Source organism: Chinchilla lanigera, unplaced genomic scaffold (assembly GCF_000276665.1).
Source record: "Chinchilla lanigera isolate Chin_1 unplaced genomic scaffold, ChiLan1.0 scaffold00042, whole genome shotgun sequence".
In the NCBI taxonomy this organism is placed as follows: Eukaryota; Metazoa; Chordata; class Mammalia; order Rodentia; family Chinchillidae; genus Chinchilla; species Chinchilla lanigera.
Genome location: NW_004955443.1, coordinates 1,556,909 through 1,666,841, shown reverse-complemented (window position 1 = coordinate 1,666,841; position 109,933 = coordinate 1,556,909). Strand labels below are relative to the sequence as shown.

General features: G+C 35.3%; 2 protein-coding genes across 4 annotated transcripts in view; both read right to left on the bottom strand.

Annotated features, from left to right (window-relative positions):
- The window catches only part of LOC102030009 (cytochrome c oxidase subunit 7B2, mitochondrial), a 118,232-nt gene extending 101,477 nt beyond the window's left edge, over positions 1-16,755 (bottom strand). The window contains exon 1 of one of the 2 annotated variants that reach the window (XM_013518038.1): positions 16,541-16,755. The gene's annotated coding sequence lies outside the window, so the exon portion shown is untranslated. The remainder of the gene's footprint in view (positions 1-16,540) is intronic. The other variant, XM_005391898.2, reaches the window with a different exon arrangement.
- Positions 16,756-34,866: 18,111 nt separating this feature from the next.
- On the bottom strand, positions 34,867-102,048 carry Gabra4 (gamma-aminobutyric acid (GABA) A receptor, alpha 4). Of its 2 annotated transcripts, XM_005391895.2 has the most exons (9): positions 101,810-102,046; positions 101,303-101,421; positions 86,266-86,333; positions 85,016-85,236; positions 84,660-84,742; positions 81,934-82,077; positions 78,954-79,106; positions 72,806-73,065; positions 34,867-37,306 (listed from the first exon to the last, which is right to left on the bottom strand). In XM_005391895.2, exons 1-9 carry the CDS (start codon positions 101,893-101,895, stop codon positions 36,773-36,775), a joined length of 1,668 nt encoding a protein of 555 aa, XP_005391952.1. In that variant the 5' UTR covers positions 101,896-102,046; the 3' UTR covers positions 34,867-36,772. The 2 variants fall into 2 exon arrangements, with proteins under 2 accessions (XP_005391952.1, XP_013373574.1); XM_013518120.1 differs by lacking the exon at positions 78,954-79,106 and having other exon boundaries at positions 101,810-102,048.
- Positions 102,049-109,933: the final 7,885 nt, after the last annotated feature.

Genomic DNA, 109,933 nt, shown 5'->3' with positions numbered 1-109,933 from the left:
TGCTTTATTGAAAAGAACAGTTAATGCTTAACTGTTTGATCAATCTTACATGCCTATATTTGTTTATCTGAGTAACCAATCTGAAGATAACAATAAGTAATACAACAATCATTGTTAATTTCCTGTCACCTTGTTTAAAATTCTACATTGCTTTTATTGCTTTTATGTTGTTATATTTATGTGTGGGTTTGTTAATATGTGTTGGTTCTTTTATCTTTAAAATAAAATAAAGTAAAATAACTGATACATGTAATTGAATGGTATACAGAGAAATTTTACTTAAAGTTTTAGTATTTCAGATGGATGTGTCTCGGGATAGTAAAATATTTCTTTGCCAACTATGAAGTTCTCTTCTTTCTAAACTCTGTATGTTATAAATATCACCTATATAAGAATTGAGATCTTAGCCAATGTCTTTATAAAAGAAAGAATGGATCCGCTACCTACTTGGGGTTTTTTTATTTACTATTACATTCATGCCACACTTCAAAGACAAAAGAGACTAGAAAATGACAAAGATTGATTTCTTTCTTGAACTATGCCTATTGGGGAGCTGTATGATACTATAAATTGTGCCAATAGATATATAAATCTGATAAATTACCCTGTAACATAAAAATTCTTAATGGGTCCAATTGAACCTGGGTTACACTTCAACATTTTGTGTTGGTAAACTTTATATTAATATCTCAAGCAGAGTCCTGACCAAGATAGAGAGCCTGAGTCTATTTCTAGTACTTTTACAGTACCGCTCGAAGAAGACATTTTTAAAGCTGAGTGTTTTTCCAAGGTAGTATGAAGATTTGGAAAGTCCCAAAGCTTATTAGGAAGATCCTCAAGGAATATAATAATTTTAATGCCATTTGAAACTGTGGCCTGTAGGGTAGGATAATAATGAAATAGTGGATTTTTGTCATTTTTCTTAAATCATATCATAGTAAACCCTTATTCTATCTTCACCATCATTAGTACAAATCTGCACTGCCCTCATTACCTCTGCAAAAATTTACAAATGGTAAAAAGACTTCATTCTTCATAATTAATGAGGATCTTTTAATGAGTTAAAGTCCATAATTTTGTATCAAATAAATTGATATCATTTATTTTTGACAGAGGGAGAAATACCTCTAACTTAAATGCTTGACCAAAAAAAAAAAAAAAAAGTAAACTTCATACCCAAGATTAAATCTCCTGTAAGGGTAGTACTAGTCCTGAGTATAATTAAATTGGCTTCATATCTGGCCAACTTAGCATATCATAAATGTATTAATTCTAAGAAGAAATGTTTAACTATGTCAAGAAAACGATCAACTGCCTCCAACTACTTTGACAATGCCTATCACTTATGCTTTCTGCAAATTACTTTGCAGGTTTGAAACTTTGGTATACATCTTCTTGGTCATCTGACCTATATTACATAAACAGCAACATCTCTAATACTGTCTTTTCAAAATTCTTCTCCTTATGTACTTATTTTTCTACTGAAATTTTTCTAAAATTAATTTTTATCTACCAACTGAAGAATATGAAGGATTTCATTACAATATCTGAATTTTAATACTTAATTACTGTCAGAGCCTCTAAATGGAAATAATCTGATATCAGAATGAAATTTCAGCACTATCTTTACTCATCTCTCTGTGTCATCCTGGAAACAGGATATTGGAACACACAGAATTCCTGTCCATGTTTGTAAGTACCTAAAGCACAGGCTGAAAATTGTGCTACACAGTAGAAATCAGAATATATGTGTTTCAGCCTTCAGTTTTCATAACACATTAAGAGATAAATTATACTATATTGTGCCTTCAAATGTTTCTAAGTACTACTACTTCCACTTCAGAAACAGAAAAAAAACCTCAATCTCTAAGAGGTTTAATAACTTGCCCAAGGTCAGACACCTAATAAAGGAGCCATAATTCAAAACTATGCCTTCCTGTCCTAAAAATTCTGTGTAGGTGATTTTGTACTTTTTAATTTTCTATTCCACTTAGCAGGAAGTTGCATTTCATATGATATCAATTTTGAAAGCAATAAAATACATTCTGTTCATCTAAACAATTAGCTCATATATGAACAGTAAACAGTGGAATACGATTAGCCTAACACAAAAATAAATGGATTGATCCATGATTTTTCTCTCAATTTTCTACTGCCAAGCCGCAGCAAATGAACACAGCAAGCCAGGGAGGAATACTGGAGAATACACACACTGTTCACTCATTCCTTTGTTTCCCCTTCAGTGCCCTTGCAGCTCTGCTTGGAAGGGGGCTGTGTCCTAGTCTCTGGTGAATTTTGTTCTTATCTCCTCAGTTGAATATCCATGATCTTTCTTCACATTTCCTTACATAAAGACATTTTCATCATTATTTTGTGATGAAATCCTAAATGCACTGAGGATTATATACAAACAATACACATAGCTCTTAGTGATACTATTTTTATTGGGCCCATTACATTTCCACTAATGCCCTAGTTTCCAATGATTTGCTCAAGCCTACTTTTCCCATAAACTCATTTTCTATTCTGTAGATAACATTTTAAGTCAGAAATTCTGATATGCTAAACTACAGAGATGAAGTATGACTTTATCTTAACTTTATAACTTAGAATATATTGCCACTATATATAGTCTGTATATAATTATTAATAATAACATTATTAATGTTATAATTAATAATAATAACATTAATAATATTTATAATATCATTAATAATATTAATGATATCATTAATAATATTATTAATAATTTTAATATTATAATATTATTAATAATTATTATAATATTATCAATTATTAATATAGTACAATTATTAGTATAATTATTAATATTATTAATAATCATTATAATATTGATATTATTGTTAATAATTATAATATCATTAATAATATCATTAATAATATTAATAATATCGGTTATAATATTATTTAATAATATTTAATAATATTTAATAATAATATCATTATTAAATCCAACTCTCATTTTAACTTGACACTATTTTCCATTCCTTTATTAAATTGTAATATATAAGGCACTGCAGCATATAAAGGTGCATTTAACAATAATTTTATTTCTTAAGAAATTATATACTGGCAAAACATGCACAAAGACAAATATCTAATATACTATGCATTTGTGTGTAAAGCTGTGTATTAGGTAAAAGAAATATTAAAATTTTTGAAATGCAACTCTTCTCAAGGGGAAATAACATAAAACTGTAATATTACAGGTAAATAAGTAAACAAATTGGCAAGTTCTGAATGATATATAACTGTCTATGGCTTAGTACATTTGTATTTCATAAAGAGATTTTTTTATATTTGTATCTGTGAGTTGCCTTGCTCTTTTGGGTTTGCTAAATAAATCAGCCAGCCCCATTCTAGTCAAAAAATATCTGCCTACAAGTGATATGAGCAGAACATTGTGCTTCTACGTTTGACATCAGATGCTACAAAAATATAAATAAGATAATAATCTTTCCCTTTCACAGGCATATAACCTAGAATACAAGTAGCAAAGTTAGGCTGAATTTTACAGGAAAATGGTTACTTTATTTTTGTCGATTTGTCTCAACATTTAATTCTTCCACTGGTGCTAGAACTAGCAGTGAGCTGTCAGGAAAGTTTGGTTTGGGGTCACATATTATCATCACTGGCCATCTCAAAGAGAAATAATGCACAAATATTACCTACATGAGGGCTTTCCTCAATTAGATTCCCAAGTCAAGAGACTTCTCCTTCAAGTTGGAATAAATATATTAAATCAACTGTTCAAAGTATCACTAAGCAAATAACATCTACAAATAAATGGTGAGTCAAATTTCCAAGCAACAGGAATAGACAGTAGTTCTATGTAGAAACATAGGACTGATAACCTATTTATAAAATTAATCTACACTTGTCCCAACGGCACAGAGAAAGAAATTGCCAAAGTCATCAGACTTCAAGGGCTGGGGATTTAGCTCAGTGGCACAGTGCCTGCCTGGCAAGTGCAAGGTCATGAGTTTGATTCCTGGTACCGGAAGAAAAACAAACAAACAAAAAAAATCAAAAAAACAAAGTCATCAGTCTTCAAACGAATCCAAGTTATAGGGATCATCTTAAAAGTGACACAAGTGCCAATTTCTTGGTAAGAAATGCATTTAAAAATGCTACTCTAGAGTAATGTGCTGAGAAAAGCTATGGAGAATGTGAAAAATTATTTTCATAACAACTGTAATTATTTATATCTTATATTGCTCTTAATATAAACACAAAAAACAGTTTATGTTGAAAGAATTTGCTACAAATTATAAAACTGGGTCCAAGAAAAACAACTAGTTATTACAAAAGAAACTTGATTGATAAATAAATGTGTCAAGATACATACTAAGACAAAAATAAAAGAAAAAAGTAAAGATGAAATTATTTCTCAAACAGGATTAGGCAGAATCACAGAATCTGTTTTCAGCTTTTAAGTAATAAATGGATGAAACCAGAAGTTCAATATGAGGAAAAGCCTCTCCACAAATTTAAGGAACACTTGATTAAAAGAACGATAAAACCCCTATGTGTACATAAGGGAGTCCATCTACTGGACAGAACTGTTAATTGGTGTGGGAAAGAAGTGCAGATATGTTTTGTACTCTAGGTAGAAAATCTTCTTAGTAATATGAAAATATAATTGGCTTAAAAAATTAGTATTACAATTCTAACAAGCAAGAATCATTATTTGGTTCACATGGAAAAGGGCTTAAGAAAAATAAAAGATGGAAAGAATAAAAGGAAGGAGAGAGGACAGGACTGAATATCATCTCATTAATAATCATGATTTGTCTTATTTTCTGAGAAGCATTTTAGAGGATGCATTCTCATGTATTTTTCCCACAGAAAGATGCTTGGTACTCCTATCCTACAGATATGCACAGAAAAATGAAGTGAATCATTTAAGAAGTAGAACTTTACTCCTAGTCAGTTTGATGTCTGTGAGAAAACAGAAAAAGATTGCCTTATATCCTTCACCCACACCCTTTCTACCACTCAGGGCTTAAGTTTATAAGCTTTATCTAAGATCGTTGTGTAGAACAGCTCTACAATGGCTGTGACAAAATACCTGATACAAACAGTTTAAAGGAGAAAAGGTTTATTCTGTCTCATGGTTTCAGAGATGTCAGTCTATACTATGCTGGTTCTATTGCTTTTCCTTACCTACAGCAAGGAAGAAACATCACGATAAAAGGCAGTGGAAGAAAACTGCTCATTTCATAGCAGGCAATGAGACAGGGGAGAGAGGCCCCAGGGCTCCCCAAAAGATACATCGCTACCCTAAATATCGAAGTTCATACCTTAAGCAGGAATCCCCCATGACTGCTGAGAGCTACTTATTTCAGCTATAGTTTCAGTCATTGATCCATCACAGATGACTCCCCTCTGTAGTACTATAGATGACTTTATCTCTCTGCAGCCTTTATCATGTTCATGACAGGCCCCTCTCCTACCCATAAAACCCTATATAATCAACTTGTGCATATTAGTCTGCATTCATCTGTGTACTGTTTTTCACCGCACTGTTGCAGTTATGCAGCTCTGTATCATGAACTTTGATAAAGCTTCTTCTGGGTGGCATATCTCTACCTAGTCATGATTTCTGTCTTAAGTAGCATAGGGTGTGCAGGTAACAACAATGGCAACTGGCATCAAGAGCAGCCAGCAGTTAGAGCTGGTAGCACTTAAGATAAGTGGCACCAGAGAGTGGGGAAATGGACAAAGAATTGCTAGTGGCTGGTATCTCCGGTGGCCATAATCTCCAAGGCCTGCTAAGTAACTGCTTGCTCCAAGTGCCAAGAAGGGTCATTAAGCAAACTTGTACCAATAATATTAATTTTTTTTAAAAAATAGAAAAGAAGGGCCATTAACACTAAACGAGCTAATAGCCCAGTCAAAGCCCACAGGTATTTTCGCTAAAAGAGTTATAATTTGCCAATTCATGATTTCTATATGAGTTCAGCAAGAATCCTCAGTAAAGGAGCAACACCCTGACTCCTAACTTCCTCATTTTAACAGAGTTACTGTCTACCATCTGCTTGAAAGGAGTTGGCCTAGTCCAAGGTTTCCTTTGCCATCTTCTGGAGATGTCTTACTTGTATTTGAAACCATTAATCCTGAAAGCAACAGTACACTGCTAACCCCTGCTAAAACAGCTGTCCTAAATGGAAGGCCTGCTTGCTGGCTCACTTCACCTTTAGTGACTTAAATGTCTAGAAAACAACATTGCACAGTGACAGTCAGAAATTCACTGATAAACACTACCTCACAAGTTGTGTTCTATTAAATACCAGTGATGGATAGGAGCAGATTACTACATTTTTCTCAAACGTTTTTTGTGGCATTGCGTCATTTTCCTGTCTCTTTTTATACTTCCGCCTTATCTCTTTCCCTAAACCCCCTTCATACATACTCCCAACACCACAGAATAAGTACTAACAGATATTCTTAAGTGTAGCATTTATTTATCTTCACATTCTAGTGTCTAATAATGATCATGCATTAATTAAACCAGTCCAGGGAGAAAGATCCATTTGGTAGAATTATTTAAACCATCTTTATAAATAGTTTTCATATTTCCTTCTTTCATTATGATTACTGTTTATATTCTCTCTGGCTAGGCCTTTTAACACCCACCTTGGTAGGTCAGAATCTGGATCTCAAAGTGTGGTCCTATTATGTATTTTTTATCTGTTCTCTGGATTTAGGTTCTGTCACAAGCCAGTGTTATTCAACTCTTCCCCATATCCACCAGGCCTGACACCATAGCACTACTCCACTCTTCCTCAATGTCTTCTTTACACATTTTAACTTTCCCTTTCGCAGGCTGCATTCTGATCTCAGTAAAAACAACTTATAAGCTGGAAAGAAAGACATACAAGGCTGCCATGGACATACTTTGCCAAATATTATGAAGACAGAGTTTTTTAAACTGTATGAAAAGAGGACAAGTGTACATTCAAATACTTGGTAATGACAGCATGGATAGAATGAAGCCTCTAATTATACGTAAAAGGAATGCCTTCTGAGAAGTAGCTTGTTTGAAGACAAAAAGTGAAATTTACTCAGCTTTTCCATTAAACTTATTTAAGGAAAGAACAAAGAAATGTAAATATAAATAGTGTTCATAAACTGCTGATTTATTCCAACTATGTAAATAGACATATACGCTCTAAAATGAAACTGGTAAGAAATATCAAAAATATTAATAATAGTTTTCAAGGAGTTGAAAAAAGTTACTACTTTTCCACTTTTTTCTACAACTGTTACTATAATCTTTCCCAATAAATTTAGCCTGTGTTACTTTTATTAGAAGGGAAAAATATCATCTATCCAAAGCAAGAGATGCTTGCATGACAAGTGGTAGACAATCCATGCAAGCATTAACAACCCTAAACCCATACAGCCAGCTCAGCCTATTTCCAGAAATAACAGATGTAGCCAAAGGGAGCAGACAGTGAACTTAAGCCCCCAGTAAGTGGGATCTGAAATGACTCCTGAAGATTTATGTTACTCTGGTGTATCTGAGCAGAAAAGTAAGTCTAGGCTTTACTTAGTGTATGCCATGTTCTCATAGTCACAAGCATTTGACTCTGTCCTAGTAGAGATTAGCTGCTAAAAGCTGAATCTGGCAACTGTGTGGAACTATAAAGGATCTGACTGTGGTCTTACACTTTTAGGCTACTCTAGGAGAAAATACATTGTGAGTCCAAAGCAAACAAAGTTCCTAGAACGTATATGACAGTTCATTCATTCATTCCCTAAATACCAGCTGGGTGTCTATCAATTCAGTGCCTATACCAGCACAGTTAGACTGTGAGTGTACCAAAGGGGACAATCAGACAATGTCTTCCACTGTAATTCTTACACCGTACTGAGATACAGAAGCAGCAATGAGAGATTCAAAGAAGGATACTACTTTCAACAGGATAGTCAGTGAAGTCTCTCAGACAAGCTGTTATGCAAACACAGACCAAACCATGTGGACATCTAAATAAGAATGTTCAAGATGGAGAGAACAGAGATGATGTAGTTAAAGGGTTGAGTAACAAAAGAGCTAGAGAACAGTAAGTGGATAAAGAAGTCTGGAGACACAGTGTAATGCCTTTGGAACACAGTAAAGATTTTGAATATTATTGAGTAAGATGGTCACTAGAGTATATTACACAGAGGCTAATGGCATAGTACCATTTTAGCAGCCACAGGTAAAGTATAGTTGAACGGAGGCAAGATGAGGGCAAGGAGTTCAAGAAAAACCTAAGAGTCCATTGTCTAGAGACAATGAGGGCTTGGGCGAAAGTGGTGATATGGAAATGAAGAGCGGTGGTCAGATTCCTAAAAAATTACAGAATTTGTGCAGCCAACAGTTTTGCTGTTATGAAATTTGGAACAATTAGAGGACAATTAATTTTTGATGTCAAAATATTTTACCTAAGCAACTAGATGTTACCAATTAAAGACAATGTTATAGGACAAATGGCAGTTCTTTATATATATATATATGTATCTCCAGATATCAAACACATTTGGTAAACAAAAACCAAACATTCAAATCTGGATGTGTTAGATTTAGGTAGAGAGCTGGATATGAGTCAAAAGTTCAAAGGAGAGACTCAAAGTAGGTTTATATGCGGTGGAATCTTCAGTGTATACATGAGAATTAAAAGAGCATATCATGAGTAAACATATGTAAAGAAGAGAAGTGATCTAAAGACAGAGCCCTAAGACTTCAACATTTGAAGGACAGAATGATGAGAATCTAGTAGAGAAGACTTAAAGGAAGTCGCAGTGAGACAGGTGACAGGTCAGGAGAAAGACTTCCCAAATTCGGAGAATACTGCATAAGAGAACACACTGTTAATAACACAAGTGTCTAAAATCCCTACATCTTTCTCTCATCTCAAAGTTCTAACAAAAAAAATAGTAACTTAGGTTCAATTTAAGCTTCCTACACCCTTCTGAAATCTATGTAGTGGACTGGGAATACCGTGCCATGTCATTATTGATTACTGTGTGTATCCCTTAGCCCCCTCTTGCTTCTTCCTCTTTTCTTCCACCCACTGTTATGAGAGAATGACAGCGGGTTCAGCAAAAGCTGAAGGGAGCACAATTCTTTAGGCATAAAACATCCTGAAAGTCAAATCCAAATTACACTGCGGCCACACGACTGTGATGCGGTGAAGAGAGGATGAGTCTCAGATGCAAATGGCTTCCTTTTGCTCCACCTCTGTGCAATGGACATCTTACATAATCGTCTATTTCCTAATCTTTCACTCTCTTCAGTCAAATATATTTTACTAATACTGAGCATCCTTCAGCAGAGGCAAACCCTAAAATCTGTAACTGAGCACAACCAACAGGTTCCAAAGAAAAATGTTACTATAACTGTCGAAAGAAAAGCAATCATGCTTTACCTTGGAGTCAAGGACTCCCTCTGACTTAACTATAGCAAAATGTTAATCTTCCCAACTCTTTTACTAACTGTAGGGACTATCAGTATCACTGTTATGGATTAGAGGACAGAATAAAAAGAGAACAGAAGTAACAGTACACCAAGTGCTCACTGGGCTGGGTATTTTCTTATGAAGTTAGAGCAAGTCCACCAGAAATGTCACAGGATTTGGTATATGTAGACATCTTTTAAAGTACTGTCATGTATCTTTATTTCTATTATTTATGAGGGAATTCACAACACATTTTCTAAATGATGGGACTGGGGCGGCCATCACACATTGAAGCACATACGGCTGTGGCATTTCTTTGCACAAGACACATTACAACATGTCATCAGCTTATATACAAGGACACTGAAAGATGATTTATTCAGTGCCTGACATTCTGATTCCAAATTTTGGCCCTCACCCTATATCAACCTCTGAAATTAGAAGAAACAGAGTAACTCCTTCCAAGGAGAGAAAATCAAAGTTGCCCCCATATCTTCAGAAAATAAAGACTGGAGTAGGTCACTGTATCCAAGACAGTGATCTACCTTGGTAATAGTATTTGCTGTTGAAACAACTTTTTTCATGAACAAATAAGGTTAAAAGAATGTACAGTTTGTTAGGAGGTCTTATTAAAGCCTTAACTATGATAAAAGTACACTGAGAATGTACTTTTGAGACATGTTAAGACACTCTGAGAAGAACATATCACAGTATACGTTTTACAAACTTACTTGGCTATAAAAATCCTTTTCTTTTGTAGCTCTCCCATGTGCTGTGGAAAATGTTTTGAAAATGATAACACAAGTGACTGCAAATATACCAACTACTTGGAATTCTCTCTACTGATTTCATAGCCTTTCTTTTCAGGTATTAGTACATGTCTGTAGTACATAATGTTTACATTTTTGTGGGAAGTTGGTACATGTATATAATACATCCCAGGTTCTTTTTTTTTTATCCTTTTTCTCTTCTCTCTCTCTCTCTCTCTCTCCCTCATCCTTCTATAAGCTTCAGACTACACAAAGCCATGATCTCCCTAAGGGAGAAATTATTAATTAAAAATCACTTAGCTAGAAAATAATTAAAATCAGATTTGAAGCCAGGGCTGATTGGTCTTAAAGCGTTCCTTTATTTGCATCATCATCACCTTTATCATTTAAGCCTCAGAATAAATGTCATCTCCTCTGAGGAACAAATAAATTTGCAGGAAAGAGAAATCAATGAGGCCTCTACAGAAGATATCATTAAGCACACAAAGAGGAAAGCAGAAGTACCTGAAGATAAACTATTGCTAAATCACAATTTTGCCTGGACTTGTGCCATTAGGCTCTTGTTATAAGGCTGGCTAAATAGAATTATTTACTGAGTACAAATGAATATGAAATTCTAGTTTCTCCTTACTCTTGCATTTCTGTAAACTTTACTATGGTTTCACAATCAACATGTCCATGAGACTGTCTGGTGGAGAAAAAGAAAAATCTACAGTACATTCTTTGTTTATGGAAATCTCTATTTCTGAGGTATGGATCTATTTTTATTTTTGGATGCTTTTTATTATTGTGGTGATTATGTTATTGGTAAATGTTTCCAGTGACCATTTCATGACTTACCAAATGAATAAATACATTAAATAATTAAAGCTGGAATTATAAAATTTAATAAGCATACTGGGTTGTTTCCTTAAAAAATATTAGTAATGTACAATGGTTACAACAGATAGGCAACCCAATCACACTTGAGATTTAATCGTTTTCTGAAGATTCACAGTTGCTCAGCTATTAGAAGTAGTGGAAAATCTTCCTCTGGGGAATATTTTCCTGGTTTACTTTGTACCATTCTAGCCCTCACCAGCGGGGAGGGGGAAATACAAGATTTTTTAACCAAGGACCAAAAACACAAGATTCTATATTAGGAAAAAACCTCAATGTGCCTAGTACTCAGCTTGGGGCAATCAAATGTATTTTTTGCCAATAACTAGCAACAGGCACCTTTTGCTTTTATTAATGCAGTTCAGCTGATATGAGCAGACAAAAATGAAAGAGAAAGAGAATGTGCTTTATCATCTGTAGCCGAATTTCAATTTTCTCTTTCAAGTACAGTTGAATGCATTTTCTTTGCAACCCAAAGACAGAAGATCTTGATTACTACTGCAAGAATAATCTCAGCTTTTGTGTGAAGGAGATAGGGAAAATAAATAGTCTCTGGATGATGTGTCAGCTTGTGAACTTACAAAACAAGATATATTCTTGGAGGTAGGGAAATTAAATTAAGGTGAAATGGTACGGCCATTAAAATGACAACTGAAGGTTTATTTTGCAGTCGGAGGCTGGCTTCCCAATTGTCCTCTATTTTAGCCTCACCCCAGGGGCACAGACAACTGAACCAGAAACAAATGGGGTCATGACAGGGGCAACTGTCTGGGAATACAGGTCACTCAGGCTGTGGACTCTGTCATGAACTGTTAGATTTTTTTCTAAAATTCAGGTTGTGATTCCCTTTTTGTCCAGCCACCTTCCTTGTTTCAGGCCTTAAGACAAAAGAAAAGAAAAAGGTGGGGGTTTGACATCTCCGCAAATTTCTTTTTTGCTTTGTTTTTATCCATGTAAATAAAATTAATCCAACACCAGCTCTGCTAGATTCTCTCTGTGTCAGGAGAATCCTAAGCACCTTTCTTCTTGAGTATCAGAAAAAGTTGTATTTCTCCAAGTTTCCTTTACTGATCCTCATTTAATAGACAATACTCAGGCTTCTGGTAAGAAACAGTTCACCCTACAGACTAGGATCAAACAACACTAAGTTAAGAACCAGCCCATTTACTGTCCCCGCTCAGACATTCTCTCATAGGAACCCCTGAGGGTTATCGCTAAGGCTGACAACTCATCCTCACCCACATCCTTACCCTTCTGGGACTCAAACTAAATAGCCCATTCTCAATTTATGTGACAAAGTAGTCTGCAAAAATGGGTGACAACTGTGTAAACTGTGTATTTAAAACTAAGAGTTCAGGTCTCTATTACACGCCTTCCCCCCGTCCTAGGTAACACCGTAAACCAGATTAGTGATGATTTCTCAGACGTTATTTTCTCCTACTTCATGTAAATATCTGATATTGCTAACCACATGAACCTTACATCATTCTTTTTCACGTTCCTTAGTTATACTCCTCTGTTCTCTAAATGCACCTGTCACTCTTCTTAATGCTCTAAGGGCTTCCTCTAAACTCTACACGGGCCTTGTAACTCCATTATGACTACTGCCTCTTTAAAGCACTGAACCCTCAACCTTCAACAACTGCCTGGCATTTCAGGACCACATATTCAATGTCCACAAGGATCTTCCTCTTAGATGCACTCATTGGCCAATATCCAAATATGCATAAAGATTAATTTCTCTCTTTCCTATGTAAACAGTATTGTTTTCTCTAAATCTTGAAGTTACTTACATTCATAAAGTACACAAGAAATTTTTACTTTTTGAGTTTTTTGTTCCAAAAACCAAAATTAAGTATGTGTCAATTCCATTGTATGGGCAACAGGTTTAAATTCTTTGATTTAACCTGATGTACTGATTGCTGCCAGAATATATTCTCCTATTCACTGACCATACATTTAGTCAATGAATCACACTGGACTGTAAGACTATACTCAAACTCATGAAGGAAGGAGTTGTTCTTCACATTACCTCATTATAATCACCGAATCATTCACTATTCAGGGAGAAAAGAGTTAACAAAACATGTCTTTAAGTAATGGTCTTAGTTCATGTTAAGAACTAAACTGCTACACTATGTTCTTTCTTTCCTTCTTATACAAAACAAGGTCCAACTCATATTCTTTCACTTCCACTAAGTATTGTCCAGTACTCTAACAAGCCTCTACTGATCCATCTCTTTTTCCAACTACTGCAGCTTTTAAATATCCTGTGTTATAATCTATGCTAATAATTTCATCTGTAGTAGTCAGCTTTCGCATTGGTGGGATACAATACCTTACACCCACAACTTAATGGACCAGAGTTTAATTTTGCTCAGTTTCAAGAGATTCTGTCCACAGTTGGCTAGCACCAAGGCAGGAACTTCAGGATGGAAGGGCATGACAGAGCACCAATGCTATCAATATGTTAATATTAACCCTGTGGATTTATCACATCTGCTAGGGAAATGAACTTAGTGCACTTGATGCCACTGTGAATGAATTTCCTGCCTTTCACGTAAGTGTAAAAGTTTGTAATCACCATTACCAGCTTTTACCAAACGGACATTTTCTTCCTCTAAAACACATTTTAAAAGTATCTTTATGTCCGTTCCCCTTCTACATCTGAGTTTACAGTATTCTCGTGCTACTGGGAATGAACTATATCTTACAAAAGTACAGCCTACTGTCTCCAGTAAGCGGATTTTTCGGTCCCACACTAAAATGGTTCTTTCTACTGCCTGTTGTTATAGACTTGCTAAACGGGTGAAACCTAGGAAGGCCTCTGTTTTATCTCATCTGTTTCAGCTGGAAAATCATTCTCCACAGATTCATGAACTTAAGCCACAATGGATGCTTCAGGAGCCTGACCCCCTAGGGGCCCAGTGAGAACTAATTCCTCTTCTATGTGCTCTTTCAGGCACTGCATTTTGTCCCTGAATTGTACAGACCAGCATTTTTTTTTGGCTACATTTTTCTATAGCAAGAAATATGCCTCTAGTTTTGATTTTCTTCCATCTTTCTCTGTACTATATGAATCATTTTAAATTTGTAACTATTTACACCATCTAAAAAGTTGAGTTTTTTACTGCTTAATCTGCTTATTAATTTGCCCTCTTCTCCAAAACGTATTATTAATGCTATTTGCTGTAAACAAATATTTCTTTCTTATTATTTTTCTCTACATCTTAGTTTTTGTTTTTAAACATACTGCTGTTTGTTAAATTCCTCAGTCATCTTTACCAACAATGAAATGGCTTAATTTAGAGTTTACTGAAAGCACCTACTGTTCAAACAAATCTTTTCCCTTCCACATCCTGAGATACAGAATTCCATCAAGAAACTTTTCTCCCATCAGACTGACATCTAGCTCATTCAACTTGAACTTATTTTCTTGCCTAGTGTCTTGAATTATAACTGATTTTGCTAATCTCAATCATGATTCTTAAATCTTGAGAACATTTCTTCAAACCATAAGCAGTATCTATATTCAAATATGACAATGGCTATATTACCTTAAAAATTACTTAGTGATACTTTGTGTAATCTACAGATCTTCCTAATCTTCAGTACTTAAGATGCAACTTTAAATGCCTTTAAACATCCTTTTCTGTGACCTCGCAATTATTTAATTACTGACTGTCTTTGAAAGAGTCATTTCATTGCAATCTTGTCTCTTTCTCTTCAATTAATTTAGGATCAGCCCCCTATTTCAATCCAGTAAGAAACACTTCTCCCTTTCCCAATACTCTGCTTTACAGCAGTTAGCTCCCCTTCAGTCTCTATTTTTTTCTTATAGATGTCTACTTCAACTTCAAATTTCATTGTTTGTTATTCCTGTTTTCTCCTAAAAGAACTCTTTTCTACAACTGTAATTTACTTTATTCTTTCCTTTCCCTCCCTCCATTGCTCTATATTAACACTGACATGTTTGACATTCTCTAATACCTAAAATTACTAAACAAAATTACTAGAACCAAAACATTTCAATCATGAATCTTTTCACTTCCTTAGTTTTTGCAATAATTTTGAGTTGTATCTTATCTTTAATTATGAAGAAGGCATATACTTTTAACAAGAAGGGTCTCCAGTTCTTTTTAAATTGATACCTATTTTCATAATATCATATTTACCTCCCATGGCTAGAGTCAGTTTGGATCTCAAGAATCAAAGTTATTGTCACAGTTTATGCAATTATCAAAATCAAAGCCAATTTATTAAGAAGTTGCAGTAACTTTTTGTTTTCGGTTTGCTTGTTGAGGCTTTATGTTTTTTGTACTGGAGATAGAACCCAGGGGCACTCTGCCACTGAGCTACATCCCAAATCCTTTTTATTTTTTAAAGTCAAGGTTTCCCTAAATTGTCCAGGCATGACTTGAACTTGTAATCCTTCTGCCTCACTCTACCTAAATATTGAGATTACAGATACCTGTCACTGTGTCAGGTTGGGGCAACTTTTAAACCTACATGCTATTTTCTAGAAATGACTCCATGATCTCTCTTTCTGCAGTTCCTTTTCTTGACTCAGAAGGCAAGTAAAACAATAAAAAAGAAAAATCAGTTTTGGCATTATAAGTATTTCCTGCAAATACTGCTAGAGATAGTAGAAACACTCTTGAGACCTAAAAAGCTGACATACGGAGTCTCTATGACCAAGACTTTGTCTCAAACAAGGCTACTTAAAAAAAAATTCTATGTTCAGATTTCAAGGCTAAACAGCAGTGGCCATTTGATTAAAACCCATTTAATGCATCCTTTAAAGCACTCTGTCAGATTCTAGTTGCTGGGCCTCTCAAAGGTTGCATGCCTTTGTTTACAGCCAAGGCACGGAAACCTGTCTCTAAGAAAAGAATATTTGCTTACATAAAAATAGTCATTCTACTGTGGAAAGAAAAAACCACCATGGCGACAACTCCCTGCAATTGAACACTGGTCAGCGCCCAGGCCAGTCTTGCCAAAGCCAAAGGTCTCCTACGTACCCATAGCCCACGCTCCGAACCCCACAAATCACCAAGACGTAAAACTCCGTAGTTCGTAATCTCAGTACCGCGAGAAAGTGAGCCAGGAATACTGACCGTAAACCTGTACCCAGCCTGAGACATTTAAGGAGAACAGTGGATAGCAGAGCCGGGACGCTGCGGGGCAACTCCTAATTCTGAATCGGAAACAAACAACACAGAACAAAACCAGGACTTCTTTCGTTTTCTATTTTCACTCTATGTCCTAGATGTTAGCGTGAGCGCAACAGACAAAACATAACGTCTCTCTTTCCCTTTTCCCTCTGGAAGAAATAAGAGGAGAATCGGCCAGAAAAATAATCCCTTGTAACTAGCCAGGAATCAGCAAGAGAACTAAAGTAACCCTTTGTAACTGCGGACTTACAGAAACTGAAGCCCTCCAACAGACTTGCCAACGTCGTCACAAGCAGCAGCGGAAAGAAAATGGCGCCGGGGAAAAGTTGGTATGTGTCAGTTTTACAGACCGGAAGACTGGCATACAGCGGGCACTTCCCGTGGGCGGAGGAAAAAGGGCGGGTCAATTTTCACCTTCCAAATGACCAATCAGATCACTGACTGCCACCTCCACTGGAAGAAGAGAAATTTCGCTCAAGTGACCCTCTGGAATTGAAGGAAGACAATTTAAGTATTCTTGGTTCCAAAATAATACGTAGTATATACACTTGATGGAATATGTTTTCACGGACTATAGATTTTGTATATCATGATATGTACACATCATAGAATACTAATCAACCCCCAGAAAGCGTGAAATCTTATCATTTGCAACAATATAGGTGGAACTAGAAACCATCGTTTTCAGTGAAACTAGCCAGACAGAGTAGAACTACATGATCTTGCTTACTTGTAGAATATAAAAAAGCTGGTCTCGTGGAATGGTGGGTAGAATTGAGGGTAGAATGGTGGGTACCAGAGGCTGGAGATTGTACGAAGAAGAGAAGGAGGGAGATAGGTTGACCAATGGGTAACGCATTAAGTTGGGAAGAAGTTTTAGTTCTTACCGTTAGGTGGGAGTAAGAAGTTCTTTCACAGTACTGAAGCCATGAATGACGATGATGACCATATCTTTTAAAAAGCCACAAGAAAGTATTCTGAACTTTTCATGTTGAAGGAAATAGATATCTTTGACCTGATTTAAACATTACATAATGAATACACATATTGAAACATAACATGGTAACCCTTAATATGTACAATATTTATGTTTTTATTTATCTGATAGACAGTCGAGAAAATCCAAAGCAGGCAGTATCACAGAAGGGAATAATTTGATTTCATAAACACTGTGTAGTTGAAGTCATCAAAAAATGACACTGAAAATCTATATTGTTTCTAGTTAGAATGATATTTCCTAATGATAAAGTGCATAGACTTAAAAAGAAAATGTAAAGTCAAGTACATAAAAATAAAATAAATATGTATTTCAAAAGAACAAATGAAAAATGACCATCAAACTGTAAAAAGTGTTTGAAACAAATATAACATGTGACTAAAATTACTGCTGTACGTACAAGTATTCAAAATAATTCAATTTGGAAGAACCATGCCAATAGAAAAATAGAACGAATGAACAGAAAATTCATAGAAAATTAAAGTTTATTAAAGTGCTTCTAATAATCAAACTAAAAAAATTCACAATAAAATGTTTTACTTCTGAAGAATGAATTTTCTAAAATTTTTATTTCATTGCATGCACTGAATAAAAAAATGAATAATATTGGAAATTACCAGATTTTCTGTTTGAAATATTTGATATCAATGAAATCAAACCAGCCATGTGTAACACATTCCAGAACATTATATGTACATGCACCTTCTTCCACTTCATTAATTTCTTAATTTTCCTGTACTTTTCATAAAATACCTAACTTGTGAAGTAGGTGCTGATAACTCTTTTGTAGATTTATGTCTCCTGGTTTTCACAGTATATTGTCCTTGGAGTAGTTGAAGAATATTGACATATTTTGTACAGTTTACATATTATTTATCAACATGATTAAAGATAAGTATTTAGTAGTAAAACCTTATTAAACATACATTTCCCTTGCTTTGAGCTCATTACTTCTGAAAATGTTAATTGCAAAATTAAAAGAAGTTTTGCTAAATTATGAAATATGTATTTATAATATACAGTAAGCCATAAGTCAGCTCCAACAAGGGTATTCAGACTACTTTGCATGAGCCTCAGAGCAGAGACAGCCTCAACTTCCCAGAAAAATGAGGTGTGTCCTTAATCTATGATGTTCCATTGATCCTACCCTTGGCCATCTTTGGCCGCAAGGGCCCTTGCATCTCAAAAGGCCTGGGTATAGACCAGACCACAATCAGAGGGTACCCCAAGCGGTTAACATGGAAGAGCATCAGACACTTTGCCCATTGCCACCTAAAACCAGAAAGCTAATATTTCCTAACTCTCTGGACTGTTAGAGTCCCAGACCACTTTATTTTATTTTTATTAGTAAGTGTGCTGCATGTTATACTTAGTAAAAAATGATTTCCTTATATTAGATCTAGGAGGATCAAGGAAACAGATAAAGTATTGTTGACTGTCTGACTTGATCATGTGTTAAAGTCAGTATTTTGATATTACACACATTTCATATATTTTTAGAGGAGAACATAGCAGAAACTAGAAGCAGAAGTATATGATAGAGAAATCAAGACCCAACAAATCCATCATGACTTATTTTAATTCAAATATAAATACTGCTTTTACAACAAGAATTTTAAAAATCAGAGATAAATACTATATTGGACAAGATGCCAGGAAATAATACACACATTCTTTTTTAAGGTGAGTTTCTGAGAACTCTCCAGATAAAGAATAGAACACAGTCTCCTCTGACACGATCTCTTCAAATCTAATTTGTCTGAAAATATAAATTTTGTTTTTATCCCTGTTTCATTTTAACTCTCAGAGTTTAATCTTAGAAATGGACAGAGCACCCTGTTTTTACTGCTGTTCTGTTTTACATAATTCTTTCCCCTCTATCTCTACAATAAAAATTGTTCCCTTTTTAAATCTCAGCTTGATTCTCACTCAGAAATATTATATAGAGAAGGGAGCGATTAGGAATTTCTAGAGCAGATTTTGTCAGTGATAAAGTTAGATCTTTTCTTTGTAATGAAATATGAGGAGAAATTAAGCTAGAAAACTAAGAGGAAATTAGGACAGGTAAAAAGATACCAGGTGAATGATCAGAAGCTACATGTATGGACACTTATGGAGGCAGAGATATAGAGGTAATTATGGAATATAAGGAAAGGAATGAGTGATAAGCAGATTTTAAGAAGTATTCATTTGTGTTGTGTGCATAAACTTCATGGGTTTTAAGAAATTTAAATAAATAAAACAACTTACTTAGAAATTAATGTTTGGATTACTGGGTTGTGATTCTTTGGCCAGATTATAACTTTGTGATTCTAATAGGATAAAAAGTGAAAAGAAAATACATCTTAGAAGGAATTTTCATAAAATAATGTCTTGGCCATTAATACGTTTAAAATAATTGGCAATACTAGCATTCATAAAATGTACTGAATTTGTGGTACGAGACTATACTGCCCTGGAGCCTTAACATTTTATATATTTTACATATTTATATAAGAGGTTCTACTTCATGCTTCCTGGCAATCTTTCGTTTTCTCAGTCAAAAGTTTACAAGGTATTAGACAGAACCGACATCTTCAATTATTTAGATCAAGTGAACTGCTTATTTATATAGTTTCTAAATTTCTGAAATTGAACCACAAATATTAATTCAAAAGTTCTTATTTCAAATTATCATTTAATTGGCTTAATTGTCAGCCCACACAGAAGACTGGAGTCAACTGCCTTGAAAGGACAATTATAAGGCAATATATAATATCAGTGGCAAAGATGTATCTTACTATCACAGTTCCAAAGCTCAGAGTCCTTTTGATTTAAAATGTACTGTTATGTTTAGCTGAGGTTCAGAAAGAAACCCTTGTGCTCTGCTAATTCTTTTTACTGGAACCTGAATGACCTCTAGTTTAGCATCTTGCTTAGAGAAACATCTGTGACCCAGTTCCCTCACAGTCTTGCTTCATGTGTTATAAATGTAGACGTATCTGCTATGGGTTTTACTACAGGATAAGTAATTCTCTGCTCATTTGGAATTGGCCCTGAACTATTAAGTGGTTTCAGTGAACAACAACACCTCAAGTAATGCAGGTCAAAGGGAAATAATAGCCTGGGCTATTTTTCATAAGCTACAATTCTGTAGTGATTATAAGATCAATTATAAAAAGATCACATTTTTAAATACCTTAATAGAAAGACCTTAGGCTCAAGAAATTGAACTCCACAGTGGTGTTTTAACTGCCAAGAATATATAGAAAGATATAATTCACTAAATGGACTACCAAATGATGTCAGTATATGTGGTGTTTAAGGATGACCATGATCCTTTGACACTCCTCCCATTGAGGTGAGATTTATATCCCCTCTTCTTAAATCTGAGTGGACTTTACAAATGCTTTGACTAATAGAGTATGGCAGAAATAACACCATGCTGGGTTATGTACTAGGCATTAATAGACTTACTCTTTCTAAGTCTTTTCACTTGAAATGCTTACTCAGGAAAGCCAGTTGCTATGTTAAGAAGTCTGACATCTAACACTGCCATGTCATCAGAAAGCTCACGGTAACCACATGGACATAGAAAGATCCTCAAACAACGATTGCCTTTGGAAACTTCCCATCCTAGATATCATGCTGTGACTGAGGAAATCATTCCTATGATTTGATGTTTGGCTGCTATTTGACTTCAGCTGCATAAAGAACCCAAGTGAGAATTATCCAAGTTAGCCCACAGTATAATGAATAAAAATGAATGCATTGTTTTTTTAAGCCACTATATTTTAGGGAAGTTTTATATCCAGGAGTACATAATCAGAATAATACCCAATATTTACTGAGCATCAAAGTTTGTGCCAGATACTTTTCAAAAATATTTTCAGGAGCTAGAGTGTGGGACTGTTTATTTTCTTATTCCCTATAGTGTTTGAGCAATCTTTCATTTTTTTTTATTATTTTTTTTTTTTATTTATTTATTTTTTGGTGTTTTTGAGACAGGGTCTCCCTATGCACTTCAGACTGGCCTTGAGCTCACTTTGTAGCCCAGGCTGCTCTCGAACTCACAAAGATCCTCCTGCCTCAGTCTCCTAAGTGGTGGGATTACAGGCATGAGCCACCACGCCCTGAGCAATGTAATTGAGGATAGTGATATGTAATGTAACAACCACTGTTGATTCATATTATTTTGTCTTGAGACTCTGTATCATTTTGAATGTTCTTGCGTTGATTTGTTTATGTTTGTGATACTGGTATGTTGCTACCGTTCTATTTCTTGTTTCTCATTTACTACTCTTTAAAATAAAAAAAAAATATGTTCAGGGAATCAATTGATTTAAAACTGAAAAACACTGCTGAGATAAGTGATTCTCCTTATTTCACTTTTGAAAACCTTGAGTAGAAGTAAGATTAAGTAGTACACATAAAATCACAAGCAATTAAGTGATAGAGTCTACAGCAGTTATGGCAAACTTTGTAGAGCTCTCAATGATATAAACAGCCTGCAGCAGCACGTGTGCGATAGGCTCACCACCACTGATCTAGAGCCTCTGGATAACCAATCTACTAACCTGAATCTTGGCATTTAGACACTGGACTGTCATCTCACCTATTTCAGATTTCAGTATTTACAGCATTGTGTGCACTGACCTAATAATTTATGCTAAAATAGAATAAATACTATTAATATGTAAATATCACCTACTAATAAATCACATAACTATTGATTTAAAATCTTCAAAAATTATTAAATTCAATGCATAATATATAATATCTATATCATAGGAATATGATTCAGTTTTGTTTCTATAGTTCCAAAAGAGAAGAAAGCTGGGTCACTTGTATATGATCTCCCATCCACACAATATTATCAGCATAGATTATATAGTTTACAGCATAATGTTGAAAAATTAATAGTAAAATGAAATGTAAAATCACATCTAGTCTGTTCTTACAATGTTTATAGCTAAGAGTTGTTAAAATTCTTAAAATGGAGAGCATGTCAATGTAAAGCATTAATAAGTCACATTAAAAATTAAAAATGTTAATTTTGCTTTTATAAACCTTACATTCTGTTTTTGTCCACACTCTCTATTTCCACTTTCTACTCTTTAAATTATTTTACCTAATGACAAAGAAATCAGTTTATACTCTAACAAAGTTATTTCTTTTCAATTAAGCATCAGGTAGGAAAAAAAAGTTGGCTTAATTTTGTATTTTATCTATGAAACCAGTAACACAAAATAAAGGCAGCTAAATGAGCAAGAATGACACTGTGTCCCCAGATGAAGGCCTGCAAATGTCTGTGCTTCTGTGCAAATGACTCAGAAATAAGGACAAGAATAAGCATACGTACACATCCAAAGTTATGTAACTATGTTAACCATTGTCAAACTTTCTGGGTCCCAAATTTAACTTCTAAGTATGCAAGACTTGGAAACTGATCTAGAAATGATGAAATAGTTCTGTGATGTTTTGTGTAGTTTTTCTTTCATTCTGCTCCCACCAACTTTAAAAATCATTGTGAAACTCCATTCACAATGCTCCTCATTACTTCTTCACCCTCTTAGGTCCTTGATGCTCACTTTTTCTTCCCACTTTCATTGTCCAAGAGAGTTTGGCACAGGCTAACGTGGCACAATGTAATCTTACTAATTGCACTGTTATAAACTTACTAAAATAAGATTGTCATAGACTACAGTGTAATGTTAGTGTTGTACTTCTGAAATCCCTGGAACCAACTCCATTTTACAATTATTTATAGAAATACATATTTCAAAATGACATGCTTTATCTATTTATACTTAACTCAAAACATGACTATTGTTAAAGAATTATAAACATATTTGAGTACTTAAATGGCGAACAAAATTTTTTAGAATATTTTAAGAGAAGAAACAGGGTTTTTTCATGATACGGGTATGAAGCCAATTATTATGTTTTCCAGGTATATTCTCTCACCTAGTGAAAGATAAGGGGAAGGTAATAAAAATCAGTAAACTTATACCATTTCCCACTCCTTTAAGGTCTTGCAGGTGAGCTTGGTGGAGCACGCCTGTAACCCTAGTACTAGGGAGGCTGAGGCATGTGGATCGCCATGAGTTTGAGGCCAGCCTAGGTTATATAATGAGTTCAAGGCCAGATTAAACTACATAGCAAGACCCCATCTCAAAAACAAAGTAAGTCTTACAGTAGTTTTAAAATATATACATCTCAGTCTTTTTTCAATTGTTATCGAGTAGATGCCAGGATTATAATTATAGAGTTACTGTAACACTGTGTCTAGAGCATTAAAGTGGTTGTTTCAATCATAGTACACACCCTTAAATTACAACTAAAGAATAAATTCATTTGCCTACTTCTTTCAAATGATTAAATATTACATTATCAAAATGTATAAATAAAATCTAATGCTGGTCATTGTTACAACTCAGTTCTGCATTTGTCATATTTTTATCAAAATTTTATTGATAACATATGCTAGGTGACCCTGGTGAATATATTAATTTATACATAACTTTAAAATACAATGTGTTGCTAACAGAACCTAAGAAATGAATGATGAGTTTAGGATGTGACCTTGTTGAAGTCATTTATCCTTGTTGACAATCAGCTAAACTGACAATTCAAATGATTCATACTTTGCGAAGCTGTATGCTAGGATCCTCAGTTTGTCATCCAATGGATATTTTGATGTTAATTCTGTGAAAGTTACATGATAAAACTGTAGACTTGTGATCAAAGACTATCAAAGACTTGTGACCAAATGACTATCCATCCTTACCTGTATAGAGTCACTTTACAAATAAAAAAGATATTAAATAATCATAATTTCACAGAAAACTCCCTCAAAAGAGATGTGCAGAGCCTGAAGAATTACCATGAGTTAATTCTACTTAGGAGCATCAAAGACGTTCTCGGCCGATGGGTTATTAATACTGTCATTTACAGAGGGTTGCCAGAAATAGGAAAGCAGAAGAATGATTAGGCAAAGGATTTAATTTGACGAAGTAGCAAGATATGATATATATATATAATGCGTTCAGAAAATTTCATGTAGTTCTGAGCAGCTAGGCTATTACAGAGTAGGTGGGGAGAGACAATGAAGATAACCTATGTTGAACTGTACAGTGTCCTGAATGTCATGACAAGGATTTCGTATGTTATCCTCTTGGGTGATAGGGTGCCAAGAGAACTCTAAGGCAAGTGTGAGATTAACAGAACTGTGCTTTAGAAATACTCTTAAATCACTGTAAAACGGGTGGGTTTGGAGCGATGAGATCAAGAAACCTGTAATAAGGTCAACATTTGAGCAGAAATGCAAAAAATAATTCTGTAATGGAAAATAGATTATATATCATTTAACTTTTACAACAAATGCCAGCATTTCAGATTTGCTCTTTGAAGGAAGTATTTGAATAATTCAGTTAGCACAGTCTCTAAAGGGAATTTTCAATTCTATGTGTGGTTTATTCTTAGAGTGGCCAGAAGGTATAATTCTATTCACAATGTTGTCTTTTACAAAATAAAAAGCAATAGCTTTTTCCCTCACATTTGCTTCTTTTGGCTGAAAGAAGCATTAGACCTAGTCTTATTTATGAGTGAAAACTATATTGTTTTCATTTATGGAAGAGCGTTCTATGACGTTAAAAAGCACACATTCGAAAATGCACAAAAATAGAAAAATGTTTTTACCATTTTCATGTTGCATGCAGGAAAGAAGGGGATTTTCTCTTTCTTCTGGTGGCGTTGATAGCAACACCACAAATGAGGGAGGAATGAGCTTTGGTACCTCACAATATTTACATTAAGGGGAGAGTAGGAGACGGAAGAAACTGAAGTCAGGGAAGAAATGGAAATGCTACCTGAATGCTATGGCACATGCCAATTGACACATATTCCTCTGTTAAAAGTACACACACATCAGCCTGGGTTTCAATTGATAAATGCATATGGAGCTTCTTGACAATAATATGGTTACACAAACAGATATATTGGCCTTATTTTATAAATGATAGACCTGATTAACATTTATCTTAATGCTAGTGATACAGATTTATTAATTTGTTTGACTAAAATGCTGACTTGATGAATATTACCCTGAAGAGTTTTTAAATGTGAACATAATCCAAACCAATGTTAAATGATCTCATTTTACACTCTCCAGAATAAAATAAATAAAAAGAATAGCATTTACGAATTCAAATGATGGGTGTATATTTGAAATCAGTAAACTATGCTAGGAAATAATAGCAAGAATTTAGGCTAGTTTTTCTTGTGAGAGAGATTAATTTTCAGAATGCACAAGAGATAATGATACAGTTTAGGTAACACTGTACACAAGTTCAGAATTACTGAAACATCCCAGGGTTTATTTTTATAACCAAGAAATTCAGTAACAAGTTTTGTCTTCCAATTAGTCAGAAAGAATACTGACCTTTGACTATTACAATTTTCCTGATAATGAGTTGTAGAACTTATTCACAGAAGATGCAAACAAATTAACAAGTAGAATTTAAGCAATTGATTTAATCCAGTTTGAAAGTTCACATTGCCAACTCTTCCATTAACATATTTTTCGTACATCTCTGTTTATATTTGAGTTTGTGGAAAATTAGGTTTTTTAAAATTATGACTTCTAACTTCTATATTAGCTATACTTCTCTGTGATAATCATTGAAAATAAGAAGCAAGCATTTTCTGAATATTACTGAATCCAGTTGTAAACAGGATCTTGTAATGATTGATACTTTCAGAAATTTACCTAAAAACATGATACAATATATACATTTTCAATATATAAATTTTAATAGAAAATACTCTTACCAGAGTAAAGAATCATATTTAATGGGCTAAGTGCAGTAAATATGGAGAGGATGTACTCCAGTCATGTCACACAGTAAATAAACCAAAGACTATTGTGTATATTCTCTGTGTATCAGTCAGTGATTATTAAAGAAACAGATTTACAAGATATAGATTTGCAAGATGTATAAATTATTAGAATTTACAAGATTGACTTACAACGGCTACCCAAAGAGTCACATGTAGAAGCATACAAAAGTGCTATATGCAGGCTGGAGATCTAAACGTTCCAGTCAAAGGCCTGGAGCTCATTGTAGTGTCCTGTGTGAGTTCGTATCAGAAGACCACAGGGAGGGGATGGGGATTTAGCTCAGCGGCACAGGGCCTGTCTGGCAAGTGCAAGGTTGTGAGTTCGATTCCCGGTATCGGAGAAAAAACAAAAAAAAGAAGACCAAAGGGATCTTGAAGAAAGGCTGCTCTAGGAGGCTGAAGAGCATGCTGGAAGCCATGTGACAATATCCAAGGTAAAGACTGGAGTGCCTCCAAAGAAAAAAGAAGTGAGCCTTCTTTCTTTGTTTTCATTTAATACCATTTAGGCCGCAAGCCCATTGGTTGTCACTCATGCCTAGCAAATCTTCAGGGAATCCCCTCAGTCACACCCAGAAGTATGCTGAGCCAACTGAGTTGAGTGTTTCCTACTGAAGTTGACACAATCAGTTAACTATTACAATCTGTATATGTTCATATAGGAAAATGTAAGTGCATATATGTATACATTTATGTATACACATATACATTTATATATGTATATACATTTTTATATATACATATATATGCTACAGAACTGTCTAGAGTATATATAGAGTATATATATATATATATAGCGAGAGAATATACAAAGAACATAGATACTCTAGACAGTTCTACAGTTCCTCTCTCAGGGACATTCCCTTTTTTTAGGAAGTATAGTCAAAGGCCTGAATATATCTGCAAGAAATAGTTGTTTCAGAAAATTACAGAAAATCTTCAGAAAATAGTTGATGGCATATTATAAGAAGTAAAACACAAAACCAAAAACTTTCATTAAAGATTGTCATAACATTCAAAATGTTTCATCTCGTCAAAACAATAGCAACTAAACTTTCAACCTAAGTATTAAACCTCTTATGCAATAGTTTTATTATACATTAATCTCATTCAGTTTCTCATAAAAAAAATTTACCTTGGTTTTCCAAGTTAGAGTTGGGTCACAGATTGATTGCTATAATTTATTATTTTTGAAACTTTCCCTTACTTTGACCCATCAGAAATACACACACACACACACACACACACACACACTCATGTGGGTACACATTTCAAACTGACAAAATAAAAACTTTTTACAAAGTTGTATCAGTTATCATAGATACTACATAATTAGTAGTTATATCAGTTATCATAGATACTACATAATAGTATCTATGATACTATATAATATAACTACAAAGTTATATCAGTTATCATAGATACTACATAATACTACATAATTATATGTAGTTATCATAGATACTACATAATTTTTCTTCATCCAGTCATGTATCAAAAATATTCCCACTCATTCAAACCTGTAAAATTGCAGTCTAGATGGTACTGGAATACAGGCATTTGGAAGTCAATGAAAACAAAGCTATTCATGATAACAGTGGAGCTTATGCACACAAAGAAAGTACCTAGGCCAAAAGTATTCCAAAGATATTTATGTTTATTATTTTAAATTAAATAGAAAAAATCCATTAGTGGGATATAGTATTTTATCATTTAATGATTGCAGAGTTAGTTCCAATATACTTATCTTAAAAATAAGTTCCAGTAATTAAATTTTATTGAAATTTAAATCCTTACTATACTAAAGACTCACTTTCCAGTGAAAAACCAAGATCCAAATTATTTCATAGTACTATGCATGGCTATGTTTTGTTTTAAGAAGCAAATGAAGTTTATCAGCATGAATAATAAGTTTAATTTTGAAAATCAAGGGACATTTGCTTAATGTGAGAAAGATAGCATTAAAAAATCATTTCCTGGTGAATTATTTTAAAACACCAAGAGAGGCCTCAGGGATATAACTCAGCGGCACAAAGTACTCACCTGGTAAGCGCAAGGTCCCGAGTTCAATTTCCAGTACAAAACAACAACAACAAACAAATAAAACACCAAGAGAATATCTGACAATCTTTTCTTAAACAAATGTTGAAGAATAAAATTATAATGACTATATGCTCTATTCCTCAGTCTAATATGACACAGTAATACTTGTTCCAAGAATAAAATCATCAATTTTCAGGGAGTCACATATAATTGTTGGAAGTTCAGTCTTATGCTTTGCAAGAAAATAATATTCTACATGAAATCAGAATACTTCTTTCTTTTCCAAAATTTCAACTATTATAAAAGTCACACTTTCCCATTGCTGTTTTGTTTAAATAAGCATAATGAAGCTTACAGAATAGCAAATATAGTTTTTATGATATTATGATATGTACACTATTATTTTTTCTTTACCTGCATACTAAGGAATATCTTCAAATGTCCAGTTAAACAAGCATTTAAAGTTATTTAGGAAGATGGGGAGAGAATAGACTTTATGTTCTTCCATTTGTCCAACACTCCCATTAAAAACTCACACCAAAAATTTTATTTCTTTTTTGTGTTCTCAACATTTTCATCATAAAAGTAATCGTTAGTTTGTCCTTGATTAACTTATTTCATATTTTGACCATTCAATATCATATGAAATACAGAGGACCTTACATAAAAACTAGATTATTCATTATAGTGAAACCCACTTCAAATCATAAATTATGAGTCAACAATGTGTCTCTTAAGAAATGAAAGCTCTTATTTATTATATGTGCTCGCTAGGTGATAATATACTTAGTGAAAGGACAGGCGATATCTTTGTGTATATCAGTAGTATCAGTAAGGACGGAATACAGAGTACAGTTTATAGATATAAAAGACTAAAAAAGAGCATGTCAAAAGTTAATTGCAGGAATGTACATGCTCTCTTATGAGAGCCTCTTTTCCTACTGTCAAAGTGATTTTTTTTTTTTTTATCAAATCTAAGTAATAATTTGGATAGACACTCATGGAAATCCGCTTAGTATATTAACTTGCCTTTTAAAATAATATATATAACAGCACAGTTTGTAATAGCTAAATCTTGGAAACAATCCAAATGCCCATCAACTGGATAAAGATGTGGTTTTTTTAAACAATGGTGTACTATTCAGACATAAAAAAGAATATACTTGAGATAGTTCTGTGTAAATAGATGCACTTTGAGATCATACTTTTAAGTGAAATAAATCAGACACATGTAAATATCACATTGTCTTTCTGGTGTGAGAAGCTGAAAGTGTAAATAAGAACTAAAATGTATAATAAATATCATGAAATAGGAAGAAATTATTCAAAAAGGAAGGGAAACTAGGGAGAAGGAGGGAGAATTAAGGAAAAAGAAAAAAATGACAAAAGAAAGATAAAATGGAAACAAAGCTTTATAAGCAAAGAGGGGAAGAAGGGTAGAAGGAAGTAGAGCGGAATGAAAAAAAGAGGAATTAAGACATATCACATACAGGTAGAAATTCTGTATGATGAATGTGATCATTATGTGCATCTAAACTGTACTAATAAACTTAATTTTAAAAATAAAAATAAATTTAAAATTTTAAATGCATAGAAAGTAATAAATTACGTAATTGGGGAAATGTAAGGTCATATAATTAAGAACAACATAAATTTATGTCATATATTTGCCAGACTCCTTTAATTAATACTATAGTAAAAATTAAAATGAAACATGTTTCAGAAACTAAAAAGGAATTCAGCACAATATTGTCATTAGGGAAACAGTGTAGCTGTGTATTGAATGAATGCACTTCACATGATGATATTCACATGTAATGTCACATAAAAGATAATTTTTATCTATGTAAACATATATTATTGCTGTATTTTATAATAATCATTTGCTCACAGTATTTATTTCATCACATACACACATACACACACACTCAGGCACACACACACACACACACACTCAATGCTGCCTGGGGAGATATTTCCAAAACAGGTTGTATCTTAAAGTGACTAGATTCATATAGAATGAGTAAAGATGATGAAAATCTACATAAAGTTAGATGAAATGTATGTACTAGAAAAATGAAACAAGAATATTATCAGCATTAAATTTTAATGCTTATTATAGAATATATTTAATTTATTTTGTACTGCTTGCTGAACGTTGTCAAATCACCATAGCACGGAATCACTGGTGACATTTCAAGTATATTTGTGCAATTACTTTGCCTGGATATTTTTAATGAAATTAATGGATTCCTTAATAAAATATGACTCCAAATTTTATTTGCATAGTTCTATTTTTCCTTTTGAATTACAGCAACTAATTACTAGTTTAAAAGGGGGATATTATTTTATTTAACATTTACTATAAAGATAGATACTTCATTTATTTTCTAACAGAAGTAATTGGTGACAGAAGAAAGATGTACTATTGAAGGAAGAATAAACATCCTTAAAATTTCCACTAACCTCATCATTACTTTCCAAGATCTTAAAAGTTTTTCCTCCTGCTAGTTAAACAGGACACTGCAATAATGTATTGGTGAACTGAGGGACAGGAAAATATAATCAGTCTACCAAAATTAGCACTGAGATAGAAATACATGACTGAAAAGTGAAGGTTTGGGATAAAAGCAATGGGGGAGAAAAAAGAAAGGGAAGCATTCTTGAAGGAATAATCTCTGGCATTCTCCAAGGAAAAATAAAAAAGCTTGCAGAATACCACTCAGGAAGTCATAAGTTTCCTTTTACTTAGAGTTATTTCTTTCAGTTTCCTGGTCCTTCCTGGTATTCTGGACTACCATATAGTTAGTTTAGTCTAGATTTCATTATGGATTAGTGCAGAATTCCAATGTGACCAGACATATAGAAGGTTTTAAAAAACCATATCTCTGGTTTCCATATTAATAAAAGATACTCTGGTTAACCCTTAGTTTAATAAATACTCTTACATGAACATTAGTGATTACATTAAAGATGATGGAATAAAAGTATTTGCAATTCACTTCCTTCTATAAAAACCAACAAGAATAGCATAAACAATGAAAAACTAGAAAAAAACCGAATCCATGTCTTTCTTAACTAACAACAAATTGATGACAAAGTGTGACAAGGAACTTTCCAACGGGGAGACACTTGAATTAGCAGAGAAAGGACGTCACCTGGCACATGTCTTGAGCCGGTTATAGATTTCATAAGTGAGATGTCCTCCAGAGATCGTTTGTTTGAAGCTGTCATGGCAAGATGCAAAGAGCAAGCAAATAACTGAATTATATAATTTCAGCTATATGTTCTCAAATGGTAGAAGATATAGATAAAGGGAAGAATACTGATAGACTACATCTGATAGTCGTGAAATAGTCTGCTACAAAAGTGCAGAATACTAGATTGAAGTTGGGGAAAGGGAAAGAGATGGAGTAACAGTTACTGGGGGTAACGACAAAGGAAAACTAAAACTGCGAGACTTTTACACTGTTAACTATGTAGATCCCTGAATGTCAAAAATAGAAAAAAATATGGTCCTTGGGCCAAAGATAAAACAGATTTAAGGAGGTGAGCTTGAAATCTGAAGTTTAAATAGCTTCTGTGGGCTGATCTGACTCAGCGTCCCACCACTTCCCACATGGAGCTCAGTAAAGTGCCAGCTTCCTTCTTGGTGTATAGTAAGAAAGCAGACCCCTAACAGGCAAAGTGCTGAAAACACAAAAGAACAGCAGGTGCAGTTCAAACCAGAGGAGAAAGGGAACGCAGAAGAAATAGCCGTATAAATAGTTCTCAGTAGTCTTAACAACAACAAATCCCCAAACTACACACACGTTCTCATTAATAGAGAAAGGTGCTCAAACATGATGTAATGTTTCAATAAACAGAGAACAGCAGCAGAAAGAGATATAAATGAATGGGCAGAATATAAGAACACAGTAAAAAAAAAAAAAAGCCACAGTATGGGATTGAAAACTACATTAGAAATTAAAAAGATAGAATGAACACTAGGGAAAATTCACTTGGGTATGGTTGATAAAATTTGACAAAACATTATAGATACAAAATAATACAGAATGTTATAGAGATGAAAAGATCTAAAATAATTAGTATTTAAAAATTATTTAGACATATAAAAGAAGAAAAGTTTCCCAAAATAAAGATTGAAATCTGGGATGAAAATTAACAGTGTCCCGAAAATTTCTTGCTTTGAAGAAAACTATCTTAATGTCAACAATTTCTTCAGTTTTATGCCTCAACTTTATCTTCAAGAAAAAAGTGAAATTTGTGTTATATAACATCAACATATATGGCATAATGGTCTCTTATAATATTGTCTTTTAATCAAATTACTCTTCTATACAATAATATCTATACAGTTGTATCCAGCCTTATATTCAGGAAATGTTAATTTCTGTGTGGTGGGAATTTGAGGTTGTTTTTAAATTTCGGCAATTCCTAATTCTCCATTTAACAACCATGTTTCATTGCTACAACTGACAGTGAGTCACTGAGGTTTAAAATAAAAATGAAGTGAAAATCTAAGAATAATTGGTAAAGGAAAAACTGAGAGATTTTATTGGTTTACCTCTAGACTTACAGCCCTCCAATAAAATACTTTTCCCAATTCTCATAGATTTTGAGGTCTCCATATATACTTGTTCCTGAGGCAAGTATCATTTTAACTTTAGCCCTGCTCTATACTACTAAAGCCCTTGCTGGCCTCCACGATTCTTTGTCTAGGTATCTGTCATCACTGCCAGATGTGACTACCTCCAAGGAAAGGAGCTAATTTTATCTATTTTTGCATATCTGAAAATTAGCATGGTATTCAGCACTGAGAACAAGCCCAATGAGTTAGGATGAATAAAAAAACACAAAAGGGAAATAGTCTCTATTATTTAGTCTTTAAAGGGTAAAATCTTCCATCAGGAAAGAAACCCCCCATCTAAGTGGTGAAGTTTTCTTTGCTATCTCAATCTTCCCCTTTTTTTCTTTTCGATACAGAGACCTATCTTTGAGTTAAGTAATAGCATAAAGTTCTTAAGTAGAAATAATTTTTCCCATAATGATGTAATCATGGCTCAAAATACTAACTGTATTTATTGCAATGACGCAGTGTTGTGAGAATGACAACATACTGAGATTGAAAATAATATTATTTAATTCATCTCCTTCCTGGTTTTCATAAGAAATCAGTCTTAGGTCAAGTGGCTTTCTCAACCAGCAATACAGTCAAAATTAAAAATCAAGTAATCCACAGTCATGGTGGCACATCCCTATAATCCTAGCACTATGAAAGCCTGAAGTAGTATTGCAAATTCTCACCCGGCCTGAGCAGTTAACAGTTTAGCATGGCTGTCTCAAAATAAAATTTTAAAAGAAGAAAAAGAAAAGAAAAGCACGGCCTGGGCTCGATCTCTAGTACTGCAATAAGTAAATAAATAAATAAATAAAGTGACAGATTTTTTCCACTGCTTTTCCACTGGAGATTATTCACAAATCTCAAAGGGGTATGCTTGCAAACAGGGAACTGGAAAGTGGACTTTTTTATTTTACTTTTGTTTGTTTTTGTTTTCCTTTAGGCTAAGCAGAACTGACCACTTTATGGATGAAATAAACCACAAATGTTTTATGTATTGCTTGAAACAAGGCTACTTCCAGGGTGAAGTGACTGAAAAATGACCTTTCAAAAGTTTACCCAGCTTTCTGCTTTCATCTTTGTCATTAAATTCTGTGACTCATTTCATCTACAAAGAGGGTGACTACTTCTGCTTACTTTAATTCAAGATTTGTGAGGCTCAATTTAAATGCGTTTTATTCAAAGCACTATGTATATGCATAAGTACAGGTCATTTTTAACTGGATTAATCATGTGATCATATTTTTATGCCCAGTCATGCTTGGGTAAAATTGGAAGTTATTATGTTGCAGTCAGTGGCCAACTTTAGATTGAAAACTGAAATACAGACACTACACTAGAACTAAATAAAATAACTCTGAATTTCACATCTTTAAAATATAGTAACATTCTAAGGCACCTTTCACAGCCAGAAGTACTATTCCTTTGCACAAATTATCAGGAGTTGGTGATCACTTAATTATTCCATAAAATTTTCTAGCAGTGGAAATTGATTGGCTTTTTGTACAAGTATTTTACCTAAAATAGCTCTGAGTTGCTGGGAAAGAAATGATGATTAAAAAAAAAAATCATTCAATGAATTTGATGAAATTCAGTTATGCAAAACAAATCATACATTAACATTGTATGCAAGTGAAATAATTTCTTTTTATAGTAATGATTAGATTCCATAGCCAATTTATTCTTCAAATGAACAACTAAGACTCCTCAGTTACTTCTGTTATTTCTCTTTTTTGCCTACCTGATTTATTTTTTGATCTTCAAATGCAAAGGTAAGAAAAAAATATGAGTTCCTCTGGACCTCAGGTCTACACATTTTAAATCATTTCCTTTTATCTCTTTAAAACTTGTAAAATTTAAAGAATTTGTAAAAGAATGCTAATAAATTATTTAAGAATAGATAAGACTTAAGAGTTTCTTACCAAACAAATAAGGTAATTTTACGGACTAGCGAATGATCATAGGTTCAAACCACAATTCCAAACATTCTCCTCAAGGCCAGAAATTCATCCACATTCACAAAATAATTTATGATAACTTTTTTTTGTACAAGTACTCTTTATTAAATATATACATATACACAGAATTTATTGGGCTTCATTTTACTAAAATCAATTTGCAAATGAGGGGTTTGGGCTACATTATTTCTACAGCATTTTTCAGACTTAAAATGTGTTGAATCTATGCAAGACCTAGAGAGATAGATAGATATGACTTACAACTGATATTTGCCATTTTCACATTTTATATGTCTCATATACAACCATTAAAAGGCAATGCAATAAGTGAAAAGTTGATGCCAATTTATCAATGTAATTTCTAAGGAATAAGAAATCCTGTCTGCAAAGTGGCCATTTCTATCAGAACATTCCTCCCAACACCCAGAACACATTCACTCACACACACTCCTAGAGCATGAAGAAAGAAGTAGAAGAAAAAAATCTGGAGGCAGCACAACAAGAAATTGGACCTGGACTGAGGTGTACAAAATAGCTGCAAGAACGTCAGTTACACAGGTAAACCTACATAAAGAAAAACAAAAGTCACCATGTGAAGACCCTGGAAAATGGCACATAGAGGCACTGGCATCCCATTCTGTGACAATGATGTTTTTCTTTTACATATTCCCCTTAGTTATGAAACCTTACTTCAATTTTCAGAAAACAAACAAAAACCTACCAAAACTTATGAAACTACAGGCACAAAAATATTCTAAGATGGCTAGCATTTTACCAATTACTATTGACTTATGTTGGGCAAAGTTTCTAAAAGGTCTGTGTAGACTTATTATTTCTGGATGACTCTATGATTCTGATCAAATACTATTTTGTGATCCTTACCACATTAGAGACAAGTACGTATTAGGTCTTACAGTGTCCAGATTTTCTTTTCAGGTACACAGTGTTTTTCACTTACATAACACTCTGTACCACATTTTTATAATAATTTGAAAACCAGTTGCTGAGATTGTACTAACACTGACTAACCTCAATGTGGCTAAGTGAACAAATACACTTGTTATCCTCTATCAATATAGGAAAAACAAATATCTTGGACATGTTCTCAGACTCTAACTAAATTTCCTTCATTAAAGAATGCAATGTCCTCTGCTAAATTATGGTTCTTTAGCATGCATTGGCTGTTCTACTATTTAAGTAGTATTGTAGATAAATGTGAAAGAACTTCCATAAGAGACTGTCTACCACAGTGCCTGGAAAACAGTAGTCTTTAGGCTCTGAATAAATATGTGATAAATGAATACAGTACATAACTGAAGGAACTACTATGACAAAGAATTCGTACAGTGAGTTAAACTTTGGCTCGGAGCACAAAATTTCAAGTCAACTGTTAAATACTGTTTGGGCCAACACATGAAAGGAAATACTTTCCCTAGTCTATGTCTTTGTTTTGGATGTGGCATAGGTTCCACTGTATTAATCAGGGTTAGGTTTGTTCTATTTTCCTTTCACTGATGTTTTAACAGGAAAAATCCTGTTCTTGTGGTCTCTCAGACAATCACCAAAGGTCAGTGTATATGACATCCACTGAAAAATTCTGGTTATGGGGAATGCCACTGGGAAATTTATGGTTGCTGGCTGATATTCATAGGGAATTAAAAATACCGTAGTCTGTTTTCAAATTTTAATGCAAAAATATGCATCACATATCTCTGATAGCCCTATTTCTCTTGTTCCAGGATAGCCTGTATTCCATCTAATTTGAACACTGAATAGATCCTTTTTAAATCACCATTCTGAAAAGAAAGATGGTTCACATTCTTTTCACTGAGGAATTAATTAACTCTCCCAATAACCGGCTTGCATTTTTTAAATGGAAAAATTACGTAGAATTTTTATTTTAGTAAAGAATAATCATCTTTAAAAACATTTTAAAAGACAGTCCGCATTTTCACCAGCTTTTAGGATACTATTATAGCAACAAAATTACATTAGACTTTCTGATTTCTCCATAGTGTCCTTAGATAAATAAACAACCCAATAGACCATGTTAAATGCCCCAAATGTGACTGGAAAGAGAATACGGGCGTATTTGTCTATTTTACTTGTGCCAGACCCAGAAGGCGGCGGAGCAGGGGGAGGAGTCGCAGCTGATAACTTCCCAGAAGCCCCTGTGGTGTTAACTGTGGTCTTAATCCGCTCCAGTCTTGATCCAAATACATGGCGACTAGCAGCTGATCCAACTGCAACTTGTCGTGACACATACCCAGTTCGGCTGGGAGTAGAAGAAGGTGCAGACTGAAGTCCTCTTGCAGCAGATATTGTCTCAGCTGCGTTGGCCCGGCTGAAAGGGTTTGGACTGGAAGCTAAGTATGACTTCGATGTGGTCTCAGAAGATTCGTGATCACCAGTGGCAGATTTACTCAAATGGTTTCCCACTTCAGTTTTATTGCCAACATCAGATTCCGAGTGAACCAAAGCATTTGTTCTTTTTCTCATGTTCAAATTGGCACTTGTATTCTGAAAAAGCATATTAAAAATTTATATTGGTTATGTAATTTTAAGTAGATTTGTGCAAAACTTGAAGGGATGAGAATACACAAGGTTATTCATGTGTGCAAAATAAATTTGTATTAATCTCCCATAGCCAATCAACTTGGTGCCAAAGCTTAAAGGCATATAAAAATAAAAATGCATATACTTGAATCTATGAACCCAAAATCTTCTGAGTTATCTATTTTAATAAATATTACAAATCTATAAAGATGAGAGTATTAGTACTATAAAACAGTTTTATACTTGATATGAAGTATACTCAATAGCTCTATATGCTCTTTGTTCAAATTTTATTGAAAATAATTATTCTGTAATGTGTCACACACATTTCAAAGTTTTATAAGTACCTTTAATTTTATTAACATTTATAGCTCATATATGCACAAAATGGCAAAAACAATAATCTACATATGCATGAACTGCTTTGAAAAACTGAAAACAATTCCCAAATCTCTGGAATTCATTTTTATAAAAGAATCTTAGGTGATAATATACATTATTGAAAAATGTAAACATCCTGATGCATTTTACTTTTCAGAATTAAAAACAAAAATACAAGAGAATATTAATTTTACATTAAAGGTTATATTAGACATATAACACATATCACCAAATAGTTGCATAAGAGCTCAAATCATTAACCCATAAGGAGCAACTAAATTCAAGTGTAGTTCAATATTTTCCATCAAATTAATTGATTTGCAAAATAAAACTATATATGAATAAAGCTTTGTGGTGAGCCATAAAGTAATTCCTTTATTATTCTGATGTGTACATTAAATAACTAAATAATGCAGTATAGATTGTCCCTGCATTCTATGAAGTAAAGCAATTGCTTAGATAGTTCTCAAAATAGTTACATGTGACTTTTTAAAATACTATAATTATTTAACAGTAAATTACCCTCCCTAATTATGTTATTCTACATTATAATAAGATCATATGATACAGTCTCCCACTGCCATTGTTTGCAATATGGTATGGATGATGAAATGGAGAGTAGAGGGGAGAAAGGAGAAGAGTTGCTCATGACTGACTGAAGGGGCCAGACTTGGAGGACAGTTCACAGATAACACATAAAATGGCAACCCTGTATATAATTAATCAGGAGCTCACATTAGACAGAAAGGCTTATTCTGAAAATATCTTGCTCAGTACTACACTAATCCAGTGTTTTTAAATGTTCAATCCATACCTCATGTACCTGTGAATTATGACTTCAAGGTCAGTGACTAGAGAAAAAAACCAAAACCAAACCAAACCAAACAAGAGCCTCACAAAGCACAGAGTGCAGGCAGACTCTGAGAGACCTAGAACACATCCTTCATGTCAGCTTGGAGTACTCTTCTAAGCAGGTTGCAGCCGAACTAATGAGAAATTGTGCCCTAGCATATGGCACCTAATTTTGGTGAGGATAATTGAAAGCAAAATTGAAATCAACCTAAAAGCTAGAGATATCATTACTTATCCTGCACATTTCTTCTACAAAACAATATAAATGGCACCTAATTAATCCTGTTTATGAATATCATTTTTACAGAAAAGGATGATAATTATTGGTTATCCTTAATTCTAAAATGGCATACACATGGTAACGATAATAAAAAAGATGATACATTTAAAGAGTGTACATTAACAATACTGTATACACCCCTTACGTGACATAATCAAAAATGTAGCAATAAGAAACATATTCGAAGCTCAAATTGAGACAAAAATGCTAAGAAGAAAAAGGAAGAGGTCAAAAAGGGCAGAATTGAGCACACAGGAGAGAAGTGATTATAATCATTGGCAGTGAAGAAACACACTTGAGAATTTCCACCACGTGCAGGAATGAAAAACCCAAGGAGGCAAAAATGGCAGAATCCCTGGCTGAAGAGATGGGCCTGCGAATCTGAGGAGGTCAGTGTCGCTAGAGTGCACAGGACAAAGCACAGAGAGGAGAATGTTGAGAAAGACTGAACTGCACAAATCTGAAGAGAGTCCCTGTTGAGTATTTTGCTAGGCCAAGAATTGCTAGCCAAGGTGTCTGAGGCCAAAAAAAGAACCACAAAGAAAGATTAGTGGAAAGGCTACTTGACACTTTCACAAAACTGGGAAGAACACATGTTCCCACCAAAGGTGAAAATGGCTACGTTCATGTAGCATTTGACAGAGTACTCAAAAGATTCTTAATAGTATAGCAGAACTGGCGAAACTCTGCCCTGGTGCTACCTTGTGACACTGGATAGCAAAACTGGAAAGGATGAAACTGATACCAGTACTTTACCTGCACCTCAGAACAAATCATAAGAACAATGAAGCTCTTCTTCATTCCCTCTAGACACCTGAGCCCTTTTGGAACTCCCTGAAATCTTGTGAGCCACGTTCTTTATGACAGAGTGGTTACAAAAATGGCACCAATTGATCATGTCTTTTTTATTCATGCCTTTTGTGATACACTCACTCCTTCCCCACCGGGAGACAGAGTTGATTTCCCCACAAGCTACCATAAGACTTTCTTTGGCCCACAGTGTTTATTAGAAATGATGGCGTGTCTTTTATAAGTCTTAACCTCACAAGTTCTTGTTTGCTTCCGCTGTCTCCTGAAACACTGCTACCACCACCATAAAGAGTAAAGCAGGCTGAGCTGCTGGAGAAAGAGATCATTCTGAGCCCAACCAGCAGTTCCTGTGAGACCATCCTGGATCGCATAGCTAGCTGACAGGAACAGATGAGTCTGTCTTAGCTAAGAGAAGATGAATTGTCTAGGAAAGCTTAATTAAGAGCAACAGAACTTCTGATTTGATCGATAAGATGTGAGAGCAAAAGTGAATTATCTGTGCGTGCTGTGATGTATCACAGTGGTTTGTTATGCAGCATTATTGTAGTTGTAGATAACATATACTGTATAGATCAAGGGTCCAGACAGGGTGTTTCTAAACCTCTCTTATGAGGGATAATTAGTTCTTCAGGCTTGTTGGAATAAAGTTGACTTGCCCAGTACTCATGGAAGATATTTAGGGGGTGTTATTGCCTAACTCACGCACTAGTTAAATGACCAAATTATTTTCCATTTCTTAATTCCAGTGTTCTAGAATTACAATATTTTACACTAATAGGGATCTTAATAATCACTTTATTTCAGCTCCCCATTTTGCAGAAGAAATTAAGAGCAAAAAGTTATGGTTAATTGGAAGTCATATGATGAGTTACAGTATAATTATCTAATTAGCCACATTAAACAATCTACTCACCAATGGAAGAGGTTTAAAAGGCCATATCAAACTACACCTATTTGAGTCAGCCACATATTTGTAGTAGTCAGGAATATTGTTATAGGTAGGACCAACATTCTGGGAAGCTGAGGCAGGAGGATAACAAGTTCAAGTAGAGCCTGATTAATTTAGTGACTCAATGAGAACTTTTCTCAAAACAGTAAAAGAGTGTGGAACTGGGAATGCAGCCAAATGAAAAGGCCCCATACTCAATCTCTGGTATCATAAAAGATAAAGTATTTAAGACTTGGAAATCAGAAACAAATACAACATACCCTTTCAATAGCATAGTGGAACATTCAGAAGCCCACTCAAGCATTTTTAAGTCTTTGCTACAATTTATAAGGTTTACTTTTGCTGTTTAAAGTTTGATTAGAGCCCAAACACTCTGAACTTTGCATATTAACTTACAGCTTTATATTTGGTACAAAAGTTTACCAAATGTTATGGTTCTATTGTCCTGAATGATATTGAGTACTTGTACATCTAACCTAGCAATTTTGTTCCAATATTTCTTTTTAAAAGTGCTTATAATCTCCTATTTCTCGCCTGGCATGGTGGTGCATGCCTATAATCCCAGCACTCAGAAGGCTGAGGCAGAAGGATGATTGTGAGTTCAAGGCCAGCCTGGGCTACAAAGTGAGCTCAAGGCCAGCTTCAACTGCAGAGGAAGACCCTGTCTCAAAAAAATCTCCTATTTCTCAAAAATATTTTGAATCAGTTTTCAAAGTAGAACTAAGTAGTTCTCTTATTAATGACTCCACCAAATGTTTGACTAATGTTCACCCAATATTTGTATGAATCATGTGCTTTGATGGATTGAAAATTATATCCTGACAATATCTGCTGAACAATTTATAAATAATCAAAGAAATATAAGCATAGACGTGAAGAATAGTCTCGAACAGAGAGCACCCAAGCCAAAGATACAGGATTAGTCTAAGGTGATTAGAAAGAAAAATCAATAAAGCAAGAGACTACATGAGAATGGATAGGAATAGTATGCACAATAGAAGATTACTCACTGAAATCAAAGACCAAATCTTTATATTTCCAGTTTAAAAGCACCGCACTGTCTCACTAGTGTAAAACCTGAAAGAGTCAATATAAACTCGGAGGTATGATAGACATTGTGAAAAGATAGGAAAATGCTCAAGGGTAAAGGGCAACTAGGATGGGGTAAAAGAAGGGAAAGAAGGAAAAATGTTGTATGTATGTATATACAGCATAGTTAACATAGTTGATCTACTGTCTTCTGTTTCTTTGCTGAAAGACACTGTAAATGAGTCTTTGATGGATCAATATTGCATGTCTCTATGTGTTTTCCTGAGAAACCACTTTGAAGATATCAATATGTAACACAACAGTCATTGTTACTTTCCTATCACTTTGTTTGTAACTCTGTATTGCCTGTGCTGTTCTTTTGCTATTTTGTAAAAGGTTGTCTGTCTGTTAATGTTTTCCTCCTTTTATTTTTAAAATAAAAAAATAAAAGTGTTAATGAGCTTCTGAGTGTAAAGACTAATCACTGTAGCTTAAAGTGCATGAGAAGTACTAATTTCATACTTAATAACTGGAGTCAAAAGATATGATACAGAATCAAGATTCTTCTTCATATTTTTATCATCAAAAATTACTATATTGGTCTCTAGATTATTATGTCTTTCTCTATGGGGCAGATTTCAAGAATATTGTAGGTGGTACTTAAAACATGCATAGTATAATGACTCATGTCCAAATATGATTGAAAGTGACTTAAAAGTCTCAATATTCTACATATCTTCCCTTTATAAAGGAAAGTGGAATCCAGCTGATTTGAGGCTTAAATCTTTGCTCTCTGTCAAGTGGCTAAATGATACTCAAGTTATTTTGTACTTAGGCCATAAGGTCTCCTATAGAAAAGTAGTTGTCGGGGCTGGGGATTTAGCTCAGCGGCAAAGCGCCTGCCTGGCAAGCGCAAGGTCGTGAGTTCGGTTCCTGGTACCGGAGAAAAACCAAAGAAAAGTAGTTGTCATTTTCCATGATGAAAAATCACAAAATTGTTAAGAAATCTGTTGATCTACCTGGCATTGAACTCACACAACCTTCAAGTTTTGGAGCAACTAATATGTCAGTCAGAGTGCTGCTATGTTTCATTAGAGTGCAGAGACTTCAGTGGCTCCATTAGTATTCAGCAAACACACAGTGGTCCCAAACAGGAAAAAACACCTAAACTTCATTTGAATTTTTAAAAATGGTTTAGTTTGAAATCATTTTGTCATTAGTCACAATAGCCTGAAGCAAAGAAACTGGTGGGATAAGGATAGGAGGAAGCAGATTCAAACATTACCAATAAAGCAGCAACAGGCAAACAGTAGCAAATCCAAGCAATTTGTCAATCATGACTGTGATCTGACACAATTTCTAAAGAAGTATCATCAACTGCAAAAAAATTCATCTCAACTTATTACTCTAGCAGCAAGGAGATAAAGTGACTAAGATTAGCTTTGCAGAATGCAGGCAGCTGCACTCATATTGCTTGCTTGAGAAGCTAATCAAATTTAATAAAATGTAATTTAACCCTCTTAAATTAAAAACTAACAAGGCTAATAATGAACGGGTTTGTCTTCCAGAATATCGAGTCACATACAAAAAAAATGAAGAATCTAATATTTTAAAGATATTTATTCAAGGCCATTCAGAAGGGCTTCAAGGTTAGTTACACATTTTATTTAATAAGGAAATAAACAAGTATGGTACAGCACCTGAAACTAAACCCTAAGATAATGATTTACCTCTGATTGTCAAAAGCAGTTTTAAAAACGTTACCATGTGCTGGAAAAACTAGCTCTTACAAAGAATTGAAAAAAAGTCAGACTCCCCCCAAAGTCAAAGTCCCAATCCAAAAATGAGCATCTGAGATGAATACACACTTCTCAGATGAAGAAATACAAATGACAAATAAATATATGAAAAAATGTTCAAAATCATTGGTCATTCAAAAGATGCAAATTAAAACAATACTGAAATTCCACCTCACTCCAGAAAGAATGGATATCATTAAGAAATCAACCAACAATAAATCCTGGTGGAGCTGTGGGGAAAAGGCTCCCTTCTCCACTGCTGGTGGGAGTGTAGACTGATGTAACCACTGTGGAAATCAGTATGGAGATTCCTCAAAAATGTTGGATTAGGGCAAGGTCCCATACACCCAGCTATTCTCCTTCTGGATATCTTCCCAGAAGAATTAAAAACATTATACCACAGCAATCTATGCACACCCATGTTTATAGGAGCACAATTTGTAATAGCTAAATCTTGGAAGTAACCCAAATGCCTATCAACTGAGAATGGATAAAAAATAGGTGGTATTTTTATACAATGGAGTACTATTCATCCATAAAGAAGGATAAACTGGAGCCATTTACAGGTAAATGGATGAAACTTGAGACCATACTTATAAATAAAATAAATCAGACTCACAGGTATACACATTGTATTGTCTCCCTGGTGTGAGAAATAAGGTCCAAAATGTACAATAGATATTGTGAAATGGTAAGAAGTTGTTTAAAAGGAAAGATAAACTAGACTGGGGGAAAGGGGAAAGGAAGGAAGGGAAAGGAAAAAATACAAGTTAGTTATACTACTAATTTGTCTTAGTTCGTTGAAAAGAAAGAGTTATGCTAATATCATTTGGAGCACGTTTTATGCCCATATCTTGTACTCTGAGTAACTACTCTGAAGATAGCAGTATGCAATATATTAAGTATTGCTATTCTCCTATTATTTTGTTATGAAATTTTGTTTTATTTTTTCTATAAAAAGCCTACCATGGAGAAATGAAAAACATCACTTCCAAATAAACATGCTAAGTATTTCATAAATGACTACCAAGGGACTAGATCATATATTGAGCTCCAAAATACAGAAATGAAACTGAATTCCCTATTTATTGTATTTCATTTTCTCCTAATATTAGCATTTAATTCAATGTTTGGATTTCTGTAAACTATAAAAATATTACTTTCAATATCAGGCAACAGGATAAATTTATGTCTCCAATTTGGAATTACTGAAAAAAAATACTTTAAAAATTCATTTTGCCTTTGCATATTTAGAGTTGAGAGCTTAAAACATTGGGATTTCTTTGCGATATGTGGTTTTTGGAGATGTGGCTAGTTTTCCTTCATAATGACTCCTAGTGTTTCACTTTATTTATAAATGCTTAGTATGTTAAACGCAGGGCTCCAATATAAGAAAATGCCTTGTTAGAGACTTCACTAGAACAGAAGTTTTCAGCTTGGTCAAGTGAACTTCAGGGTTCTACCTGGAATCATGCTGTTTTCATCAATGCTACAAATGTAACCTTAGGGAAGAGGGCAAAGGATACTCAACACACTTTTTGTAAACTCAAACACTAAGCTGGGTGAAACTTTTCTCATTCAATAACCAAAAGCATTATTCTAAGCATTTGAAGTAATCTGGGAGGTGGTTAAACACTCTAAGTCTCAGGTCTTATTTGCAGGAAGTTCATTCATTAGTTGTATTATTGTCAGTGATCTTGGGATTAGAAATTGAAAATCCCTGGATAAATGGTTAGGACTTTGGCTCACAAATTAGACAGAACTTGACTCAAATGCTGTACTGAATTTGTTACTTCCTAGCTGTGAGATAACCAGAAAGTTATTTAATCTCTTGAAACTTCAAAGTACTTCTTGCTACAGGATTAATAATGTAGCTTCCTCCTCATGAATACAGTAAGTAAAACATGTAACAAAGCACTCAGCACAGTGTCAAGCTGCAGTAGGCATCAAATGAATACAGATAAAATCCAGCTGAGGTCAGGTAATATGATTCTGCCTCCAAAAGAAAATGAGACATTTTTCAGAAATGAATAATTACAAGAAACAAAAATTTAGAAGATATTTCATATATCAATAAAAAAAGTCACCAAGTCCAATAATCAGAAAAGTTAACACTGCAGGAAAGAACAGTCTAAGACAAAGAAGGAAGGAAAGGGTGTTGCTATCTGAAATAAGAAATAAATGGAAAATAAGAACACATATTGGTAGTAAAAATGAGAAATCAAACTGGAATGAATCCAAAAATTTATGGATAAAACAAATGTAAAAAGCACATTAGTATTAAATAGAAGTATCAGCAGCTGTAACAATGTCACCTGGCACTCACCTGACAGGTTTTCAACTGAACTAGGTATTATATCCATACGTGATATAGGAATAACTGGAACTACAAGCATTTCAATGTTTAAAATTGATGGGTTGTACTATTATATCACATCACTCTCTTTAAGGAATTTAATCAACTATCAACAAAATCTAAATGTCATCAGAGAAGCAATCACGACTGGAAAACCAGTAATTTCAACCTGAAAAATGATATTCACACTTCAGTATTCTCTGAAAAGCCATATCCAGAGTATTGGTTCACAGTTACAATTGACAATCCAGGCTGGTCAGCCTATTTTCTAAAATATATTGGAATACTAAAAAGAATTATATTTGTGAATATATTGGTCTGGCATTATATTATCATTCTGTTTTCCTTTATCACATTTCAATTACAATAGTCAAAAGAAGTTTCTCCCACATATAAATTGGATGTGGGAGATGAGGTGATTATGTCATCTAATGAGAAATAGTAGAAGGCAACAAATGTCATAGAAGCTCTCAAATGAAAAGAGCAGAATGGTTTAAGCATTGCTATATGAACTGAATTTTGTCCTCCTCAAATTCATATGTTGAAACTCCAACTTCCCATGTTATTGTAATAGAAGAACAATGAAGTCATACAGATGAAGCTCTAGTCTGATACACAGAACTGATACCAGTGGAAGAGAGGAAGAAACACCAGGAAAATCTGTCTCTTTCTACAGTGTGAAAACATGATGAGAGGCAGCCATGAGCAAGCTGTGAGGAACCTTCTTTGGAAAGTGAAATGGGCTGGGAGGTTGACCTTGAACTTTCCAGTCTCTAGAATTGGCGGAATAAACTTCTGTTGTTGAAGACCATTGTTTATAGTAGTTTATTATGTTAGCCTGAACAAACTGAATCATCAATGTCAATAAAATTAAAGACACAGATTTTCATGATTTTTAAATAGTCAATATTATACTAATATTTTCATAGGAAAAGCTAAAGCGTGAAAAAACCTTGCAACTCTCTATCCTTTCAAATATTTGTTTCTAGTTTATTTTATCCTCCCTTTTCACTAAGTGGATATATTCTTGCGGTAACTTCAAAATCCTAGGTAGAGCTAAGGTATAAGACATGCAGAGGGCCAGGTGTAGTGGCACATGCCTGTAATTCCAGCACTTGGGAGGCTGAGGCAGGAGGATTGTTGTGAGTTCGAGAGCAGCCTGGGCTACAAAGTGAGCTCTAGGCCAGCCTGAACTGCATATTGAGATCCTGTCTCAAAAAGACAAAATAAATAAATAAATAAACAAACAAACAAATAAATAAATATATAAGACATGCAGAGAAACTGAGATGCTTCTGACAAAAATAAATCATTGATTTCTTTTAAATATTTTTATGTATCCTTGATAAAAGAAAATACTTGCATAGCACTAGGGACATCTTGCACTTGTTTTTCTGAAACGGTCAAAATTTTAATTCTTCCTCATCTAAATCAAAGAATGATGGTTAAGTGGTGCTTTTATTTAACCTTCTAGTACAGACATAGCTCTAGTTCTTTTTCATTATCCAATGTTTTCCCCTAATTATTTTCACCTTTCTTCAGATTATATCTTTCATGTAACTAAGTTTTTTCACGTGTATTAGATTTTACAACATGTATTCTTGAAACACTTGAAAATTAATAGCAATTGACTATAACTTTCTTGCTGTACATTTTACATTAAGAATTTTTGATCCTTAAGTTAACATAAATAGATATCTGATAAAACATTGCAAAAGAAATCTTACTACTATATGTAGTAAGTTACTATAGATAATGGTTATTTCAAAAGCCTAAAAAAAGGGATTTCAAATGTTCTCACCATAAAGACATGATAAACATTAGTGGTAACAGATATATTTGCTGTTACTTGAACATTTCAAATAATGTGTGTAAGCATTACATGGCACCCCAAAGTTCACATATAATTTTTATGTTTAAAAATTCTAATTTTTTTAATAAAAAGGAAATCTCATTAGTTGTTCAAATGCAAATATGGGTGGCCAAATAATTTTATCTTTAAAAGCTGCATATTATCCTAGGAAAATTATTTGCTTCAGCTTTCAAATATTCAGAAAACTATATTAAAACTCACTATTTGAACATTGCTTCATTCTTAATGTAGACTTGACATGATTTAATCGTAATGAAATTGTGTTATAATAAATAGCTACCAGAAAGATTCTAGTCTATGCCAACTCTGTGGGAAGATGGCATAGCAATAGTCTGAGTCACAGTTTTATCTGCACCAGCAAACCAAGGGACATTGTCTGTAAAGCAGTCATTTATCAAGACCAGATCCTCAGTATACTCCTGCTGGAGGCAAACAAAATTCCACAACTCAAGCTTTAGTAACCACGTTTCTTTGGAAAAGCACATCTGTACCAGACAAGAAAGACTTGGATGAATTGAGAAGCTTGATGAATTCCTTTAGAATTGTCATTATTTTGCCTACTAAATCTAAAATCTTACAATAACCTTAATTATTGGGTTAATATTATTTCTTAATAATTGCAGAATTATCAGGCCCACAGTCTCCCAAATGAGTGGACAGTGAAAGCTTGAATAAAAGAATCAAGTAGTTTGAATTTTGTGCTCTGGGAGGTTCAAAACCCTCTCACAGAATTCGAGATTCTGGGGACTAAGACAAAGATCTTTTCTGGGCATCAGTATTTACTTTGTTATCAAAACGCAGCAGGGAATACTGAAGAAAGGTGGGACTCTGCCTTGAGTTCAAGGACCTTGGAAGTCCACTGAAGGGCTTCTTCAAGTAACACATTATGCTAATTTAGGAGAAATGATGTTATCTCCAGGAAGATCTCCACCCAGGAGAGGCCTGCAGCTATAGTCTTTATCTAGTTAATTGAAGTTGGAGCCAGGTGTCTTTAGCTGTTGTGGCCTTGTCTTGTTCTTTGAGGCTTCACGGCTTCACCCACTGTTGTAGGCCTCAGTAGGGACTAGTGACTCACAAATAAACATGGAAAGCCAATTGGTTCATTTAAATCCTGCTCAGAACTACTTTGTAGTGGCCTCCATCACTTAATAGATTTATTTTTAGGGGAAAAAAAACTCAAATGTCCAAGTCGAGTGGGTAACAAACATTCACACTTAAGGTAATAAGTAAAAAAGTCTTACTAAAAATATTGATTTAACTCATTCATTTGACAAATTTATATTGAGTAATTTTTCTTCAAGTTGTGTGTACAGAAGGAACAAATTTTACAGTCTTTACAAATTCTCTCAGGAATAATAAAAGTTGTAAGAATTAGTAAATAAGGAAAGCTAGAAGAACCATGGAGTTTATTACTCAGTCATGAGCTGGGAAAGCCTCTGTGAAAGTGACACTCAAGTTATTACAGATGAGTAGGACTGAGTCAAGTTCAAAAGTGTAAGGGAAAAGGGATGAGAGCACCTGGTGTTGGTGGGAACCAGGGTCAAAGTTTCTGCAATAGTATAAGAATCAGGAAGCTCAATCATTTTCCTTGTCAATAAACATTTGAGGAAGTTCTAAAATTTTCCCTTTCTCTTTTCACTCTTATTTTTCTTGAAATAAGTATAAGAATGCTTTAAATTTTTATTTCATTTAATTAATGTCTAATGACAGCATTTTCCAGGCAGAAATTCTCAATCAGCACTAACATCTCTACAATATATTGAGTACTTACAGTGGAGCAAGCACTATGTTAAATAGGTTTCATAAATAATTTCACATAGTTGCTACAGTAACCCAGAAGACAGTGTTAATGCTCTCATTTCTCCAGTGATTTCACTGAAACCTACAAAAGTTGGTAAGTCTCCCAATGTTGCCCAATTAAAACATATTATCGTTACAACCAAAATCTCAAGCTCACGCTCTTCAGTAGTTAAGTAGCTGGAAACTGCTCGTACCTAAGGTTGGAGTGGGAAAGGAAAGCACGCATGGTTTGAAATACGTACATAGTGATCCAAACAAAATGAATGAGATTTGTAAGCGAACGTTGTAGTTTTGAAGATGTGAATTTTATTTACATAAATGTAGTTTGCAGTGTAATTTTTACTATAATCTAAATACTGACACTAATTCTGTGTATCCCACAAAAGTTCCTTTTCTGATTAAACAATTTTTCCTGCTAGTTTGTGTGCAAATTGTTCTAGATTTCCTACTAATTGTTCTTATTCTAATTCATAATATTCTTTTATCCTTGCTCTTTTTCATGAAGCACTTACAGGTTATATATGAGAAAAACACCCTCCATTCAAGCTTAAATATTTTTAAGTAGGCTTACATTTACAGGATTTATTTTACAGAAAACTTCATCTTAACAACAAATATAATTTAAGTAGGCAGAGTTTTTTTTAATTAAGGAAACTTTCTCAAGTTGTTTTAAAAATGAATCATCACCACTCAAAATCTGCATCATCTATATGATAAAAATAGTATTATGATGTTCTGCTGCGAGGAAGCTGTTTGTCAACTTGCTTCAGTAACTTCTGCCTTATGCTTGAATGTAGTACTTCAAAAATCTGTTTAATATTTTATATTTGAAATATATGGTAAAACTAAGAGAAAATTTTTTTTTCTTTCTGGTTCATAGGATGGTGCATATTTCAACTTTATTTGTAACTTAGGGAAAGTAAAAGCACTAGCTCTAGTTTCCAACTTGAGAATGATTCTTAAAACATGTAATTTTCTACAAATAAAGATAATAAAGTACAGCATGGCCTGGTCCAAATTATGTATATGTACACGTATACATGTGCATATAATTAAAGATCCTACATTAAGCCATCTCTTATATAAATTGTTACATTTTAAAACTCTGTCTCTATCCCTGGTCTCTTTATATGGAAGTACAGTAAATTGGCCAGAAAGCATAAATTGAGTTAACCTGTTAATAAAATCCATTTCACATCAACTCCATCTACAGTAAAATAGCACATGAAGTCAGCAGAACAAATTCATATTCTGCCATGACATTTCATAACACTTACATCATTAACTACACAACCCTGTGAATAGCTAGTCACTTGGATATTTTCCAGGAAATAATTGTACTTGTTCTGAGGATTAGGCTCCATGGTATCAGCTACAATTTGGAAGGGGGTGTTATCAAAACCATTCGACACTTAACAAGCCTCTCATGCTGAAACAGCTGTTCATCCAGAGTGAAAACTTTTAAAACTTTCTCTGAGCCCAGCTAATCTTACTTGAGCTAGAAAATAAGGTATTAGACTATTTTGCATGTTCTGCCACTTTATGACAAGAAAGCCAATTTTGCACTTCAGTAAAGGCAGATTGCAAATTTAGCATGAATTGAACCAGTAGCTGAGCTGCAATTTATGGCAAATGGCTCATCAGCACATTAATGTGCACTGCCAAGACAACCACTGCAGCCAGGCAGGCCGGAAGCTAGAAGACCCAAATATCCTGAAGACAGCAAGGGAAACGTGCCCTCTATTAACATCTATAAAGCAAATCCTAAAACCAAAAGCTATCAAGCACCATGATCATTCTTATATGGCAGTATATTTGTTGTTAACAAAAGTCCAAATCATAGGTTCTAAAATCATGAAGATCAAGTATTACACTGTGATAAATACAAGCTGTATAACCTGAGGGAAGTTATTTATTTTACCTCTGTCTCAAATTTCTCCTGAGTGTAATAACAGTAACTGCTTCTTAGTTATTGGTGGAATAATATCAGTAACATTTTTAACACACTGCTTTAACACAGTGCTTTACAATATATGTTTAACACATTATTTAACACACTGCTTTATAACAACAATATTTAACAAGTAGCTACCATTTCATATTCTAAGGCAGATATGTAGATAGTCCCTGTGAGGTAAAACATCACTAGAGATGCTTCCATAATTTCTATAACCAGATATTCACTATATTTCTCAATACTACTGGAGGTTGAGTATTGTCAGTTTCTACTTTAGAAATGTTGAAAATATATGGGAACTTGTGTGGGGTGCCCTATTCAAAATTTATCTTATTTGCTATTCTCAGACTGAGATAATCACAACTATTCCTTGTAGCAATGTTAAGAGCTAAGGAAGGGATAATTAAGGGTTCCCATTTAAATGTTTCTATTGGGCTAATGGATGCTTCAAGAGAGGCAAAAAAAAAAAACCACTCCCATGTGTAGTCTAATCATATTATCAATAAGTAGTAATATTTATACTTGCTCACAATACAACATGCTTAAATTTCTTTAAGACTGTAAATAAGCAAAGAAAAATATTCTCTTCCATTTACTACTATATATCATGGCCAGTTTTGGGAAAAATTCTCTACAATGACTATTTCTACTTATTCATGTCTTATTTACTTCTCGATCCATTCTTACCTCATTCCTTTCCTAACTTCCCTGTGGAACTCTTTGTCTTAGTTCTATAGGCACCTCATACACTTTTTCAGTAGCATCCCAACTGAAGATCTTCCTTGTTTATTCAAAACTTCCTCATAATTCCAGACTCTAATAATGTTCTGCTTACTTCTTCTGTCACCAGTGAGGATGCTCTTTCTCTATCTAATCTCAAAATGTTACTTTTCCATGGCTGCCGCACTCAGTCATCTCAATTTTCCCAATCTTTGGTGAATCAGCCTGTGTAATAGCCTTAATTACAGTCTTTCTATCAATACCATAAAATTAATGTCTACTTCCCCAAATTTTCTCCATCTTCTAGACCAATGTGTACAGAAAGAGCTCACTCAGATGTCCCAGGAGCATACCATACTTCTCGCATTCATTTAATCATTCACTCATTAATACATTCAATTATGCAGCAAATATTTGCTGGTGCCTATTTATGTTCCAGGCAATGTTTTTGGCTCTGGTGATATAAAATAGAAAAGAGCTAACAATTTCTACTCCTATGGAATTCACAACCTTGTTTATGAACAATGTCTAATCTATATAAAATTCTATTTGTACCCAAAGAACAAAATATATTTGTTCAAACAAATATATCCTTCCTGCTGAATCCTGGATTCTAGAAATTAGCTTGTGTCCATGGAGCTTTCTAAGCCAGGAAACATCTGCTGTCCCCATCTCATTCCGCTTTCCTCTTTTCCATCTAGCTTCCTCAATATCTTTCCTATCTGTCTCTTCTCCCCAGCTTTTGGAAAGGCATTTAGTATTGCTCAGCTGGCTATTGCATGGGCTATTACCGTTCTCAGACCAAACACCCATATGCACTTTCCTTCCCTCTACTCTCCACTAAAATAATATGCACACATTATAAATCTGATCATTATCCTTTCTTGTTGAAACCTTTTCAGTGGCACTGGGTTGCTTGGAGGAGTTAGATGAATAATATTCTACATGATCTTCCTATGCACAACCTAAGTCTACTGCCTTATTTTCTAGCTCATCTACTTTTCCCTCAAACCCTCATCTCAGATTTTCTCGGCACCCTATTTTACCATAAGCTCTCCATGCCTGGTCCTTGTTCACTTGGTTTACCTAGCATGTTACTTCAGACAACCTGATGGCCTACTTCCGACCTGCCTGTGCAATGTTGTAACAGTAGGTGCCTGACTAAGGGTGATAGTTTGACTAGACATGAAAAATAATTAGAAAAATATTACATCGTGTATAGATTCTAAGGAAGTTGGAATTTGTAGGTGCAGAGAGTGGAACAGTGCTTGCCAGGGGTGAGTGAGGGGAGCACAGAGGAGAAAGTTTATGTTGCTCAAAGGGAACACACGTCTCTTACGTAGGATGAATGAATTCTAAAGGTCAAATGTACAGCATGAGGACTGTAGTTAATAATACTGTGTTGCATGTTTGATATTTGCTGAGTAGGTTTTTAACTGCTCTCAACATATTAAAAAGTAGTTAAATGTGAAAAGACAGATACATTAATTATAGCAATTAGTTCACTATGCAAATGTATATCAAAATACTATGTTGTACACCTTAAATACACAGTTCCAATAAAAACTGCACCTGAGTGAAGCTAATCAAGAGACAAGAGCAGGTAAGTAAGTAGCCTAAATTCTTCGCCAACCAGTGGAACAGTCCTGGAACTTTGCACCACACATTCCCTGTGAACCCCTAGTGGTGATACTGGCTTGCCTGTTCTTCCTTTTCTTCTTTCTTATGTGTTTTATGGCGCTTCTTGAGATCACCTCCAAATAAATTGCTTGCAATCAAATATTTGTAACAGAGTCAGCTTTTTGGGAAATGCCAAGGAAAATGTGGATTCTAACCAAGATATTTTAGTCAAGTTCTGCCAGTGTGAGCCATATTCTGTTTGTGGATGGTTGCACATTCTCTTCTCACTATCTTCTTTCTTCTACCTTTGTTGCTCCTCTTTACATCTTCTGAGATAGAATATAAATGCTGTTTCTTCTGAGGGGTTTAACCTGATGTTCCACTGCCCTCACCAGAATCTACCACAATAGAAACTCCAATCAGGACTATGACATCTTCATACAGCATCCTACTACTTAATTTTAGCCTAGCATTTAGCCTCGTATGTGACTGCCTTTACAGACTGTGAGTTTCTTTAGGGTGGTATAGTGTCTCACTGTTTTCCTTTTCTCATCAGCTCACAGTACCAAACACTCAGAAGTCATAAAAATTAGTTGAATAAGTAAATAATAAATAAATGATGAGTAAAGCCTACTAAGATAAGTCAACAAAATTATTCTATTTTATAACGCAAAACAGCAAAAATGAGTTTCACACAATGTGTCTCATGAGAAACATAGTTGGCAAAGCTATATAGCCCAAAGCAGCACATTTAAATCCACTTGAAAACCAAGTGACAGCCATTTATTCTATGTAGATTATACTTTCTGGACCACTAGAGTAGCTAATGAACTGTTTAATGAGTCAGTCCTGGAATATTAACTAATAACCAGAATGAAATGCTTTTCCTCTCCTGGTTCATACCTCTGCCTGTTGAAAAGTTTGTGGAAATTACTGCTACTGAGCATGAGAGAGTCACCTCCTACACCAACCTCCATCTTACTCCTGCTCTTTGGTGCCCCTCAGGAAAGGGATGAGACCCCTGGACATTCACCTTCCTCTCCAGGAGCAAAGCAGTGATAAGTGTGAACCTCTTTTTCAAACTACTTGGAACATGTATCCTGTGGCTGCGATCGCTTGTGTAACAAGATTGGTGTGTTTTTTCCCTCCTCTCAATCATAGTTCTAAAGCTATCGTTTATTGAAAAGCTGATTTTTCAAAGCACACAGTAGAACAGCTTTTCTGTACAGCTGCAATGCTATTTAAATCTTCCATGAATATCTCCACAAATCCAAGAAAATTCTAAGCTGAAATACTGCTTCTAGAGAGGACATAGTGAAATAAGACCCTCTGGGAGAAAAACTCAGGAAGTGAACTCTGGGTGTTAATTTTAATACGGAAATTATTAAACCAAGCACATGACTCCTACCTCTCTGATATGAAAGAACACCTAAAATCACCACTGTGTTTGGAAAAGTCACCTTTCAGGTACTTATGTGAGACTCTGGTGGACATTAGCAACTTGCTTCAGAGTCATTCCTTACTAGAACTTAGAAAGGTAGATAAATGCCTCCCTTTCTGCTATGATCAAGTTGAAAATGGATGAAAAACAAGCAATGCTTTGAAGAAACTAAGCTGACCAATGGGAGGCAACATCATTCTTGGGCACATTTGACTATACAGCCAAATGTTTTCTCTGTGGTAAGCCTCAGAGTCCTTATCCCCAGCACTATAGTGGTCCATTGGTGATCCTGATAACACTGATTTGATGCTTTAGTCCTACGTAACCAGCCATACCATTTTCCTGCTGTAATCAAGCAGGCTCATTGCAACCCTTTAGGTTGCCTTTATAGTATTTCATAGTATTAATACTGCTTTGAATATCACCAATGTGGAAACTTCTAGATTCTAGACAGCTACGCTATGTCTTACATTTCCTTTAAGATATTTAACTTCAGTCAAATAACCACCAAATAAAATTATATTGAGTGTGAGTCATTGTTATGAATATTTTGGAGCCATTTACACCTAGGTTCATGATGAAAACAAACAGACAGCACCTATGGAAAGGTCTCAGAAATAACTGACTGAAGAAAAGGCATTAGGAGAATTGTTTTGTGCCCAATCCAGTATTGTGTAGCCCTGTGGTTCATTTCCTCTAATTCTTAGCTCCAAAAGTAACAGGGTTTCCTAGCTAGGGTTAAGTGAATGCTTGCCAAATTATTGATTCATTTCAAGTAAACAAATGCCACACTATCCAATGGATATGACAGGATGATCTTAGAGCATACATAAGACCATAAGTCTACACAGATTCACTGCCTCATACAGAACCTGGTGCAAATTAAACAATCAACCAATATTTGCTAAATGCTGGGTAGATTAATATGAATCAGTCTGATACCCTAATGTCTTTTTTGCTAAATGCTTTTTTAATGTTTATTAATGCTTATTAATTTTATAAAATATTTGATTTCAATTCTCTTGATGCTTTTAAAAGCATTGCACATGTCACACAAATGTCTTCAGTCATCATGTGATCACAAAACATGAATAAAAAGTGCTGTAAGACCAAAAAGTGCATTTAATCTATCTTCTACAGCGTTGTGAAATTAATAAACGAAAATGTAGTGCCATTCTGAGATCTAGTTATACTGTGGAAGCATGTTGTTCTCTCAGTTTTTAAAATACATTTTTAGCATACTAAAATCACAGCTCTTTCTTTCATGTTGTTCTTTCCTTTGTTTCCGTAGGAAACAGTGACTTCCAGGCATCCAAGATGACACAACAGAGAATGCAAACTGCACGCCGCCCTGCAGTGGCCAAGGAGATAATGTATGTCATTCCTACAAATAACATGTTGCTTGTGCTTTCGTTTCCTTTATCTAGCTTTTGAAAATATTTTTCATCTGAACTGAATTCCGATAATGTTCACCATGAACTGATGGAAACATTTCTTTTTAAAAATTTTGTTTATCTCAGTCCCCCAAGGCACTTGATCACATCACACACTCCCTTTGTAAAGGCTCTGAGCATATTTTATGCTGATTTTGGAACCAGTGATTCAGCAGTTTTCACTGCAAAAAAATGCATCCTGAATTCTGTCTGCCTGTGTTCTAAGTAAAGGTCCAATTAAATCCACACCTGGCACTAACATATTCTAGTTTGAAATGGCCTACCACAAAAGCAGCTGCACTTGGTTGAATTTAAGTGGGAAGGAAAGCAAGGAGGAAGGATGCAGAGAAGGGCAAGAAGAATGGATGGAGGGCATAAAGAGAGGAAGGAAAAAGAAACTCACATTTATTAAGAACTTTCAATGTTCCAGATTAAACATCTGTAAAATGAAAATGGAAAATTAAAATCCTGGCTGACATCATATGACTAGCAAAAAGCAAGAGTCAGTATTTGAACTAGGGTATATCTAACTTGAAGGTAGGTGTTTCTCAGTTACCAAGTGCTGCATACAAAATTACCCTCAGAGCAGTGGGCTAAAGCAACAGCAACTGTTTTAATATCATCATCTATGAGTTTGGAGATTGACTAGAATCAGCCAGGGAGTTCTCACTCAGAGTCTCTCATGTGGTTTCAGTTTGAGGGGTTGGAGCTGAACTCAACCTAAAGTTACATTCATTCTTACACCTAGCAGTTGATTCTGGGGCCATCAGCTGGAAAACCCAACAGCATACTAAAAAAAACCCATGAAATGAGTGGGTGTTATATAACAGATCATTTCACAGAGCCCACTGGAGCTGAATTCTTATCTTATTCTATTACCTCCTGTCAAGATATAAAGAAAATTGTGACTAATGTCTCTTATTTTCTCAAATTGTTCTTAATAGTGAACATATATAGATAGCCCAAAACCATGAATCCCATCCACTGAAATAGGCATAACACCCTTTGATGGAATTTGCCAAAAGAAAAGAAGCCATTTAAGATCCAAATTGAACATTCAGTCTGTACTTGAACCATTAAAATGATCACATTTGTTTGTCCTTTGGAAATCTATCACACTATTATCAGAAATAAGGAGATCCTCAGCCAGAAAATAGGATATTAATGACATGTAGAGAGAACACAGTAGAGTAAACACAATAATCAGATTGTGCAGAGCATTCAAACAAGGGAAGAACATTATGGTGAGCTAGTGAAAAAGAAGCAACAAATTACATCTCGTTGCTCGCACTGCTGAGAATGTATGATTGTGCTCACTCTACTGTGCGGGCAGATTTGCCCTGAATAAACATATATAATGTCTTATTTCATGTAGCAATTTCTGAATATGAACAGCTCTATAATGAATTAGGCTGCAATACACAGTGCTAAATCAGGTCTATGAAGCAGAGTATCATAACCCAAACAGCAGAGCTCTATCAGAATGTAACATGTGGATTCTTACCGCGCCCTTCCCAGTGCAAATCCAACTTACATTCTCATTCAGACCAATAAATTTGATGAAACTTTGGTACATCTTTCATTACTGCTTTATAAGTTAGACCTAAATATGGAAGTGCTTAGATAATATGCAAGGCAAATCTCAGCACGAAAAAAAAGACATGTTATTTAGGGTTTCTCTTCTCATTTTCATATTTCTTCTTTCACTCCACTTGTTTCCATCTGAAATTGGCTTCTTTATGTATCTTTCTTCCCAAAGAAAGAAGACGGTCTAACAAAATCTCTGAAAATACAGCAGTAGTATTTATCTTTCTTATATTAAACAGCTACTGGCCTGCCCCATGAGCAAATATTGCAACACAATACTTAAAATCTTTCTTATTTCTCTCTATATCTGTCTCTTTCTTTTAAAATTTCATGTGCTTTGGTACTTAGAAACATCATACTGCTATTATTTCTAAAACTGTCAACAGCTCATTGTACTTAATGACTGCAAAATGACTGGACAGCAGTCAGGAATTTAACTGCTGACAATAATTATCTGAAACTGTCTCATGAGACCCTGAAATCTTCTATTGATTTTAATTTAAACTATTAACCCAATTATAACATGCATAGTCTAGTCATATACATCCAGATTACTATTTGGAGGTTAAATACATTAGCAGGTTTTCAGTGCTAGAAGATTACCTTTCACACTTTTTACTTTGTTAACGTTACAATCTAATCTGTTGGTCAAGCGAAGGCACTTTTGTCTAGAACAAAGGCTAACCTGGGGGGCCAGAAGGACAGTACTCATAAACATGGGCAGTTGCAGGAAAACAAGAACAGATGGATCTATTTGTTACACATGGACTAAAAAAATTACAATATGTAATTTGCTAGGAATCTGAGGATCATATAAAAATGTATTTGTCATCAAAAGGGTGATGTTTAAGACTGTCTATATTCTATCTCAGTTATAAATTGATAGAATTCTGTATAAGCATTTGTAGTAATGAAGTTCATTATATGAATTTCACTATACTACAGAGGATACTACTCATTGAAAAATATGCAACAATGAATGACTTATTGAGTTTTGAAAGATGAATATAATTCATAAAGAAATACTGTTGGGAAAGGATTACAAAAATATATTAACTGTTGAAAGATACTAAAAGAGGGGTTAATTTTTTAATTAACATAAAACAAGCATAATTCACTATATAAAAATCTCATTCTATTTTGTGACTTGCTGGGAGATTCTAAAATAACTTTCTGTCAGCAGATCAGGTCCCTATTGGCCATAATCTATTTCAGTCTCAAAATGTATTCTTATTCTGTGGATAACAGATAACCTCTTTGGTGCCATTTTTAGATTAGCCCATTGGCAAACGTTAGGCAGAAAGCATGTTAACATTATTCAAGATCAACTAAAGCATTAGCGAAGTGGGTTTCTTGCTTATTAGACAAGTGATAGAGAACTGAGCGTGGGGAAGACTGTGTGGAAGCTAAGAATGCATACAGATCTCAACTGCTTCAAGTCAAAATGAAATAAAATAACTGAACTCATAGAAAAATCCTATGGGGAGCACTAAAATACTCACAAAAGATTTGCTCTCATCAGCCTAAGGCATGCCTAGTAGAGTCCAAAGTTTTGATGTTCTCAATTCAAACTTACATCTTTGTTTTAAAAACAAGTAAACAAATGCATAAATCTTAGCATGTTCATCATTTTCAGCCACTTTTGATCATCAGTAAGACAATTTCTTATTACAAGCCTATTTTGTGGGCAAAATTAGGCATTTGAAAAAGGCAGTTGTAAGTCATAACCGGCCTCATCTTCACCTGAAAAGGTCATCATCCGCTTATTCTTTTTTAACCACTTTGTCAAGTGGAAGTGACATTTTCATGGGTCTAACCTAAGACCGTGGGTTTTCTCAAAGCAAATCACAGGCTCACTTCTTCAGTAAAGGTACAACCTCTGAAGACCCAGTATCTGACCTGTTTTGGGTGCTTATCACTGCCCTCCCGCATTTTCTTAGCTGAGAACCTGCTCAAAGAGAATAACTGTCAGGTTACTATATGGTTGGGAAAATTTTGTTCGCTGTCTGGGAAGCACCTTGCAAACTCCACCAAGGCCTTTTCTCACTTTCCAAGTAAGATGCGCTTAGCAGAGCTCCCAACCAAACCAGTTCTCAGAGCTGCTTCTGTGAGGTACTTCCTCCTTCACGCACAATCAGAGAACATGTGATTGTGTTCCAGGGATAGCAGAGTGGAGCATGATTCTTACCTTACATCTAGTGCCCACCTGTGCTGGGGCACACAGAGATAATTCACACAACAGAACTAAAGGTCAAAGGCACAGACAGTGGAAGGGCAGGGGCACTTGCTTCAGAATGAAGTGTTCCAAAAAGACCAATGGGTAAGATAGGAATTATACACATTTCCTTCAGGTAACCCAAAGCCCTGTGGGCAAAAGCAAAATAGCGTTGCGGACATGCTGTATGGGAGTTTGAGGGGTACGGTTAGTATCTAGGATCCTTCAGTTACTGCTATTATTTTTTTTCCCAAAGACTAGAGGCCACAGTGAATTTATTTAATCTGTCATTCATTGACTGATTAGATAAACATCGAGTGCCAGACCCTATGTTAGACATTGGAGAGTTTATACTGCAAGATGCTTTCTCTCAATGTCCAAATACATTAACTCCACCTCTTTACATGTGCTCAAAGTTTGTTAAGCTAGAGACAGTAGTATGTCAGTTTTGTGTGGGAAGAGTTGACTTTCTGCTCTTTGCATAGAGAAAGGCTTCAACAGCTTATGCCAAATCCTCTTCTGGAAATGTTAATATTCAAATGTCAAGGTCCAGACAGAAAGTGCAGGTGTCACAAAAGGTGAGGCTCTCACTTCCTCTGTAACTTTACCTTTCATCTAAATTCTTATTGTATACATACAGTGTTTTCAAAAGAGATCCCAAAGTCCACATCAAACTAACTAACCTTCAAAAAACTTTTTAGGAAGGTAAAAACAGAAACTGTTCATTCCCTGATCCCTTTCTATGAGGTTTCTAAAAATAATCCCTCCTTCTACTTAGAGCCCAAAACTGTTTCAATTAGCCAAGCAAAAAGTAATTGAGAGGAAGAACAAAGACAGATTTGTTGTTATTTTAGCTAATCCACTGAAGAAAAGAGAGAGAGACAGAGAGACAGAGAGAAAGAGAAGGAGGGAGGGAGAGAGAGGAAGAGGGAGAGAGAAAAGGAAGAAGAGGAAGAGGACAAAAAAATGAAGAAGAGGAAGAAGGAAGAGGAGGAGGGGAGGAAGAAAGCTCAGTGAACTATTTTGAGAGTTATTATACTACAAAGGCAAATAAAGAAATCCCTGCGCCAGTCACCTGCATGAAGATATCCAAGTTATAAAATTTGAAGTCAAAAATTCAACAGCTAAAAACCAAGATAAAAGTAATAGAATTTTATAGAATAACTAGATAAGAGAAAGGTGAAACTTAAGGATCACTAATAAGGGTAGCAAAAGAAGTTTAGAAAAGTAAATGATGTATTGTTTGAGCAAAGAATTTAGGCAGGTAAATAGCTATGGAATTTAATTAACTAGAAAATAGTAAGAAATGCAATCCATGCCATCCATCATCTAAGTGGAATGTATTATCTTCTTAAAATTGAAACACTGACCAAAATACATAAAAATGTTCTTTTACCAAAGACATTTGCATTACATGATACCTCTAATTCATTAAATAAAATAATTCATACCCAAAATGATATTTCTTGAAACTGCTAAATCATCTGAGGCTGAGAAAAAAGTTGGAAATTTAGTGATGTATATTATATTTTGGGAAAATCAACTCCTCAAAATAGCAAAGGGAAAATTGGCAGTTTAGTCAAATAAACCAGAAGGAATGAATAATTTTACTCAGTAGCTTAGGGACTAGAACTTCCTGGAAAATATAATGAAATGTTGAACAAAGTTCTTAAAACAGTTGTGTATTTTTGAAGTTGATATTTTTTGTTCATCCTAAAACGAAGTGTTGGTCCACTCATGCTGCTGACATAGATGGAAAAAGATCAAATAAATAAAAATTTGAAACACCTTTTAGAAAACCTTACCATTTCAATATAACAGCTTTAAAGATTACAGTATAATTTCACCACTGAAAATGTGTGCTCCTTTCATATATTTCTGTCCCTAGCTAAAGAGTCTATATCATTTTTACATTAGGAAATCAAATCAATCAGCAAGTATGTCTTGAGCACCTGATACATTTTTAAGAAATTTGAATTTTTGCCAGATATGCCAGAGAAGCAATAGAGTAAATAGAGAAATGAAAACATCAATAACACACAAGTAATTATAAATTATAAGGCAATTTTAAAATGACCTTTAGTTTAGTTCATTCATCACAAACCAACTAATAATTTTTATAGTAATGAACTGGCTTATTTCCTTGCTACTTCTCTTCATCAGTGATGGTCAACAAGATGCAACTCACAATAATCAGAGCATCTCCTATCAGCCCCTACCATCTACAGCTCAGTGCATTTCTCCAAAGTGTCCTTTGATCACTAAAAGGTATTGGATATTTAATCTTTATATCACTATATGGCAGTATGGGTTGGGGCAAAGACTACATCTTGAACTTCTTTACAACTTTTCCCACCACATGTAAAACAGAATTCTTCAGAACATATAAATAAATATTGTTCACTGGATGTAAAGTAGATTATTTCAAATAAAAATTAATAATACTTTTAAGTTTTTGAAATGTTGAAAATGTCAAAGTATCTGGAACACTTTTGGGTTTTTTAACCAAAATTTCTTGAAATGACTGGACTATGTTGATGATTTTTAGCAGTGACAAAAACCCACACATATCTCAATCAAAATGCTATTAGCATTCCTCACAGAGCTAGATAATACATTCCTAAAACTTGTTTGGAATAAGAAAAGACTAGAACAGCAAAAACCATTCTTGGCAACAAAGGCAAGGTAGAAGGCATCATAATCCCTGACTTGAAATTATACTACAAACTGCTGTGGTAAGGTCTGGCAAGAAAACAGACCCTTGCATCACTGGAATAGATTAGAAGATGCAGAAACAACTCCAAACATACTAAACCACCCTTTCTTCAAAAAAAGGGTTTAAACATCTTCACTGGAAGAGACATAGCCTCTTTAATAAATGGTGCTGGAAAAACTGGCTTTCCACATGCCAGAGACTAAAACTAGACTCATGTCTATTACCAGACATTAAACTAAAATCAAAATGGATCACAGATCTAAATATTAAAACAGAAACATGAAATTTGCTGGAAGACAACTTATATAGAAACCCTGAAGACACAATTATAGGCGGGGACTTTATGAACAAAACCCAGACTGCACAGAAAACATTATGAAGAATCAACAACTGAGATCTCATTTTATTAAAAAGCTCTGGCACCACCAAAAAAAAAAAAAAAATCACTAGCAGAGTGAAAGACAACCCACAGAGTAGGAAAAAGTTTTAGCCTGTTGTCCCTCATACAAAGGACTTATATCTAGTACTCATAAAGAATTGAAAAGAAATCAGACTCTCCTAAGTTAAAGACCCAATTCAAAACTGGGCGTCTGAGATGAACAAGAACTTTGCAGATGAAGAAGTACAAATGGCAAATAAATATATGCAAACATGTTCAACTTCATTGGTCATTTGAGAGCCTCAAATGAAAAGAATGCTAAGATTCCATCTTACCCCAGAAAGAATGGCTATCATCAAGAAATCAACCAACAACAAATGCTGGAGTGGCTGTTGGGGGGAAATAAACCCTTCTCCACTGTTGAAGGGAGTGTAGACTAGTGCAGCCACTGTGGAAATCAATATAGACATTTCTCCAAAACCTAGAATTAGAGGTTCCATACAACCCAGCTATTCCTTTTCTGGGTATCTTACCAGAAAAATTAGAAACATCATATCACAGTGATATATGTGCACCCATGTTTATAGCAGCACAATTTGTAATAGCTTCATCTTGGAAACAATACAAACACCCATGAACTAAGGAATGGATAATAAAAGATGTGGTATTTTTATAAAAAGGAATACTACTTGGCCATACAGAAGGATAAACTTGAGCCACTTATTGGCAAATGGCCACAACTTGAGACCATATTTTTAAGTGAAATAAATCAGACTAACATGTGTAAATATCATTTTGTTTCCTATGTGTGAGAAACTGAAAGAGTAAATAAAGACCAAAATGTACAATAGATATTGTGATATGTCAAGAAATTGTTCAAAAGGGAAGCGGAACTGTAGTGGAGGAAGGGGTAAAGGAATGAAGGGGAAAGGAAAAATTTACAAGTTAGCTATAGCACTAGTTTCCCTTAGTTCATTGAAAAGAAAGGTTTGTGCTGTTATCATTTTGAGAAATTTTTATGCCCACATCACATACACTTAGTAACTACTTTGAATATAACAATAGTCATTGTATTAGCTATTGTTATTTTCCTATTATTTTGTTATGAAATTTTGTTTTATTTTTTCCATAAAATAAAAAAGAGAATCAGGCAAGGTAGCACAAGCCTGTAATCTTAGCACTTGGGTGGCTGAGGCAGGAGGATCACTGGGATTTCGAGGCCAGCCTGGGCTACAAAGTGAGTTCAAGGTCAGCCCTAACTGCATAGTGAAACCCTGTCTCAAAAGACAAAAAGCGAAACAAAACAACAACAAAACAACAAAAAACATATTTTATAGCCGCCAGAGCCTTGGAGAGTATATTAATTTTCTGTGACTTTCCTAAACTACTAGCTAAGAGATATGGCTTGTATGAACAAGATTAAAGTTCAAAGTTTGGCTCACACTTCCACAATGTAAATATTCAGACAGCCTTCAGTTAAAATCTAGGCTGAGGCAGGGAGGCAGGCTACTCCACCAGGAGGCACAGCAGAGGTCGGCAGTAGAAGGGGTGGGTTATAACTGAGGGGAACAATTCCTGTGGTGTCTGAACATTCAGTTGGATGCAGACTATCAGAGTCTTCATCTTGACTCTGCTAGTTAGTAGCTGTGTGAATTTGGGAAAATCAGACCTTTTGGTGCTTTAATTTCTTCATCTACAAGAAGACCATATGAATATATAATATGTATTTACATACACCACCTACACACACAACTCACTGTATTACTCTACGATGACTAATTGCTTACTTCTTCCTTACATACTAATATCTCCAGCCTTCCAAATGCAGTACTAAGTTTATGGCATTTTCTTTTCTTTTCTTTTTTTGAAGAGCAGAGCGTATTTTTTGAGGGAAAGAAGGCTTCTGTCTGAGAGAGGGACAGAAGGGGGCCCGAGTGGGTTGCCCTGGGGAATTGTATGGCATTTTCTTCCTGGATGAAGGAAATAACCTATCTTCAGTTATGATGCCAATATTGGTATTTTCTTTCCCTTTGATATAATTACTAACGATTATCAAAATATGCATAATGTTGTTTGAATGAACTAGTAAATTGACTCCTTTTTGTCACTGTTTTCACTTGTCTTCATCAGTATGTATTTGCTGTACATAAAGAGCATGCCTGTAGTGGGGAGTGTGTGCGCCCAAAACACATCTTCATTCTTCCCTCGTCCGCTTCCCTGCCAGTCTCTCCCTGCTTCCTCCCACTTTCTTCCTTCACCTTCCCGTTTGCAAAAGCTCTTTTTCCATTTTTAAAATTTTTTTTATTTCCTTTCCCTTCCTCCCGACTCCCTCATCTCTTGCTCTCCTCCCCATTTGAAAAAAATCTCTGTACTTCCTATATCCCTTAATTTGTAGTTTTTGCATTTCAAAGATTAGTTTGATGTCTCAGTTTAACTCTCTGTGACGTGATTCCTTTTCATGTCTGCAACCTCTTCTTAACAATATTTTGCTCATTTGTTGTTATTAATTTTAAATTAATTGCTTAATTATATCCTTCTTAATACACTCCTAAGTATGAAGAAAGCCAGCACAGTCTTTCCAAAATACTCGGACTTAAAGATATTCCAAAAATATAACTGTCACAGGTTCCCAGTATGTAACTGAATACAGATATCAGTATTTCAGTAGATCTAAGGTAGCAGTAATATTTTGTACCAGGAATTGAACTCAGGACCTTGCAATTGCCAGGCAGGCACTGTGCTGCTGAGCTAAATCCCTGGCACAAGCTGTAAAAATTTCACTACCATCAGCATGTTTCCATTATTCTAAAATTAATACATCACACTTCTGCATACTAAATGTAGTCATTCACAAGATTAACAACCTGCCTCTCGCTAGACTAAGCTTGTAAATGTTTGCTTGCTTGAGTACTCAATGCCATGCTTGGTGACTAGTTCATAATAGTCACCTGGTAGATGCCTGTTGACTAACTATGTAGTTGAGATTCGCTCTCAGACATTAGCATGTCATGTCTCTCTACATGAAAAAAATAACAAAACTAACAAAAAAACACAGCTAAAGATGAAACGTAATTCAGGTATTCTTGACACTTAAATTATACCGTTTTATAATTGTGCAATTAAACAATCACTCATTTGCTAAAGAGCATTGCTAACTGCAGAACATTCTGCACTGAAAAGGTATGAGATTGGGAGGTACTTATTTATGTAAGATTTAAGAATGTCATTAAACTTCTTTCACAAACACACCTAAATGTCAGATGAACTAACAGTACTGCTTCGTGTCTTTTTTCAAACTACCAAGGAAAGAGATTTTAAAGTAAGCTATGAGTTGAAAGAAATAAGAATAAATGGAAAAATAAGAGTTTTTTTACATGTTAGTTTAAACTATTCAAAGGAAAGAATTTTTAAGAGGACTTTTCAAACTGACTAAAGTGATCATCTGAAACTGACCTGACTTGTACACACTTCAGGAATGAAAAGCAGTGTGCACGGTGTGACCAGTCACAGAGAGGCATTATTTTTAACATTTCGTAGTCTTTGATATCTGTAAACATGATATGATCAAAATTATCACACGATAATAAGCTTTTATAATCTTATAATCTCTTATAAGCTATGCAGCTGCATGTGTAGATTTGCCATGGATATTAGTTTTGCTGCTTTTTCAAAGTGTCCTTCTTGGTTCTCTTCTGCTGCCCCCTAGCCAACTCCAACCGCTGACAAAGGTGTCTCAGACGAGATCACCATACAGTGTATACATGACGTGAAATATCACGTTGTGCAGCATCATTATGGGCAACTGTGTAATTAAAAATTAAGGACAAAGGAATTCTGAGGATAAGTGTTTGCTATCTTGGAAGTTCCCAGTGGCTGGGCTGATCCTCACTACTTAACATCTGTCATGTGTTCAAATTCATTTTCAGCAAAAAACGGCCTTTGTCTAAAATGCTTTTGGAAGTTAGTGATAGATATATTGGTTTCAGAGTTACCAAACTTCCTATTGTCTGATTCCTACTTTAGGCTCTTAATCAATCAACTCTTGTAACTATCAAATACTGTGCTATGTACTACATAAGGAAGTGAAATTAAATGATGATTCATTTTATCAATGAGCTCACCATCTATCTAGATAAGTAGAGCAATCACATACTCATGAGGGAACTTAAATTATTAATTCAAGGTGCATCTTGGATTACCATATATTTTTAATGCCTTTTCTCTAAAAACCTTAAGCGGGGTATACACCTCTTTAATTTTACAAATAGCATTGTACCTGTGACCACTTTAAAAGTGAAATATCCATGCAGAACAGTGATGGTGGCATGGGAAGCCAAAGAAAAAGAAATTGTTTAAATAGAAAAGGAAATTTAAGCAGTAAAGATATATACTTGTAATCTGAAAAAAAAGTTATAGTTATTCCAGTAAAGGAAAAGTCCTGCTAAGAATATCTAAACTTGAGCTAATAAGTTCTTCCTCAGATGTGCTTCATTTCTCTTCCCCTAGTGAATGATGCCCCCCATCCTGTCCATCCTCCACACCCCTGACCCAGCGTACCTAATCAGCCATTTAGGTGTCAGGTTTACACGCACGGGGCTCACTGTCCCACCACTGCCACTAACTGATCAAGTGCCCTGATTCCTAACTAATTACCTCATTGGCAAGACATGAATAAAACAGGACATATTCTATAGATTACTATAACTAAGTTATGAATAATATAGCTCTAAAACTTCCTATTATTGTCACACAAAGCATGCAGATTACTACAATTTTGTTGAATTTTCATAGAAATATAAGCAAAAAGACTGTACTGAGCTTATTATTTATATGAATACACATATATATATGTAAATACCTGTACTATATATATATATATTCTTTATAGATATATCATATATAAATTCTTTTCAGTAAACAAGCTCCACAGCAGACATAGCTGAATTAATTTCAGTACTAGTTTTACCCTTTTCTAGCTGTGTTACCATGAGTGTATCACTTCTGAGCTGCAAGCCTCAGTGAAATAGTTATCATGAACTTGCAGTTAACACAAGTAAAATAATCACATAATACCTGAGAAAAGCAGGAATTCAAGTGTTAGCCATTCTTATCAAGCCATGGAACTTTCTCTTTAAGATATGGTGTGCATACATTAATGTCTACTTTGAGTGAAAAGGACTAAAGGATATATTTTAAGTGATTTTTGGAAAATACAATTTCATTAAGAAAGGTTTCCTTTAAAAAATTACAGAGCTGCTAATTTTTTCATACCGTTCTATTCATCCAAATCACCTCCATCAGTGAAGAATAGGTACTTTAAAAAGTAGTAGGAAGGATAGACTCACAAGATGCACAAGAATGAAGGTCAGTTCAAATATTAGGATGGAGTCAATGGAGGAATTAAGGTAGTGATGAGCAGAAACAGAGCAGGTGCTTTTCCTTCTGAGCTACCAAAGAAATATTCAAGCTGCTGATGGCTACTTACACTTTCTGCCAATTGGCCTTTCCGTTTTACTTCATGAGTATTTCATAAACCATAAGCTTTTCTATTCCCAAGGAACAGAAATGGCCACCATAGGCCTCTGGCAATCCATTAGCAGTCCACAGGTCACGTATGGTGACAATGAATGAACTGCAAGTGAGCTTCCCAAAGGAATAGTGAACTATAACTGACTTTAAACTTTAAGTCAGTTCTAAATGAGGGTATCAAACACATTTCAAGCAAATGCAGCATCATTCAAATAAGTAAATAGTAGTACACACTGAGGCACATGTTTGAATAAGCAAATTTCAGTTGTCTGATTAGAATCTCTACAGAAACTCCAAACCTTATCAAATTCTTAGACTATTTCTTGCCAGTCATATGCTATAAAATTTTGCTCCTAGCACAATCTTCCCATATTGATTTTCTTCTCCCTTGTTACGTATATTCTCCCTGTCTTTCCCTTAATTTTAATCTATTCTCAGCCTGTACAGTTGAATGTGATTCTGAAGCGATTTAATGAAACTGACTCTTCAAAGCCAGCTGCACTCTGGCAGAAAGTGGGACTTGGAAAGTTGGGTGGGACAACTCATTTATCACTGTCATTAGAATACAGACATTCTTTGAGTAAACTGATGTAAAGATCTGAGTTGTTACACATGCAAAGTCACAAGTTTCAGAAGAATGAAACACATACTATATATTTTTACTAATTTTATTTTAAAGTCCTTCTCAATACTTGAATGGAATAGCTTTATGCCCTTCTCATACACATCTCATCTTCTTGACTTTGGATAATGACATGTGCATGCAAGAGGTCCCCCACACTGTAAAGAGGAGTTACTAGACCTTAATGGTTGTAACCAATGGGGTAGATTCAAACAAGCATTTATTGGTGATGTCAATTGCTATAGTAAAGAAAGATGTTTAAGAGACCAAATAGAAAACTATGGATTCTTTTTCCATCTCTGGAAATCTGCAGGACAACTTTATTCTGATTAAGTTACACTTTCAAGCATTTATAATATTTCATCATTGTACTAGTGCAGTAAGTTTCATCAGTTTGTATAAATGAAAAGAACTATACCTACTCTCTATAAACACAGATATGTACGTATGTCCATATTTAAATACATTTCCAAATCTAGAGTCATAATATTAGAGTGAAGTTGATAAAGTTAAAATCTACATAGGATAAACAATATATTTTATAACTTCACCATTGGTGAAATATCATAAGTTGAAATAATATTGTTTTAAAGATAAACTTCGTCATTAGTGTTATAAAAACATGACAGATAACATCCAGAATACTTGAGAAAATAAAGAATAGACATTTTTAAATTATAAAAATATAATAACAAGATTAATATTTTTAAAACAAGATAAAAATACTAACATCTGAGCTGGGGGCATGGTTCAGCGGTAGTGTGCTTGCTTAGCAAACACAATGTTGTGCATTCAAATCCCCACATCACAAAAAAAGAAAAAAGAAAAATTGAAATCACGTCTAATGTAATTCAAGGGAAAAGACATTATGTCTAGAAAAATAAGAAGTTTACTTTATGGTTAAATGCATGAACTGGTATGGAAATAGAGCAACTGTGAATCTTTACAGTTTGAATGTCACAGCATCAAAATATATAAAACAAAATGGTTAAAATGCAAAAAATTCAATCTCATAATATTTGTAAGAGAACTGCTCACATATGAGTACTTAAAAGTTGTGAAGATTAGAGGTGAATTAAAATGGCGAAGTAATAAAGTTTTAAGTAAAATTGACTTAATAACTAAAATTTAACACCTTTCAAATTGCTATTAAACATTTATAAGCTTTTTGCATAACTCAAGGCACAATGCAAATATTCACAACATCCTGATCTGTATAGCAATATTTGAGAACAAACACAATACAACACAAATTGACAACAGAGTTACATAAATGAAAAAAAAATCCCAATTGGAAAATTTAATATTATTTCCAAATATTTTCAGCTCAAAACAAAAAGCAGCAATGCAGTTACAGAATATTTAGCAAATAATTATATCATATATCAATATCATGAATTATGACCAGAGCTGTAGTCAAAATTTCACTGATATGAAACTTTGTATTAAATGAAGAACAATGAAAATTAATAATAAGGGAACCCAAGAATTAGAAAAAGAGTAACAAAATTAACCTGCAGAAAAATGGAATTGAAACACAATAATAAATCAATTAGAAAAGAGACATAAAGTAAACCCAATCGTTGATTTTTTAAAGAAGCCATAAATAAAATTGTTCAATCAATCTTTGAACACAACAGAGCAAAACAAAATAAAATAAGAATAAAAAGAGAGAATGTAAGTTTATATATGAAAAATGAGAAAAAGAATAAAACTGCATACTTTGTTATTACTATTTTCACTAAAAATTGTATGCAAAATGCATTTTGATAATTTTGAAAATCTTGATAGAATGGATTCATTTAGAAAAGATATGAGTTACTTAAACTTACTTAATGTGAGAAATTCATTTTCCTACCTACTCACCCACCCTTGTTAGAGACCACTGCCCAGAGCACTGTAGGAGCAGTGCTGTAAACTGCAGTACTCTGGCCAGTGAATCCCCACCGGGGTGATTGCTTAGTCTCATTTCTTTGCCTTCTCTGAGAATGGAATCCCCACATTCTTACCCTGTTCTGGCACTGCCTGACCCTTTAGGTGATATAATATCACCACAGCACTCTGCCTACCTAACAAACCACCTGTTTTATTGTTTGTTTCCAAAGATTGTTTGTTTCCTCTGCCTTGTCCACACAAATAAATATAAACTCCATGTTGCAGATTTTTTTAACCCATTTATTCTTAGACTCTAAGTAGAGTCTGTGCTATAGTTCACATTAAATATATATTTACTGGATGAGTGAGTGAATGAATGAAGAAAGTACTGATACGTCACTTGTAGAAAATTGGTGATTTCTAAGCCCTGGGGTTTGGCAACTAGACTACCATTTGTGGCAACTACAGTAAGCTGTGTGCAGTGACCATAGACAAGGAAGTAGAAAAGGAGAGATTAAGAGAAGAATATTGGAGGAGGAAGGAGAAAAAGAGGAGGAAAAAAGGAGAGAGAGATGCTGCTGGTTTGATGTCCTGCTTACATGAAGGTCTTGTAGTTTTTATAGAATTACGATCAATGTGAGAAAAGATACGTGGTCTTTTATTTTAATAGCAGAATCTCTGAAGACCCAAATGTATGTTATATTAGTTCTTATTGAAAGCCATCTACATTCTACTAGCTATGTTGCTTTATAGCAAGAATTTTCAGATTTAGAGGTACATCAACTCAGCTTGTTTTGTTTTCTCCTTTAGTACAGGGGAGCAGATCTCACCCAGTCTGATGGACTGGTTCTCCTAAGGGCCTACATTAAAAAACCACTGTTTTACTTTATTCAGTGAACTCCACTAAAATGCCTTCCCAACCCTCTCACAGACATCCACAAGTTCCTCTGCATAGTAGGCATCAGCATTTCCCTTTTCTGTGTAAGACGTTCAATTCTAAAAGAAACTTAAAAAAAGAACAAAACTAGTTTTACCTACATCTAGCTCACTCAGAGCTGGCTAATGCTTAAACTAATAATCACTGTTTTAAAGTTTGAATTCATAAATACCTTCTTATATTTGCTTGTACTTTTAAATTACTTAGAACCTGGCATTTATATTTCCAAATTAGCGTTTCCCCTGGCCACACAATTTCCCCCAAGAAGCCAAAATCTTAAATGAAGGAGATTAAGTCAAATACCTGCAGTGGGGCTTCAGGCTGCTTCTCACTGGGCACAGGAGCAGCTGGAATTTCCGGAAAAGATTTTGATGTCTTCTTTTTGGCTTTTTGCATTTGAATATTGGTGAAATAGTTTACAGCAGCAAACTCAATAAGTGCGGAAAATACAAAAGCAAAGCAGACAGCTATGAACCAATCCATGGCAGTAGCATAGGACACTTTGGGCAAAGAATGCCTTGCGCTGATGCTTAGTGTGGTCATCGTGAGCACTGTGGTTATTCCTTTAAGGCAAAAGAGCAGAGACAAATGGGTTACTGTCATTGTAATGTAAAGCAAGCAAGCAAACCCTGAAATGTTAAGTGGGATGAGGTTAACAAAATGAACAATGACTTAGACAAAACCGTCTGGTGGAGGATGTGAGTCCTAGCAGATCGGTGAAATCAGCACAGGCTTTGGAGTAAATGACATATAGTTCACTTTATGACTTTTAATCACTAACTGGTTGTGATTTGGATTATTTGGAAAACAAATTAGAGCTTCATCGATACCTATTGAATTTACCATAAAAATTAAAAGTAGCATGTGGTGAATCAATACTGGAATCTGGGCCAATATACCTAAGGAATCAATACACACCTAGCAGGAAGAGTGATTCAGTGAAGCAATGATTCTCATCCGGAAGTGAAAAGTTGTGAACAGTGACCTCCTAAATTGAAGCATCAGAATTTCCTGGGTAAGCATGGCCCACTGCCATGGAGAATTACTGCCAGAAAAAGTACAAGTTATATATACAACTTTCTTTTTTCCTTTTTGGTACTGGAGATGGAACCCAGGGCCTTTCCAGTGAACTACATTGCCAGACCTCTTTTTGTTTTTTTTAATTTATTTTGGGATAGAGGCTGGCTACATCCCTAAATTTTTAGGCTAGACTGCCTCAGCTTCCCAGAGTGCTGGGATTACAAGCATACACCACCATATCCAGGTAAATCTCTATCTGAATATTATCTATTGAGTTAAAATAACAAATTTACTAGTGCAGGAGACCAGGCTTCTAAAGTGCCACTTTCAGGAAAGTCCCCGCTATAGCCTATAGAAAAGGTTAGTAACCATTCTCAGTACAAAATTCCACTTAGCATTGGAATTGTAAAATACTGTATTATGTAATGATGTTAATATTTGTATAATAGTCTCTTTTTCCATTTATGCCTGTTTGTCTAACACCTATTTCCTACTTCGGCCTAGAAATTCCTGAGAATTTGCTATATAAGTCATTCTGCATAATGCCTAGGAAAGGTCCTCAAGTTGACACACAAGGAGTCTGAGGAGGAGGAGGACAGTGCTGGTGATGATGATGATGATGATGATGAAGATAATGACAGCAAGGAAGCAGTTAAACAGTATGTTCTAATCCATGTCATTCACCAGCTGAAAGGTAAGTAATGCCTGTTCAATGGAAGAGATAATGAGCTCATGCAACAATGAAGAAAAATATCATACTTTAATTTAGGGTAAACAATATCGTCTCCTCAACTTAGACCTTAGATATATTCTGACTTATATTATTCTCTTATTGTTCCACATATGTAGACCTCATATCCAACTTGATTTTTTTTTTGAGACAGGGTCTTACTCTGTAATGCAGGCTGTCCTTGAACTCACCAACTTAAGTAGAGTCTCACTGTGGGCAGACATGTTGAATAAAGATTCAAGGATCACTGTAATATTTCATATAGTGCAGGACACATGATAAATGCACAGTAAATAAAAATTCATTTTTCCAGTCCTTCTCTAATCCATTTTTTCTGAAACCATTTCCTTGCAGATTCTTTCTGACACTTCTGTGCTTAGAGTATGAAAACTGCCATTTGTATAGCACATGAGCTTTTTAAAAACATTCTATAAACTGTAGAAAGAAATTTGAGTATTTGATTGTATTTTTATAATTTTTCCAAATTGCTTAGTCTTTTATTAACCTAAAATAATGTATATAGTCAAATTGATACATATCTAAGAAAATTAAATATTATGCATTTATTGGACTTTGTTTCAGAAAGAGCTTGAAAAATTAGGCAAGGTACAGTCCTCATGCTGGCTGTGAGATATATGAATAACTCCTAAAATAACTTGGAAAAACTATAGCTACAAAGTTTAATGATAAATGAAAATGTGTGTTCTTGCAACAATTTAAAAATAATGGGCTATGAAGAATTCCAATATGGTGTACAACTTTTTAAGATATGTAATAGTATGCATTTCAGTTTTGGTAATAGAATGATTTCTCCCTTCACTTAGAAGTAGTGCTCTTCCCTTCTCCTACTGTTATCTGAAAAAATTCTCTTATTAATCTGGAGTAATCAGAATACTAATGCAATTATTGTGTAATGAAACAAAATCACATTCTCACTCTGTGTGGGACAGAGCAACAAGTTCATCACCTGAATGGTGCTGTGGACACTAATTAAAAAATACTGGAGATGTGGCTATATTTCCTTTCTCTTTCTTTGTTTTGGATCAGCTTGATTTTAAAGTTTATGGAATCACTCTCTGGATATTATAATTCCAATTTTATATCTGCAAAGTTGAGAAAGTAGCTGGCATAAAAAATCGATTAAAGGCTTAGAAGTAGTCATCTCTTAGGACATTAAAATAGTCTCTCTTCCCACTGTTCAAATTTTTAAAAAGCATTCACAAGATAGGAGTGTACTTATTATAACTGGTTTTAGGTAGACTTTTTGGTTGAATAAATAGAAATGTGATGAAGCAAACGGAAACCGAACCTTCAGATAAGAATTCATGTTTTCTCTGCATCTAAAAAGATGGCCCATTTGCTTTAAATAGCTTAGCTGACTCTACCTTGAAAACATTTCAAAGCCATAGTTTTTTGACACATTCAAATACTGATGCCAGTGTTTGCATTTAGAATGCTGAAGATGAACCATACTGGCTGACCCAGGAGCTGGGAGGAGATATGAGAGAGGAGGCTGAGACTGCACACAGAGTGAATTTTTGGCTGGCCATTCCTAGAAAAGCCAATAGTAATGATTTAGATGTGCCAGCTGGCATTTGCTTATGTCTGATGTTTTACCATAGAGGGATAATTAGAAAACTTAGCATCATACAAGTTTGCAGATAGAAGGGCTTTGCAAAGAATTTAGCACACTCTGCTTCTCAGATTTACACTGGTTTTTTGTTTTTTGGGGTTTTTTTTGGCATAGTCTATACTGACATGTCTGACCCAGCCAATTCCCTCCTTACGAGGGAGAGGGAAATCACAATTTGGAAAGAGAAAAACTAGCCCAGAATTAATATCATCTAAACATCATATGAAGTAGATTGGCAATGCCCTCAAACACTTCAAATCTTACTTATCTGGGAAATATAAGTCTAAGTCATCAATGATCAGTTTAAGGAACACCATTCATATACTTATTAGGTGTTCAAATTCTTAATTATTGACATACTATTCTGAATCAACAAAACCAATATTTCAGCACATGAGCGTGAATGGATGAATTTCAAGTTCCAAAATGAAAACTACTCACAAAGGAGCTGTATCACACATCCATGTGCTCTCACTCAGCACCTGTGGAATGCCCCACAAGCCCTCACATCCCCTGACCCGCTGAGAAGCAAAGTGACTGAGTTCTCAGTGTTGGAGATATATTGTCAGCTATGTGACTTGAAATGTTTTTTAGTATCTTTGAGCCATTTGCTTTACCTATACAAAATCAACAATGCCTGCTTTGCTGAATTATTATGAAAGTAAGTGAGATGACTCCAATGCTATATGAAAAATCTTTTATCATTAGGACCAGTAATATAATATCCTTAATACATGCTATTTAACTTCCTTATACTATCTTCTTTGGATAGGAACTGTTAGGTAGGTACAGCTATAGCCAATACTATCCTTTACTATACCACGGGAAATTTCTGTTATTTGAGAACAACTAAGACTGAACATGAGCTTCCAGTGTGTAATCAGTTGAGAAAGCATTCAAAGCTTGTCAACTAATTACAGTATTACTAAAGTATTACAGTTATTCACATTATAGTATCGTAGTGATTCTCAGATGAGGTAGAGGACAGCACAGAATAGCACACTAATAAACAGCACTTAAATGTTACATGTTATGTGCTAGGCATTATTTCAAGTGCTTTAGTCCAATTAACTCATTTAGTCCTCAACAACCCTATGAGTTAGTGGCAACCATCCATCCTCTTTTAACACAAGAAGAAGCAGTTAAAAGTAACACACTGAAAGTTCATAGCTAGTACACAGTAGAGTCTAGGATTAGAACCAAATTCTGCACTTGTGAAACGGTTATCTCTTTATCATAGACATCTGTAGTGGGTCAATGTTTTCTGTTCTAGCTCTTTAGGAACAGAGAAATGATACTGTACATAAACATGATTTTCTTATTATAAATACTAATGAAAACATAAAGTTTCAATCATTTTAATGATGATAGCTCTTGAAATAATGTTTTTGGTACCATGATAAGTTAAGGGAGTTCAAGCTGGTTCTCAGACTCTGTAGACATTTCTTGTCCAGTCAAGCTACCTTTGAACATGGTGTGTAAGGACTCAAGATTAGTGCAAGCATCAAGAACTTCACAATGTCTGGTAGTACATGATAGATAGACAGACAGACAGATGGTTAGATAGGTAGGTAGTCAGATGATAGATATTTTCTTTAAAAACCAGTGAAAACATGTTGGAACAAAATAAATCACTCCTATGCAAGAGAAATGTGGGACAGTAAGCAACATATAATACGTGTACCAGGTATCCTGTATTGAGTATGCAACAAAACTCTTTTTAAACCTTCACATATCTATGAGGAAAACATGTATTAATACAATTTAAATATGGAGAAAATACATGGTATATATGAGTTTTAAACCCTGATCTGTATATCCAATGGTGAGATATATGTTTTCTCTTTTTTATTTTAACATCTATATGTAGTAGCTAAAATTTATTCCACTTGCAATGTGCGGTTATCCTTTAACAGACCCTCAGAACTCTGTGAAATAGGCAGTACCATTTGTACCTGCTCACTGCCCTCACAGTCTCTTAACATTGGCCCTCTGCATGAGCTTCTCCTGTATGATTCAAATATCTTGTGTGAGCCTAAGATTAAAGGGAGCAGAGCTATGTATAGAGGAAATACCTCTGCAGAAGGAGTTTAGGCTTCTTCAGGAAACCAAGACATGCCTTTGGCAGTTCTTTGAAAGATGGAGAGGTAGGAAGAAAGGCTCCCCATCCCTCCAGTGCCTTCTCACTAGCTGCCCTTCAGTTACTGTCTGAGAAGGGATATTGTGCCATGGTTTTGGTGCTACTGAAAATAAAAGCAAAGGGAACCTGGTATCTCATGTGAAGATTAGGCCTCCATTTCAGAGAAATTCTGATCATTTGCATTCTTATCCCACCACTGAATGTTTTCATTAGTCACAATAAACAGAAAAAATGGAGAAAATGCTAAATTAAATAGATATAAGCAATTTTGTGATATGAAAGCATGAGTGATATATAAAAGACTTAGTAGCAGGTACAAAAACTTTAAATGTATACATGCTGTTCGGAATTTCTTATGATTTAGAACACTCTAAGCAACTAAAAACAAAAATAAGACAAAATGTTGGTTAAGAAAAGAGTTATGTAGATAAAATATAATAATGAGCTTGTAAATTAGCACATAATACCTTTGAATTCAATTCATTTAAAACATTTCAATTTTGTTCCTCTTCACTAAAACCCAAGTTATTCTAAGGCTTTCATATTCATTCAGCCATGACTTTTATTTGTTTTATTTTAAGCTCTGAGTGCATTTCATTTTAACACCTAGTTATAATTTTAATTCAATTACACAGCTTTATGTTGGAATCCCAAGAATATCACTGACAGTGAAATTGTATCTAGATTCACTTATGGTCTTCACCTGACCGGTTCAACTGCGGAACTTTGATGTAGTCCCAGAGAAAGAAACAGATTGCCTATAACTCCTCAAGCATTAGTAGGCTGCATTGACTAGGGAAAAATGAAAGCACATGTGATTTGATATATTGGTGATTAATATTTTCTAGGAATATCTAAGGGCTATTCCCAGGAATTGTGATTAAAATATAATGTGGATAATAACACCCAATAAATGAATTGCATTTACCAAATACAGTCCTAGCTGGAACTGATTCTTTATTTATCCAGAATGAAACTTGAGAAAGAATCACCGTCATAATGCAGGGGATATACGTCTGAATCATAAAATAGCCCATCTTCCGTCTGAGATGAAAGTAAACTGTCATAACAATGTATTCACCTACCACAAAACAGGAAAAAGAATGCATTATTGGTTCTGTAGGCAATTATTCCATAGCTTCAAGATCATATTTCAGAATAACAAACAATATTGTAAACAAAATAATTATCTTTTTGTCTAATATAAAGGATGAGAATGAAATTGATTCTTAATGGGGGGGAGGGCAGAGAGATGATATTGGACATCATTATTCAGAAAAACATTTTTGTTCTTTGTAGCCATTAAGCAATTTAATAAATTGGACTATAACTTTAAAAAAGTAGTTGCATTGATTTCTGCTTTGAAGTTTTAACACTGCTAAAGTAATCAGATTTCATTTTCAGCAAATCTTTTTTTATTTTATTTTAAAGAGTGTAGTAAATGAGAAACAAAGAAATAGAACAGTAGCAGCATACCAGTATCACAAACATAAACAAAGTCAAAGCAAGAACATTCCAAGTGATAGTCTCAAGACAAAATAATACGAATTAACAGTGGTTGTTATATTACAGATCACTATCCTCAACTGCGTTGCTCGGATTACCAGATCTAAGAATGGAAGATTGTTCAAACCATTAAAGAGAATAAGAAAACAATTATTAGATAAAACCTTAGAGATAATACAGAGTTTCACTAGACAAGATGCTAAGAATTTATCAAGGTAATTCCATTGCATATTGTTACCTTCAAATCAGTTGCTCAGATTAGCAGATATAAGCATGCAAAATTGATCAGAACATAAAAAATGTTAAGCCTTAACTGTTCCTTTCAATATTGCATCAGACATCAGCAATATAGTTATCACATCTTCCTATATACATTTATATTTTGCCTTCCTTCTTTCTATTTTCTTCTTTCCCTCATCTCAGTCATTCCTTCCTTTGAGTAATTTCTTTCCCTTTTCCGTCATCTATTGTACATTTTGAGTTTTACTTATTCTTCAGGTTCCTACACCATACTTGAGAACAGAATTTAGACATAATTTTACAGAAAACCACTAGAAAAAAAAGCTTTAATTTTCAAAAGAAATGGAGCATAAAAATTTCATATATATAAAATATGTAACAACACATATGAACATATCCTCCACACATAGTTCATACACATACATGCTTAGGAAAAGCTACTTAATTTTAAGGAATGTGTTATATTTATAAATGCTATATATAAACAAAAATACAAACAAATGTATAACACAGAGAAATAATTTAAATAGCTAATAAATTAAACCCTAAATTTTCTGGAAACCACTTTTACTCTTATATCTGGAAAAAAAGTGCATACTAAGGCGTTATTTAGGGAGCAGTGCTCTCATTCAGACTGAAGAAATTCAAAACCTCACATGCTCCAGATGTGTTAAGCCACACTTGCAGAATGGAAAATGAGTACCTTTTAAAAAAATTTTTTCCTGGATAGATGAGAGGAAAAGTGCCCTGTTAGAAGCTTACTGTATAGTTTCATAACTGATGTGAAGAAGGTGTCCTTAATCATGATAAAGTGTCCTGATTTTCATGACTGGTGTTTGGAAGAACAAAATCAAGGGATTTAAAGGAAGGAGGAATGCTATTGACCTCATGACATTGTGTGGGATTATACAAAGCAGTTTAAACAGAGAAGATAATAGGTTAAATGTGTTTAATAAGAGCTTGTAGATCCATTTTAGTTTTCATAAGTAATTTCCCCTCATTTCCCTTTAATTTTTAAGCAGGTTTATAAGGTATAGTTGGCACATAAAATGCTGTAAATACTTAATGTCTACAACTTGGTTCATTTGAAGGTAAGTATCCATCTGTGAAACCATCCCCACCATTTGTGTCATAAAGTTATCCTTCACTTCCAAAAGTGAAGCCTAACTTCCTTCGCATTTTTTATTTATCATTTTTGAGATAAGAATACCCAGTATCATCCTCCTAACAGATATTTAAGTATTCTATGCTGTATTGTTGACAGTGTGCCCTATCTCTAGGACATTTTGAAAAGGCACCATTTAATGGACCAGAAGAGGAACTCTTATCAAAGACTGACTTCTTTCAAAATGTTTTTCTAGAAAGATAGGAGGAAAAGTGCCCTGTTAGAGGCGACTGTCCAGTTTCATAGTTGATATAAAGAGAGTGTCCTTAATTTTCAACTTCCCACCAATTAATTTTCAATTTCTCAGCCTCCAAGACTGTGAGAAACAGATTTCTGTTCTTTATTAACTACTCAGCTTTCAACAGTTTGTTACAGCAGCACAAATGGGTGAAACAGCTATCATCAAAAAATTAGTATTTTCCTGGTGCTATATGTACATCAGAAGTTTTAAATAAGCCATAATCAGCTGATTTTTCCCAATGAGAGTAAAAACTAAATTCTATGATTCCATCCACATTCTAAAGCTAAGAATCATGGATAATCTTCATTCACTTACATATGTGACAACTTTAGTATCTACCCTCACTATCTTCTGTCATTAATCCTTAGATTTTACTTTTATTTTGGAAAAAAGTGGAGAATGTGACTTAAAATTGGACAAGACAAAATTTTCATAAAACATCAAAAATGCAGGCTCAGAGTTCCTGCCTTATATTTTTGTTGAGAATAGCTTTAACACATTTGATAACTGATTTTTTTGGTCAAAATAAACCAGCTAACTATCTTCTCACATTTCACCAACTCAGAATTTATTTTAAATTATAATAAGATTATAAATATAAATAAAGAAATTGAGAGCTGTGGCTTATGCATCAATTCTATTTCTGGAAATGTTTTCTGTTCCCCTGAAAACATCAGATATTTCAATAGAAAAGCTAGGACAAACGCTATTGCTGATGCCAAGAAGTATGTTGAATTCAACCGTTACACATCTCACCTGTAATTGACTTGATAGTCTCACTCGACACCGTTTGCCCAATGAGGTCATACTGAACCAAGCTGGAAGACTCCTTTGGCACTTCCACTGATTTCTCAGGACCCTTTGTCCAGGTATAAATCATCTCACTCTTCGGATATGCATCTGGATGAGAGAAGAACACGTGGTGAGAGTCTGGGCTTCTCTTTCGTCAGCAGTGGTGATCAGCATGTAAGAATATAACACATGTTTGAGAAAGATGGAATAAATGAAAATAATTTTCATTATGTTTTATTCAAACATGCTTACAATTTAGGAAGCTAGATATTAAATAAATAGCTTTGCGATTCAGCAGGATTTATTGGGTTTGTGCCAAAGAATTGGAGAAGAGACTGAAACTGAGGCACCCACAGGCTACGCATGCGTCAGTGCATTTGGACATGCTTTCATGCTAATAAGATGAGCAGCTGAAAGACAGATTAGGAACCCTCCAAACAGTACTGTCAAACGCCTACTGTTTTCATTTCTCTCCTCCAGCGCCTGACCAGTACTGACTTCTTCCATCCTAAAGCAGCTCTGCCATTTAGACATGTGCCAGATGCTCCCTCTAGCAACACAACAAAATAAAACCAAATTCTACCAGTGGGGGAGCTCTCCAGGGGTCACTGCTTCTAGACTCTGCCTTTGGGCAATACCCAGGCTATTTGGTAACCGTTCTGCAGTGACAACTGGCTATGCTGTTTATAAAGCTCTCCAGGGACTATAATTACACAACCAGTTCCACTACCTTTAAACTCTTACAATCAGTACATTTTCCCTTCTATCTTCAACAAATCCTTCCCAGTGGCAATTTAAGCCCATTTTCTATTATTTGGTGTTCAGTGCAAATGGAGACCAGCTGCTTGCTTACCAGTCTACCCAGAACAGACAGCTTGGCTCACACACAAAAAAGTTCCAAAGAACCAAAATGAATTGTGTATCATTGCTCCCTCCCTGCTCCCTACAAACCTTCCTAAAATGGCTAGAACACAGGTGGTTCTCTGTGGAACTGTTTAATTTTACAAAAAAAATCGATACCTGGAGAGATTCTCTCTACAAATAACCTTGCAAAACAAACTATGAGGCTTGCATTGTCATTTTTAGTGTTACACAGTTGTGTGTCAGCATTGATCTATTGAGGTCTATTCACAGTGTGTTATCTATTGAAAGCCCTGTGTACTATGTTCTTGTCTGTGATATTTTAAATCAAGCATCCTTCTCTTGACTACTCTAACTTGCTACAATAGTCTTGTCCTTTCCTAGCTTTTCTCGCTCCTCTGAATTATAAACAGAAAAATGTAGGGTCCTTACTTGCCAAATAGGATGTGCCTCTGTTTTTAATTCCCAATCAAAAAATATCAGCTTCCAAATGTGAGGTCTTTATTTTTATACAAAGCGTGATTGAGCACCAGCTATGTTCAAGCCACTCAGAAGTGTGTTTCTGATGAGAGCTAGAGGGAGTAAGATGGGGAAAGAAGGACTTCCCTTGGATAAGAACTACCTTGTGTGAAATTTTAATCATTACATTATGATTGCATTTTGATTCTGGCCCCAGTGAGATCACTCTTTGTGTCTATGTATTTTTTCTGTTTTTATCTTCTCTCCTTCAGTCATTGGTCAGGGAGCAAATGACTTTCTTTAGCTTTGAGTTAGCCCACTGAATACTGTGATTACTAGGGTTATAAAAAGAATGGTGACTGCCGATTCTCATTAAGTTAAGCAATGAGCAATGATAACAGCAGGCAACTGTTTCACAATCAGTACAAGGATGAGTCTGAAGCAATAGTGAAAGCCAGCCAGCATCTATTTTTGGTAGATTCTGATTGAATTGCATGTTGAGGCAGACCTTAGAAGAGCAATCACATTTCCTCGCCATCTCAGAGAAGGGGGCTTGAGGAGAGGAATCTCATGCTCCCTTCTATCCATTCATCTTACCGTTTTGACTTCATCTTTACAAAATTTGCTAAGCACCCTATTTCCCACGCCCTCCTTCACCATCATCCTGGTCTAAACCACGGCCATCTTTGCTGGTACTAAAACAACAGACTCCAACTTTCCTCTACTTTTATTCATGCCTATCTACAACCCATTCTGTATAGAAAGGCTAACTTGAAATTAGGAAACTTTAACCAAAGAGACTCACACCCCTTCATTAAAACCTTGCAAAGCCGTCCCCTAGTTTTTATTTAAAGCCGAAGTCTTTAGTGTGGTCTGTAAGGGATTACATTCTCTCACGTCTCCATCTTCTACTACGCTTCCGCACGCTTCGCCCACTAACCGTGCTGCTGTATCGCGTGAAGAAGTCAGGAGCTTTCTTTGGCCTTTTTTTCAGGCCTGTTATAAAGGTCTCTACTTACAAAAGAAACAAATTTGCAAAAAAGAAAACAATTGTTTGAACTTTCTATGTCACATCACCAGCACCTCTAGGTCAGATGTCCCTACATTTCATAACTGACCACAAACCTATTAATTATGACTCAGTCTACCCAGGTCATCTGTACAGGCACGTTTTTGTTTCTGGATAGGGGAGTTTTAGTTCCTCATTCTAAAGTGTTAGTGGATAAATAGTCTCCTAAAATCATATTTTGGATGATTTTCCTCCATGAGTAATGACTTGTATTTTAGATTATGAAAAAATCTACATATATATAAATATCATCCTGTGTGAGATAATCAGAAATGTGAACAAAATTTCTATTATAACTTACAACTCCCAAATTTCAAAGGGCACGCATGACCATCCATGGGAAAATCCACCAATCTCATGGGACACTCCGCACTTATAGTGAGTCTATGATGGAAAAATGCAATTCAATTAAACTTAATTATTAAATTTTATTAATAAAATTATTTTAATTGTCACATTACTATTTAATATTTAATTATTTGAGTATTACCAAATTATTTTAATGGTTATTAATTTAATTATTGGACTTAATTTCATAGATCCCCAAAATGGGAGGGAAGGAAAGAATGAAGAAAGGATGTGAAAAGGGAAGTAGAGAGGGAAAAGAAGACAAGAAAAGAAAAAAAGGGTAAGGCAGAAAACGAGAAAAATGATTACCTCATTGTGTACAAAATAGTACCGTTTCTCATAATTCTAAACAGCTTATTTGGGGCTGTCATGTTATGAGAGACAGATTTCTTTCCATTCCTGAAGAAAGTATCAGGGGTCCATACTTTTGTCACCATCATATTGTTCAGCCTCAAAATTTCAATAGGGCCGTCATATTTCAGTCTCTTGTCAATCCACGTCTGCCTGAAGAACACATCCATTGTATATTCCTAGGGAAATTAATTTGTGACATGTTCAAATCAAAGATGACTGCACATACATATGTAGAAACTACAGTACATTCTAGCCTCTTTCCCACTCAGAAAACACCACTCCAAATAAAATGCGCAGAAGAAGAAATGATCACAAATCAATAGTGCAAAAAGAGTCTCAATAATCAGAGTAGGTTATATATATCTTCATCCTTTCATCTTCTACATTCATAAGAAATAAATTAGCACACAAATTAATCATTCAAAAATAATTACTGTAATTTAATACAACTACCAGTAGCAGGTAATTACAGTAGTGCTTTAGTGTAGACCAGATAGCAAAAATCAGTGAGCAACAAGTTATATAATTAATGATAAAACTGTAAGCATGTCTTAAGATAAAGCAAGATGTTTAAAAGATAAATTTTGTTTAAACAGAGTTTATTAAAATCAGTCAAATAACTCAAGAGTTTCAGATCATGAGGATCCTAGGGTCAAGAAAAAAATACAGTAGGTTCTTTGACATTTTAAATAAATATAGTTAATATAGCACAACACTACTGGATAGGTGAATTCTCCCTGACCAGATCTTAGGGATCTAAGCTCTTGAAGTATGAGAGAGCAAAGGAGAAATGGAAAAGGGTGGATAGGCAGAAGCAATTCGATCACCATGAAGTGTCACATGTGATTAGGACTATAATATTAGGTACACACTTAGCACAAACTGAAACTAACTGAAATTTCTTATTGTCTACTCAATAGTTTTCAAAAGAAAAATAAAACTATATCCAAAATTATGCTATGGAAAGAGTAATAGGAAAGTTCTTGTTTTGAGAATGACTCCAAATCATTATACACTCAAATGTTAAGAGAGCTGAAATGTAAAGAATTCAGTACCTTTACTTCCTCCAAACTTTTAAGTTTAATTTTGCCACTCTTTGACTTTCCAAATTTGTGTAATTGACTCAAAAAAAAATATTAATTGGTTCTTCCCTGGCATGTTTTCTTCAAACCTCAAAAGATACCTTAAATTACCCAAACACTTACCATTTCAACATCAGAAACAGGTCCAAAACTGGTGACATATATGTCAGTTTTCACTTCTGTGACAGGACCTAATAAAAATGAAGTAAGCAAGTGTGAAAAATAATTATAATTTTACAGTCTTGGAGAGTTAGGTAATTAGAATAAATACAGATAGAAATGTTATGTTCTTACAAGCATCTTAAATTTTCAGAGAAGTAATACATTTCTAAAAACTGTGTAGACCAAAATACAACCAAAGCAGAAAACATTGGTAGCTTAAAGGGGAAAAAAAAACCCAATTACTTACCAGGATTCAAAGCACATCACCCCTGGGCGCTGTTACCACAAGCAGTGTAGATATACAAAAGCTTTTAGCTTTTGTGATTTTTTTTATAGCTATCGTCTGATTGTCCTCCATAAAGAAGTGAGCTATTAAAGAGAGGAAATGTGGCCATAGGAGCAAAGAGGAGAAAAACCACAGTGGTTGCAAGGAATACATCTTTAGATAATTTGAGGATACCAGTAATAACTTTAACAATGGGCATACACTGTTGATTGGGGTCAAAACACAGTTGGCCTATAAGAAACCCCCATTCATGCTCTGCCTATTGATATGTTGTGTGATCATTGTCAAACTGCTTAGGACCTCAAGAGCACCAACCACACCTCTCAGGGAAGAGTTTTATAGAGCTCTAACTAAACACAGTGACTTTGTCATGGAAGTACTTGCTCCATATTAGTTTCCCTTTTAGTCTCACAATAGCCAGTAGTCAGATACCTTCCTCTGTCTAAGTAAAACTGGTTCATGAACAAGTATATGGGTTCTGGGGCAGAAAGGAAAGGTGGAATTCTGAGGATAATATGTCTGACAGATTTTAGATAAAGGGACATTACCACAATTTGGGTTTAGTATGTTAAAAATCTAGATTCTAGAGTCTAAATTTGGCTCCAATACCTTCTAGTTGTATGACTTTGGTTAGGTCACATATCTTCTCAGGCAAAGATTATATTAAAAGTATTAAATGAGATAATAAGATGTAAATCACTTTCCCTAGTCACTAGAAGATGATGTGTTCAATAATGATAGCAGTTGTTTTTGCAGATATCGTATTTTATTACTAAAAGACAACACAGAAACTGTTGTCATCCTTGAACATAGTTTCCTTAAGTAATAGTTTAAACGTGCATGGCCTGAAACTACATACTTACAACTAGAAATAATAACATATGCTACCAAGATGAATATATCCCTTGGGTATAGATGGGGAAATCTGATTTATGCCCAAAAAGATGAAAAGCAATTGGTATCATTTAATGCTCCAAGTCTAAAGTTAGCCTTATAGAAATGAATCCAAATGTTTCTTCCTCTAAAGCATGAAGATTTAGCCACACAAAGATAAATAGAGGGAGAATGAGAAAGTTCTTTATTGAATAAGTAGCCTAAGAAAAACACAGTCTTTGGAAGTATAATAAGAGAAAAAGTATAGATCATGCCTATCTTTCATATGTCTTACATTTTTAAAACAAATCACATCATTAGAAAGTAGAGGAGTTAAATAAGTTTTTATTGGAATGAAGAATTGAAAAAAAACAAAAAATTAGCAATAACTCATTAAAGCCAAATTGTTCTAGAAATACATAATCCAAGAAGCAGGTAACACATGTTGAATCCTAGAGGACAGCAGTTTTATTCAAACAGGTTCAAATGTGGAAGATGTCACTCTGCTAATTGTTTAAGGGTAAAAAAGCAGAAACACTATGTCATTGCAAGTCAGGGCAAAGGGACACAGATGACTCAACAACTAAGGTTGATCACATCTAACAAATGGACAGGATTCCTGAAAGCCAAAAGTTACCTTGAAAATCAGTTTAGGGCAGTAGTCCTAAAACTTCAACTACGTCTCTGTCACTTGGAGGCTTATAAAAGCACAGATTGTGGGGCACACTTGCTGGCTTAGTAAGTATAAGGTGTGGCCCACCAATTTGTATTTCTAACAAGTTTCTATGTGTGACTGTTCCATTTCCTATAATGTATAGAAACAGACATGGCTCATTTGTTTCCTGAAATAGTATTTACAACACTGTATCCTATAGCATAACGATATCATAGGTGTTCCAAGGCAGTGAAATGAGTCTAAGGGAATGAAGGTTTAGGCAAAATTTTTCTTTGTTAGTTTACTATATGGTGTGTGGTATATGCTAATTCTTATGGTTGTAATCCTTCCATGATAACGACAGGTGTTTTTAAATTCTTACATAAATACTACTCTTTTAACAATTCTTGAAAAATGTTTTGTGTTCAGAATTATAGCCTCAGTATTTGCTTGTGACATTACCCAGTATCTGCCTTACATGACTTCGTGGGTCTATGAAGTTGACTGAGGTTCCAAAAGTTTAAGATTAGTGAAGGGCTTTCACTTGGATACTCATTCAATAAATACTGGAGTGACCACCAGCTACATGCCAGGTCCTGTAAAGCCCGAGTGCTGTCACAGTGAATGAGAATGATGAGTCTCATTAGTAAAGAAATAAATGACAGAATGCTATCACGGCAGTAGGCTGCTAAGAGTGGGACATACTGAGAAAGCCACTTTAAATTTGTGCTCAGAGTTGCCTCTTCAAAGCAGTGACTTTTAAACAAAGACCCACAGGATAAGCATGAGCTACTGGAAGAGCTGGGAGAATTGGATACCAGGTGGAAAGAACTGTAAGGGATAAAGGTTAAGGTCAGGGAAAGGCTTTATTGCACAAAAGAGGCCAGTGAAGCTGAAGCAAAGCAAAGGGGGAGAGAATGATAAGAAATGAAAACCACACGGAGAATAAAGACCTGGATGTTGTAGGCAGAGCATCTACGCCAGAGCGCATATTCTGAAAAGTAGCATCTTCTAAGCAAAGTATTTATAGTTTCTTTGTATCATGGTGTCTGCTGTTAAAACTACATGAAAAAGAGCTTGGAGGAATGCCAGCGGAAGATGTAGAGATGTGTAAGGGGTTGATATGGGATAATTAATATTCTCAGATTCACATGCTGAAGCCCTACTCTGGGTACCATGAAGTGTGACCATATTAGGAGATAAGGTCTTTAACTAGAGACAATTACATTCAAATGAAGTCACTGGAGTGAGTTCCAATCTGATATGATTGGTGTTTTTATCCAGAGAGGAGATCAGAACACAGGTACACACCTAGGAAGCATCATGTAAAGACCTAGAAAGGTGACTGTATCTCCAAGCCAAGGGGAAGAGTTTAGAAGAAACCTTTTGATGTCTTGATGCCTCCAGAGATGTGAAAAATCAAAAATTATGCTGCTTAAGCCACCTGGTCTCTGATACTTTGTTAAGGCAATTCTTGCAAGTGAACACAGAGGTTATTTCTTCTTTTTTTTTCCCCCTGGGTTTCATTCCTCTGGTATTCAGGTTAGCTCTGACTTTGCTTCTAGACTGCAGTAAAAAGTTCAATTAATATTTCATAATCATTGAGAGGTCACCAAGGGCTTAAAGTAAGGAAACTATATGAATCAATCAAGTTATTTTTGCCAAATCATTCTGGTAGATATTTGAGCAATAAATTATGGGATGGCTAGAGCAGAAGAAGGGCCCTTAGGAGAGGTTGCTATCCTAGTCATGCTGATGGACAACAGTGGCTTGGATCAATGAGGCTGCGGTGGGGATGGATAGTGGGCACATGTGTGTAACTGCTCATAGGAGATTGGATTTTTCCAAAGCACAATCAGCAGAAATATAATAATTACTATTTAGTGAAGATCTATGATGTGCCAAGTATAATACTAAGGTCTTCCCATATACAGTTTCTTTTGAATCTCACCTCCCAAAGTACTTTCACCATGAAAATGTTTTGGATATAGAAAAGCCCATACAGGCCAAAAACTATACACCAAAATCAGAATTCTAACTCTCCTGCATTATTTTCCAAAGTGTATTACAGCTTTACTATACTATCATATGTCACAAAATACTAAATTAATAGTTAATATTCAACTAAATGTGAAATTATATATTTAGTGTTTATTTAACATGCTAGAGCTACATTTGCTGTTTTGTTCATCTATCGCCTTTCCTCTTAATCTTACTTTGACCTGTGTGAGCCTGCCTTTTGACCTGTAACAACAACGATGAAATCTGTATCCTCCTTGAAGTCCCAAAATAGCATAGTGCTTTGCACAAACTAGATGCCAAATAGCTATGTACTCCATTATGTGTCTAATATCATCTCAGTAGTGATTTTAAAACCCCTCAAAAAAAGAAAAATTAAGATTCATTTGCTGCATCAGTTAAGCTAAAAATACTTCTTAATTAGAGCAAAAACTGTCTTATTTATATTTGTATTCTCTCATAGAACCAATCACAAGTCTTAACTGTAATAGGTTACCAATAAATCAGTTGTCAATGAATAATGGTCGCTATGCAATTAAAACTAATTCTTAGAGACGCTTCCTCTAATACTACTATTTAGGATGTTCGAATCAACCTTACTAAGAGCATAATTACATAGAAACCAGATCATTCTGAGCTTGGAAAGACTTCTTCCCATAATTTTACATGCATTTGTGTATCATCAAAGACATCTTTTATTACAAAATCTTTCTTCCTTGGCAATAGGAAATTTTGTTCTTATTATTTTTTTCTTTTACCTTCTTTTTGGGGAGAAGAAAGAATATTTTAATCTCCCAGACATGGTAGCTAATCTGTAAGGCAAATAAGGTGATCTTCAACAACTCTTTGAAAGACAGAGCCAAGATTAACAAGATTAAAATCAGTTAAATACTCTCATCCAATTCTCATTTCAACTTGCTGGGAAAGTGGAAAGGCAATAAACCATGTGTCAGATAGTTTTCCACAGACTTGGTTATAAGGTATCATGATTGAATTTCATCTCCAATAATGGAGTCCATCATGAGAAAGATGTAAGGTGTTTTTCTGATCTTAAACTTGGTCAGTCCTTTCTCCACACTGAAAGGACTTGGTCAGTCCTTTCTCCAATAATGGAGTCCATCATGAGAAAGATGTAAGGTGTTTTTCTGATCATAAACTTGGTCAGTCCTATTCTCCACATTGTCTCCACACTGGCACCTGAGAAAACACTTCTGGATTTTGAGGCAACTGCAGCATGCCTCCACCTGCATCTTAGAAAACTCTAATAGTGTCCAAAATTGAAAAGACTATCACTTACGAAATAAAAGAACATCAAGGAATCAAGTGAAATGTACAAAGAAACATCAAATTTTGCTTGCCATTTACAAAATATAGAAATATGAGCTTCCCTGATTATTAAACAAAGATAATAGCTATTCATTGATATAGTGGAAAAAGCAGAAATCATGATTGAGTTCTGGAAGTTTCTTCTACTTAAAAAATATTAAAGATCGGAAACTTTTATATCATAAGACCCCTCTGTCAATACTGGTCTATGTTGTAAACAAAGCCATTCAATTAAAAAAGACATGAATTAAAAGAAGTAGTTCACAGAATGAAAATTCTTATGTCTATATAGATTTGAAAATATGCTGAACTACATTAAGACATGACAGAAACCAAAAAACTTCAAATTATTTTATAATAAATACCATTTCAAGTATTTGAATGGACACACCAACACATATACACAGACACACACACACACTTCCCTGGTGTTAAAGGGTATGTGGATCCTGAAATTCATTTTAATTGTAAAAAGGAGTTTAACTTTGTAAACTAACCATGGAAAAACAGTTTAGCATTATCTTGACAAGTTGAACTCCCACTTACACTAAGATCCAGAAAAAAATCTATTCCCTGATATATATGCAAAAGAAACTATTGCACATTTACAGCAGGAAATTTGGGACAGAATATTCACAGTAATACAATCTTGGAAAAAAGCAAAGAGTCTACTGCCAGCAGAACAGATGATTAAGCTGGTTCCTATGCAAAGGGAATATCACACAGCAGTCAAAATGAATGATCTGTAACAGTATGCAACAGCAAGAATGAATCTTAACAAATACATAATTGAGCTGTAAAAATATCGAAGGTTTATATGTAACAAGTTCAAAGGAATTAAATATTTGTAAAAAGAGATAACCTAACCAAACTCAAAATTAAAATGGGTTAACGATCTAAATATTAAAACAGAAACACTAAATCTTCTGGAAGATAGAATAGGAAGAACTTTTGAAGACATAGGTGTAGGCAAAGACTTTATGAACAAAACCTTGGTTGCATAAGAATTATCACAAAGAATCAACAACTGGGATCTCACCTTATTAAAAAGCTTTTGCAGAGCAAAAGAAATCACCAACAGGGGGAAAAGATAGCCCACAGACTGGGAAAAAATTTTAGCTAGCTCTTCTTAGGACAAAGATCTAATATCTGAAACATAGAAATAACTGAAAAAAATAAGACTTTCCAAATTTAAAAACCCAACCCCAAAATGGGTATCTTAGATGAATAGATGCTTCTCAGAAGATGAAAGGCAAACAAATATATGAAAAAAATTTTCAACATCACCAGTAACTGGAAAAATCAAAATTAGAACAATGCTGAGCTTCCTTCTCACTCCAGAAAGAATGATTATTATCAAGAGAACGACTAATAACAAATGCTGGAAGGGCTGTAGGGAAAAAGAAGCCCTTCTCTACTATTGGTGGGAGTGTAGAGTAGTTCAACTGCTGTGGAAATCAGTGTGGAAATTCCTCAAAAACCTAGGATTAGAGGTCACATTCGATCCAGCTAGTCCCCTCCTGGGTATTTTCTTGGAAGAATTAAATGCATCATACCACAGAGATATATATGCACCCATGTTTATAGTGGCAGAGTTTGCAATAACTAAATCTTGGAAGCAACCCAAATGTCCATCAACAGGAATGGATAAAACAGTGTATTTTTTTTTTTAATATGATGGAGTATCACTCAGCCATAAAGAAAGATAAAATCGAGACATTTATAGCTGAATGGATGGACCTTGAGACTATAATCACAAGTGAAATAAATTGGAAACACATATGTAATCATAGCATTATCTCCCTGGTGTGAGAAACTGAAGATGTAAATAAGAACAGAAATATACAATAGATATTGTGAAATAGGAAGGAATTGTTCAGAATGAAAAGGGAACTAAGGGTAGGGGAAAGGAAGGAAAAGAAAGAAAAAAATAAAAAATAAGGATAAAATGAAAATGGAGCTTTGTGCACAGGGAGGGAAAGGGGTTTGAAGGGAAGGAATGAGAACAAGGAAAAGAGAGGAATCGATATATTATGTACAGATACAAATCTCCTATAATGGATGTGGTCGTTATGTAAACCTAAACAGTGCCAATGAACTTAAATAAATAAAAAATTTTAAAAATAGATAACCTAAAATGATATTCAAAGAAAAGCTATGAGATAATTTATAAAGGACTCACAGTGGTGGCTACTTTGGTAGGGGAAGAAAGACAGAATGGAGGAAGAATAAAAGTTAACAAGGCCCTATTCTTTGTGCTGGCTGATGGTTTAACTGGTATATTACATTTTCATAAATGAAGTAATGGATGGATGGGTGAAGAGGAAATTAGGTGCTGGCCCATGGTAAGAATATAACATGAAGCAATGATTATTATTCAAGAATTCAATTACGTACACCTGAAGCTTATTAGGAAAAAGGGTGTTTTAAAATGCCTGGAATATAAACTTGTAATATTTAATAATATGCAAATGCAAAGTTATGTATTTTGGGTTGTTGTTTTTTTTTTTTTTCCAGTACCGGGAATCAAACTCACAACTTTGCGCTTGCCAGGCAGGCACTGTGCCACTGAGCTAAACCCCCAGCCCCAAAGTTATGTATTTTATATGAAAATATTTAGCAACCTATTGAAATATTCCCTAAACAGCCACCTTTTTTTAGCACTGTACGATGTGGATCTTACAGTGGCTATTTTAGGAAACAGTAAAAGAATCTCACATATCTTTATCCTAAGAATGTATAAACATAAGAAGATACTAATATATTTATTTAAAAAAAAACTGAAAGCATAAGAAAGTAAGTTTATGTTTAGGATGCTATCTTCTGTATCCTCAAAGGAATCTTTCCGCTGTCCCTTCCCTCCACTGTACTTAAATTAACCTCTGGTAGAGTATTCCCAATAGCACACAAATGGTGACATTTCTGATCTTAAAAAAGAGACAACGGTGCCTTTATCTTCTCTTTCATATTTAAAATTCTGGGGAAAAAAAATCTATAGACATTTTTTTGAATTCTTCCCCTCCTATTCACTCTGTCTTCTATTACAATTCAATTTTCACTTACAGGATGACTGAAATTCCTTTCATCAGTACCACCAGCTTTCCCTTGTCTATAGCACTGTTCCCACCAATTTGAAAAGTAATCTTCTCTTTTTTTAAACAAAGCCCTCTTGATTCTACTTCTTTGCCTTTATTATGCTGTTTCTTTGCAGCCTGTACAAATCTCCAAAGAAACTTTTCCCATTCTCTCTAAAATGTACCCAATCTGACTTCTTCACCCACCATGACACCAAAAGTGTTCTTTCCAGAATTGCAGAACACACACACACACACACACACACACACACACACACACACGAGAGCCAAATCTAGCTGTCAATTTTAAGCTCATATCTTTCATGTTTCATTACAGGCATTTCACTTTATTGAAATACTTACTCTTTTTACTTTACTCCTGCACTCTCTCTCTCTGTTTTCTTGCTCCAGCACCCCCTTCAACAGGTCACTTCCCCTCAGTCTTCCTGGGACAGAGTCCTCCTCCTTTTTCTCCATCTCTTAACATCAAAGACATCAGATCTCAAGATTTATCCTTCTCCTATATCTCTCCATACCCTGATGACCACATTAGTCTTAAGACTTTAAATACCATGTATGTTGACATATCCATTATCTCTAAATTCCCAGCTCATCTTTGTTGATATCTAGTAGGTATCACAAACTTAACATAACCATAATGCAAACTGCTCATCCATGCTCCTAACTGCTCCTGCTATGGTCTTGACAACTCCATTTTTCTAGGTGTTTGGAGTCAGCCTTAGCAACTTTCTTCTTGCTCGCATATCCCACATTCCAGCTGTCATCATTTGACTGTAATTGCAAAATACAGGCAGAAGCCAGCCATATCTTTGAGACTGAGAAACTTCCCTGCTGGTAGCTTGGACAAATGTTCATCACCTCTTACCTGACTTACTGTGAAAACCCTCTGTCCTTGTTTCTGACTGTCTGTTCTCAACACAGCAGTCAAGAGGAGCCTTGTAAAGCTATTCATTTCAGGACATGCTCCTCTGAAAATCTCTCCAGTCATGTCTGATCTGACTCAGAGTACAAGCCAAGCCTTACAGCCTGCAGAGCTTTACATAACCTCCTCTTTTTTATCACACAGATCTCTTCTTATTACTCAGCTTCCCATCAGAAGACCCCACCCTGCATGCATCTCAAGCTTTTGCCCACTTACATTCCTGCTCAAATATCATTTTGGCCAACACTCCTCAACTACCCAAGTTAAAATTACAACGTCCTCCCCTGCTTTATATATATATATGTTGCTCTCCAGTAGTTCATGGACATCTAATACACTGCACCGTTCATTCATTTCTGTTGCTTATTTTTTGTCTCTTCAATTCAAATACAAGTTGATGAGGGAGGGGAAATGGGCCATCCTCCCTGTTATTATTAAATAACACCATCCTTGCTCACTTTCCCAAATGAGAATCTGAGCAATCCCTTGTTATTTTTCCTTGTTTCAAAGCTACCGTATCAGAGCTATCATCAATTTTCTCTCAAATTAAACATCTAAAAATATCCTTTTAGTCCACCTGGATCCATTTTTACTATACTTACAATGTTATTCCATGCAACCATCGAATTAATATAGAAAACTAAAAGTGCACACACAAATAAACACACAAACAAAGAAATGGAAACAAAAATCTCCATTGGCCCTCTTGTTTCCAGTATTGCCCCTGTCTTTTCCTAAACCTTTCTTTCTGTAGCAACCAGATGAATCAAATTATAGACTAAGTCATAGTTTAAGTCAGTCCCTCCACTTAAAAACCTCCAAGGCTTCCAAGTTCACTAGCAGAACAATTCTAAGGTTCTCTAGGGATCCACAAAGACCTTGGATGATCTTGGCTCTGCTTTCCAGCTCAGCCTAATTCTGTGGGACTCTTGCTTTTGTTTTCTGGCTCCATGCATACTAAATACCCTTCACTGTGAAAACCACACTAATTTTGGACTTCTGCACTGGCTTTATGTATTTCTTCTGCCTGAAAATAACATTTATTCTTACTCTTTTTATGCCTGGCACCTTTAGGTCTCAACTTGAAAGACTTCCTTGATCTTCATTCCCATGTGAAATAAATTCCTCACCCAGTTCTCTCTTTTGGATGCCTACAGATTGTTCTACAGAACTTTTATTTAATTGTCATATTTATTTCTTTGTTCTTTTGCCTCTCTACCTTGCTTAGCTCTAAAGTCTATAGGGCTCTATGTTGGGTCAGTATGTATCTTTACAACCTCCCACTGCTTCTAAGACAAAGTAGCCTCTCAGTGCACACTGGTTAAACAAATGAGTCAATAAATCAATATGACAAAGTAGAAGAGAATAAAGCTTTCTATCTCTGTGGATTAGAAATGTTCATCTATGCATTTTTAAAAATATATTCTCTGTTGATATCCAATTAAGAAGGAGCATATAACACAGACTTAAGTTTTAGATTGAAATATATATAGATCATTTGCAAACACTGTAAGTACAATTTGATTTGTGTGAAATAGTCCCAGTTAACCTAAATGAATGCAAGTTTTCATGCTGACTCCTTTATTTTAAATGTTATTATAGATTTGGAATAAAGTTTTCACTTTACTCTTGTAGAGAAATATAGTTTTGCTTATTTCAAGGATTTCCTTAGGTTTAGGGTTGTAGCTCAGTGGTAGAGTGCTTGCCTAGCACATGCAAGGCTCTGAGTTCAATTTTCAACACCATACACACAAAAAGTCACAAAAAGTACGTTCAGCAAAAGTTGGCTCGTGAAAAGCGAGATGACACAAGAAATCCTCAGAAGTGGACATAACAATAGACCAGCTCCACGACTAAGGATTCAAAGATCAGGATATGAGTTGTGACCTCAACAGTTACTAGCTGTGTGGTTCTGGAGCAATTCTCGCCATCTTCATTAACAGAGAGATGATGCTTCCTGCCTATCTCTTTGTGTTTATGTGATAATCTTATTAAATATTATATATGAAAATGCTTTGAAAACTGTAGCAGACTGCACTCGTATGAAATCTTGCTTACTAAGTGAGTAAGCAGAGTAATCTTGCTTACTGTGCTTTGTTACCATTCCAAAAATGCTGTGGAAGATGATCCAAGCAACCATCTATAAATTAAGTGTTTATGATTCCAGAGTACATGCCTCCAAAGGTAAGATGTACAAATGGTGCTATAATTTGTGTGTAGATGTCCCTCTAAACCCTGTGCACTCAAGGTGGGGCCTGTGGATGGCGACTGGATTATAGGAGCACCAGAGCTGACTTGCTGTGAAGTTGTGGGCCTGGTCCAGGAGCGGGCCACTGGGGGCCTGAGCTGGAAGGGTGTATCTTTCTCTTCAACTCTTCCCTTTCCCATGGCATAAGCAGCTTTGTAGAACTTCTAAAAACTCTGAGCCAAAATAAGTTTCTCTCTCTTTAAGTTGCTGGCATATCTCAGTGACAAATAAGACCTAAAATGTAGGGCTATGCAACCACATAATAAATGAAAAAACTGTAAGAGCAAGATTTCTAAAGTGTCTCCCAGTAGTTAATACCTAGTTATGCATTTTTATTAAAACATATTACAATACTGAATGTAGGCAAGCTCAAGAAGGTATGAACTTCTAGCTTCTTTTGGAAGGGTTCACTTGTGTGCCACTTCTAAGCAGGTGCAAGCTACTTCGGGATGACAGGAACTGATTCAGCGTGATAGGAACTGATTCATCAGAGGCTGACAGAACCTCTTCCCTTCAGAAGTCCCATTGCAGCCTCTCTCCACAGGCCCCCTCCCCCTCTTCTCACCTCTTCCCCTTTCCTGCCCCAACAGGAGAATGTGAAGACAAGGGAGAGGGCATCCTGGAGGGATGAAAAGAAGAGAACCATCACAGTTCCTTTTACTTCCCCACTGCAAGCTGTGCTGCTGAGTTAAAAATATGTAATTTAGTTTCCAAATCTATTTCAACCCCTGCCTGGCCTACTGAGCAATCACAAACCATCCAATTTCAATTCAAATCTTTGCTTTTAGCTTTATTTTAAATGGAGCACAGCAAACTTGTATAAACAGATAAAAAGTAAATGTTCCACAAAGAGTAGAAGTAGGATTAAAGGAACCAGGAAGTCAATCCATATTTATAATGTACCAGTAAAAATCGGAATTGTTTTCATCTTGGTTTTAAAATGCCAAACTTTCTGGGAAGTATAAAATGTCATGGGGGAAATCAAACTTGTAGCACAAGGGAGTCTATATCAAGGGAGATTTCTTATTATTTTGGGTGGAGCACATTCACACTTTCACGTAAACAGATAATACATCTTCTGCAGGTGATAATTATTGTTCCTCTGTCACATTTAGAATACTATGAATTTACAGAATGACCCACTTCTAAAAAGTGAATCATGTCTGCAACAAATATTTATGAGCAGAGTTGCACACACACGCACATACAGCCCTAACACTGTGCTATATAGTAAATTTTTAATAATCAACTGCTAACCCTCAAAGTAGGGTAAATGCAATACATAAAGCTTTGAAAGCATCTCTGGGTGAGTAATGCAGATTACTTGGCAGTGACAAATAAGATGACTAATAACGCCCTGGAGAGAGATAGCTGTATTACAGTTCCCCAGAATCCAGTAATGGCTTGCACAGATTATTTGCACTCATTTTATTGTCTGTGTAATGGGACACAGTGCGTGGTAAAAAAGATTCATCTACTATGGGTCCTCTGTCCTTTTGAATTATAATTTGCTTTATAATCAAATGGGCAAACATTATTTTAACTTTCAACATTTAATAATCAAACCGTATAGTTCCAGTTATAACTTTTCCCTTTCATTTATGTTCAGGAATATCAATCTTCCGATGAATATTTAAACTACATTGGAGTTGATGTTTTGCAAAACAATTTTTTTCTTGAAATGTCAGGCTTAAAATCTCTCTGGGCAGTTAAATCTTCTTTTATTGATATAGTCTTAAATGGTATCATAGCATCTGCAACATTCCCCATAAAACTATTTTTTGATCTAACATGACAATCTCCCAGTCACTCAAAGACGATCATGCACTGACAAATGACTCACGCCTCTAATGAAGAATCTTTCCAGGTTTGCATGAGAGGAAGTGCAGTGTGTGCACCCTAACCCCACAGCGGCAATTCCCATCCATCTTCATCACTGTCAACTCAGAAATACTTTTTACCTCAGTGGCGTCCCATAACCTTTGCAATAAAATCCAGAATAAAATGGTTTGGAACTCAGAACATAGGATCCCAGGCTATCATTAATACTCTACATATCCCCGTCTAGAGCCTTTCTCATCCCAGTGTCCTTATCTCTTAAATGAGAAAAAGGACACTAGATAGGCATATAGAATGATCGGTTCTACTTTGTCAAACTCTTATTTTGCGTTCAGTGGCTCCTCCTAACCTGGACTCCATTTCTTCTACCTGGTAAGATGCTGCCTTGCTCCCTACTCGCTAACCTCTTCCATTCTCCCCCTCTCTCCCCTTATACACATCCTCCACAGGAAGTGTATCGTTTCCTTGCTTCCAATACTATATAATACTCATCACGTCACATAATACCTGACACCATCCTGATCTATGTGGTTGTGTCTTCAAATACACAACCCAATCTGGGTTCACAGTTTGCTCCTGCCTTTCACACACTGTCAAGTTGATCAGTTTATTTAACTTTCCAAGCCTTGATTTCTTCATTTGTAAAAAGAGGAATGCAATGGCTTTCTTTTGGACTTGTAAGAGTTTGAGTAATGCCTGTGAAATGACAGGTTTAAATAAAAATTTGGTGTAATAAAAATATTAGTGGTTGTCATTGTTAGTACTACTGATCTTCCAAGAATATCAACTCCTTCAAGATAGCGTCTGTCTATGTTTTATTTTCACTTCATTTGCTGGAAATGAGAAAAATCAGTGTGGTGGGAGTAACAGGGACTTTACCATCAGAGGATGCGGACCAATCCTACTAGTAGGATCCTAGCAAATCATTTGTCCTTACTGAACTAATTGAGAGGCTGTTTGGGGTGAAGAAGTATATCTCAAAATTTCTGTGAACTTAGTGCCTAGTACAAAGCTTGCCACATGGGTTCTATTATAGATGCAAAGGAAATATGAATAGGAGAGCAACAGTACTGGTAATGAATGGTTCTTTGTTAGGTCCTTTGTAAATGTTTGTTGAAAGAAGAGATGAAGCTGAACACTTGGACTCCAAAGGCCTAGGAGGGAAACGAATGCCACCCTCCAAAGAAACTGAAACAGAACAGAACAGGAAAGGTCTGGGTTTCCTAGCAGGGCAGGCAGCTTCGTGCCCCAGATTCATGTCCTAGGTACAGCTTTTGGCAGGCCGAACTCTTGGCTGAGGAAGGGACACGTGGAAGGACAGAGGAGTTCAGACCAGCTGCCTCCAGTGCACCCAGCTCTGGGCGGAGTGGCCACATTAAGGAAAACTCCATTCTGAAGGCTCAGGGCAGCAGGCTGGCAGCGGCTAAGCACCCAGTTCCCATTTTTGACTCTGCCTCCTCCCCATCCTCCCCCACCCTGCAGTCAGGTCCCGGGAGGTAATTAGTGTGGGGGAGAGGCAAAGCTCCTGAGGGGGCAGGGAGATGGGAGAGTATGGGTGGGGGCGGTCTTCTTGTCATAGGTCTCGGTAACAGCGCCAGGAGAGAGGAAGCCAGGGAAGAGGGGAAGGAAGAGTTCATTTCTGCAAGCAAGGTATACCTAAAGGTATTCCCACAGACAGACAGGTGGACCAGAGAGGGACAGACAGGACACACTCGTGCGTTTGAAGCAGTCCTACCCCCAAATCCAGGACGCAGCCTGTTGTCATAACCATCGAGCAAACTGTCCAGGATGCGGGTAAAATTTTCCGGGCACAATTTCTCCTCCTTTTCGTTCTGTCCTGGGGATTCGTTTAAACTGTAAGTGCACAAAAAAAAAAAAAAAAAAACGGAAGCAGGCGGAAAGGATTATTTTAAGAAAGCATTTAAGAACAGGTGGAACCAGGTTTGCCTTCTAGGGAAAGAGTCCTTAGCCCCAAGCTGGAGGCAGCATTAGGGGGAGAGGGGAGGCGAAAGACCAAAATGGTCATGAAAAGCGCCTTCCCCAGCCGGGCTGCATGCACCCCAGTACCCACAGGCGTCTTGTGCTCTGCATGGTCACAGCAAACCTTGGCTTCAGCCCATAATTTTATAGAGAAAATAGGAAGGTCTGCTTCGTTCCGGGAGGGATGGGGTGGTCAGAAGGGGCGGGGAGCTGGCCACTTCTCCACCTTCCCTACGCCCCCCTAGGACCCCAGAGAACTCACCAAGCGGCCAGGCACAGTACGCGCAGGAGGGCGAAACTGACCCCGAGGCACAGCGCGATCGAGGGTACCTTCTTGGCAGAAACCATCTTTGCAACATGCCATACTTTAAGCCTGTTCACGGTTCCAGGCTCTCAAGATGCCCTGAGTAGGGTGCGAGGTGAGGGCAGAGCGGCTCCCGCGGCGTGCGCACACTCGCGCTCACACTCGCCCGCGCTCACACTCGCCCGCGCTCCAACAGCCCGAGCGCGGTGGGCGTGTGTATGCGCGCGGGCCAGGGGAGGCGGAACCTGCCTCTCCTCGCCCCCTCCTTTTCTCACTCGCGTTCTGTGTGTATGTAGAGCTCTGTATACCGCTCCGCACCCTTTCGTGCCCGCGCCCGCCAGGGTCTAGTGTTAACTCCGGCGCGCCTGCGCCTCAAAGCTGGGCAAGTTTGTTCCAACCTGTAACTCCGCGCACCAGGACCTAGATCCTTCGGCCCTCCTGCCCGTCACCGCCCCCAGCCCCAAAGACATCCCCGGTCTCTGCAGCGCTAGGCTTCCCGGTCTACCTCCTGCGCCCTCCCTTCCGGATCTCACCAGTGGAGTTCCTCTCTTGTTGGTTGTGTGAGAACCTGTTTGTACCCATCGTCAGGGCTGGACTTGCAGAAACGGTAGGGCAGGATCGCTGGGCTTAGGGGCGGGGGCACTGGTGAGGAGATGAGGTCAAGTCTGAGACCCTTTCCTTAAGCTGCTAAGAGATGGGGGGCTTGCAATGACAGAAGAGACTTCTCTCGGTTACAGGGGTTACAACTCACTAGGAGGAATGGCCAAACTGTTAGAAAGTGAGCTCCAGCCCTACCCTGCAATCAAGGCATTTGCCAAGCTATTGCCTTAAAGATGCCAAATTTCTTCCTCTCCCCACCCGCACCCAGCACAGGTTCCTGCTCCATGGTTTTCTAGACGGGAGGAGAAAGACAAAGGTAGCATGCCTCGGGTCAAAATCACTTTCACTTCTTGAAACCCACTTTTCTCTCAGAATGCAAGTGATTGACTCTCTGAAGCCACACTGTAGGGAGAGGATGGCTTCGCACAGGCCGAGGAGGAAGGAGCAAGAAAAATGTGAGAGTGGGGGAAAAATACATAGACTAAAATGGAAGGAGCAAATCTCCATTTATGAGTCAAGGGAAGACTGAACACTTCATGTAGTGTTTTATAGAGCAAAGATGAGTACTTCCAGGAGAACTTTTTAAACCTTAATTACTGGCTTCAATGGATGGAGCATCTTTCACATGAATACTTAAGCATGCGGAAATTTTCCTCGGACGGGTCAGTGATGTAAGTCATTTCCATGATGATAGAGCCCTAGAACCGGACACCAATTACTCTCTTCTGTTTAGAGCCTTAATGATTTGTTCAGATTTTAATGATCAGTTGACTGCTGCAGCATGCAAATATTACCTTAGAGAAGAGTTTTGAAGCTTTGTTTGCTTTCATCTCCTGACTGAAGTTCTCTTTCAAAAAAGGAAGCCCAAAGTGTCCATAGCTATAATAGTGGGAGCTATGTGCTCTAATAATATTCTACGTTCTGTATTGCTGCCTTCATAAAATTTATTATACTTCATCCTAATCCCATCTGCAACATTCTACTCTTACAGACTGCAACCTTCTTGAGCCTAAAACTTGGTAATTTTTGTTCATCTGTATTTATGTCTTTTTACAATGTATATGGCACATGGTATGTTCACAATTATTTACTGAATAAACAATTAAATCAATGAATCACTTGCTCTCAGATCCATCTTATTAATTCTAATGAAATCCAACTTCTCTCTTTTGGGAAAAACAATTGAAGTACTAATGCCCACAAACATGCCAGCCAAGCACTTGTCCTTACAAGTTCTCCTCATGAAATCTCATAATACATTATATTATTATGATATATCAAATATTATTTCTCCAATCTTAATGCTTTCCTATCTTTTCTAAAACTGACAATTTTCCCTACAATTTCCATTTAAATAGTATATGTATAAAAAACAACCAAGAACAACCGAGGAAAGAAGAAATTCCATATTTTAAAAATAAATACGTTTAAAATTTCAATTTGAAATATGTGAAACTAATCCCTTGAAATAAAAGAGTGCATTTCTCCCAGTGAGGCTATTTCCAAATATATTACTGTTAACTGACATCTTATTTAAAGTCAGGTGATGGTAATATTGAAGGCATCATATGTCGTTTTACTTTCACAGCATTCATACAGTAATAATTTGTATTATTTAAGGAAGTTATATGTTGCATTTTTCTGCCAGCAAATCATGTTGCCTGCCAATGTAAGTTTACTTTAAAATAAAATGCACACTCAAAAAAATTTCAGTTTGCTTTAAATTTTAAAAAAAATCACTAAATATGCCACTGTTTCCTTTATAACCACCTATTCATGTCCAGGATTGCAGTTTATCTGAGTGTCTGTAGAGTGGTGCAGATACATGAATGTGTTAAAATACTTACATTATCTTCAATAAGTCTTTGATTATTTTATCTAGTCAAATTTGAACTGGACCCAAGTGTATTACCTCCAGGTGTTGTGTTATATAAGTCACATTTTAAAAATTTAATAATTCAGAGGTTCATCTCTGATTTGGTGGGATACAAAGATCAGATCACTTTACCACTAAAGTCTTAGCATGGACATATCAGAGTTCATAATGCCTAAGAAATAAATGAAGCACAGGCTCTTCTAACTATGCTCATTTTTTTTGTAGGACTGTTCATGCCTTTCATCAGATTTTTAAAAACTATGGACAACTATAGTACCCATTAAGGTTTTAATGCAATAGATGATGCATAGAATGAAACATACAAGCAAGTGAACAAGTATTTTTAAGTGATATATGATAAACATCTCAACTCCAACTTATAAGCTTCTCCACAGGTTCTATAAGCTATTTTGTAAAATATAAGTATGTTTTGTGGGTAGTCAGTCCCATTTATTTTCAATTTATCAAATATACAGTTAGTGTGGTAAATAAAATTTAGAGTGGTAATATATTGAACAGGAAAAGGTTCAACCTGTTCCTGTGTATATTTGGTAAATACTAAACCAGTTTTAATAATTAGAAGAAAATAATGATGTGAGTTACTCCTTTAAATTCTGAAGGCTTGTGGATATAGAGCCAGTTTAAAATATTTTTGTTCCAAACATATAGTAGTTATTGATTATTTTATGCTGATTCATTTCTCTGTCACATTTATTTATAATGGAGAATTGATTTGATGCCTTCTAGTTATTCATTTCCTTATTTGTATTAAAATACTTCACTGAAATGTTACTGGTGTGCCAGCCTATTCTCTTATCATTGTCTAGTTATTCAATTTTATGTCCATTTGTTTTTATTGTATATGTGTGATATACAATAGAATGTTTTTCTATGCACATATATATAACAAAATTTCTATGAAAGTCAAACAAATTAGCATAAATTGGCTTACATAATTAATTATTCAGCTTTCCCAGTGCTAGTACTAGAAGCTGACACCAGCAACTTAAAGGAGAGATTTCATTTGGCTCAACATTTAAGAGGCTTTAGTCCATGGTGAGTTGCTTTTAGGCCTATGACAAGGGAGAAAGATCATAGTGGAAGGTCACAGCATGGGAAATATGCCTACTCCATGGCAGCCAAAGTGGAGGGAGAGAGAGAATAACAGGGAGGGGGGATCATTTTTCTTGTTTTTTTTTTTTTAACTAGAAATATCATATCAGAAGGGCATGGAGGAGCAAGGCTGCTCATTTCTTGGTAGCAAGTAGACAATAGGGTAGTGATAAACATACTCTCCAAAAGCACTCCCCCAGTGACCATTGTCCTCCAACTGGGCCCCGATGCTAACAGAAGATTTGTCAATGAGCACCAGTGAATTAATCTTCTTATTAGTTTTGTTACCCCATGATCCAATAACTTCTCTAATAAATCCAGCCATGCTGACAATTAACTGGCACAATTACCTTTGTGTGTATATACTAAGAGCACCTGAAATTTTCACTGTTAGCAAGTAAATGTTCAGGATGTGATACAATAGTATTAACACTGTCACCGTGTTGAGCATTAGATCTGCAAATTTATTCATCATACGCAGCAGTGAAGCTTGTACCTTAACCAAATCAACATTTCCTTATTCCATCCCACTCTGTATCCTACTTATTGAAACTGCTAATCTCTACTTGAATGTTTGCCAGTTAGGATGCAGTTTCTCCTTGATTGGTTTTGATATCCATCCTAGGGACTGATGGAGTACCCTTTCAGGTATGTCTAGGAGGGTCATAGAGGTGAGCCCTTGGTATTTATGTCTAGCCTCTCACCCCTTCTGCTCTGGCACATCTCCTGTCTCCTGTTCTGCTTCCTGGCCACCATGAACTAAGCATCTTTGCTCTACCATGACCTTTTCTTATGATGTTTTTGCTGTGAAGATAGCCAAACCGACTGAACCATGAGCCAACTTAAACCTCTCTTCCTTTGAATTGTGGGTAGCAGATATTGTGTCTAGTAGTGGGAAAACTAATAGAGAAACTAATTAGTACTAGAGAAGTGGAGCCAATGCTGTGACTGACTGTACCTATCTGTGTGATTCAGAAGCCTTTGGAGTAGTTTGGAGAATTCTGGGCATGTGGGAGACATGGGTGCTGCAAGCAAGCTTGTTGAGGAATTCTGGTCAAAGCTCAGAAGACCAGAACGTTAATTGAAATATAAATAGCGAAGTCCATGCCCAGGATGATTCAGTTGGGAACAAGTACTCCATTGGAAGTTAAACTAGTAACCATGTATGTTATATTCTGGCAGAAAATTTGTCTACATTTTGCCCATGTCCTGACACGTTAGGGATGGAGATTAAAGGTGGTGGATTAGTTAATCTTGCAAAGGAAATTTCAAGACCGCCTAACATTCAGGCTGTGGCAAGGGTACTACTGACTGCTGTTATCCAGATTTACAGTGGTAATTGGAGCAAAAGGCAGAGTAGGAACTTTTTAAAAACTTAAAATTTTAGCCCAGAATGAATAGCATGTAAGGTTGGAATGAGAGGAGATGTTGTTGTAAAGTATTTGTACCATGAAAAAGAAACTAAGTGCTTTGTAGAGGAACAAAAAGAAATGTTTTTAGATCATATCAGAAATCATTGAGACCCCACCCATTGCAGGCTCATGGGTGTGAAACTGTCAATATTTAATTTTAAAAAATTCTTTTGTACGCCTGCTTGAGAAAGGCCTCCTAGAAAATTACTTCTCTAGGATTCATTTCACCATGCTTAGCCACCTCGATCCCAAGAGTCTGTTCTAGTCATGTTGCAACTGGACCAGACTGACAATGTCCATGTGTTGCTGGTTTTACAGCAACATGGAGTGTAAGATTTGTGGGGCCTGGGAGGCCAAGCAAAAAGCCCCGAGAGGGCAGTGCAGGAGACTGTGGGAGTGAAATCAGAGGTGTTGAGAAGACCCAGGGAGGTTGCAGCTGTGTGGAATGTAGAGTCTCTGCCAAAGAAAACCACAGGCTACAGGTCATGAATGGAATCAGTCCAAGAAAGAGGCCATCTGGGATGTAACGTGTAAGGTCAAGGGTAGGTCTACCCAAGCCCTGGGGAACTCACATTTTACCACTATGTGCTCTGGATCCCAGATATGGAGCTACAGGACTTAATGTTTGCCTTGTTAGTTTCAAAAACACTTTGGCCCAAATAATTTTTATATCCCCCTATCCCTCCCTCTTGGAATGGAAATGTTTACTCTGATTATGTAATTTGTTTTTTGTTTGTGCAGATGTTCATAGCTAAGATTTGCCTTGAGTCTCAGAAGACATCTGAGCTTGTAGATTTAAAATTTGCTAAAACCATTGAGTCTTTGGGCGTAGGGATTATTGTTTCTGGCTTCATGTGAAAGTTCTAATATGTTAGGTGGAAGTATAAAATAATTATTGGCGTTTTTGGAAATTAAGTATGGTTTAAAGATGTACTTGGTTAGTAAAGAGGTAAACTATAGTAGTTATGGTACAGTTTCAACTTGATGGCTTTGAGGTCCACTCTGGCTTTGATGAAGCACACTTCTAAATATGTCTAGAAGGGTCTTGGAAGCATGGGCATGGGGTCTATGTCTATTCCCTCTGCCCTTCTGCTCTGACATTTGCACTCTTCAGCTCTGCATCCCAGCCATCGTAAACTGAGCATCTTTGCTCTGCCACTCTCTTCTGCCACAATGCAACTGCCTTGACACCAGCCCACCATAGACTGAAACTATGTGCCAGATTAAACCTCTCCTCCTTTAAGCTGAAGGTGTCAGGTATTAGGTACAGCAACAGGAAAGCTTACTGATATACTACGTATATACTTTTTAAAGGATTCCACATACAAGTGAGATAACAGCATTTATCTTCCTGTGTCTGGCTTATTTTACTTACCATAATGTCCTCCATGTTCATCCATGTCATAACAAAGGGTAGTATCTTCTTGTTTAGGGCTGAGTAATACTTCATCATATTTCTATACCATAATTTCTCTCTCTATTCACCACTAATGAACATTTACATTTTTCCATGCTTAATTCTACAAATAAGCATGAGAGTGAAGCTATTTCTACAAAGCTCATATTTCATTCTTTGAACATATATGCAGGAGAGAAATTCCTGGGTCATATGATAGTTCAATTTTTAATTATTTCAGGAACTTGAAGGCTATTTTCCATAATGGTCGTAACAATTTCCATGAATTATATGTTGTGGTTCCTCAATCTGGGGAAATTTTACAGATTCTACATGAATAAACATTTCATAATATCAATTAATATTGCTCCCAAATAAGTATGTTTTTGCCATATAGTTAATACACATTTAGTTGTTTCAGAATGACTATTTAAAAAGCAAATAAAATTTGTGCAATATTTGCATCTTATCTGAATACCCTTTCCATATAAAATTTAGAAAGTCAACTAATGTGGTAGATATTTTAATTTATCAACTAAATATTTCTTAGAATTGTTCATAATCAAGTTGGACATTAAAACAATATATCTATAATTAATGGTTTCCATGATCTTACATTAATTTAAGTTACAATAGGAAAGAGCATCTCTCTAATCCTAGCCTTTGTTTTTCTTTAAAGGTCCGATTTTATAATAAGTAGAAAGAATGCATCCATCTTAAGTACCTGAAAGTTCAGTAATTGATTTATCAAATTCTTTGAAGGATCATTTGCTAATGGCTAAAATATGAGCAGTATTGTATACTTGTCTGACCTTAAATTGTAGATTGAACTTTCAGAGTAAATTTATAAGTACTAAAGAGGCTTTTATAGGTGAATGGACACAACTAGAGACCATACTCACAAGTGAAGTAAATCAAACCTACATCTGTGAACATCACATTGTCTTACTAGTGTAAGAACTTGAAAGAGTGAATAAAATCTAAAACATACAATAGTTATTTTGAAAGGGAAAAAAACTGCTCAAAAGGAAAAAACAATTGGGATGAAGGAAAAGAGAAAAGAAAGACAGAAGGGAAAAATATGTATATATGTACACACAGGATAGCTAAGATAGTTAGTTGTATTACTGATTTCTATTTCTTTATTGAAAAGAACAGTTAATGTTCAATCATTTGATCAATCTTACATGTCTATATTTGTTTATCTGAGCAAGAAATTTGAAGATACCAATATGTAATACAACAGCCATTATAAATTTCCTATCACCTTGTCTGAAATTCTGTATTGCTTGTATTGTTTTTGTGTTATTTTGTAAATGTCTGTGTATCTATTAATAAGTTCTCATTCTTTTATATTCAAAAACTTGTCATGACAATTTGTATGCATCTATAAATAATCAATAATATATTGATTAATAAGATATTATTTGGTCAGCTTTTTGTTGCTATGACAAAATACTCAAGAAAGTCAAACTAAAAGAGGAGAGATGTGATTTGGCTCACATCTTCAGAAGATTCAGTTTATAGTAAACAGGATCCACCGCTTTCAGGCCTGTGACAAGGCATAAACACCATGGTGGAAGAGCATGGTAGAAAGAATCCGTTTATTTCATGGCAAAAAGACAAGAAGGTGTAAAGACAGAGAGAGAGAAAGAGAGAGAGAGAGAGAGAGAGAGAGAGAGAGA

Bases quoted from the DNA above. Each gene is read 5' to 3' on its own strand.
- Gabra4 (XM_005391895.2), bottom strand. From the start codon at position 101,895: ATGGTTTCTGCCAAGAAGGTACCCTCGATCGCGCTGTGCCTCGGGGTC. The intron at 84,743-85,015 runs GTAATCATTTTT...TTTCCATCATAG, and splicing joins ACTATTTTGTACACAATGAG to ACTCACTATAAGTGCGGAGT. The intron at 82,078-84,659 runs GTAAGTTATAAT...TCTCTCATCCAG, and splicing joins CCCTTTGAAATTTGGGAGTT to ATGCATATCCGAAGAGTGAG.